This window comes from Patagioenas fasciata, chromosome 2 (genome assembly GCF_037038585.1).
Source record: "Patagioenas fasciata isolate bPatFas1 chromosome 2, bPatFas1.hap1, whole genome shotgun sequence".
Lineage (NCBI taxonomy): Eukaryota > Metazoa > Chordata > Aves > Columbiformes > Columbidae > Patagioenas > Patagioenas fasciata.
Window position 1 is genome coordinate 102,601,281 of NC_092521.1, and position 144,117 is coordinate 102,745,397.

The 144,117-nt window shown below is 38.7% G+C and overlaps 1 long non-coding RNA gene across 1 annotated transcript; it reads right to left on the bottom strand.

Moving 5' to 3' along the window:
- Positions 1-39,156: 39,156 nt before the first annotated feature.
- On the bottom strand, positions 39,157-121,434 carry LOC136097674 (uncharacterized). The gene is made up of 6 exons (XR_010650860.2): positions 121,292-121,434; positions 111,877-111,940; positions 109,991-110,068; positions 44,689-44,800; positions 41,674-41,780; positions 39,157-39,597 (listed from the first exon to the last, which is right to left on the bottom strand). It is a non-coding gene; the product is annotated as an uncharacterized lncRNA (long non-coding RNA).
- Positions 121,435-144,117: the final 22,683 nt, after the last annotated feature.

Sequence of the window (144,117 nt, forward strand, 5' to 3'; positions counted from 1 at the left end):
ATGTCCCCTCACTGAATCTGTGTGAATGGAGGACACAGGGAAAGGGGTCTGCACAGCATTGCTCCTGAGAAATCACCTCCTCCCACGTTTTCCAAACCTGAGCACAAATGAGGAGGATGCTCCAATCACACTGATTTTTACACATCAATGCCTTTTCCTCTACCCATGCTGACCAGCTCCTTTTTGATCCATTGTGCATTTTACTTGCAATCTGTCACATAATATTAACAGATATAATTAACTGAGGAGTTGAACCTGGTCTCATTCAAGTCAACAGGAATTTGCCTTTGAGTGAAAAGCGGACAGATAAGACGAGGTAGGGTCAGAAGCCACCCAGTTTAAAGAAATTTATCTGATTTCACTTTAAAAACCACATAAATCTTTCTCTCTTCATATTGGGGACAGACAGCTAGAGGACGTAAAAAGCATGGCAAGAGAGCTGCAGACAGCTTGTCATTTGGAAGTAAACATAAAAAGGGCAGAAGCCCCTCCATTGTAAGGTTTTTCCTATTTCCATCACTTTTGTGGTGTGGTTTTTTTTTTTTTTCTCTTCCCTTGAAAAGTGTAGGAGGGTGAAAAAACAGCCTGTATTCACACAAACATTATTGCAAACTTGCAAAGTTCAGAAATACCAAACAGACTTTAGTGAGGACCCTCTTGGCATGTATGCCACCATCATGTAATGGGATATTCATTCATCACATGGCCAAAAACCAGGTGGCTGCAGTTCACATGCCAGGTGCCCATCACAAGGGTGTACCTCAATTTCAGAGAGGTTACTGTGACTGTCCCCACTGCTGTCACCAGAGGAGGTCCAGGCCGAATCTATGGTCCATCCTTATCATGTGGATGGAAGTGCAACTGCCTCACAATGGGAGAACCTATGTTTTGTGGCATGATGGATGCACATTTGGCCACATGAAGGTGAGGGGAGCCAACACATCCCTAAAGGTCACAGTACAGAATGAGCCTCTGAAAATGTTGTCTGGTGCAGAACCTAATCTATCACAGCACCTGTGAGACTCTTAGTAAGAGATGGGAGAAGCACAAGGATCGTTGCCTCCAGCAATCTGCATCCAGCCTGCAGGCTGGCAGGTGGTCACTCTTGGAGTATCAGCTAGAACACTGGGATTAAAAAAAAAAAAAAAAAAAAAAAAGGTAAAAATTGATAGCCTATAACAGAAAGGATGAAGGACAGATTTATCTGTTTATGCACCTAATCTACTTCCACAGCACAGTGTTGCCTAGTTTATACTCAAAGACAGAAATTTCATAGGAAATGGCGATGTTTTCATTCTTTCTCCTGTACTCCCTGCACCTTTCAAAGTGTGCACAGCTTATGGACGATAAAGTTTATTACTCATATAATATGATAATATTTCTTTTTATATAATACTCTAATTATTTGCATAATAATAATAATTTTATCTTATTCCTCAAAACGTCCATCATAGTTTGCTTTCACATCTACCAGTCTTCCAATGACAAAAAGCCAAAACACAGCAGCAGCAAAAATAAAGCACATAATGGGAATGCAGAGGTAGTTTGCCTATTGAGCATTTATGAGTATGTAGTACTTGGCATTTGAAGAATCCTTTGACACACTATTCATAGAAAAACCCAGACACTTGAGAGATGAAAAATAAAAAATATATTAAAAGACCTGACTTTTCGCTGCAGGCTGGTTTCTGAATGCTGTTCCATTTACATCTGTTTAGTGATTTATTTAATAGCTGCGACTAAAATAATAATACGGAATAACTACAGAAGATTAAACTAAATTTTGTCTTGTAGATATCCATGGATAACCTCCTCATGAAACAGTAAAAGCACCCCATTTACTATGACATGAATACTAGGGTGATTAGGATAAGATTACTAACACTTTATTGTTTTAATTTTGGCTTTAGAACTTGACTAAAGGTGTAGCCCCTTTTCTGAAACACTCTCCTATTTGCACAAAGTGTATTTATGTCACTGGGCATTTGGCAGTTCTGGTGGTCAAGGAACTGTGGAAACTGCTGCTGTCTGTGAAATTCAGCTTCACAATTTCTTGTCACTTAAAAAAGTTTCAGCCTTTTCACATGTTTTCAAGGCCACTGTGGGACAGCATCAGTACATACTTCTTAAGTCTGCCAGGGGAAGATGCTGATTACTGTAAAAGGGAAATGTTTCCTTGATGTGGGAGTGATGTGGAGGGGAGAGGAAGCCAAGGGTCATGGTTTAGCACTAAAATGGCTGCAAAGGCAAGCATTGAGGAACTCCTGGGTGTGATATAGGTATTTATTTTTCTGACAGGACATCTACGATATAACTACACTTTCTTGACAATATTTGAGCTGAAGTTTTTCCTTCCTCTGATTTAATTAGGAATTTATTTCCTAACAATAATTTACAATTTGTTAAAAGGAATACTAAGTAATAGTAAAATCTGTTTCACTGGGGAGAGTGAATTGTTCATATTCTGTTTCTCCATTTTCTGCCACTACATGTTTTCTGTTTTGTTCACTGAAAGAACAGGGTGGTGGAGCCAAGAAAAGACAAAAGCCCAACCCAAACAGAAAAAGGACGTGCTTATTCCTGTTTTTTTTCCCCTCATAAAAATTCATATTAAAACATACAAGCACTTATGAAGGAAAATAGCTGATCAACTTCATCCTTATTTTGGTAGATTCAGCTCTAAGGCAGCAGCAACGCATCCCGAAACAATAACTGTTGCCAGTATGTAGGTCTAGCAAGCAACCAAAATACTCAAAAAACCAACCCTTTTTATTTGTTCCTTGAAACTTGGGCCTTCTCTATCATGCACATATCCATTGGAGTTGAAATTAGGAAAACTGATGCCACTACAGACCTGACATGAGGGAAGAATTGCCAGTGCAAAGAGAGCACCACAGCACTGGAAGGCAATACCCAAGGTTTGCATCTTTATTTTTTCACTTCTTTGAAAAATTTGTATTATATGTTTTGTAGGACAGGACAAGTCATATTTCATCACCTTAAGTACATATATTGTTTCTTTAATTGTTAAATTTGCTTTCTCTGCATGAAATTATTCTATCACATATTACTGGATTTGAACTCTTTGTTTTTAAAGCAACATGTATTTTAGCCTATATTTGCTGAAGAGCAACTCAGCTTGTTCACAAGATAAACTGACGAAATACATTTCACTTCAAAATTCAACCAGGCTGCTTCTTTTCTAAAAAAATAAACAGGAGTCTAAAATCAATCACAGTAGCTCAAAATATGTTTGCACTGCCTAAAGCATTTGAACTTTCTTACTTGCTGATGTAGGGACCATTGCTGTTACAGAAATACAAGACCAAATACTCCCAAACTGGCAGGAGAGTCCTTTAAAGTTATCTGTGAGCTTTTGGTAAAAGTGGCCCTGTTTCTCCTCAGCTGAGACGCAACTGCCAAGCGTATTTGTGTGGTAAGAGCACATGGTAGAAATTTTGCAGGTAAAGTGGGCCAGAATGTAAAGAAGAAAAAAGAAGGATCGTTTCTCTCACCTTTCACAAACAACGGCAGACTGGATTCAGTAGCTTCCAATTCATGTTGTTCCTTCTCACACCACCCTCCAGCTCATAATAAGCAAGTAGCTTAGTGGTTTTTTTTGTTTGGTTGTTTGTTTGTGTTTGTTTGTTGTTTTTTGTTTGGTTCGGGTTTCTTTGTTTGTACTTTTTTTTTTTTTTTTTAATTCGCTAGGATGGCAGGCAAGCTTCACAACCAAAACAATTCATTTCAAGCTGCTGAACTCAATCAGGCTGGTTTGAGAGCAACCCTTTAAATTGAGCGTGGAATTGGGAGATGGAGCTCCCCTTTCCTACTCCAGAGCTGGTGGAGAAACCATCACTTCCTTTTCTAAGTGGCTGCATTAATAGTTGTGCTGTTCTTGCAGACATTATGTGCTAACAAAACTATGTGTGCCTGGTTCTGTAGCAGGTTACAGGGGAAAAACAAAGCGAAGGCCATCTGGCTCCGCCAGTTCGTGTGTATAATGTCCAGATACTAATGCTTAATGCACTTGTAAATGTAAGTTGTCTCTCTCTCAGGGTCTGATTTTAATTTGAGTAATATACCCGTTAATAATAACATCTAATTACAGCATCCATTAAAAGTTAGTAACATTAATTTAACAGGGAGAAAATCTAATAGAGTTCTTAGAGCGGTATTGGCATTTTTCCATTAAATTAATGTTACAAACTTTTAAAAGGATGTCTTAAATAGGCATCGTTAGTAGTGAGAATATTAAACAAATTAAACTCAGGTCTTTAATATGAGGTGGGAGCCTATTTATGAATCCAAGCAAAGGTGTCTGCTATGCCTTTCAACCCATTTAAAATGTTCAACAGGAAGCATAAGGCTGTGCAAAACTCGCAGTACCTAGGTTTCTTTCTGGTAAAGGCTTAAGTGAATGCCTTTTTTTTTTTTTTTTTCCCAGTATCTCTTTTTTTGGCCGTGTGGTCCACACATTCCTTACTTGGCTGCTGCTGTTTTTCAACAATGATGTTCTGGGCTATTATTTTTCCTCCTTTCTTTTTTGTTTTGTTTTGTTTTGTTTGTTTTGTTTTGTTTTGTTTTGTTTTGTTTAAAGAAGTTGATCATGAAATCAAAGGATTAACAATTCCTTCTACTGCTAGGCAAAGGTCTTGATAATTTTGAAACAGACTCACAGGTTTGGCTGAAGAGGGAAAAATTGTATCAGGGACGTATAGGTTTTTAAATGTATGTCCTTGTCTAAGCCCATACCTTATCTGCAATAAGGTAGCATATACATTTTAAACATGAGCCTGCTTGCAAGCCCAAACCAAACTGCTAAAAGATAATTTTTTTAAAGATGATTCTTGATTTACAGGCTGACTATAGAGAGAACTTCTTATAATGCAAACATTGGATTACATAGATTATATTCCTCTTGGGGTGAGATGACAGGAAGAGCTACATATGAGATAAGTTAGTCAGATATTTAATATAAGAAGATCAGTAAGGACTGTCTTTATTTTGTGCCTCATGAACAATATAAGATTATAAATCGGTCTGTTGTTAAACAGTTCACTACAAACACAATAAAATTTAATAAAGCAGCAGGGAGAGAAAAATAAGCAGAACATTGCAGTGTGGCCAGATTCAGCAAGCTTTAATAATGCATATCCTCAAATTTTTAGCCAGCACTTTGCTGCTCCAAGATTTTCTAAGTGGACAGCAGCAAACACACTGCATTCAGCATAACTAGAATAGATACCAAGATAGGACCTGGACACGAGCAGCTTGTGTTTGACTTCTCTGGGCTTGTGCAGCCCTTCTGATGATATACTCTTAGAAATTTATTAAATCTCTATTTAGAGAGATCTGATCTAGTGCAAATACTGAAATAGGCATGCATTCAAGCCTACAAGCCTTCACAGCTCATTTTACTGTTCCTTAGGCAAAAGGCTAAACTTGTGAATTGTTTTCACACTTGCCCTGATATACTGGCACCCTTCTCTCATTTGCATGTTTGCCTGCAACGCCAGATTTCAGCCTGTGGTGCCCAGGGGCTGGGCAAACTGCATGGACTCATTTTGGTCTCCTGTTTGGGCACCAGAAACAATGTGCAACTAGTGAAGCAGTGAAAGAATGGTAAATTAACACATACTTTGTAAACTCACTGAAGCATGTATGCTGGTCCCATGACGAAAATCTGTCCTATTAGATAAGAGCCTTCTCTAACCTGGTGCAGGCAGGATGGTATGGTCTTTTCCCAGAGTTTGGCTGTGCAGACCCCAGAGCCAGGATGCAAAGCTCCTTGTACCAGTCTCATCAGCCTTCAGTGCTCATTAGCACTACCTGATGGCACATCTGGATTTTGGCCTTTTCCAGGCAGCCCCAGTGTGATCTCCTGCCTACACACAGGGCTGGCACACACAGCTTTCCTGGGGGCTCACAGGTACTTCTTGCTTGGACACTCAGCCCTCAAGGTGCAGAGACAGCTTTGCATCCCCATCCTGAATGAATTTTACTCATGAAGCGCAGCCAAGAAACACAAAAAAACCAAGAAAACAACAGCCACAGGATGCTGTTGATTTCAGTATTTATTAATAAACACTTGGAGGCAGGAAAGTTGTCTGGAATTTGAATAACTACTCTTTTGAGTCAAGTTGTTCACATCTCAGACAGCAACAGCATTTGACTAGTCCTAATTTAAAATAATAATAAGAATAATAATAGAAAAGGATTGAGAATAAATAATTTAGAGAAAAATAAGTATGCTATTTAAGGAGTATAAAAATATTACTTTAATGCTGAAATATTATGTATAATAGCCAAAAGAAAAACAGGAACAAAGAAATGCAGGAAAAATCATGTTTTGATTCAGGTCAGTAAGCTGAATGACAAATTGTAACAAACATTGACCTTCCAAATTTTTTTTTTTTTTAATTTTTAAAATCCTTTGGTATCTATTTAGTCACAATATTGAGCTGAGATGAGAAAAGAGGTTTTGCATTATCCAAATGCTGAAACACTCCACTGTCCAAGCAGTTTAGCAATACTGTTTGAAAGAGGAAAAAAGCCTAGTATGCCATTAAGCAGATTGGTTTTCCTCTTTTGTTCCACAGTAAGCTGCTGTTAGTTGGGAAAATATACAGCCATTTGTATCATCCTACAGCCAGAAGTATAAGCAGCCATAATATAGTATAATGTTATAACCAGTTCAGGGCTACAAGCAGACTGTAGACACATATGTTACCTAAAGCAATGAGATTATTATTCTTGTAGTGGTATTAGAACAAACTAATTTATAACGTTAAGGCTTTTTTAAACAAGAACATTTTGCTTCTAAGTTTTCTCCTAATATTCCCCAATGTATCTTACTTAGAATATATTAATTAAACTAAATCATGAGGTGATTTTTATACTAGTAATTTTAAATAATCAAGACTAAAAAAGAAAAACATGTAAAGTCACTGTAAGGGCTGTTGTTTGCTTTTATACTTCCTTCTGTTATATCCAGACACAAACTAAAAAAGATTCAGAAAGGATACCTCTATGTGCATTTTTACATACCTTCGCATATGGCTTCAACACGCCCATGCGACATAAAAAATAATGGATAAAGTCCCCAAGAGCAACCAGCTATACTGTCCTCCCTAATGCAGGTTTTTCACAGCAAAGTAAAGGCATTCTTATGGCACCTTCACAACAGGGACTGGTTCAATCAACAGGGATAAGCTACTGTTAGTTAGTCTGATCTACTTTAATAACTTTATTCAGAAGGAAGGAGAGGGGGTAAGGCTAGAGGAAACTTTTCCCTGCTGTCAGTATTATACCCTGCAGAGGGGCCTTATATCAGCAATTCATTGGGAGGAAGTCATGTGGAAACATTTCTGTATTGTTCCCATGAGCATTTGGCTCCTAATTTGCATTAAACTAGTAGGGACTCGACACTGGTTTGGGTCCATACCTGTAAATCTTCTAGTATGAGATGAAAGTATGAAAGTGCGGTGCTCAGACAAGCTTGCTTCCTTCCAAAGTTGAATAAAAGTGATCTCTCATGCAAGTAAGATTAGCCATAGTGTTCAGTGGGCATGTTTTTGGTGTGTTTTTGGTTTTAAAGTTGGAACTTCTCTTACGCAAAATTACACATCAACCTTTGCGATGTACCTAAAGACTTCAGTCAACCCACTCCCTTTGCCAAAAGTCCTGAAACCACCGGACCCCACCACACCACACAAACATCCCCCATGTCCTGCAGTAACATGTCTTAAGAGGAAGAAAGGCAAAGCAACACTCCCACAAACATTTCCATGGAAGGGGCAAATTCTCCAGTTGTGTAACTTGGTGCCCTACTGATTTCTAGAGGATAACTCTCATTTGCTCCATATGCAGTGCTGGCCCAAAATGTTTTCAGTTTTCCTGGCTGGATTTATACCTGTATTTTCCTCAGAAATTGAGTCAGTCAGATCAAATCAATTACTCTTTTTCTCTATTTCTTGTGGCGCAATCTCCATATGTGTTTGTGCATCTTCTATCTCTCCATCTATCTATAATTATACAACTAGAGCTCGGCTTGGAGGGCAATAGCAGTAAACTATTGTTCAAAGGAGATTGCAAATTGCTTGGAGCAGGGAACTGTCTTCTTAATTAGTCTGGAAAACATCATGCACACTTATGGCACTATAGGAATAATAAATAATAATAAAAATAGTTCCTGAGAGTGGTTTCATACCGCCCAAAGGCAAAGGCCGGGCAGCTGTTGGGAAGATGATGATTCCCAGCAGTAAATATGAGTGGATAAAGCATTTGCTCCAAGAAGGATCTTGTCAAACTGCAGATTCCCTCCCAACCTGGTACCTGACCGTGCATCTACTTCAGGTAAATTCACCAGAGATATTTTCTCTGATAGGGTATAAAGGTCACCCTGCTTCTAAATGACAAGGTAAAAAGTGAGAATAATGTAACTTCCTGGGCTGAGCTGAGCACCCTGATGCAGAAGTGTCCTTGGTCTAACCTTTATAGGATTTTTTTTTATTATTATTATTTTTATTTTATTTATTTATTTTAAAAAGGAGAAAGTGTGCAAAGGCAATCCAGCGAGACTGCTCTTAAGGCCCAGCAATACAGTGACAGCCTTTGGAAACCGCAGTGCAAGCAGGCTGACAGATTCACCAGGTACAGTGTGGCCCTACTGCAAGTCTGCCTCACTGAAATGGTTTTAAGCTTTTTTATAGCTGCTTAACCTAGGGAGAAAAGGAGGGGCCAGAGAGAGGCTGGGAGTTTTGCTATCAGAGACTGCAACACTCCATTCTCCCATGAGAATACTCCAGGAGTCTGATCTGTTTAGTAACGCAAGAGATAGCCTGCCTATTAAGGCCAAACAAAGGCTATCGAAAAAAAATAACCTGCCTGAATACAGCTTATTTGGTGGAATTTACACATTTCTGTAAATGAATTAAATTGCTAGATACATCATCTCAGTAAAATCCATTCATTGGAAACCAGCAACAAACATAAACTTAGAGCCAAATCCTGCAGACCTTATTTAGTGATTACTTAGGCAAAGCTCCTAACAACTTAAATGGAAGTTTTGTCTTGAGTAAAAAGTATTAGATTTGGTTCACCATGAGATGGTAAAAGCTGTCATCCAAATATGTCTTCACAGTTTCTTTGTTTTTCTGTTCTATCTGGAAGAATTCCATGAACACTTAAAAAAAAAAAAAAAAAAACCAAACACAAACAAAACACAAAACTTTTTTCAACTGAGGTAAATTCATGTAGGATACCTTAGACCATCACATCCATCCCTGACAACCCATGTATTTTAGACAAGGCTCAAGGTCTGTGGTTTGAGATAGCAAATCTTCATTCAGCTTTAGCAAGGACCTGAATTTTATCCCTATATCTGAAGTAGATTAGAGGAATGGCTGGTTAGTCTCCAAAGTGAGGAGAGCAGGAAAGGTTGCAGTGAGCTTTGTTCTGATCCTCTGATGCTACAAGGCTCTCATGTTGGTGGAACAAAACAGAACAACTTTTGACAGCTCAAAGGTATCCATCTCTGAGCTCTCATAGACTATTGCCTGCGTTGCCTTTTCATAGAATCATAGAATGTCCTGAATTGGATGGGACCCACAAGGATCACCAAGTCCAGCTCCTGTCCTTGCATATGACAACCCCACAGGTCACACCATGTGTCTGAGTGTGTTGTCCCGTCTCTTCTTGAACACTGTCAAGCTTGGGGAGTGCTTCCCTGGAGAGCCCGTTCCAGTGCTCCACCAACCTCTGGGTGAAGAACCTTTTCCTAATGTCCAGTCTAAACCTCCCCTTGCACATCTTCCTGCCATTCTCTCGGGTTCTGTCACAAGACCATGCTCCCTAGATCCAAAGTCTTATTCACCTGTGGTTTAGAGACATCGTAGGTCATCCACCTGTTTGCATGGATTCAAGCATGAGTTTTACCTGAAGAAAGTGTAAGCTGGACCCATCTGCATATCTGCCTGCCCGAGTCCAAAGCTGATCCCCTGGTGTGCTGCTGTAAGGCCCCATAGCTAGAGGGAGCTGAGAAGACCCACTCATCTTGATTGACCTTTGCAAGGTACCATGTAACCGAAATACTGGCAGGTACACTGCAACCAGAGAAGACAGGCCTGGGACCATATGAGGCTTTACTCTGCTCAGGACATAACACATCATTTTTTTTTTTTTCTTTTCCCTTGGATTTACATTCCTTGTTTTTTATTTTTACCTCATGTACATCTTTTGCTCAACGTTATGGGAACTACAGTGCCTTTATGGCAGCTGAAGGTTACCTTTTGGGTCCAAATGCAAGTTCTTTTGTGTAGTTCCAAAGGAATTAAGATTTGGCTCATGGCATTTTTCCTAGTATTACTGACCAGTCACAAAGACTTTCAAGGACATGTGCTCAAATTCCCAATCTACCAGTTTACTTTTTTCCCCCCATCTATACCTTAATTGCTGCAGCTGCTTGTACAAGTCAAAAGGACTGAAAATTGAGGGATCTGAGAGGAAAGAAATAATATAAGGAATATGTACTCCTTCAAAAATCTGCAGTTATTCTGGAAGATATTAACTTAGATCAAAAAAATAAAAAAGAGAAAGTATTGTAGGAGTCAAGATCTAGACGATGCAAAGTACACTCAAAGAAATAAGAGGCTATATTATTTTGCAATACATGCCATGACCAGTATGATTATCCTTGCTGAAAAGAGTTTTTAACTGTTGAACAAGAAGAGGAACAAGTGGCTGAAGATGGAAACCTGGGACAGAGACAAGAGTTTCTTAAACTCTGGCTTTCTTTATGGGGTAAAAAATCTTTCATGTGAGATGAATCTTTGGTCAAAAGTACTTCAGCTTTAGGTAAGTAGTTTGTATATATTTGCTGCAGAACCCCAGCACTTCGATGCAAAATTCTAGAAAAATGCAAGAAATGAGATGTAAAAATTCCAAAGCCACTGTGAGGCATGTTATTTGTTCAAGTTGCTATAGGCTGCTAAAGACTGAATTCTAATACTAAGATTTAGATCAATATAGCTGTACTGAGATATAGCTAAAACAGTAATTAATACAGTTCTCATGCTTATTATTTTGACTGCAGCATTTTCTGTATGGATAACACTAATTGTTTGTCTGTGCTTATATTAATACAGCAAAAAAGTCCTGTCAATATCACTGTCATTGTTAAGGAATAATTTCTGACAGCAGTTTCTGTGGGGTATTTTGGGAGGTAAACACTACCCTGGCAATAAATTGATTTCCTTGAATAATAATAATAATAATAATAATAATAATAATAATAATAATAATAATGAAGAATCAATAGGATAGCCTAATTAAAGTCATAAAAGCAATAACTATAAGATATTACTGGTAAAGAGAAGAAGCCAGCAGCCTCACTGGAGACTAAGAGTGAAGTACAGATTTTTGCTTTTTTAATACTCCGGAACACATTTATAAAGTTCACCGAGCTAAATCAAGACAAATCAAGATGCTTGGTGACTGCACTGTGAAATTCAGTATATTCAGAGCTCCTTTACCAAAGAATAACTCCTCCTTTGTCTCAACAGTAAAAAAGAAAACAGAGAAGCAAAATAGATTTCTGAATCAATATTAGAAATCAGTGGTATGGGTATAAAAAGCTAAAGTGGTACCTACTTGTTACCAAGATCTTATACTCGATGTTTATATCTTATTTTCTGAACAGTCAAGTTATTGTCATGCATTTGTTGAATAATCAAGAACATAGATGCTTAGCTCTTTGTAGTCATATTGAAACAATGCCCCCATCCACACATTGCCTCAAATATTACACATTTTACACATTCTATGCACTAATCCCTCCATATTTTAACGCTTTGTCTTTCTAAAAGAAAGGAAATGTAGGTTACTTAAGTCAGATAAACATTTCTAGGTTTTTATACAGGAAATTATGTACTTTTTGCATTACTTGTCCTTGTAAGCAAAATTTATTGAAGTTACCATTTGTTTAATCTGGATACAGGCTTCCCAGTCAACCTCAGTCAACTGAGACTGATTTTTGCAAAAAATAATCATGAATGCAGACAATTCTGCAACAATCATAATTTTCCTTCTCTACAAGTGTATAGACCGAAGTGCTCTGTTGAGTGGTCTCAGAAAGGTCATTGAGGGCAGGGGATGATATAAACAGTCATCTAAAACCATGGCAAATCAATCATAATTAACACTCAGAGGTACTTCCTGCATACAAAGCCCCCAGAGGGAAAGGTCTTTGGGAGGGATCATTGGAGAATGTGCAGAAATGGGAGCAAACAGGTTTTTTCACTCCAAGCCTTCCTTTTGGCAGATGAGCTCCTCCCCTTGCTTTCAGTGCCCCTCAGTGCTGGAGTATCTTTGGGTGCTGTGGGGAAGGGAGCAGGGCAGGGCAGGTGAAACACTCCACATCCACTGATCTGCACAAGTCTTCAGATTGGTGTCATCTCAAAACACATGCTCAGGACAACAAAACAGCCAGTTAACACCCTGTTTCCTTCTCTTACAAAGTCACAGATGTGTTGCTTCAAGACACAATGGATATTAAAGGCTAGAACCCCACCTGACAAGTGTATGACACTGAGAATTTTAGGCTTAGGCTCTGAGAGATGAACAGAAATGGGAAGCAGGATCCTCCACGCCCGTTAAGATCTTAGTTGCAGCACCATGCTCCAGAGGTACCTTATGTCCTAGTGGAGGCTCAATATCAAGTGCTGCAGGAACTCACTTTTAAGTTTCTATGCAATTAGTCAAAAGAATCAACTAACTGCTTGAGCCCCTCCAGTGAGACAGGTGTGGGGAATCTCACCTTGCAAATCCAAGAAAGTTCAGGTCTGAGGCAGAACTGAGAAGGTGCAGTGGACAGGCAGATCTTCAGAAAAAAATATTTGCAAGTACTTAATGCACATGAGCAACTATAAAGAGCAGTTGGACACCTACATTCCTTCTCAAGGCCCTTCCCACCTCTCCCCATATTCTGCAGGCTGTTATGACTATAATCTACAAAAGCCACGCCGAAGCTACTTGGAAAGTCAAAGGACAAAGTTATGTTCAGTATTTAGGCACAAAAGCTGAGAGGTGTAGGCATTTATTGACCACCAAAATCTATAGTTTTGAAGCTTCTACAGCAGGCACCTAAGCCAGTCTTTTCTTAATTCACCTGTTAATGTCTTCATCTGAAATAGTAAGAACTGCAGGACCAAGAACTGAATCTCCCTCTCTCAGACTTTGTGTAGAGAGATTTAAATTAAGAAGACACCTCTTCTGTTCTGTCAGATCTGGCCCAGCAAACACGATACAGTCTTCCAGACTAAGCCCTGTGGTGAAATGTCCATTTTGTGCATCTTCTTGGGTCTCACATGACAGTGAAACATGCACATACCAAGAGCTATCATGAGTTAGGTGTACCGAGAAACAGACTCTGGCCTCTGTTTGTGGCGTCCCCAAGGTCATGTGGCCGTTAGACATGTGCAACCCAAATGCCTGAAAACTTAACAGTTGAATACATCATGGTCCTTCAATGCAGATCACTGATGAAGATTTATCGCAGGACCAAACCACTGACTTGATCCATGAGATTAAATCAACAGTTGCCATGTAGATTAGACATGAAAGAAAAGTACAGCATAGCCAATGCAACAGGGATACTTTTAAAGTTGTGATCACAATATGTCAATTATGTAAAGCTTCTTTTACAGATTTTTTTTTTTCTTTTTTTCTGAACTAAGCACTTAAACCCAGAACATATGATAAATTATGTGCTATCATTACAAGAGGCAGAAGTCCAGGGTCCTATTGCAATAGATGCCCACCATACACTTAGTGACAATTAGTCTGTGTCTACTTCATCTGACTGTCCTGACTATTTAAATGCCAGTGACCAGTCTGGTAGTAACAGCATCTGAGCGCACACCACTGCTACAGCCCTTAACCTTCACCCTCCTCAAATCAAACCTTGAATGGGATTAAATCTACCAGGATCCATACCGAAGCAGTGGACATAACATGCATCCTCTTGACCAGAACTGCTGGGTTTTCACCTTAATTCATGGAAAAGTAGTGCGGCAAAGAGTTGTTCTATTGCAGAAGAAGATAACAGCTGTGCCAATGGACAGCTGGAGTTTCCTCTTCAACAGACAGAAACTGTTATGATGATGGTTGGCACCACTTCATAACTGTGGATTTCCAACAACTATTTCAATGTTCTGAGTCTGATCATAGACTGAAACAAGGTACTTTGCTTCAGCAAAATTTACACTGAATATTGTTAGTTTTAAACAGCTTACAGAAATAAGGCAGGGTAGCAAACAAAGAAAAGTGTTTGACACAACGGAATTAACATTCTTCACATAACAGTTATACTATATGCTGCCAATTCTGTTGGGACTTCCTTCTGTGAGCTTCACATGGAACTCAATGATCACACTTAGTGTATCTCACAAATGTAGCCTAGCTCCACTTAGATTCCGAACAAAAATGCACTTACTATCTAAAAACCCAATGCATGCATAACCAATTTAAATGCAATTTAAATACTATTATGGGGGTGAAGCATAATTAATTTTAAAATCATATTTAAGTGTTTTTTAGTTTGTGATCTCTTGCCTCATTTAACGTGAAGAGAACATCACTAAATCATTTACTCTGCACACAGGAGAGGCTTACTTTCCGCTCAAGTGTTTAACATTTTTATTCCTTTTTGTTTCATTTTTTAAACCAGAAGGTTTTCCACTGTTGCTGTGAATACATCATAAACTGTTTAAAAGCCTCTGATCACAAAATAATCCTGCAGGAATGCTGAAGCTCTGACTCACTTCAATTTAGCAGCTTTGTCAAATTTCTCTAGCTTGAAACATGATGAAACAAATTAGTGACAAACATTCAGTGTTCTGCTCTTATAGTGCCTATAAACATTTTGGTTTGTACACATAACAGCAAATCTCAGGCAGCTGAAATAAATCTAGCCAGTGAAATTTTTCCAGTGGTGAATGGTAACAGATCATGATGCATGACAGTCTCACGTATGTGATGATGTAGCATTGCAACACAGACACATAAGTGGAATTAGCAGCTGTAAACAAGTAGGAGTTGAAAGGTTATGATTACATAGATGAAGCCTTAACATTCATTTATTAGCCAGTGGGTACCATACTCAAGCACGTACCATAGCACTACACAGTACTTGAGCTCTGCTAAAAAGCACATAAGTGTGTATACAACTTGCCATCTGAGTTAGCATTCAACTATGATGGAATTAAAGCACAAACATTAAGATTTTGTTAGCACAAGATAAGCACTTTTCTGGTTTGGGTCCTCAGGGTACTCCTTCCCTGCAGTTAAAAAGCATGAGACAGATTAAACGACACTGTACATGGCCAGCAGTTGCTAGTTTTTGTTGTAGTTCACCTCTCTCTCAAAGTTTACCACATATGGTGGTTGTCATTAAAACATTTACATTTATCATCAGACAGAGAAAAAAGTGTAGAATTTTCTCATACTTGGAGTTCACCCACCAGAATGAGGGCTCCATAGGGCACAGACTGTCTCTTTAGGTGCATATAGATGATACAACATAGTGATGGAGAGGGATGCTTGTGCCAATTCTCAACAAGGATCTTCTTGGGTAGGTAAATTAGTCTAGAAAAAATGCCATTCAAATGCAGTTATATCTGATATCCTACTTTGCATTGCGCAATGCAGTGGATATGATTCAATATATGGTTATACAGTGGCTAGCACAAAGAAGCCAAGCAAGCTCCATTTGCAATGATAATACAAATGATAACAGGATCTCAGAGATAATGATACTGTGTTTTTCTTGCATGGTACACACACAAAGCAATGCCTCAAGAAACGGTGCCTCTACTTGAGCCCAGAGCATTCACTTGAAGTGGTTTCTAAAGTAACAAATGTTTTTTTGTTTGTTGGTTTGGTTTGTTTGTTTGTTTTTGTGGTTTTTTTTTTTTTTTTTTTTTTGTGGTTTAGTTTTTGTTTGTTTTTTGGTTTGTTTGTTTGTTTGTTTCCCCGGCACAATTCAACCTTATTCTGCCTAATAGGACACAGACCTCATGGGCAGACTCAGTTTGCACACATCCTTGTGTGTTCCTCAGCTTGTGAGGAATGAAGGAGGGTGGTGAGAAGGATCTTACCACTATAGGTCCTATCTGGCAGCAGCATTTGCCTATACTCATATGGCATATCCCAAATATGCCATTGTACATAGAAGATTTTTAAAAATCACCAACATTCCCTCAGCTATGCAGACACCCCCCCCCCCCCCCTCATTCTTTTCAGAGGTTTTCTGCACTGCAGCACAGAAGATAAGATTTATTGCCTAAAAAATTTTGGAGACAGACCATTTCTTTTGTCTGTAACACATATCTTACTGGGAATATTAACGGCAATTCAAAGATGCTGTCTTAAACTGATAGTACAAAATTAGATATCCAAGATCCTCATGCACAGGTGCAAAAGTCTGCAGATTTGGGCAATCTACTGTCTGTTTGCAGATATTGCTTTGTGCAATACATATGCAACACTGAAGAAAACTCTTTGAAAATAAAGTCATCAACAAACATACTAAGCATTGACCCTGCCCCAGTTCAGTATTTCAGCACATTTCTACTGGCTTCAATAGAATAAGGATTCCCTCCATGGTATCCCTCAAGAGCATTCGTGATGTTCAGTGAATTGTCTTATTCATACTCTCTCTAAAAAACCACATGTAAATTAGAAGTGATATGAAGGATTTTAATCTCTACTTTATGCTGCTCTGGCCTATGTCCCTCCGTTTCATTCAGTGAGTAGATTTAGACTCAGCATTTGGGTCAAACTGCCAAAGAAAGTCTCGCCACTGCAGGAAGCAGAGCCAATAACTCATGAGGCAGCCCTCTTTCCTCCCATCAGGCCTGAGTGACAGGGCTGCAGAAGTTTGCTATTTTCCAGATGAAATCCAAGTTTAAAGAAGATTCACTCCTAAGGCCCTTGCAGAATGCTTGCAAGTGTTAATCCTGGTGTCCTGGCCAAACTCCAGCCTGCTTGATTACATTGTGCCTGTTGAAATTCTCTGTAGTCTCAATTGGATAAGTCACTCTTCCAGCTCCTAAAAACTATTGTGGAATATTGTCAATACATTTCACTGGGAGTGGTACATTTCATCTATATTACCAGACAGCAAATACTTGGAGAAGTGCAGGATGATTTTTTTCAGAATGCTATTTTAAGTAGGATATGTAGCACCTTTTTCATGGGCCTCCATATTTATTCAGGCTGAGGTTACAAGTTTGATTGCAACACTGCATAGCCTTTTTTAAGAAATCTGCAATTACCAACACCACCAGATACTCATTTCTGCCCACTGGCGTCACTGGACCACATGGCTCTGTAACATGGCGAAGTAGCTCATCTGCCCAAAAAGAGATGATTTCCTCTTCTGTAGATTGTTAATTGGGCAAGGATTGAGTCAGCAATTGTGCTGGCACAACCCATGGGTAATTATTGTACTTATTAGACAGAGAATGCTTAAATCATCCTTGCTACAGGACAAACACCTCCTAACTTGGCTCAGTGTACTAGAAAGAGGGAAGGCTGATCCTCCAATGAGGACACCTGTGAGAAGCAGTAGTCTTGCAGAAAGGATAGATTTTGGTCACCTAATTGAGCAAAATAATAAAGGATTCACTATTTGAATGCTTTCTGAATATTGGTTTTAAAGATAAGGATAAAATACATGGACTCAATGACATTTGTACAAGCTGGAGTCTGTCCTTGCCCTGGCATGGAACAGTGACAATGTGAAGATGTTTTCACTCCTGACAAGGGTATGAAGTCTGGTGACTTATATAATTCTGGAGACAATATCTAACCTTCATAATTAAACTGGTGATAGCACAAATGCTTGCAATAGTCAGCACTTGTTGCCTTCACAGGCCTGGACTGAATTCAGACCATAGAAACGACAAAAACCATGTGAACATCCTCATGGTCTGTATTGAGTCAGTGGCTTGCAGTTCAATGCAACAACCATTAGCATTTTTATTTACAAATCATCATATGGTTTGGGCCTTTGGGCCATGACTACGTAAAAGACAATTTATTTTTTTTTTTTTTCCAACATCAGATGCCCACAAATACAAGGTCTAATTCAAACACAATCTTGTTATACTGGACTTCATGACAAGCGCAATAAACTGTCATCCATCTCAGTAACTACATGCAGAATTTTATAGCATAGAAGTTACTTGCTTTGCAACACTGCATATTTTTGGGAGACCTATATGTGAATTTATTACATCTTCCATGCAGTAATACCCTGATTTGGAGGACTGTGTTGTATTTTTATATATCAAAGAATATTGGCCCCTTTCTGAATTAGTTTTAAATGTTAAATAGTCTCAAGAATTCATTCTCTGCTCATTCCTTTTCAGTTCAAGAACAATTATCCAAATTGATCATACTACAAACACACTCATTAAAAGAGTTCAACATTTATGACACATAATGTCAAGCAAGGTCATGATTTAATGGAAGTTGATACATCATAAATTAAGAAGCCGAGAAAATAAACTCCTTAAGGCCAAGGAAAGCATGTATTATAGAAATAGTCTGTAGTGATCTACACACAAAATCCATAACTGTTCAAGAGTATATGTGGATGCAAGTATAACTGTAAACTAGAAGTACATGTGGTACTTCAGAAGGGAGTTTTGCCAAAGCTGAAAGCAGCTAGAAGTGAAATAGAGTGAGAAGGGAAAAACAGATTTGTAATGACAGTATAACTAGAAATTGTTTGATTATGCAACACTGGGCTTTTCAATCTGTACAATACTGTAATCCTGCAGGAAGTCTGCTTCATTTAAAATTATCCCATCAAACAAAAGGTGAAAAAGTAACATTTTAAAATATACTAGAAATGGGGGGAGGGACAGGAAAGAAAGTGAGGAAGTCAGGCAGTAATGGTAGCACAGCATTTCGATATTATGTAGCATCCAGCAGTGAAATACACTGTTATAGTTGTCATAGATGGGAATTTTTCCAATCTGCGTGGAGAAAAGACAGAATTACAGATTGCAAATGCATATGCTTCTGGTTTTTTAAAAAGAAGTGGTATCATAGTATGTTATAAAATAAGGCAATATTTTATGTTCTCCTTTTTATAAGAATGTTAACAAGTTCTAACTAGATAATCTTATCAGGTTGGTTGTTTTGTTGTTTGTTTGTTTGTTTTTTTATTAAACTGGGAAGAAAAACAACCTGAAATACTGAAAAAAAAAATCTGGAGATCATATTAGACAATAATTGGTCATAATAGAGATATTCTCTGTTCAGCTGCATGACCTCAATGACAAATGCAAATCCTCAATGTAAAACAGAGAGGAAGGGAGAGGTGGAAAAAGGTAGGCTTTAAACACAAGTAGGTAAGGGACATTACTTATGTTTTGGCAGGCTATTACCAGCATATTCTGCTAAATCCACTTCAACAGTAGGCTGATCAATCTGAAAAGATTCAGAAAAGAGTCATAAAAATTACTTAAGACCTGGAAAACAAATTCAGGCTGTTTCACGACGATTTTAAACAAGAAGGATGGCTAAATAATAAAATATCCATAATCCCGGTGATGCAAGTGGGCCTTTGAATCTTCCATCAACTTGAATTGCAAGCAGTTCCCTGAATCAGTATCAGGTTAATTGTTGGCACAGAAGCTACTTCTGTAATGTGTTGAATACGGATGGATTACCCTTCACAGCCAGCTGGCACACTTGGTGCAGGGAGATATAGCGCTCAAGTCAGAAGAGACGGATGAAATTCACCCACACCATTACTTTTATTTCCACATGTAACCAATGACATTAGCTTTCTTCCCAGAATAAGGCTGGGATCTTGTCCTTCTGGCTTGCTTAGGGGCTGGGTTTCTTTTGGTGGGATGAGGGAGTGAAATGAGGAGCAAGAGAGAAGTTGTACATGTGACATCTGTGCTAATTATCTCACCCAATTCTGTGTACATGTGTGCGTTAAACATCTACATATGCACAATCTCTATAGACTGAGCTGGTTTTGCATTCAGGCACACCATATTAAAATGCATATGAAAGCATAGATTACATGTCTTCTATAACAATCTGTTTTAGTCATAAGATGTGATCTCTCAGAAGTAAAGCCTCTGCAAAATTAAGAGTGAAACGTATGCTGCTAGTGAAATGCTTTTTTGTGTAAACATATGTTTTCACTCACTGGGAGGTAAGAGAGCATCTTCAAACATTAAATTTGGGAAAATAAATCCCAGTAAATTTAGGGATTTTCTTAAATACATGCATTTTTCTTACCATGCAAGCTAAGTGTATTTATGTGGGTAATCACTCAGCAAATTCTGATTATATGGATTTCACTATCAATGTTCTGCAATTTGCAGGTGAGATATTATTCACATCACAGGGAATGTGATATTCACATATGAAGGGTTTTGTTTCCTTTTTTAACCTTTTCCATATCACAACAATTGTTCGAGAAAACAGATTTTTTTTAAAAGCATTAATTACATAAGAGCTGCTTTAAAATTTCCCAGTTTCCTCCCTTTTTATTTCCAGGTGGGGGCAGGAACTGATAACCTTGTTTTATTTAATCCGCTGGGTGTAAAGTTGCAGAAAATGAAACTTTTGCCCTGTTCTGAGTAATTATTTGCCACCTCAACCCTGTTGAGTCAGGTTACAGTGTGGAATACCCATTTCTCAGGAAACCCCCATTCCTCCCTCAAAAGGGGCCACTCACTGAAAATCCATTCACAGTCTGCTACAAAAGCTTTTCTGCTTTTCTTCTTCACAATAATATATATTTTACCCTTCTGAGATGAAAAGACGGAGGGGCTCAAGCTAAGAAAAGTTGACCAGGAGGCTGGTGACAGCAGTCACTTGAGATCCTTTCAGAGATGCTCTCAAGCATAAATATTTAATCTCCTTCGTTCCCCCTAGTGTGAATAATTTTTTTCCCCTTCAAGTATCAAAACAAAGTTATTGAAATGCATATAACCCTGATATTTGATCCATGGCCTCTAAGGGTCAAATACGCACTGACCAAGCTCTTAAAGCCTGCAGAACTTTCAGGTGGTCACTTTGCACACACCAGCTCATCAATCAAGCAATAATCAGCAGGACAAATGGGGGAAGATGCTGGTACAGACTACTTAAAAGGCCTGAGCAGTTGGTCCACTTCAAGAGTCCCCTTTACATAGGTTCAGCCTTTAGCCCTTCATGTTTGAAGGGAATTAAACACACTTGTTAGTTTCAATAGTTTATCCCCACATCTGTTTGCATTAGCAAACAAAACTGTTCCTGCTTCAGCATCCCTCTTATAACATTAGGATCACTTCTTTGGAATTAAAAAGTGCCCTGAAAACACTTTAGCAATTTCAGTTTCTGTTTAAGGGATGCCACATGTCCAATCCCCCCCGCCTCATCTGGTCTTTGTGATAACTGACTTGCTAGAAGCTGAAGACAGAAAAAGACACATTTATCCTAAATAACTTGCCCATCACAGAAACAGATTATAATAAAGCTCGTTGAGTTCATTCCCCCAAATAAAAAACATTGGTGTACACATATCTTAAACTTCACTAGTACTTATTTTCTTGGACTGTTGGTTGGCCATGTTGATGACAAGCTAGTAGCAGTTCTGAAATGTTGATCACATCTGTTTGTCAAGTAATATGCAGTGATTATTCTTAGCTTTGCAATAGAAGGGGATGAATTGGTTGGCAGCACAATGTATGAAATCATTCTGTCTCTCACCAAGGAACAAGCAAAACTGACAACCTGCTCCACTCCCAGTATGTCATAATTAGAAATTAGAGCTGCATCAAACTGTTTGATACAGCTGTAAACTCTGGCAAAAGAAAAAAACCTCAAAAACTATCTGTCATTTACTTAATAGGCTTCCTATTTACTGTGAACATGCTGAAATTAGGGAAGGGCTTTGGAGCAGACACAGAGAGCATGACATTTCAGAGAATTTCTGGAGGTTAAAAAACTGCTTTAAAGTCTGTTTCTTTCTCTCCTTCTCTTACTATATTTAAGAGTGAAATTCAAAAAGTGTTTGAATTCTCAGAATTTAGAAATGAAGATGCGGTAGACTCTCCTAAGGCTGAAAGCATACAATGAATGTATAACTGAAAAATGCAATCCAGGAAAAAGTAAAACAAAAACAATCAGAAGATTCAAACACCAGATCTAAGCTGAACTTTGGAAATACATTTCCTTCTGAAATTAAATTATTATATTTTGCGTGAGTGTTGGGGTTTTGAGTTTTTTTGAAGGAAATCAGAAAAGAAAAAAAAAAGTGTGTTTTCCTTTGAAATGCCATTAACAGAGAAAAGAAAGTTAAGCAGATACCCCATTAAATACAAAACAAGAAATAATAATGTGAAAATGGAAAATCAGAAGACTTTCAAGCAACAGAGCTGCCAGCCCAGCTTCCTCAATTGACATGAGGTTCAACCCAAAAATAAGAAAACAGCATGGTTTGAGATCATATTTTTCTTTTTTTTTTTTCTTGGTCTTTTGTCTTTTGAGCTTGGGCCCAGATTTTTCTTTATTGTCAATGCTCAGACAAAGTCTGTACAGTCCATAGGCACTGCCACGGTGTGATCACCCATTTGGAGGTGTCGATGTTCTGCACTTGCAGCAACTGTAGCTGGTGAGATGAATGTGTACTTATGAGATGGCCTAAAAGGCCTTGACACACAGGTGTCTTGTCTTACTTAAGTAAATTAAAGAGTGGCAAGGAAGATTTACTTATTTAAAGGATATAGTGATCTTAATTGCTGTTTATGAACCCAAAACTCTACACTTCTGCTTACCTGGAGTATTTCTGTTGTTTAGAAGTGTGTTGGTTAGGACCTGAGTGCAAGAAAGAGTAAGCTGTAACAACAACAATACAACCATGGTAATATAAATGTTGAAACAATTTTGCAAGAGTGATTTCTGTAGCCCATAAGATTTAGCAGGATTAATGAAAAGGTAGAGTACAAAAAGTATGAAAGTTGTGAAGAGAGTAGGTTATTAAAGTTTTCCGTAGTGCAAATATTTATTTCTTTTGTCATCAGGCTCTCATGATCTGATATCCCTATTAAAGAAAAGCAAGACAACAACCTGAAGTGCTCACAGAAGACTGAATTCAGTAATAAAGAGTACTAACCTCTATCTGCATTTCCACTAAAGCTACCTGAAATCTGGCACCAACAAGTAAAAGTAACAATTTTTTGACGGGCCCCTTTTTAGGAGGGCTAAGACTTTGCTGAGCCAGTCTGAGCCTACGAAGTGGTGCCTCACAAGATGAATAAACTACCGGAAAAATATTCCATCATAACTGCTAAATGTAACAGGTGACCTTACAGGCACAGGATGAGGTGGCAGGCATATGAAATTAGTGTCACTGTCAAGCTGTTTGTAATCCAAGCCTTCCACCTGGGAGCCCAGCTTTGCAAATGGGCACATAATCAAACAGAAAGGAGGCAGAGGCAGGGGGTAGGAAAAAGGGTAAATAGCCCTCTTTTCCTGTCACTTCTGCCATGGTACTCAGCAGCTCCTCTGCTCCCAGATTACTGAAGAATTAGGAATCCAATGTTTGTGCAAAGCAAGGCAAAGTGGTACCTTGTGCCCCTGCTATGCGAGGCATGGAGTGTGCCAGCTGCCCAGCTTCTCTCCTGCAGCTGTGCCAGGGAAAGCCACAAAAAAGAGACGATCTGAAGCATGACAGGCCAGGTAGTACATGTCCGGGAACTGGGCTGTCTCGCTGGGCAGCACCTGTGCTGCCTGACGTGCCAGCAGGTTATCTGGTCTCTGTTGCTGGGACAAACCTTTCAGGCAACAGGGACTGTCCACCAGGTTGATTTTTCTGCTGGGTATTTCGTCTCTGTGCTGAAAGCTGAAAAGCACCTAAATACTTACTCTCAATTAAGTCATGCAACCAAAATTATACAACCTCTTGTGATAACAACACAACTGTGAGAGGGCATGTTCACTCATGATACTTCTGTTGCCTGATACTATTTGTGAATGGACAAAATACATTCGACTCCTAAACAAAGTTAGAAAAATTTAAAAATCAGCAAGAAAGTAGTTTTTCTGCTGCTCAATGAAGCATCAATTTTTTTAACTTCAGACTTTGTAAATCAGCATTATTTCAGGTTTTATATTTATATGTATCATTTTAGTTAAAGGAATGAAACATGGTCCGTATCTGTAAATATGAATAGTGATACTGTTGTGTCAGTTTAAGTCAGAGGAAGCACTAAATAAAGTCTGAGAGCTGGTTTAGTCTTTATTTTCCATGGTACAAGCCATGCATTTACAGTCCTTCCTCCATCCTACTATCTCACACATTAATATAATTTAGTAATATTTAGCTCATGCTCAGTTTCAAACCCCTGACCTGTGCATTTTTTAAGTTGTCTCTGGAACATTTAGTCTTGTGAGTTTTGCGACACAAGGGAAAATTTGTGGACTATTTACAATATTCATGCACTAAACATGTTGCTGGCTTTTGTTTGCTTGCTTGTGTGTATAGTTTGGTTGGGTTTATTTTTTGAAATGACTTTCCAGAAACATGTATTCTTTTTCCTCATATATTTTAATACTCTGATCTCCATTGTATTTGTGGATGGAGAAGCTTGTTCTGGTGTCAAAGATACCACTGGGGCTACATTTCCTATTCGGTTTTGTTCACTTTCCCGCCACCCCGGACTTCTCAGACTCCTTCAGTGTTTGAGATTTCACATTCATCCCGATTAAAACAAAGCCAGCAAAGTTTCCCTCACCAGACTGTGTGCCTGTTTCGAAGAGGGGGCAGCCACCGGTTCTGGATTTGTCGACGAGGAAAAGAGGGCATCGCAGCTGTAAGGCAGCGCAGATGTGTGAAATGGGTTTCGCACACCACTCAGCTACCAGTGGGGCGGGCGTGTAGGATTCAGTCTGTGCCACATCAAGAAAAGGAAAAAGCTTTCAAAGCCACACCAGCCATCACCTCTTGCAAACCCTAAGCACCTATTGTAACTGCTATTGTTTTGCTGAAAATAACACATCTAGTAATTTGTCATAATTACAAGAGTGGTGGTGACAACAAATGCAGGCCAACCTCTTAGCGCAGCCAGACCCAAGGCAATGCAGGCAGCAGGGGACGGCTGCTGCCTACAAAGGGCCACCCTGCCTGGCCTTGCCTGGCCAGCCACGCTCCTGCCAAAAGGTTGGACCTGACCTCCAAGAGCTGCTTATCCCAAAACTAATAATTACACAGCTCTTCATTTCCATTCGTCTTCCTAACGTGAAATTTATATCCTGTTGTGAAGGATCCAGATCATGCAGGAGTAAATTGGTGAGCCAGAAACCTACTAAAGCCCCGCAGGTGCAGATCAAACCGTCCCAGTCCCATCTCCCACCCTGGCCCTTCTTAACTTCTTGCTCTCTGCAGCTATTTCCCAAAGGCAAATGACCAATATATTCCTCTGCATTTGTATACATTATTTCAGTATTCTATTTTAAATTGCTAAATGTAATCTGCAAAGCTCAATCAATCTTAGCCTGTTTGCCCTCTCCAGCCACTCTGAGTGTGCACTTGTTAGTGTTATAGCACATTTCTGTGACTCACAAATCTCTAATTTTATTAGAAATATTCATTTAAACACTGTTTTAATAAGAACATAAATATACTTCCCCCTCCACCCCCCCCCACCCCGTCAGTTGCTTAGGCTTCTCAAGTTTTTTGCAACAAACATTGCTTTCTCACATATGGAAAAGACCTTCTGCCCCACCTGAAATGAATTCACAGCCCTTTGGAAGTGTGAGTGAAGACTGCTGCAGGGACTGTTGCACTTGCCAGAAAACCTCACCAGGCGGTTTTCTGCTGTGCACATGCTGTACATATGCCACATGCATGCACTATGTAAATGTGTGTGGGGGGGACATTTCAAGGTGGTAGAAGGTAAAACTTTCTGCTGAGGGGGTGTGTGTGAAGAATATATGTATAACTTGGAGTTATCCCTAGATGCTCATAGAAGTGGTTAAAGAATGGAAGGTAAATAGTTTGAATTTCTACATTCTGCCCCAGCCAGCAAACAAGCAGGTATCAACAGAGGCATTCTTTGCAAATGAAGTATCAGTGAACATCCTGAAGGTGCACTTGGGGGAGGTGACACAAAGGAAAAAAATTATGTATACACACACACTCATACACATAGAATCAATTATAAACAAGGACTTCAGGACATGGTCAGCACACACTGAAATGCTTCAAGACGTCCTTGCTTTAAGCTGATGTCCCTTAGTTTATTAAACCAACACAGCAACTGGCTGCCAGGCTGCCCCACTCTTCTGCACCCTACAGACCAAGATGTAGGAAAAACATGTATATCCAAGCTAAGGAAGAAAAGAGTTCTAGCAAACCCTTTACTTTTATTTCTGGGACACAGCTTACATGTACCTTAGCTGCCTTATGGAGTGCCAAAAGTGCTTTGGACAGCTGCACACTTCTGACAGCCTAACACTTCTTACAAATCACTTCTGGTTAACAAGATGGAAACACCACATTTGAATGTTTATTTACTTGAACCATTCCTATTTGAATCTTTCCTATTTACCAACTAAGGAGAATGCTCTGATGTTTGTTTTCTTACAGTGGAAAACTTTTCCAGCTGTATTTACAAATCTTCAGTTAGTGAAATTTGGTCAGTAATAATCTAGCACCAAGCAGCATCTTCATCTGTGAGTAGTCACTAAAATTAGCCTGCTTGTGAAACAAGGTCTTGGTTTGCACAAGTAAACATTTCAAACTTAGAAACTGTATTATCGAAAACTTGGTGGCTAAATCCTTATGGCTTTACTTGCTTTTTTGTGTGCAGCCTGTATCTTTTTCCAAGCTGCTGTTGCATTCACAAATAGCATCCATAAAATGACTGAGGTCAGGACCCCACGATTTTGCCGAACATTAGGAATATCTTGTAAGATGTTACCAGGCAAGCAGCATTAAATGAGAAGAAACACGCAAAGACCAAAGAACTAGCTCAGTCTTTGTTCACTACTCTAAAAATGCCATTAGGGTCTGTTCAGGCTGTCAAAGGATCCAGCTTTATCCTCCCAAATTCGTTTCTGTTTTGCTGATTGCATTACTTCCTTGTAGCTCATCCACAATGAATAAAACTTTATTTTAATTTAGAAAGATGTTTTGTGCTTTATTTTTACTGCAAGGAAAACAACTGATATCCCCTCCCCCCAGCAAAAAGTAATGCAGGAACCTAGTCCCTGGCAGCTGTTGCTGACTTTAAGCACCATATATAAGGTATTAAACCACCCACTTTATGTTCTAATAACATTAACAGTCTCACATGAACCAGGACATTCAGAGTTAAAGCTGAAATTCTCTCCTTAAGTCACCACATTGTGTCTAGGTACAGTATTGCAGCACTTAATCAGGGGGCCTCAGAGCAGTGGGGGGTTCATACCATATGTGCTATAATACCTAAGCACAGCGGGGTGAGTTAAGGACAGAGTTTTAGACTTAACTCTGAATTTCTTAGGTTCTGGCAGTCCTGTGCTTTATGTTTTTGAAAAAAAAAATCGTAGTATGTGTATCTAGAGAGTTACTTTTCTCTTAAAAAACAAAACAAAACAAAGAAAAAAAAACGACAAATGAGGATGACTTCTTAAGAAAAGATGAAAGCAGGTATCCAACACGAGCCACCTACAGCATAAACATGGACATGTTGATATTCTACAAAGATTTATAAAACTTTCAAGCACATTAACTTAATCCAGATGATTATAATAAAGCTATGCTAAAAATCTTGCTTCAACATGAACTTCATAGTTTTTAAGTTATTTATTCAAATTATATTGTGTTGGATTTTCTTAGCATCTTCTAGACCCCAGCCTAGAGTGTGGTGGGCACTGCAAAATATACTCCCTAATGAGATGCTTACTTTTAAAAAAATGAATACTATTTGTGCTAGATCTGTGCTTCTTCTTGGGAACCCGGTTAGCAAATATGCATTTGCTACGTATTAAACAAGTTTCAGATTCAAAATTGATTCACATAGAAACCCCATAAAACAACCTGCAAGAAGGTAAGAAGACTAAATTTGACAGTGTAACACTGAATTTTCCTAGGGCAGCTCTGCAAATCTCCTAGTGATATCACATGAAGACAGAAAAAATAGACCCTCTACTTCTTCCTAATGTAAGAGAAAAGGTATTTTAACGAAGAACACCTACACATTCTCAGATCTAAAAAGGAACAATAACAGAAGTTGGGCCAAAACTGTATTTCCAGTATTAGTTTCTGGAAACAACACTCCTACAAAGTACGTCTCATCTATGGTTAAGGTAAAATTTTTTGCTTGTTAAATAGTTCCATTCTCATCTGGGTGTCTGCTGTTTCTACAGAAAACTGGGAAAGTAAATTTCCACAGTACATACTACTTACCTTCTCCTCAAAACAAATTCACTCCCCTTGCATCAAAATCCATTTTCGTAAGTTCAGGATAGATCCCTTGCTAAGATTATTTACTATGGCTGCATCATCTGCAAGTCAAATCAACTGAATGGAAAATAACCATCAACTGAGCAGTGTTGCCCTCCTCTAACTAAGGCTGGATTGGTTTAAGCTCTGATATAATATACCATACCTTGGTGAACAACCATCAACTCACCTGATGATTTTTAATGTGGGACACCAGCAAGGTCTAGAAGGAATGTTTGAGGCACACATGTGAAACACACCCTCAAGAACAACCCCCAGTGAAAACACAAGTTCACCTCTTCAGAGAAAAGCTTATTAAAAACTAGCAGATCTCCGTGGTTTTATTGCAAAGCAATCAACCTCAACCTGTAAAGGAGTCTGACCTCACCCAGATTCATGGGTCTTCTATTTTTGCCTTTACCTGCTAGTGATAGGAATTGATTTAAAATGTTCTAAAATTAGCTCTGTGCATCAAAGGATGGTTATAGCATGTCTAGGTAATGTTTCAGTTTTACACCTTTCACTGTTCTGTGTGTGTTCTCTAATTAGAAAAGTGTAACCCTTAAATCCAGGAATCGGTGACTGAGTTAACTTTCCTCCTGGAGGAGTACTTGGAAATTGACTTCCTCATAAGTGAGGTTGTTTCTCTGGGATGCAGGTGGAAACCAGAGTGTAGTTCTCATAAAGTTAACAAGGTCAGGCCTCACTTAATTTAAGTCCCCTATTGCCAATGAAGGTAGGTAAAGTTCTCTACCACTACAGATCAGCCCTCCAAAACCAGAGCAGTGGTCTTTTGCAGTTTTAATGCATCAAAAAAGAATGGATTAAAAATGTCCCAAATAATCAGAAACAGAAGAGGTTAAAAAGATAATCTAAATGCAGTGCTTGTGTAATAGTATAATACAATGGACACATACAGTGGGAAATAATTCTATGCTTTTCCATTTAAGTGTTTTGTACTGGAAGATCTGAACACAGTCGCAATAACATCAACACAGGCAGGCAGCACCAAAACCATAAGCATCACACTAAGTTACTAGTCCAGAAAAAAGGCACCCCTATGTCTTGTTTTTATCATTAACAACTTTCAGCTTCTTTTCCTCACATGTCTATCCTCCCTGCTTTTAGGCTGGAAGAAACAGTGAAGTGGTAAAAGGAGTTTGTGCTCATAAAGGTTTGATGACTCGACCATCTGGCTGGGAATGCTCATAAAGGAAGCCCTGCAGAGGTGAAGAAGGTCAGAGACTACACAAGGCGTGGCTGAGGTGGGTCCTGGCGCTCCTCTGACTGGCACCCAAATTCAGTCCAACTGGTTGTAAGGTGCTCTCATCAACCTCCGAAGCAAAGTGCCTCTGTGGACTAGGGATAGATCACAGTTCTATGGGAACATAAAGGAAACCACTCTGCCCATATCCGATTGTAATCACTTCCATGTCTCCCAGCGCTCAGCTCATTAACAAGTGACCTGAAGGCAGGGGAAAAAGCCCACAACTTGTGTGTAACAGAGCCTTGCTGTTTAGAGACTATAAAAGTAAACAGACCTGGTTCACTTGGAAAAAAAAAAAAAAAAGAGAAAAAGAAAAGAAGAAAAAAATACAAAAACGTTCTCTTAAACATTTAACACTATCCAATTTTAAAAATTAGTTACATGACGAGTACCTGGCCAATATATCTTTGCATTTACAAATTATTTTTCCCCTCTAGAAATGTTATACAGAGTCACAACTGTTTAAACCACAATTCTGTGCTATATGCCCCAAAAGCATATCTTTAAAATCTATACACACAAAGTTATAGTCTTCTGCTGTACTGATTGCCCTGGCAGCAGGTAAGTGCCCAGCATCAGGTTTATGAATTGTGGGCTTCGTTAGTCTTAAAATGGTAACAAAGGAAGATGCGTCCTAAAAAGTGTCATCCTTCATCTGAGAGGGTAGTGCCTGACACATTAGAAATCTATATGCTCAATTAACCACTGGCAGGCTCATTTTTTCTATGCTTCTCACTCAGCCTCTCCCCCTGCTTCTCCTAACCCCTCCACCCTTCCTTCTGACTGAATCTGTCAACCTTTGCATTGACAGCCCTTACTATATGCAAACACTCAGTTACAGACTGGCTTGAGGAGTTGCTTTTGGCTGCTACTTGTTCTCTCTCTCTACCAGTTTCCAGTGAATAGCCAGACTGTGTTTTGCTTTTGATTACTAAAAGTTAATACATTCAGATCCTTTGCTGTTAAAAGTTAGTTCACAAATTCAAAATCTATCTACAGTTTGGTGATTAAACTGTAATTTTTGTTCATAAGTGTTGAGAACAAGAACACTATCTGAGGAAGCAAAGTCATGTATACTTCTCTTCCATTAAAAAAAAAAAAATCAGTCTGAGATCAGTTGTGAATACAACATTTGAATCTGCCCAGGATTTTTGGTTTTTTCCCATTATTTAAAAATACCCTTAATTATATGGGCAGCCTTACAGAAACAGTTTCAGAAGTCACAGTTTTGGGTGGGAGAGATAAACAGGGGGAAAAAACCAAAACAAAACATAAAATAAGGGAGGGAAAGTTAACAGGTAGGAAACACAGCCAAGCAGAACAGAAAGCCAGTGTCCTAAATGGTTAATCCGGCACAACTATTAGCATACACATGATTAACTGTACAGTAGGCCTGATTAAGTGTGTCTGTACATTATGCTAATCCCTGTATGCTGACTGGCTGACCTGATTAATGGTACACCAGACTCTGCACACTGATGGAAGAACGAAGTCCCGGTCTCACCGCCCTTCTGCAAAGAAAGCAGGGGAACATAGGAGAGCAGCGCATAGCCAGTTACCCAATGTGTGGCAAAGAAAGGGAAGGAAAGGGAGAGGTCACACTCCTTGTGTCTAAACGCTAAGTTTGAGATGCAAAGTTTAAGAGAATGAAATTGCTTTCACAGTTTTACTTCCTAAAATTTAAGTCTGTCTTTAGAGTTACTCTGGTGTAGGTGAGATATTTACTTATTCTAGAGTTTGTCCGTGCTTCTCTCTGTATAACTCCCAGCCCTCATATGTATAGGAAACCTACCACAGGAAAATACAAATACTCAGCACCAACTGCCTCCAAAAATATTTCCAAAAATCTACGTTATCATCAGTCTTGTGCTTGCTGAATGCACAGAACACATAATTTTCAACCATACTTTTAAAGCTACTCATTTCAGCTAGCTTTTAAGATTCAAAGTATTTCTGAAGTCTACACAGGATATGCAGTATCCAGAGGAGACTTCAGTGGTGGTTTTGAGACTAGGTAGTTCAGTGCCTAAGATAAGTGCCTAAAAATGGAATTCATTGATGCCCCCACCCTGTTTGCCTGTAAAAACAGATGATGTATGTTTAGCTATACGCTCCTGCGTGTTATTGAGTTATTAACACTGAAAGTCAGCAGTCTTATTAAGCTGAAGAACTTGCTAAATAGCTTCAATAAAAGCTTAATGTTTAGACAAGGAAGTTAAAACAGATTTGTGCCTTGTGCCTCAAACATACTGTGGTCTACACGTATCAGGTAGGCATATAGCATCTAAAAAAGTAAAAATCCACATCTAGGTCAGTGTAAAAATATGAAGTGAAAATATGAAATATTAAAAATATGAAATATTAAAATATGAAATTCTGTATACTATTGATTCACACCATCTGTTCTAGGTCAGGTACGTAAACTTTTTTAGCCATGTACTTTTATCCAGAGCAACTTAAAGGGATTAAACCTCTGACCTTTAAAGTGCTGAATAGCTTTTCTTCAGTAACTTGAATGAGGTATTCATGTGAGGTCAGTCTAGTTATAGCAAGTCAAATTTACCTGCTGGTGTTGGCACAAGTTTGGTCTGTGGCAATAACTCTAGAATCTGTTCCCACAAAATGAGGTTTCCAGAAGTGGCCAAGCAGTCAATACCAAAAGTTTGGACTGGGGTATCATGGCAGTTAGACTGGTAGAGGGTTGTGAGCCAGTGCAGAGAGAATAAAAAATACAGAATAGTTGGGCTGATACTGCTCTTCTTGCCCTTCCTCTGGTGAATTCCTTCATGACTTGTAACTCAAGGCCTGTGGAAACCTGTATTAATTGAACACTGGCAGTATTGGTGTAAGAGACTGACTCAGTCCTTGTGTTTTATCTCATGATGGTAGTCATGGCATCAAGTCTGTAAGCAAGTGTGTTACACAGACAATCAAAAGAGAATCCAAAACACCAATGACATGTGCAACAATGATACTGGTGAGGTATTTTCAATTGGTTAAATTTTATTAAGTGAAGCTGTTATTCTTAAATATTTGTTTAGTTCTGGTAACTATTATCTCTGGAATGATTCAAGGGATGTTTTTTTCAATATTTGCAACAGGTTCCTACATGCTTGGGCTACATATATGTTGCATTGCAATAGTAACTGTCTCACATGAATTGTTAAAAAAATCCATACACTGAGGACACAACTGCCTAGAGCCAGCCAATATGAAATGCTGTAGAAAAGGTATGTATTAAACAGTCCTTCGTGGCAGAGACATTATTTGGGTGGAAGCCCCATTTTTTGCTCCTGGGGTCTTCAGCCCAGACACTTCAAGTAAAGGTAGTTGTCCACATATGCTGCTTGCATAGAACAAGGGTATTCTTTTAATGTGCGGTAGTGAAAAAAGTGTGGTAGTAGCACCATTTTCATTTGCATGTGTAGCTGATTCTTTGAAAAACTTACAACGAAATGCAATGTTCTTTAAATAGATTTGTTCAAAACCACAATTGTTTATTAAGGGTTGGGTGAGCAGCAGACGGGGGGGTGGGGTGAGAAAGGGCAATTCTCTTCCTCTTTTGCAAGAATTTCCCTACTTATGCATTTCTCCATCTACTGTTTCATTGAAGTGTCATCTCAGTTAAATACTCTGACATATATCCTGTCTCATGTACTTGTGGTCAGAACCTCTCACCTAGAATAGGGTTGATAGACATTTGAGTCCCACCAAAGCCTGAGCTTAAAGTGCACATCTTTCACCTCTTCAAGATTAGTTTGTGGAGGAGAGAAAAGGAGTATCTTTCCAGTGAGTGCTATGTGACTAGATAGCAAATAATCCACGGAGTCTGAAAGAAAGATGAAAGTCACAGTCAAGTGCTTTCTTCTAGGAAAGGGCTGCACTCCTGGGAGCACTTTCGTACATTGCCAAATGACTTCTTGGCCTTAAGGTGTGAGCCAGGGACCAAGATACTCAAGTTGTCATCACCTGGGCCCACACCTGTACTCCAGACAGGTGAGGAGCTCTCTAAATACATTGTGAGTCTAGATATCTCCTGGGTTGGCAGTAGCTGAGTATCTGGGACCCAGAAACCCTACTTCACCCTACTTTGGATGTTCAAGTCAGCACCCCTTTCTAGCAACAGAAATTTTCTCAGGTCACAAAATGCAGCAAACAAAAATATATCCCCGTATCTCTGAGGAATTCTCTTGCAGTGGCAGGGAAGATCACAAATTACCTTCACACTGGATAAAGTTACCTTTACTAGCATAGTGGCATACCAAGTCTACCAGGGCACATTGTCAGTAAAATTCCCAATTCCTGTGAATTCCAGCTTCTGCTAAGTGAATAATGCCCATGTCTTGCAAAAATGTTTAGGTTGATTAGTAGAAATATCTAATAATCATCCACTGAATTTAAGGAAATTCAAGGAAACTATTTTTAGGCTAACATCCAAGCAGATGCAAATTCTGTTCTTCAGAGTTTCCTGCTAAAAAGCAGTTTGTGACCCTGCTGTTTGTCAGATAAAGGTGCAAAAGTGACATTTTGCAGTGGTTTTTTTAAGGATTTTTTTTAAGGATAGAGTTCATTTATGTCAAAAAAAACATGCAGATTACTCATTTAGTGTGCCTCTGATATGTCTCCAGGTTACAGAAGTTAAACCATAATTTTCCTGCTTTCTCTGTGTGACTTTTAGTTTTTGTACGTGTTCAGGTAGAAGCACTGCTTTGAATGCAGACAGCAAGTATTGTAGATGCAGATGTGAGCAAAGGGCTCTCATATAGTAATGTACTAGGGAAATGTCTACCTCTCTTTACTTGAAAAAGTCATAGGCAACTTCTTAGTTTGCAAAAAACATTCATTTACTGCTTGCAGCTCTTCAATAATTAGTTTTTCAAAGTTTTTACTCTGTGGTTTAATCCCAGTTATCCAGATTTTAGCTGAGTCCTGTAAATAGCTTGGCACTGTTTCTGTTCACCAAAGGAAGGGGCACCAACATAGTTCTGCTGTGAACACCTGAAAGAATTGTATGTATGTATTTAACAAACGCACAGCCAATTCTGCAAGTAGTTTTCTGCTAGTATACTTGCTTCTAAAACAATTTGGCTTTGAAGCTTTTTAACTGTGGTTTCATTTGGATGCAAGAAGGAAGTGTTTGAAGCTTAAAATCAGGTTTAGATAAAAGTAGTAAAACAATCACTCAGTTGGTCATCTACATACTTTTGAAAACTCCACCAGTCTTCCTGGAAAATTAGGGAAGCCAACAGCCTCAGAGCCCATCTCAAAGGAATTTCACTGGCTTCTGTATTTATGCTGTGGTTTTATCACCCAGTTACTTCTCCATTTCTGAGGAGAAACTAATTTGAAACACTTAGCTTTCTGTGAACCAAGAAGAAACCACAGAATGCCTTCAGGCCAGTGCCCTGTTGTTTAACCGCAGGATTCATTTGCTCAGATATTTCAGGTGACTGAGGTGTTGAAGTGTATCAAAAAGAATGAGGTGGGATTTTAAGTGACTAAAGTCCACACAGGTTCCAGTTTTGGAAAATATAATGGAAAACTATGACAGCAAGCAGAGGAGATTAATCAAAGCATGCAAGAAATACATGTACATAGGCTCGTTTTGGTCCCGACTGTATTCCTCCACCTTCATTATACACAGAAAACCACTGACTCCCCTGAGACAGGACTGGTAAAATACAGTCCTCTCCTGTACATCCTGAATTCTCATGTTAATCTCTACCCAAACTTGGAGTCCACATAAGACTTTGAGGGAATTTATAAAACAGCATATTCCTCAGTGACTAAAGAAGAAAGCTTGAAAAGAATACAAATACCATTAAACTGGCAGCATTTGCTAGCAGTTGCATCCAAGACATCAGAGTTTCCATCCTAACTAGGAGACAGTTGCATGAGAACTGAGCAATGCCTGTCAATTAAAAAAAGGCTAGGGTAGAAGTTCAGTATGCAATTACCTGGATTTCGTGTCCTGACCAGAGGCAAAGGTAGCCCATCAGCTTGCTGAGGAAGATCAAGAAGCCGACACACTAACAGAGAATATGTCTAAGTGTATTTATGGTTAGGTTGGGATGTCTGTTTTCAATAGTTTAATTTTGTATACATTTTAAAATAAAGTATTGAGACCACTTGAGAACATGTATATTTCAAAGGGAAACCAGAATTTGCTGAAGAACAGAGTATGTATTGCTGCAATGCAGAAGGGGCGGATCAGGAGCCCTTAAAATTCCAGTTAATTTCTCCTAATAATATGAACTCATTCAGGCCATGAACAGATCTGAAAGTTTTCATCATAAGGAAGAATTTGAGAGCCAAGTTTCCTGATATAGAGCTGTAAGAGGTGCCTGAACAGAACCTTTCGTGATGTCACCTATAATCATGTACTTTTCAGTCTGTAAAGGGCAAGGATAGGTATGCCGTTAGCTTTGCAGCTCACCTAACTGGCTGACATGAAATCCCCCATTTCACCCCACCAGTGTTCTTACCCTTCCTCTCCCATGTGTGCTATAGCAGCAGAACAGCTGTTCATCTCCTTTCATCTGGGACTCTGCTTTTGTTTAGCCCTGACGACCACAAATCACATCACTCCAATGGCCATTCTCATTGCACCAAAGGCTGATGGAAAAACAGATCCACTTCAAGACTCCCATTCAGAAATCCCAGAGAAGGAAGCAGATACTAGTGTCTTCCTGGTTCCTAGCCTGGATTCTTTTCTAGCCTGTAGTCCATTTTTCACTTGTACCTGATAAGGTGCCGCATTGAAACTGAAGCCATGTGGTGGCTGTCAGTTGTGGCTAATGTGCTATGCAGAATAAAGGGCAAAGGCAGGTGGTGCTGGAGGTGTAAAAACAGAGGCTGCAGCCATTGAAATGGTCTTCACATTAATTGGCAGGAAAAGGGCACTGATAGGCATGGATTGTCAAGATGGCTCCTCTGACCCTTCTGGTTAATCCAAATGAGTAATTAATGAGTTTGTTATGATTAGCACTGCAGTGAACTCTTCACTAGACAAATACTTTTAAGCTCTCACACTTTAGCTCACCAGCTGATTGCCATTTGGCTAGCAGATTTGTTTCCCTCTGAGAGGCTGAACACACCTATTAGTCATGCAGGGGGAGAATATAGCTAAAAAATACAAATAAGAATCCTACCATTTGACACCACTGTGAAAGTGGGAATGCATATTCTCTCAGCAGAGCTGACAAAACAAGTTATAATATATAGGCCCGTTGTATACTAGGAGCAGTTACCAGCTGATGAAGTGGAGGAGGGATTGTGTACTGAGCATCAAAAAATGTAAAACACATACTTGAAGGCTTTTTTTCTCTTCCTCTGAAAGAATCAGCAAAACAGGAGACAGGAGCCATTAGCTTCCCTTTTTCACTGGAACGTGTCAGATGGATTTGTAATGGAAAAGTGTTTGTATCCAACATCTTCAGTGCTGGCTCTGCCAAAAATATCAGCAGCCTGAAGATGGATTTGTTTTGATACCAGTAATACCTTATTTAATTAGGATTACCTGTTAACTTGTGGCTGCTCAGATTTTACAAGAGAGGTTTGTGCATTTGTGGTTGGTTCAGGGAGTGGGATATTCTCCTCTGCTTTCTCACTTTAATGTCAGCTGAGGCTGATGGGGCACAGAAGTTAAAGGATGGGAAGACCAGACGCTCTTTCCTCAGACCTAAGTAACTTTGAGATAAACAGTAGTAGACAAACTGGTTCGTGAGAGAGAAGAGAAGATGCATAGAAATCCAAGCAGCCTACCAACCCCAGGAGCAGGCCCAGGACATTTAGGCAGAGATCCACTGGTGAGAAGAGCAGGAGAAGGAAGTGTGTGCTATGCAGCTTACAGACTGTCACCTGTGTAAAAAGGACAAAAATGGCCAATTTTTGTCTCCACAGTTGCCAGCCACTTCTGGCCAACTCTGGATTTGTGCTAGAAACTGAATAAATAAAATAAAATGACCCACTTTCAAAGCACATTTCAGGTTTCCCCAGGCAAGCCTAACTCTATTTCATGTGCTAATTACAGAGATTATAAAGAAGGGAGACACAGGACTACCACCTATCTCTGCCACTGCCCTTAAAACAAATGTAAAGGACAATTAACAACAGATTAGCTCCATGTCCTAGTTTGCCATGTGAGGATGATCGCTGACCTTCTCATTTCATCCTCATTAGTGTCTCAGGCCAACAGACCCATTGCTCTTCAATCATCACCCATCATCCTCTGCTTCAACACATGGAAACAAATGATGTGTTGCCAAGAAGGTCAGGGGTCAAATATGAGTTTTGTTGTTGCTGGAGTGCAAACTGGAGGCAATGGGGTCAACTTTGGGGCAAATCTTTGTAGCAGTCTGTTTGAACAGAGAAACTATTTTGAATGCGTGAAGCATGACACCCACTGTTTGTTTTCTCCTTGCAGCAGGAATTTACTAATTTTTTTTTTTTCATTTTCTATTTTTTTAGTGACATACAAGAAACACACAGGGAGAAACAACTGGTGATTTGTTGTCTTTCTGAGAATTAAAGGTTAAATTGCAAAGGGACAGGCTAAGAGCATCCACGGTGTCACATGGATCTATTTTTGCCTTTCAAAGCTGCATGTTGTTCATAAAGTTATGAATGCTAGACGCTTTTCAGGCTGCATCTCTTCATGCTGCTGTGACGCCAGAGCTACTTTCCAATTTGCCATGGATAGCCTCTGAAGACTGACAGGGCTGAAGGCACCCAGTGCCACTGTAAATGAGCCCCATTCATTTCTTGCCATGGGCATATGGCATGCCATTGTCCTCGGCCACCGAGGCAGAAGTGATGCAATTTGTTGGCATGTCCTGTCACAGCACAAACTATCTATCCCACTGAGCCCCTAGAAAACAACAGAAGTCAGAAAAGGGCAGCCAAAAACTTCACAGCTTTATCAGAAGAACACACATGCACACACCACCCTGGTTTCAAATGAAAATAAATAAATAAATAAACAAACAAAAAATAAATAAATCAATAAATCCCCTGTCCTTTTTTTTTACCTCTATGGGACTTATATTTTTCTCATTTCTTCAGGCTCTCAAAAGTTGTTGTCTAAACCACCAGAAAGCCTCTCTTTTTTTTTTTTGTCTTCCATGAATGAGAATTCGGCCTTTTATTTCTTCTAATTTTTAATTCTAACTAAGACTGCTGAACGGCAGAAGTTTAGCATATTTTCTGTGTTGTGCATTTAGTGAGAAGTCATGAGTTAAAAAGGTGGTCAAATATGATACCTTCAAATTGGAGATACGATACTATATACTCCCGAGAAACTATTAAAAAATCACATGCGCTGGTTGAGAAGAAACAAAGTTGTTTATTTGGTTTTGAATTAACTTAAAACTTGGGCTGGTTCAGAATTCATAGCAGAACTTCAGGATTACTTAATGTTCCAGTTAAGTGAAACTGAAACGAGGCGGGGGGAAATCCAGTCACAATACAAAGCAACAACAAAGGCTGAGCACAGAGAAATTCAAATGTGGGGAAGAGAGAGGGGGAGTGAGGTAAGAAAAAAGCAGGGGGATGGAGGGGTCACCAGCGAGCTTCCCAGTAAGAACAAGACAATTGAACTTAGTCTGTCCTCATTTGCACCTGGCAAGCACAGTTGTCAAATGCTGTACTGAAAGCAAGGACACTGAAAAAAATAGTTGAACAAAGCCAGAAACACTGTAGTGTTGAGATGGTTTAGATGAGAATTCAGCAATCATTGGATGCATTTTTCTGCCCAAAAGCCAGACATCTGTGCCAGTCCGTTTTCTGGAGAGATTTCCATGCTTGGTATCTAATTCAGCACTTCCTATAGTGAGAAAAATATGCTTTTCATTCAGGTGTGGCTTGAAGAAAATGTTGGTTTAGATTAAAAAAAAAAAAAAAGTTTTTGACTTTGAACATGCTGTGCAGAACTCCAGACTACTCTGAGGGTTTTCCAAAAGCCCAAATCCTAGCATGTTTCTGAATGCTGCTGTATGTATTTTGCATCTGTAAGGTGTACAGCTTAGTTTTGCCTTTCAGTAATAAGCTGTGCTGCAAATAAGTTGTGTGCAATAAGTAGGGCTGCAAGTCAGATATTTAGGGGTGGCTGTGACCAGATTTCCACTGTAAATTAAGTGTGCGATAGAATGAGAGTGTGAGTTATACAAGGGCAAATTTGTACCCATAAAATGAAGTCAAATATACTACAGTTTAGTGAGAGCTGGGTCCACAGTGAAAAGTTCAAACTCAGATCCAAACTTCTCCAAAGTTTGTGGTATATTCAGTTCACCATTTTGATTTTAATCCATTCTAATTGTTTTAGTGGGTTTCTATAAACCAAATCACATGCAACACTTAAGCTGGGATGTTCAGCCTGGTTAGATTTAGAAAATGAACCCATGTTAGATGTCAGAACTAATTTTTGTAGAGATAAAAGTATCATGCTCCATATGGTTCACATTTCTGAGCATAGACTTTTTACACTAACTAGGCCAAATGTAAGCCTGTGTGACACACATAATTACATGGGCTATTCTATTTAACTGAATATCTTTGATACAGTCATTTCTCAGGTTTCTTTGGCAATGCAAAGGGAGTTGTGGAACTTGTTACCATTTCCCTTGAGAAACAAAAGAAAAAGTAGTTCTGTATGACTCTTTGAGATTTCAGTGTGAGCTAGTATCACCATCATGCAGTTGAAAAATTCAAGAGTTTATGTGTCTACTCCAGTGAAAACCCTGTCAGTTGCTATTCTGACCCTGAGTTTCCTTCTGAAAACACACACTCCTAAAAGAGTGAAAGCTCTCATGTCCAAATTTGACATTTTGCATCATTGGGCAATGGGAAAACCAGAGGAATTTTGTTTTCAAAATAAGAACATACTTTTTGCATGGCAAAAAATGTCTTAAACTTTCAGTAGACAGAAAAACAAGTGAAAGGTTCCAGGTATAAAAGAGGCAGTTAGACATGGAGTGGGTTCTCAGCAGAAGTCCACAAACCTTTAAGGACCGTAAATGCATGGAAATACAAAGCTGTGAAAGCTATCCCAAATCTGAGCTAGTTACTAGCATATCTAAACCCAACTGACTTGCACTGGGGCTCCTATGACAATTTGTGCAAATGTAGCTTTGGAGAAAAATTAAGTGAAGGCAATTTTTAATTTTCAAATGTTCAGGCAAAGAAGCATGTCTACTTGCCTAACAAGGCACTGGGCAAAAGTGGAAGAAACATCACCCACCAACTGTGAATAAACATCCCTTCTTTTAAATGAAACAATTAGTTCCATGAAAATACATTTATAGAAAGCTTCATGCATCCACATATGAATGACATATATGAAAAAATGACATTATTTGCCATGTGGCAAGTCAACAAAGGCCATTAGAAAAAGGATGGATTTTGTCACTGCAGTGACAGAAGTGTCTAATTCCAAGACACAGAAATAAAAAACCTGGCAGGGGTGCAGTGGCCCAGACTTTTTAGCCAAGGCATTGATCATTATCACTCCAAAACATTTTGAGCAAAGAACCACAAAAGAAAACAGAAACCTTCCCTTCTAAAGGTACACCTAAAATATTTTTAAACTATTTTATTCTAGTGATAATGAACTCAGCATAGCATATTTCCTCCATTTTAATGACCATCTGGGGCTTATAGGCCACGTCAGCACCTCAGGCCATTGATCCCTTCCCATCTGGCCAGTAACCTAGAGGAGGTGCTCCTGTGCTGAAGCATTTCTATCTCAATTATTGTTGACTGGGTAATGCGATGGGGAGAAAACCCAAGTAGAAGGTAAGCAAAAGCAGTAAGAAGCAGACATAAAGCAATGACATTGAGTCAGCTTAGCGTTTGCAAAGACCAGACTCAGTAGTTTACCTCTCGATCTACTTGTAAGACTTACCAATGAAGAAGGAACAAGACTTCACCTTCAGTGTCTTGTAGTTTTCTTTTAATGTGGTAGGAAGAGGCAAGGGCATCTCATAGTGATTTGTGGTTTCTATCCTAGAGCTAAAATTGGAGTTACCAGGGAAAAAAGAGATTTGAAATATAGGTAGAAAAAGAAAAAACATGAACAAAATTTGAAGAACCGGCTTTATCAGAAAATCTCCAAGCTTCCATGGCCATCAGTATGGGAAAAGACCAACTTATTTTAATAGCAGGGGGAAAGCATCTACTACAGCAGGGTGCTAGCAGTGGCAAAATAGAAGAAAAGACATATAAACCTGATGTAAAGTATTAATAGAATACAGACTTTAGTATAGAAAATAAGGATACTGGGGACTAAGGCTTGGACAAAATTATGAACAAGTGAAAAATAGTGAGAATGAATCCTTAAAAGTTCACCAGGAAGAAATCCTAGCAGAGGAGTGGCATTATCATTAGTTGACAGTGACACAATTTTGAATTTTAATTATGAATATTGGTGTTGTTTGTATAAACATCAAGATAAATTGTTTGTGTCACATGAGCCTGATGCATTAGAAAGTACTACATTAGATAGTCAGGAGGACACAAAATATTACTTGCAAAAATAAGTTTCTAAGTCTAATCTAAATAAGTTTCTAAGATTAATCATATGTAAGAACTCAGGAGAGCTGACAGAATACAGAAGGAGTTTGGGAAACTGAAAGACATCTCATGCTATGTCATCACTAGTAAAAAGCATAAGTAGCAATATTTATTGGCCTCACAAACTTAACTAAAGAAATTATATTTAGTTGTATCTCCTTAGCTGTATGTCACTTTTTGTAGGGAACCTAACTTTCTACTCTGAGAAAATCTAATGTAGCATTTGGCCAAACACCTTGATCAAAGTGCATATTCAGAGCATGAGGAATCAGCCAAGTGTATGGTCTTTGCAGCACTTTGAAGAGTGGCACATTTGTGGAAATATTTCTGTGCTTAAAATTTAGGGATAGCAAAAAGTCTGGCAGAATAGCAAGCGAGAGGGAGGCTGGCTAGTCTTTAGAATGAATGACCTGAATCCATTGGCATTCTGGGTCTAGCTTGTAATACAGCCAAGTGAGATATGTAACAAACAGAAATGTAGGCCTACATTTTTTAAGGAATTATTCTAAAAAGGATACAGATGGTATGGTGAGCACACAACTCAATGAGTTTCTGTTTTGATTCTGTGGAAAAGATAATCTAGTTGTTGAGTGAATAGACAGAAAAGACACAAGCGCAACTAGGACCATGTCACTAGAAGACAAGACAGAGATACTGTGCACACATAACTTGTGCCCACTTTGCAAAAACTATATTGAAAAATTGAAGAGGGTGAGATAAAAAGCAACAAAATTTATGTGAGACCTGAAGGAATTGGCTTACAGTGGAAGACTTACAGAGCTCCCTCCATTTAGCTTATCAAAAATAAAATTGAGAGGTGGTTTAAATAGAGAATGTAAGTGCCTTCACAGGAAGAAAATACAAGGTAGTAAAGGCCTCTTTAATCTAATACAGAAAGAAGCAACAAGAACCAATGGCTAAAAGCTGAAGTCAGACAAATTCCAATTGGAAATAAGCCACAGTGAGAATGATTAACTGTTGGAACAAACTACCAAAGGAAATGGTGGATTATCCATCTCCTGATTGCTTCAAATCAAGGCTGAATGCTGTGATAGCTATAACCAAACACAAGGTAGATTTTACTGTAAATCAAGTTGTTCAGAGAATCAAAGGAGTTTCAGATACATAAGAGGTGAAACCAGATGAACTAGTTTCTTATTCTTCCCTTACAAAGTTATCTTTTGTTTGTCTGTTTTTGTAAATAAATCTATTCACCCAATTTTAAAAAAAACAACTTTTTCCAAAGTAACTTTTCTAACCAAAACTCAAGATGAAAATCCCTTTGCCCCCACAGAGTGAAAAAACAAACAAACAAACAAAATCTGTCATAGTTAGCTCTGTCTGAGGTGATCTTCACCTCTTTATGCCCCAGTTTCATAATGGCATAATGATAACCCTTAGGCACTATAAATACCTTTCAAATATCCTCAAGTTTCTGAAAGAGCTACAATTACACACAGAGAAACAAGGCAAGATTTCAAAGACAAAGCACAGTAAACTAACAAAAATTAGCAGACAAGACATGCTGGTGTCTATAATTTGAAATATCCGTCAGACGCTGAACTTTGTTAGATTTGTTTAAGTGGGCCCCAGCACAGAGGATCAGCAGAATTGTCTAAAAGTAAAATTAGGCCAGGCGCTTTCACTTCCTCCCTATTCTATGGGAACAACTTTTCTTCTTCTTTCACTTTGTATTTGTCTTACATACCACCATGTCTAGACTATTTTTCAAACTATGGAGTGGTCCATGAAAGCCACGTCTTGCTGTATGTCCCTGTTGCTCAAGAGACCACAGAAGCAAACCTGTATCAGCAGGAAATAACGAGTTCTCTAAAATCAGCCCAGATGTACTTACTAGCCAAATGTATCTTAAGAAGTGTATTTTCTGTTTCTTCTGTTTTCCTCTGTGTTCAGCTGCTTTGAAACGGAGTTTGGAGAGGAAGAACCCAATATACCCAACTGCACAAACACCATGGCTTTCCAGTCTTATTTAGACATATAATCTGAGTTACTGCCTGTGTGTGTTAAGACACTTACAATAAATATTCTGGCACTTCAAGTACTCTTTTAGAGTGTGCCTTTCTTCCCATGGATGCTCCTAACCTTGATTAGTATAACTTAAAACATTTTAAAAGCTTTTCATATAAAATAAATTTATACAATCACACCTTTTCCACTAATGGACAAAGATTAAAAAAAAATTCAGTAGATGTGTTTACCCTCAGTCCTGTACTGGTTAGAGTAAATGTTAAAGTCTGTAAACAATATAAAGTAAACCAAAACAAAGACACGGCTCAGAAACAAAGTTTTAATATAGTTTTATAGGAAAAAGTAGGTCTCACCTTACCTCTTCAAGTATACTGTATATATGGGGCAGAGTTTGGAGATGTCACCAGCAAAGCATACATTAGTTTGAAATACTGATACACCATTTGTACAGGGTGTGCACCTAGGTGGACCTAGAAGAAAGGAGTGGCAAGTAGGAAAATAAAGCCAAAGTTAAATACTTTCATGCTATCCTTTTTTTTTTTTTTCAAAAGTGTAGTGAAAATTATGGACCTTCAACTCCAAGTCTTGATACATGAGCCAAAGCACTAATTTGGGAACTCTGGTCATATAAGAGGCATCTCTTTCATCCAAGAAACAGTGACTTCAGTGTAGAGCAAGACTGAACACAGCAGGAACAACCTTGCTTGTTCCAGTCAGGGGGCATAAGCATATTGCTTAGATTAGGAATGATGCAGATTTTCAAGATCTGCATGCACAAGTCCAGAGTTAGATTTTCAATGGGCTCCATGTCCCACTTAACTACTACAGGCTCAGCAATCATGACAGAATGCAGGTCCCTCTGGCTGTTTAGCAGAATAGAGGCTAGAGGCATCAGCTAAATGTAGGGTTTATTTTCCAGTACCACTATAGTAGCTATACATATAAGATTATTTTTTAAATTTAGGTCCCACATCTATTAATGACAACCCTGCCAAGGGCATTAAAGTAATTTTATTTTAAATAATGAGAGGTGAACTTCTTATCTACATTTGCAATGGATATTAAGTGGGCTTAGAGAAATTGGACTAAACTCTCTGTCTTCCCTAAAGATGAAATGGTTCTTGAAGTACAGCTGCCAACACTTGCCCCCAGGTGCAATGATCTCCCTCTCTTTCTTCCCCTCATAAGCGTAAGAATTAATCACAATTTTTAGCATAGGGCCAAGGAGAGTGGGGGAGATGGAAAGTCTGTCATATGTCATTAGAACTCTGATTGTAGATGTCACCAATGATATAGGTGGTTTAAAACTGTACATATGATTTTATGAGAAAATGAAGTAATCAGCTATAAACACATAATCTTGCTTTGACATTTATTTTTAATGAACCAGGAAAGTCTACAGCCTTCTTGAGGTCAACAAGAACATACTTCTCACTGGAAGACAACATTTTTGTTCCTACACTGAATGGAATGAGTTGTATATTAAACAACATAGAGTGGGACTGAATCTATCTCCTCCCAGATCTGAAAATTTAGTAGGCTGTGCCTTCCTTTTTTCCATTACAGTTATGCATCAAGTGCATTCAATAAAAAGTCCTTCTCTTACAATTACTGAATATAACTATGAGGAAAGTGTTGCTTATTACAAATTATTTTAACTGGTAATTCTGGTTGAGATGAAAGCTTTGATTTCTATGAGAGTTCCAGAAGTCAGGTGAGACGGACAGCAGGTAATCAGTCACAATTACATTTAATCACAAAATTCAAAAGTCACAGTAGTTTGAAGTGTATTTAAGCACATTTAGGTGATAGCCTGAAACATCTTCATTTTGCACAGTACAAATAGGAGGGGACAGAAGGTTTACTTATTTTAAACAGGATTGCATATTATAGTGATGAAAAGTAAGAGTACAGAAGAGCAATGAACCCTGATTCTAGTAACAAGTTTACCGATAATTCTTCAGAGAAAGTAGCTACTCTGAGAGACTTCCTTCAGTGACAGAAAGGATACACCACTGCAATCTCTGACCCAGTTGGTCCACTGTAGACTTAGGAGTAAGACCAGGTGATTAGTGGATGCCTTACTTTGGCTAATCAAAGTCAAACTACACAAAGTAGATTTTAGCTTCAATTTTTCCCTCTCCTAAGGGAATTTTACTGTGTTTTACCCCATAGCTCACCAGCTTTGCAGGAAATCCGGCTTCAGCTTTGTTCCCTGCCTGAGAGACCTGTAACCTGCACTCCCTGCTCCTGCCCAGGAAACACTCCATCTGCTGGTGGGCTGGACAGGCAAGGAGGTGAAGGTAGGGATGAAGCTCTCAGTCTGCTCGTTGAAGTTCTTTGTAGAAATAAAGCAATCACTGGAGGAAGCCAGCTGAGGTGTTTTTCACAACAGAGTGTCCTACTACCAGGCACAGCACCCTCCTTTCTATCATCCCCCTGTTTTAAAGATAATGGAAGAATTGTATATCCAGTATATTAAGAGCTTCTAGCATGGTGACTAGGCACTAAAGATGCAGAACTCAATTTCTGTTGCCTGCTTGGTCCACAGAAGGATTTGAACAAAGGCCTACCACTTCCTGAGTGAGCCAGATTTAAACCTTGCCCTGAATTTGAGAAAGAAATTGATTCTCTGTTCTGAAAGACACGTGGGAGGTGGGAGAGATGGGTAGCAATGAATGTCTGGCAATTTGAACAAACTGAACTGAGAGCAGCAGTGAAGACTGAGAGGAATATATCATCAAAACCTCACAATTATGGTAATTTTCTGCAGGATTAGGCCTCTACCACTTTAAGCAGAGGTAGAGGCTAAACAAGGGTCTACCATATTATCCATAAACTTGTGAGGTAGTTACCTGCTGGATCGGAGAAGATAGTACTAACTCCTCCAGTAAGCAATCTAGCAAACTAGCAGCCTAAAAATGATTTCCAGCTGAAAATATGCAATCAATTCAGTTACCTCCAAACTGAAGATCTGAACAATAGACTTTTTATTTTTCTATGAATTTTCCTTCTAAAATACAATGCTTGAAATGAGACTCTCCTGAAACATCTGTGTGGAAGAAATAAAAACAAATGCAAGTACAGAACACAAGTTTATTTTTTTCCAAAGAATTCTCCTCTCTGATCTCTAAAATATAGAAAAAGACACTGTTCCCTACACATTCCAATTATGAATTATTCTAAGGAAGAATTTTGATTGCAATTACCCATGTGTCTGCCTTACAAGGTAGCTGAGATCCAGTAGCTGGAATCTCAGTATAAATGGCCGTATAAGAAGTTACAAACATTACTAGCAAACCACCTTTTTTTTTGTGTAGCCAGGATATGAGTAAAAAATCTACCATCTGAGACTTCTTGTTTCTGAAAGGAACTAACGTCTTTTGTTTGACCAGCTAATGCAATTTGCAAATATAAACCTTTACAAGCCCTTTTCCAGGCCTTAGGACTCAGTTTCTGCACCTGGTACCTTCTTTTCCGACTATATGTTCTAAGTAACAACAGACGCTATGGCTCTTTAAAAACTGTGCATCTTATAGACTTTTATGGCTGTAAAGCCCACTACTTTTACATTCAGAAAAGACTGTATATTCTTAGCACTTCTGTTACAAGAAGGCTTAATCAAAAGCACCTACCTAAGAAAATGTTTGTTAATGTATATGTTGTGATAAAGTTCTTGGGATTTAGATGGAGCTTTGGTGTCATGAAATGAATGACCATGAAGTGTTTTCACGTTAGTCTTATTTATCTGGAGATTTACAGGTTAAGATTGTTGTTTAAGCAAGATTTCCAGAGTAGGATTTCCAGAAATAAGTAAACTAGTTCTGCAAAATACAGGAATTCTCTGTCACTCAAATTCTTAAAAACAAAATTACTCTTGAGGCTTGAACATGCTTTCTTTCAAGGGAATGACAGAGTACCCATTGACTGTAACAGGGTAGGAAATTTGCTGCATCATTTACTTTGTGAGATTCTCTGGGGTAATATTATACAGCAGGTCAGAAGAGATGATCATGATGACCTTTTTGGCCATAAAAATCTATGAAGAGTGGTAAGCATTGACCTAGTGCTGCTGCTGCTTCTACTGATGTCAATAGTGGAGGAGTGAGGCCAGAGCAGAACATATCTGTATCACTAGTTCAGTGGAGCATAATTTAAACAAAATTCAATTGAACCAAAGGTAATGCATTAGGTAGCGCAGGTAATGCAAAGGAACTGCAGTAATGGAAGGGAAATGTCAGTTGTTTGGGCTCATCTGCCAGAAGCAAGACAATCAACTTTGAAAGTCTGTGCTCTTCAATCAGGTATAGAGGCAACCAGGACAGTAAATGACTAGATAGTACAGAGACCATAAGAGAAGGTGAGACCCAGGTGTTTTGGCTTAGATGAACCCTATCTAACCATTTGAATTCGGTGCCCAAATTGAGAGACCATTTGCCACAGATTCCTTTTGCAGTCAATGGACAAAGACAGCTGGATATTTCCTGTAGGCAATGCAGATCCTATTTTGACTGAATAATTGCTTTGCAATGTGAATCTCTCTCTATGATCATAGGGTAGAGAAACTAGCCTCCTTTCCCTGGTGCCTCAGTTAAGTGTATGCTTTCAGTTAGGATTATTCCTGGGTTATTTGTAAAGGTATATAACACAGCACCCCGGAGAAGAGTAAACCATGTCACTGCCCCTGCAGTTATTAGACACTAATCTCAAAAAGAGCAAAATCTGTTCTTAGAAATACCAACATGTTTTCTGGTTAATCAATTATAGTAGCTGAACTGACACCTACTAGATCGCTGATAGATTAGACAATACATACATTTTAAGCTCCTAAAAATACTCTGAAGTAATGTGAATGTGAAGTAAGGTTGGCTGAAACTTCTCAGGAGAGTTTAGACACCAACTCCTTTAAGTTACTTTGAAAATCCTCCCCACCATTTGCCCAAGAATTTTAAAGTTTTTTTGTAAGTATCTCTACAGCTTTTAAAAACCTATGGAGGGGATCTGCTGCCATACAGTGAGTTTATGAAGGCTTAAACATATAAGAAAGACAAAAGGTAGAAGAAAACAAAGAGGTACTATTTGTATTCCCAGTATTCTCATTTTGCAGGTGTATCTGCAGAACATAAGACTGAGAAAGACAATATGCATCACTGTTCCTTAGTCTGAGTCATTATTTTTCTCTATTGTTTTTTTGTCTCAGTCTTCCTCTCTTTATGAATATGCACAGGTTTCATTAGGCTTCTAAGTCAAGTACGCATAGTAAAGACTGAGCATATTACTTAATTTTTCAGCCTTCTACTTTCTTTTGCAGTATAGTAGTAACTGCAAGCAGAGTTCATAACACACCTCTGCTTTTGAACCCTTCAACCTGCATACTTAGATTCCTAAGCATAGGATTTTGTATGCCTGAGAATATGTCTAGCCACCTCAACCCTTCTGAATCCAAGATTCTTTCAAAGCCACATTAAAAGAAACTGTAATTCCTTAAAATTGAGCTACTTTTCCAATTCATAATGGCTGAAGATCTTAGTTTATAGTCTCACTGAGGTAGAAGCTCCTCCTGCTTGGTATTGTGTGCATGCAAAGTAAAAGAGAACCCAAAGAGCTTATAAACATGCACCCAAGTCAGACAAAGGATGTATCATTACCGCTGATGTCATACAAGTCCCTGTGCTGTCAACACTGTTTTTTTTGTTTCTTAAATAGAATCTCCAGGGAACAACGGAATGATGCCAGTTAAGAAGGTAAACCAAATAATGTGTCTTACCCTGGAGTTCATAATGAAGCAAAGCTCAAATCATTGACATTTAGGTAAATACTCCATCAAAAGTTGTACAGTTGAACTTTGTTGGATGTGTAGTATTTCTGTACTTCAGTATTGCTAAATACTGCTGCACCAGCTTTAATTCAGGAAACAATTTGGTGCCACTGTGCGAACAAGGGGTTGAACGTATATATATTTGGAAAACAACATAAAGCAATGCCTATTTTTTAGCTTAATAACTCTTCAGTTGTGATTTGAGTTTGAAGTCATTCTGTTCTCATTTTATCAGAACTCATGATACTTTATCTAGGAGAGTGATTACAATAATGTGAAGGGACTCTCATGTCAAATCCACAACTGTGGTGCTGAGAAAGCAGAGAAACAGCTACTGATTTAACTAGCGTTCAGACGGACTTCTAGACCACTATTTGAGAAGTTGTCCAGATTGTCTTATCACAAGACAACAGTTTAACTTTAAGGGGACAATTACATTTTCTGAGCGGGCGGGGTCACATGGGAAGGAGAGGAATATATATATGTCCACACTGTTCTCTGTTTTAGTAAAGATAATTTCTTTATGTTCCTCAGTTTTACATGGATGGTCAAGTTTATGCAAGCAACAGAATTTCAAAGAAAAAGTAACGCATTTCACTGAGTTCTGTATCAAAGCCATGTATAAAGCATCTCATGATTTTTATGTTGCAGCAAAAATAAACTAAGTTCACTTACTAAGTTTACTCATAACCACACTGAACACTATATGATACAAGATTTGTATGGTTCAGGGGTTTGTTATTTGCATGTTACTTAAACACTTCATAAAATGTCTTTAGTATCTGTTCACTGTGTATATTTTCTGAATTCCTTATTGGAAGATATGGAGGTCTCTTTTTTTTTTTCCCCTCCCATCTCTGGTATTTAATACCTTCTTTTGCTACTTATTCTAATTAGATCCTGTTTTTCCATTAAACATCCTATACTGAAAACAACTTATTAATAGGCTGTCACTCTCCCCTTTGATGACTGATTCCTGGAATTGAAAAGATGTGGAAACCTGATCTAATTTTAAGTCCAGAATTATGATTCCCTATATGTTTATCATGAGACAAATTTCTTACTCTGAATTGGAAGGACTGCATTGAACATGACATACACATATACATAGAAATGCTTATGATATGGCAAAATTAAAAATAATGGTACATGTTCCAACCAAAGAATTAAAAACCAGTACAGTTTAACTAAATACTTTTTCATGCTTCTAAATGGGAAATAGTGTAATCTATTTATTCACTGCTAGATAAATGCATTTCAGAAAAGTGACAATCTTTTACTGAAAATATGCACTTCTGATAAACACTTTCATGATGTTCATAAGCTGTTCATTAAATGCCAAGTCCTTGTGAAGATGGGTAGGTGTATTATTTTTTGTCACTTGCTAACCAGGTGAAAACTGCAAATTAGGATCAAACAGCAGACTTGTGCAAAAAGCTGAAATAAAACAACAGTCACTTAAGAAGGCCTAAATAGCACAAGGAGGACAAGCTTAACAATTACAGAGGTGAAACAAATGTGGAGGGCTGGACAATCCCATGGAGCAGATGTCTATATGCTGATACAAGAACAAGAGATATAAACAGGAGGATCTGAACATTTTCCTAAGTGATCAAAATATTAGCAAAATGGAGCGTTGGTGGGTTTTTTGTTTGGTTGGTTTTGTTTTTGTTTGTTGTTGTTTGTTTGTTTTGTTGTTGTTTGTTGTCATGTGTTGTCCCCCCGTCCCCCCCCCCCCGACCAGTCTACAAATATGGAAGACTATAATTTGTTCAGGAAGGATAAGGTGAGGTAAAACTTTCCAAAATGTGGACAGAGAGCGCTGCTGAAAGTCTGTTGGCAGTGACCACAGAAGAGAAGAATAGTGTGCTGCTGGGACACAGGATACAGCACAAGACCACTGGACAAAGCTTTTTGTGAGTATCAACCAGAGTAATCCAAGAGTCCAGCCTCAGTGTTAGGGGGTATTTCAACCACCCATGTATCTGTCATGAAAAGAGTTAATGTGCAGTTGTGCTCCATTGATGTTTGTCAGTTTTTTTGATTCATAAGGAGAAAGCATTTGGAAGGGAAGATCTTTTAGTGATTATTCTAAGTGATGGGAAAGAAATTGTCAGTTGTCAAGGAGAAAGGCAAAATAAGTGGGAGAGGCCATTAAATGGTCTTTGTGATCATTAGAAAGTGCAGAACAGATGTAAGTAAAACAAAAATGATGATTTTCAAGAATATCAATGAAAAAACTTGGAGAATTGGAAATGGGAGTTTAAGACAGCAGAGTTGAAAAAATGAACACAACCATATTAGTGCCAAGTATATGAGTGGAAAGGAATGACAGAAAATACATAAAACATCAGCTAGGCTAAAAGTTCTTTGACTTGAAATATAAGAAGGAATCAAACTAAAAGGACAGATCATGGAAGAGCTGAAAAGCATCAGCAAGGGGCTTTCAGACTGAAACAGAGAAAGTACGAACTGATGATAATTTAGATATTTAGAATATGAGAATTTAGATATGACATATCACCTTACTCAACCTGACGAAAAGGCCGACTGCTGTGGACGAGAGAGGCCCTTCTCTCCCCCAGCCATGATCACACTCTTCTGCCACTTCTCTTGAGTGACGTCTGGCAATGATGACACCAGTGAGTCAGGCCAGCTTGTGACCTGACTAAAAACCCTCCTGTGCCAAACGAAAAAGGGGAGTTTTGTCAGATCTGACTGAGAGATCTAACACAGGAGATACATCTGTGACATGCAGCTAGGGATAAGGGCTGGGTGCCAGTACTGGCCTTTTCAGTAATGCCTTAAAGTTGGACTGAAATAAATTAATTGAAAATTAAACTTTTATTTAAGTTTGCTTTTCAAATCAACTATGTTTAAAAAATGTCATCCTTGGGTACCTCACAAAGAGACAGAAGTGCTCTCCATGCAGACAGGAGGTGATCCTGAGAACGTACTGATGAGGGATGAGAGCAGAGCTAATGCGGTGTAGGAAGAGGAGGTGACAGAGGGGAGGAAGGGGAAGACATGAAATTACAGAGTACTGGAGCAAGAAATTAAGCAATGTGTAAAAACAAAAAATGGAAAAGGAAAAAGGAAAAAGTAGGCAGTCCTGTATGAACAGGCAGCAGACACTCAGATGTGGCAGAATCAACAAATGTATGTCTGGATTTCAACAAAGTTTTGGACACCAACTCAAGTGTTAATTTTATCACAAATCTGGAAGATGAGTGTAAAGCTAATTTTGCACTCCTAGGAAATCTCTGTGAAAACCATGACACTTTCAAGTATGAATATGATCTACTGTTATTTAAGGCTTCATAAACATGTTTGAGTCACATATTATAATAAGGAACTTCAAGCTGTTAGCCTAGGAGCAAAGGTAAAAAATGTGTCAAGCTAATTTAGACCTTCTTTCTCTAAGTAAGATCTCTTCGTGAAACAAACAGTAATACAGCTAATGTTCTAAAAGGAAAGCCTTAATCCATAAAATAATACCTCTCTTTTATGGATTTCAACCCTTTTGTTAAAGCAGGAGGAGAAACAGGAAAAGACTGAGCAACACTTCTAAAACAAAGTAATAATTTTAGTTCCTGGATATATTTATTAACTAAAAGTATAAGTTAGAAAACAACCAAAGGTTAAACCTAAAGCTGCAGCCAAACCCAAGGTATTCCAAATGTGCCTGTTTAATATGCCCTGCAGATTAACGGATATTACAAATTGATTCTAGCTGTACTTTTTAGAGGAGGTGAAAGAGAAGGCAAGACAGTGAGATGAAAAATACAGTCTTTGTTTAGAAAACAAAAATGAGATTATAAAATTGAAAACATGAAAGTGGAAGAGAATCACTAATAACTATATTCTTTGTCTTCAAATAAATTAAGAAAACCTTGCTTCGTTGTATGTTCCAGTGTACTACAGGCAGGCATTATACAGCCCCTTTCTGAATGCTGGCAGGAGAGTTTGCTTTCCCAATTCTGTGAAATTCTAAAATATCACGAATATGCAGCTACTATACTTTCTAAGCTCTTGGTAGATATTTTAACTTATTTCATCATTTTCAGGGAGGAAACAATGGTGGCATCTGTGTCCTGGTGCTAAGTGCTCATTTGCATGCAGAGGCAGAGAGATATCCGTTTATTATCAATTTTATGCATTACTTCATTTCATGGTGTTAAAACAATTACATTCAAAGGGTTCAGCAGTCCACAGCCAAGCTATTCAGGGCTCCAGCAGCATCATATAATAACGTTATTCAGGGAGAGACACATACATCATAGTTTACTGACTCAGAAGCAAAAAAGAGTGGGAGAGGGAGAAGCAAGTCCTATAGAGCTGGATGCAGAATTTGTAAAACATCAGAGATATTACAATAAGCAGAGAAACTCTGGGCAGATGGACATGAAATTTATTGACTTCTGAATTACTTTCTAAGAAAGTTGGGCAAATTTTTTATACACAACAATTCTACTAAATTGTCTGCCACACATACTCTCAACCTCTTTTATACAACACTCTTTGTCACCCATACTGCAAAGCTCCACTTCAGCAAAAAAGCAGAGACGGTGCACCTCCCTTTGAAGATCTCAGAACACATACCTTGGAACAGCAAACAGTTTGGTCTGAAGAGACTCTTGTGCTCAGAGTGCTCTCTACATGCAGTGGATTTTCAATCTGATTATCTGGTTACTTCTGTCAAGGCTCTGCCAAGACTTCCATGAGGAACTTATATTTGTCAGTTTACATTAGCTAAAACAGCTGCCAGTGTAAAGGATTTCAAAGTTTTAAAATGAGGACCTACCTTCTGACACCAGTCAACTCTCCAAAAAATATAAATAAAAATAAAAACAAAAAAACCCTGTGGCTCAGTAGTGATCAAATTAAAAAAGCACATCAATTTCAGGGTTTCCCTTATTGAGTTTGGTGAGATGTTTTTTTCAGCAGAAAGCAAACAAACTACTTATTTGAGCATTTGCTGGAATTTTTAAAAGTGCAAGAAAAAAATAAAATCAAACAACTTTTAATAATACTTCACTCTCAGAGGAAAATAAAATCAGTGTTGTCCCTATAAAATAAAAAAGCAATTACCAACTTTTAAATTATTTTTTCTCTAATCATCTACCTTCAAGAAAGCAACTTGAATGAATGAAGCACAAGAGAAGAAAAGGCTTTTTAAAGCATTTCAACACAGAGGAAATAAACTGGAAGAGGAGTTTTATTATCTGGGCTCTCATAGACAATTGTTGAAGTGCTTAGAAATTTCCCATCAGTTCTGTCTAGGGATAGTTGATATGCATACAGTGCACTGATAAGTTGTAGGTCTGCTCAAGCCACAGAGAAATGCAAGTTCTGAAGAAATGAATTTGGCAGCTGGGAAAACCAGCTAGTTCCTGGTAAGAACCACAGTAAAACAGAGTCTCCTCAAGCTATGGGGCACTCTCAAAACTATGGGGGAAAATACATTCTGGGCTGTTGCATGGCCAGAGTGCTGACAGAAGCAAAGGACTGCAAGTGGTTGGGGTGGGGATAGGTCTAGTGGATGGAGTGGTACTGCAGAGCTCACCACTGCAGAGCCAGGCTGCTGCCTTTCAGCCTTTCTTCATGGGGAGTGTCCCGTGTACCAGTGACCCAGAGAAGACTCAGAGGCAGCAGGTTCCTCAGTGGCTCCTGGCAGGTTTCCTCTATTTCTGCTCTGAATACCTCAACAGCCAGCACTTCTTTCTGAGCTATGAGGCTCTGCCCCTGCCACAGCTACCTTCTAGCATTTGAATAACTAGGGTGCCGACTGCAGCCCAGCTGTGCCACATCTGCATGGCCTGCAAAAGCTATCTCAGAAGAAAGGTAAATAACTCGATGAATTGGCCCATGCTGAGTCCTCATTAGGCTGCTAGCAATCTCTTCTCTTGCCAGTTTAAAGCTAGTGCGTCTATATTTATTATACATTACATTGCAGTCAAAACATTTACTGTAAGGGCAAGGAAAATGTCTAGGACCACTGTTATTAGGCTATACAAACTAAGCAGCTTCCAGAACTGAAAAAAATTTGGTCTAAGTTTATGTCAATTTATTTGTCTCTGCAGGGCTCATGAGCTGAGACATGGCTCTGTGTCAATGTCACTTGCTGCTCAGGGGCTTGACTCAGGGATCGAGGCACAAAGAAGTGTGTCATAGGCATGCTGTTGTCACTTCTTGTGGAAGACAGTTTCACATACACCAGGTTCTTCAGTCAAACCCCTTCTGCTACAAAACCTGGACAATAATACAAAAGGTAATAACTTTCCTCTTACTTTGCTCTTCCTGACTTCACTATACAGTTTATTCTGCAAGCTCTTCAGAAAAGGGACTGTCTGTTCATTGTGATGCCTACATGGTGAAGCCCTGAGAACTGACCATGGGTCTGAAGATATTAGCCTAAATAAAGTCCTTAAATTTTAACTAATGACTAACTGGCCTTTGAAATAAACCTAATAACCATCTATTGGAAAGGAGAGAGAATGAGAACTGACCGAAGGAGGTCCCAGTATTTGGATGGCAACTACACAGACATGCAAAAGGAGAGCCAGCAAAACATTAATATATTGGACAACAGGAATAGGTGTGTTAAGCTGTAAAGACAGAAAAAAAAGATGACAGCCTGGGAGGAAGAGAAGGTCCAGTTTACCGGAAGAATGGAGATATGCATACTTGGTTTTAAGTTTCTTTCTATATCTGACTACAAAACATATTTAAAGTCCTATTTTATTATTATTAACATAGTCTCATCTCTTTTTAAAAAAAAATACATCCCCATATACTGTGTTACTGGTCAGCATTCTTAGAGTTCAGTGTTGTCTTTCCTTCTTAACAGAAAGCATATGGAAATCAATAGTTTGCATTTGTTAATATAGATAAATTAATATATTTTTGTTTAAGAGGTCCATGGAAGAATAATAATAATAATAATAATAATAATAATAATAATAATAATAATAATTGGGTGCTAATATATTCAGGGGAAAAGACATTATTATTATTACTATTATTACTATTATTACTATTATTATTATTATCCCACAAACAACAATAACAAAACCAAAATAAATCAAACAAAAAAACACAAACAAAAAAAACCCCAACCCCCCCAAATAACAACAACAACAACAAAAACACATTAAGAATGCGTCTGGAAATGTTTGGTTTTTATGAATTTTCAAGAGAAATGGCTTGGTTTTATCATACTAAATCGGTGTATTTGGACTGATTTAGTCCATCATAAGAATTCAAGGGCCATACACTAACTGTATTCCCAGTCTTAAATATACTGTCTCCACTGGTTATCAATGATGGATGCCCAGGAAAAAGTCTAAGAAATAGGGTGTGCACAGAGGATATCTGCACTATCCACCCAGTCTTACGCTACTGTGTTCAGCAGATACTGACATGAAAAGCTTTGGGATTTCAAAAGCTGCAGCAGCTAATTTTACTTCAATCCAACTAGAGTATTTGACTGTCCACAACATGCTAGAGAGATCTGTGAAAAATTAGCTAAGCATTTAATATGACAATCTTGATGGAGAAAGACCTGTAATAATCAGTGAATACTATCTTTGCATGCTTATAGCTCTGGAATGGTTGCTGCAATTTCAAATTGGAAACAAAAGTTCAGATGAAAGATACCTTCACTGTGCTTTTAGTATCTCCAGCTCTCTTTTCCTCTAGTCCTTAAATACTTGGGTAAAATACAAAATTTTAATACTACACAGTACTTAGTGTCCATACCGTATATCACACAGAATTAATCACAGAATGGTTTGAGTTGGAAGGGACTTTTAATCATAATCTAGTCCACCACCCCTGCCATGGCAGGGACATCTTTCATGAGATCAGGTTGCTCAAAGACCTGTCAACCTCACCTTGAACATTTCCAGGGATGGGACATCCACAGCTTCTCTAGGCAACCTGTTCCAGTGTCTCACCATCCTCATCATAAATAATTTCTTACTTATAGCCAATCTAAATCTATCCTCTTTCAGGGTAGATTTCTACACCTAGAAGCAAGTTAAGTAAGTCATTAGTACTGTTAAATAATGTTTCTCCCTTTAAAGAAAATATTAGCTGAAACATTTTAGATAATAGTTCAGATCTATAAACTGTTATGAAATGTTACACATATATATTTTATTATTTTAAATATAATTATACATATATTATTATATATTCTATTATCATTATATATTCTATTATTATAATAGATATGGTGTTGTTCTATATATTATTATTATGTAGATTGTGTTCAGTTTTATATTTTTCCGTTCATTTTTTTATTTTTATATTATATATATTGTGTTCAGTTTTGGGCCCCTTATCATAAGAAAGACACTGAGGTACTAGAGAAAGTGCAGAGGAGGGTCATGAAGCTGGTAAGGGGTCTGGAGCACAAGTCTGATGAGAAGCAGCTTAGGGAACTGGGGCTGTTTAGCCTGGAGAAAAGTAGGCTGAGGGGAGACCTGATCGCTGTCTACAACTACCTGAAAGGAGGCTGTAGCATGGAGGGTGTTGGTCTCTTCTCCCAAGTAGCAAGTGAAGGGACAAGAGGAAATAGCCTCAGGTTGTGCCAGGTGAGGTTTAGATTGGATATTAGGAAAAAATTCTTCATGGAAAGGGTTGTCAGGCATTGGAACAGGCTGCCCAGGGACATGGTTATCACCATCCCTGGAGGTGTTTAAAAGGCATTTAGATGAGGATCTTAGGAACACGGTTTATTGCTAGAGTTAGGTTATGGTTGGACTCAATGATCCTAAGGGTCTCTTCCAACCAAAATGATTCTATGATTCTATAAAGAGACTTACATATATATATATATGCAAATACTGGACACACTCAATATTGGAATAAGTTAGTGCAACTCCACTCATACCAAAGGGGTTATACTAGGTTTTGCCAAAAGAGATTTTTGGATCAGTGAATCTAAGAAATACGAGATCAAGACAGTCATGAGAAGAAGAGAATAATAACATATGTTATTTAAGTATTCAAATTTAAACCCCTGAATTAATTAAAAAAAATTGTAAAACAGTGAACCATATGAAACAGAAGAACAAAATTATCTCCTACTTGCTAGAATGTTGATGGAACAGGGAAAATACTCATTCAATTTGTAGGTCATTGCCATCAGCTGTCAAAAACCCCCTTATCAACAGTTCATTTCATTGCTAGCCTGGAGTGATGCTATCTCCCACAGTTCCTGCTGTCTCAACATGGGAGTCAAGGGCAGGCAGGACAGACAATAAGTGTCAGCTCAAAGTCCAGTCTGCCTGACAAAAGAAAACAGATCCTAATATGCACATGGGACTGACAAAATTTAAGGAGGGCTAGTAAGAAACAAGAGTTGGTATAAGCAAGCTGACGGTCAAAGTTTGAGTGATGATGAACTTTTACATCTTCCAATATGATTCATAGAAGCTACAGGTGCACAGCAAGTGTTTAGTTCCTGTCTGGATTTGGCCCATACACAGTAAAGATATGTTGCTCATTAATGCACCATAGTTCATGAGTCTACAAATAGCAAATACATAACCAATGTTGCCAATATACAGCTAAATGGCACAGCAGAGTCTTCCTTTGCTCCTTATTTTGATTTTTTCCTGTGTTGGATTTTGATGTTGTTCTCTGGTTTGTCATAAAACCTAAATAATCTTGCCAATTGGGTGCTAATATATTCAGGGGAAATATCAAAATTAATTTTCATCTTCTAAAATATCCCCAGAGCCACAGTGTTCTGGGGCTGTTAACAGGAAATCCATTTTCAGACCGGCCTGCAACTAGAATACTTCCATACATAAAGGTACTCAGGGCAGGCAGGTAGCAGATTGTTAATTCACTCCCTGCTCATTCCTAGAGGTGGTGTGATAAAATGAACCACATGACTTTTATGTGCTTTGTGCTCAAAAACAAGACAATTTCAGGACAAAACAGCACCCTTACTAGCAGTTGGCTGAGACATCAAGAACAAGAAGAAGAATTTCTAAGACCTTATTGGTGAACATATGGCAGACTCTGATTTCCTTACTAAATCAGATGATATTACTAGAACTGGGTCATTATGCACACATTGTAATCTATCGTTAAGCCCAACAAAGTAATATTTAGCTAGTGTTTTAATTGTACTACTGGGATTTATCTCTGCTTTTTGAAGAAAAAAAAGTCCAGGAAGGAAGAAAGAGTGGTGAGCTTTCAATTTTAATAACAGGAGATTGCCAATTTTGACAAATGACACTAACGGCTTATTCAGATAATGTTTGCATATATACATACTTGCACATATTTTTGGTGTTATTTAGGAGATAGGAAATGTTTAAATTATTCATTCTCTTCCATCCCTTCCCTGAAAAGCACATTTATCCTCCCTGTATGTGCTTTCAAAATACAAGTTGGCATCATATGTTTCAAATAATCTTCCGTTTTGTTCTACAAAGCCTACAGACAGGCCATCTTTACCTGTATTTCCAACCAACCATGAGGAGAGTGTCATGCACATGCATGTGGTATAGAACTGATGACATACAGGAAGGAAATTAACCTCTTGGCCTGGAAATCAAGCAGTCCCTCACAATGCTAATCCATATAGCTACAATCAATTACAACAAAGATGCATCCTTCTCATCTAGTCTGCTGAGCAAATATACAGTACAAGGTGGCAGAAACCAAGGCTTCTAGGTTTTTCTTGTCATGTCTGTCTCTTGGTGTGTTTTTCCTTTACCAATCATTCCCACATGATTTCTGAGAAATACACAGGCTGCTGACACGAGCAGTGTTTATCCAGAGTATGGGACAGAAGAGAAAGGTGTGCAATTCAACTGTAGGACAATCACCCCAAACCTGCTAAACACAGTCATTTTGCAATATGTTAAGCAGAACTGCTCAGACAAATCTCATATCTGCCTTCAACAGCTGGAGATAAAGAACCCTGTTTTCCTTTCTGTCAGGGTTAATAAAACAAGCAACTTATTAAATAGCATTTTGGCAAACACAATGGATAATGAATCCTATTACATAGTTAAAGACTTTTAACAATTAAAAAGATTTATGAGCCAAGTGCTGCAACACACAAGTGCTGTAGGAGTGAACTAGCTCCCACGCAGCCACAAGGCCGCATCTCGCCTGCACTTGCCAAGGACAGGCACCTCAAGAGGAGCCAGGTAAATGTGCAGCTCTGGCCCAAGAGGACAGCAAGATGGACACCCCAGGAGCCCAGCCCTTTGATGAGGCTGGAGCAGCCAGGTACATCAGATACCGTGGCCCCCCAGCCCATTGTTCCCCATCAGCTACAGTACATGTCCAGCGTCTGGTTTGTCAATCATCAGATTCAATGGCTGTTTGCCTGGGAAGCTGCTGACAGGGGGCTAAGGGGGCTTGCCAGAGCTTAATTACCGTACCTCATTAAAGGGCTGCTCATTCATATTCAGTAAGGAATCATTTGAGCAGACAGATACGTCTTTGTTAGATGAACTGAAAAACATACTTTAAAAAAATCCCTACCACTCATCTATTTACATTTGTTTGGTTAAAGAACTCTTTTCACTCTGCTTAAGAGACAGAAAGGAAAAAAAATAGGTGGGGGAGGAAGGAAAAAGAACAGGAAAGAAATTAAAGGAAATGAAAGGAAAATTAACAAGAAAGAGTTTGCATTTGTAACCTGACAGGTCTTTTTTTTTTTTTTTAAGGAAAAAATAGAGTCAAATTCTGCTTTCATTTTCTACTCGGTTGACAAAGATACCTATGTGTATGTGGGGGGCACTATGTTGGCACTGGTAAGGATATGGATATGGATTGTAGTCTGGTTCTCACTGGTGATGTTCTTCCACCAAAGATAGCATCAGCTCATATTCATCAGCAAGCCTAACAACAACCTCATCCTTCTGTGGACAAATAGCCTAAAGAGGAAGGAAATGCCTTTGTAATCTGCACAAAAGATTTCACATGACAGCTCTCAGTGATATTTTTATAATAATTATTTTTAGCATGGATTTTAGTTAAAATAGAGGTCAAAATCAGGATGGACCAAAGTAGTTGTCCAAAATTCAGCTATTGAGAATGAAGAAACTTCTGGCTTCCAAAGTAACATATTAGCATTTTCCTAATTGCTGATTACTAATGATATTCAGCTGTTGCATCTGAGAGGGCACAGTAAACCTCTAGTCTGAGACACCTTGGTGCTAAGCAGATCACCTCTATAATATTTGTTTAAAAACGCCACAAAATTATATGTGTAGAACAACAACATGAAAATCCATTAGATCTGGCTCAGGAGTGAGTCTTTAGTCCTGTTTACATGTGGCTGATCTGGGGTTAAAAGAATAAAAATGCCAAGGAAAAAAAAAAGAGAGATGATATACCCTCTCTTGTCCCAGGATGCTGAACTGCACAAGGCTGAGCTTTTCAGTGCCCAGCAGTTCAGGCTGACTTTTTTTTTTGCCTTTGAGTCTAGACTTTTGGAAATGCAGCAAGACATGAAGTGAGAATTGTGAACAGACCTTGTGAGGTTAATATAGTTTCCCCATATTTCTTTCTCAGAAATGGTTTTGGAAGAAATTAAAAAGGACATTTGCCTAAAGGCAGACACAAAGGCACAGGAAATTTAATCCTGCATGGCTAAAGTTTGGCCAAATGATGAGCCTTCTGATAACAGGGTCTTTTATATATAATGCAAAGGATTTGGCAACTTCAGCTGTCAGCAGAGGAATACAGAAGTTAGGGACATAATATTTATTGCTGGTTTATGACAGGGAGCAGTGAATCAAACCACAGGATTTTCACAATGTATATTGACAGCTAACAACAGTCCAGCTCATTAGAGCCCCTCTGCCAGAAGAAAGCATCAATCCTATAACTGAGAAATAAGTAGATCACTCCAAGTCTGTAGTCCCTACACTCTGTTAAGCTGAAGCAATTCTATCTCAGTATAATAACACATGAACCCTAATATCAAGTACACTAATAAAAACTACTATCTTTTTATAATCTGATCAAATTTGAGTTCCTGTTGGGGCAATAACCTGGAGTTTCCTGACATCTCTGCATTTAAAACCTCAGTTATAGCTCTAGATTCTGCACAGTTTTGCCTTGCATACATAACAGATGTTTATATTGAGATGAATGCTTTGTGGACCCAGAACTGTCATCAGACGTCTCATAATCACATTTTCACCTACGCATATGGTGTATACCTGTGGCTTGTTGGAATTATGCTCAATTGCAGTGTGGGAGGTTTAAAGACAGATATTGATATTTTTCATTCACATTCTGTTATACCTTTTAATGCTTTTTTAATGTTTAGCGTGTAACACAAGTGCAGAATTACAAGAAAAAGCAAGGTTCTTTTAAAGTTCCATGTGCCTTAGTATTTTGCACAGAAAAATACATTAGTAAACCAATATATAATAAAATATAATTTCAATATAGGCAAGGTTTGAATGTTCTGAAGACGTGTGATGGGATAGTAGTAGGTTTCTCTGCTGAAGATACAAAGAAGAATGCTACAAAAAACAGCCAAAAATACAAAGTACAGGTATATCACATACATGTGGGTTTTGATATTTATCTATTTTTGTAAAGCAAATGCACTTGACACATACTGCCAGGAAACTGTCAGGATCTATTTTTCATTCTCCATTTAGAGATACATCTACTTTACTCTGAAAGATCTGTGGTGGTATATTTCAACAGTAGTTTCCACACGCCAAAACCACCTATCATTAGAACAAGAAGGGATGGGATTCAGACTGCTGTAGCTTACCGTCTCTGCCCTCACAAAGGTGAAACACCAGACATTTTTGGGAACTGGATCTGTATCACTGAAGAATTTAGTATGAAACATGGGCTAATTGCTGAAACGTGTGTGTTCGCCTGTGAAGACCATTCTCACACAAAAAAAAGCTTGATGCACAAAGAAACCAGCTAGTCCTACTGGGCCAAAAGGACCATCAGAAGCCTAAACACAAGGATGCGTTCTCTTTGTTGCACGCTTTCATTATCAAGTACCTGTTTTATTGTGCATCAGTTGTCTGCTTAGTATAATCAACTGAGCAAAGAATCATCAATAAGAAGAAAATGGAGTAAGAGAAGGAAAACCCAAAAGAGGCGGTAAAAATAATCTAATGCCCAGCATGCAGTTTCCCTAAGGCCTACACATGAGAAGAATATGGAAAATATGGAGGAGAGGCTGTTAATGAAAAATAGTGAAATTCCAGTGGATTCTTGATACTAATTATGAAACTGTGTCCTATGATTTTTCATGGTTTTACTACTGGCTTAACCCAACACCTAATGAAGCTGATAAGACTCCTTCCTCCAAAGTCAATGGGTCAGCAACTAGTGAATAAACCATGTGCAACTGAAGATAAGAACAACTACACAAGTTTCTTTGGTTTGCAGTTCTAATAGACAAAACCTTCTTTGAATTAATTAAATTCTCAATGAAGACTCTAAGGTAGTCCATCTTATCTAGCTCTTTTGCATAAACCAAATATTATATTCTTTACAGGCCAAAACACGTAGCAGGTTCTTTAAAATATTCTACATTATAGGGTTGCAATAACAATCTTTGCAGTCCATACAATGAAGAAGCACTTGGGAAACTTGAATAATAAGAATTACCCTTTTTCTTTATCGTATGCTCATTTGTATCTTCTTACTGTACAATTACACATACAATAAAATCAACAGCCTTAGCAGGTCTGCATACATTTTCTGCAACAGCATTTTCAGTTATGTACAAGCAAGATGTAGGTTTCTCTGAATTGCATTAAATGCATCTCTGTAAGTCAAATGGGTTCAAGAGTACTCTAAAAGTTTTAAATTATTATGATGTGTGGCTTGTTTGTCAAGATCAGCTAGCAAATTGCTTTCTGTGCTCCTAGGCTTCTTTTGCATGCAGTTGTGCTAAGGCAAAAAAAACCCTAAAACCACAAAACCTCAACAATCTACATTTATTAAAGCCATCTCTTTAAAAAGGAAATATCACAATTATGTCTTAATAGCAGAGTTTTATATACAGTTTTATACGGAATAGCAAAATTGGCCTATCCCTAGAGGCATAACAAAATTTGATAGGCTTAGGCTTTTTCCTGATGATGCTTATCTCTTTGGTATTTAATTTGCAACTTGCTAGCCATTACTCATGTTGTTTGCTATCTTCTGCTGTTTTTCATACATGGTCAAATTAACTTTTTTCTTCTCTTTTTTTTTACTATAGAAGACATGAAAAATAAATAAATTGTTATAAAATCTTCTGTCACAAGCCTGAACTTTGGACTTAACCAGATGAGCAAAGGTCTTATGACAGACAATAACAGATTCCAAGCATCTGCTTCTACCATAAACAAGAATAAAAATCCATAGCTGGGATCCACTTTTAAACTCACAAGAAGCATGAGGCTGTATACAACAGTTTCAGCATTCAGTGGAAGCTGCTCTGTGAGCTACTGACACATATACGGTCTTGTACACAAAACAGTTTTATGAAATTAGTTCAGTAATCTCACGATGTGTTCCAAGATTTTTGGAATAGTGATACATATTCCTCTCCTCTCCTCTCCTCTCCTCTCCTCTCCTCTCCTCTCCTCTCCTCTCCTCTCCTCTCCTCTCCTCTCTTCTCCTCTCCTCTCCTCTCTCCTCTCCTCCTTCAATTATTCTTCCTCCATCCTCCTTTCCCTACCAGTATATGCTTAGGAAATCTTTGATGACATTTCTTGCCAGCCCTGTACTAGCAGAAGGGATTGAGAAGTTGAAGAATGAGGATCAGGACCAACCACACACAAAAGAAGAAGAGGTGTGTGGTACCATGAGGTGTTTTCCCAAATAGGACATATATCAATGACAAGCATCCTTTTTGCCTTCCAAAACTTGCTCTGCTATGCTCCTTGGCCAGTGATGCATGGCAAGCGCTCCTGTGCCTGCCCTGTGCTTGTGTTCCATGCAAGGAGAGCTGCAAAGTGGCAGCTCCGGAGGGTGCAGCAAGCCCAGGCTCTTTTGCGCAGGCAAAAAGCTGTGGGGGAATGGAGCCCAGGGAAGAGCAGAGCTCGCTCCCGCTACAAGCTTGCATGGGGCAAGGGAGCCAGAGGGCACCAGGGCATGAGTGGTGCCTTGGCGGTGCAAGAGTAGCAGGCAGGAATTGGGCTGAAAGGGCCCAGAGAAGCCCTGACAAGCCCCGGGGGCCACCCCTGGGAAGCCTAGAAAGGTTCTTCCCCGGAGATGTGGCGCACGAGGGCCACCTTCTTGGAGCAGGAGCAGCAGGCCCCTGGCCACAATGGCTCAAAGGAGCTGTGTTAAGGGGCCCTGCTCCGTGCTGCAGAGGAAGGCAAAAACTCACAGCAACACTTCTAGGTCAACACGGGGTAAAAAAGCCTTTCTTCCCCCGGCTGCAGGGCGTGAGAGGCTGTCTTCATGGTGCATGAGCAGCTGTCAGTAACTGAGCCCAAGGGGAGCAGAGGAGCCCTGACAAGGGGTCATGCTCAGTGCTGCAGAGTAAGGCAAAAAACCCCCAGGAACCAGTGCCAATCTGCCCAGGGGAAAATTCCTCCCTGACCCCAGCCAGTGCCGGCAATTGGCTATTCCCTGAGCATGTGAGCCAGACCTGGCTCCTCATCCCACAGACTGGTCACACCTCCAAGGAGACGCGTAAGCCCTGTTCTCCCTCAACCTGGAGCCACCTCAGAGGCTTCTGAGAGGGGCCAAATGCCCACAGCCTGATTGGCCTGAGGGGCAAGAATCCTCCCCATTCCTGGCAGGACACCAGTGGCTGCTCCAGCTGGGACCCCTGCCAACATCTCTGCATCCCATTTCTTACAGCTGCTGCCCCTGACTCTGCAGGGGATGAGGACAGCCAGCTCTGCAGTGCTCCTCAAGAAGGCATTCCCTTGCTCTTGCTATTGCTCTCCAGCTGAAAAGGATTTCCCTCCATCAGATGAGCTTTGAAGGTGGCCCTGCCAGGAGCTGGCTTTGCAGTGGGGAACCTCCAGCAGCCTCATCCAGCCTCCCTCTGGTCTTTCTTCCTCAGCCTGCTCCAAGTGGTTCCATGGGCTCCTCAATGACCTGCTCCCCCATGTCTTCACGCTGCCCCCGGGCCAGGTCTGGTAGAGGGACATGGGAGCATGCTCCCTTTTATGCTGCCCCAGGGCATTGTGGCTGCTGCATGACCGGGAGCTGGCACTGTGACACGGGGGTGACAGGGTCCCCCCTGCACAGCCCCACCTGCTGCTCCTCTGCCCAGCATTTTAGGAGGAAGCTCTTTGGGGTGCTGGCCCTGAAGCAGCCCCTGTGCCCAGGAGGCCCTGGGGGCTGTCCCTCCTCTTGGTGGCCAGGCTGTGCGCACAGCTGTGGGGTGTGCCAGACATGTCCCTGACATGTCCTCTGCCACTTGGCTCCCAAGGACAAATCTTGTGCTGTTACTCTTCTCTCATGCCATGGCAGAAACCAACCCTGCAGCCCAGAGACCAGCCCTATTAGCTGTCCCTTCTCTGCACCAGAGCTAATGGCCATGATGCCACACAGGATGACCAGGCACTCGGTCTGGCCGGGCACAAACCCTTTTCTGGGGATGCAAGAGGGGTGATTTCAGCAGCTGCCGCCTGGAGGAAAAAAGAAGTGTAACCTGAGACATCCATTGGGATGGATGGTGCCAAGAGACCATCACAGAAGTAACACAGGCTTTCAAATACTAGGGAGCAAAGGTTACACCAGTGTGCTGGAGAAGTCCATCATTTTCAGACCTAGAACAATTTGATTCATGCTCAAAGCACAGCCAGGTGAACAACGACTTCCAAACTGTAAAAATAGGCCACTGCTGCTATTGCCCTCACATCCTCTCTTCCCACTGAAACTGAGCTACACAGCTGGCTGTGGTTATACAGGACACAAAACACGCTTCAGCTATGGGGTAAAACTTTCAGAGCTTTGACTTCAGCCTGAGAGCTATTTGCCCATCTGTCACGATTTGTGGGAAGATACTCAGAACTTATGTAAAAGCCTGGCAAATCTCTTCTTCCTTTAGGATATAGTATTTTGAGTCCTGGAAAAAGAAAGGAAGATACTATCCTTGTCATTTTGTATGTTGGTGCCAAAATTGGCATGAACATTCAGGTTATGTAAACAAGTGCATTTCTACCATAGACATTCATTTAGTTGTTGTGACATCACAGGTGAAGGACAGGGTTTTGGTTCCCTCTACATGAACTTTGCAGAGATGTAGAGAGCATGCATGACTTCCTCACCATTCCTCAGCAATGCACCAAGGGACATTTATTGCTACACTGCTGATGGTGAGGTCTTCCTCTTGGAAGTAAGTACTGTGTTGGTTTGTGTTCTTGACCATCTTTTCCCTTGCACTTTAGTAGCTTTTTCCCTTCTTTGGCCTTCATCCTTGCTACCTTTCTTGAAAGTGATGACAGCCCTCTCAGCCTTTGTCTCGCTCCTTCTAGTCATTGTCTTCTGTAGGCTCTCAATGCCTCTAATCCACCGCTTACTCTTTGCCTTAATCTCAGACAGAATTTCGCTATCTTGAACCTGAGGAATGAGAAATTCCCATAGTGGTACAGTTGAGTTCTCACAAGGGCTTTGTACAATGCATGCCTTTCCTACAGAAATATCTTCCCAGACACACAGGAGGGCCTTTGCCTGCATCACATTGCTGGCTTACAGTCACCTTGTGACCTACTCATGCCTCCAGGAATATTTACCCACTCCCATGTTTTCAGACTGGAGCAGAAGCTCGTGGCACTCCACCTGATGTTGTGTTACCTATTTCTACAGCGCAGTTCTTCATGCAGTGGTTGTAGGGGCTATCTCTTCTGTCAGAGCTTCAACTGGTATGGGTTATGGGGACTGTAGAGAGACAAAACAAGATACAACTTCTTCTATTTCATGCATGCCATGAAATGCAGAATATGATGTAGACAAGGAAACTTACATTTCTTGAACAATGGTTTTCTGCAGTCTAAATTCAAAAGACCTGAGCATGAACTTCACTCTTTCATACATGTGATGACATCAAAGGTTGAAGGGTGGAGCCTGACAGATGTGTTAAGGAGGCTTTCACCCATCAGTAGCCTGCTGGAGTCACGACCAACAGATCCAGCCCTCCACTGGCCAGGCGAACAACAGACATACTGTGTGGGTGGGCTCTGACCATGAAGCTAGTGGTGTCAGTCCAGTCACTTTAGAAATGAAGGTCTGCTCCTAGGAAAGGAAATAACTACAGCTGGCATTACCTGAACTTCCATTTTGGAAGTTTATTTGGAGAAAATGACAGGCACTGAAAAAATTCAAAGAGAGAAAACACTGGTGGTTCAACATGATGCAATTGGTGGCACTGCTGTCTGTGGTGATAAGCTTTACTTTCCAGGACTGTGAAGACAGGTCACAGAGTTTTTAAATGAATTCTGCAGGCATTTAGTGAAGTGGAAGGTTGTTGTTGATCATGCTGATGTGGGTAAGGAGTCATCTGGCCAGGTGGCCATCTGACACTAAAAGGTCACTGCCTTTCTTTGAGTCCCTACACACCTGGCAGATGGCTGCTAAGAAGGACTGACTTTGCTTTTTATACATTCAACTGAAACCACCTGAGAATGTTGGTGTGATGAAATTACTGATGACATTATTCAGACATAAAGGATTTTTTTTTTTTTTAAATTAATAAAAGAAACTAGGAAAAACACTCTCCTATCTCACAGTTTGTACCTAGTTTGCAAAACCAGTGCAATTAGCGCAGAAATCTGACAATGTATGTATATCCATTTAAAGAATCTCAACATTAAGATGCCAGCTCAGTATGAAGGAACAACAGGTCCTTGCAGGTGCCCAGCCATAGATCTGGTGGATCTGTTCTATCCTATTCTATTCTAACAAAAGGGACTGAGGAGGAACAAGTGCAACACAGTTATTCTCTGCAACCCAGAAAAATAAGGCTGAAGACAGCTACTCCATAGTGGAGGGAGTGATACTTAACTGAAGCCCTACAACAAAGGGCTTCCCATGTACTATTTCCTTATTTTGTAATGAAATAAATACTATAAAGATAATACCTTGATTTCCCTGCTGCTAGGCAGCTCACTTGCAAATCCTCCAGAAATCCTCCTCTCAATGAGAGAAGTAACATTAGCAGTCTGTTTTATACATGAAAAACCTGATGAAAAAGAGGGAAAAAAGCATGCAGGTAACAGGCCTTTTCAGAAGCAAAGTCAGACAGATAAACTTATGGTACACTGAGCTGAGAAAGAACTTGGCAGTGCTTCACTGTTACCAGTCACTCACAATCCCCAGCTGCAAAGCCCAGATACTACAGGAAGACTGTGACTCTCAGATGAAAATGCACCAGCACATTGACATTGGCTCATAAAGGAACTGGGCATCAAAATATATTAAGTAGGATTTAATGATAATGTTACCACTGTTGAGAAAATGGAAATTTTGCATGATGTATGACTTCAAAAGAGGCACTGCATGTAAACCCGCCTTGATCTCTTTCTGTTACTTTAGTTACTCAGATGACTTTAAAGATTCTGGACCTAAATCCACTGGCTGAGGGCAATTATAGGTATCTGCTCTATGGGATCAGCTCAACAGGAAATCACATCCACAAATGTGTGTTCTCAAATCCTCTCCTCCATCCATGAAAAATACTCTTGGGAAAAACAACAGCATGTTGGATTCGTATCTACCTATGTAAAGCAAGTCACTGATTAAGTACCACTTGCCAGATCAGGAAGTGTGGGGTTCTGCTTCAGAATAGATGTTGAAGTAGGATTTGATCCCTTTGGAGGCTATGTGTTCAACTTCATGACAAATCCAAATGACATTTTTGCATTATGCACTTTTAGCACCAGAAACTACGCATTTCTGCAAGTCTTCTTGTTTCCTACTCCTTCATGCACTTGAACTTATCAAAAGAAATAGACAAACTAGAACTGGAGAGGAACAGCATTTCTAGAAGGCTTCTGCAGTTCTTGTTCTCAGTAATCTATAACTTTTAGTTTCCCAGGAAAACAACACGGCTGCTAAAACACTTCAGGACAAACAGACTTTTTTTGTGATGGCTATTGATGAATGCTGAAATAGACACAGTCCAAATTACATTATTTTTGCCCATGGTCTCATGTGGGCAAAAGTACAAGGAATTACACCAGCAGTTTTCCATTAGAGGAAAAGACAATGAAAAAGTATCAAGAAGGATTAAAAATTCAAGTGCGTTTTTCTTAATACATTTAGTTTGCAAAGATTTCTTCTCTGTTTGGATTCAAAGCTGCTTTTAACCTTCTACCTGCTAGATTAAAACCAGTGAACTTCCTGTATTACATTTTTTGCCTCTAAATCAGGAATGATCTTTTGATTACCTTAATATTAGCCATTCAGTCTGCTATAAAAAAAGAGTGAAATAAATAAACGCTTACGCTTACACTTACCTTACCTGAATTTACAAGTCATTGCTACTGTCTTCTGTAGCTCCATGATTACTGGAACTCCTCTTACTGAAGTGCCCTCTTACTTTCTGTGCGAGAAACCCAAAAGGATTTTATTTACCTCTAGGCTATAATGTCTTACTCTGAAGTATGTATGGTTAGGGCTTGGAATGATTTATTCTGCTTCAGCTGTAGCCACCTAGGAACTTCTTTGTAAATACTGTATGAAAAACAACATTGCATCCACAACCTTATTAATATCTATTTGTCTTTGTATCACCGCTGTAATGCAACTTCAAAGTTGTCACTGTTGTTTTTTTATACCACAGGAAAAGTGTAAGAGTAAGGGAGAGAGGGGGAAATAGAGTAATGGATGTAACAGCAGGTGCATTTTTCCTGTAATGAGATGGTGTATCACATCAAACACACTTTTGGACTTGCAGTGATATCTTGGAAAGAAAATAGTATCTTAATAGTATATCTTTTATTTCTCCTTAGCTAATTATTTAAGAGTTAGTGCTACCCTGAAAGTAATTCTCTCTGAAGTACTTTCTAACATGAAGGAAAGACTGAGGTATCCCACCAAAACAGGCTGACTTTGAAATTCTGAATGTTAAGCTCAAAACAATGTCCTCTTTGAAGAGTCACAGATCTCAAAATTGTTCTCACTTCTGTTCAGTGAGTAACTTCAATTTACTGTGAATGATGAGACAAAAAACTTAAAAATTTGTTGGAAAATCTGGGAAAATTAATTAATCAGTAAGAAAATTAATGTTAATTTGATTCTTTTCAAAATATGCAGTAATTCTGGAGTTCTCCTAGAACCTCATCCTTTGAGGAGCAGTCTGCCATTCTGAAGAAAGTTATCATACTGCCACTTTGGAAATATGATAACATTGTTATAAAAGATCACAAGATTTTGAGAGATCTCCTTATACGGATATTTATACCCAAAGTGGCCCAAGCATGCATCCCAAGTCATTCATACATCAGTCAGAAATAGTCTATGTAGTACACAGAAGACTAAATTTTTTCAATATTGTCTGTCTTCTTGATAACTTTCAGTACTGAGCAGTTGTTTCTTTTTTTTTGATGAACACTGCTTTTGGTGGTGTCACATCCAGTCTTGATGTTTTTTGAGATCTAGAAAGAGCAGATTCACAGAAAGCTCCTCTTAGCTAGGGAACAGCTATCTGGTAAGCATAGTGCAACTCTGACTTTTCATCAATGTTTCTGTGTGCCATAAAGTTGGCTTTGAAATACACAAAAAGTGTTCCTGCTTGCTAGGGAATTTTGCACCCTCTTCTGGCCAAGACTCTCCCTTTTTAGGCATAAATCTTCAGATATAGGTAGATTCACTATGAAGTTATTCAACATCAATACCAACTATTCATACTGAAAAGTGCATGTTGTATATAGGCAAACTCTTCCTTACTAGAGAAATACCTAAACCCTATACCATTCAAATCCTGAAGGTCAGCTGTGTTCTGTTGTTTTCAAATGCTTCATAGATAGATCTAAGAGAGAAAAAAGGGTATGTTGAAATAAATTCATTCTCATGAAACTGTCATCTTCCAGATCTTCCAGCAGTCCTCTTATTACCAAGATAAAAGCCTTCTCTTTTTCTATGGTGAGGTCCATCCAAACTAGGCAAGTTTTTATGCTGCTTTTTTATCACCACCATCTTCACTGTATGGAAAAAATGGAAACTGACGTTTAAGAAAGTGACAAAAAACCCCTTTGTCCTTCTGTAACTTGTGCAAATATTTCAATAAATCAGTAGCTGCTCCTATACTTCTCCTTGAGTCCTCTTACACTCCCTGTTTAAATATGAAAACAGCTGTAGCTTTGATGGCATTAAAGCATAAGCAAGACAAGGTCTGTAGGTACATACTACCTTGAGTAACAAATCTTTGTTTGAAAACTGCTGAACGGTTTGACTAACAGCCCTTAAGTATCTATTGCAGCAGGATCTAAGGCAGCTGATACTCAGCTGTGGGGTCCATAACAGCGAGCTCATTGAGCCTCTACTGAATATCTCTAACTCCAGGCGAGGTTTTTTTCCCCTTTTGAAAGGCAACTGATATTTTACATTACTGTCAGCTATGAGAACTTCAGGTTTTGCTGCCAGCTCATTATCTGTAACAATTTTCAAAAAATGCTCAATAAATACAGTTCACATTCAGTGCTATATAATGGTCATTCATTTTTCACTTAAACAAAAAGCTCACATATGGCCCAGGCTGACATTTGTTATTCAGCAGGTGCCAAAGATACCGTAAACCTAGTTTAATTTTGACATTTCCATTTCAGTGCTGATTTGTGTTTCCAAGAGGGTTCATGCTCTTCAACAGTTTTTCTGTTGCACTGTGTATGGATGACTCAAAATTAGAAACCAAGCAGAACCTTGGAGTCTCCTTATCTAATGTCCTACAAATATAAAAAGTACTTTGAAAGTATTTGTGGAAACTGCACCCCTGTTTCTTGGGCAATCAGGGAGGCATTTTTTGCTCTGATAATCTTGGAGATGAATTTAACACTAAATAGGAATTATTCACATGATCAGTGCACAAGACACAGTGTAAGGAGAAAACACATTCAGAATCCAGGCCAGCACTGTTGGACAGGCATTTGAAAAACTCCATTGGTCACAGCTAAAGTATTGCTAAAATTTCTTGAAAGCAAAGTTAGAATTTTTTGTGACCATTTCACTTCTTCTTCCAAAGATAGAAAATGCAGTAGGCACTAAACAGCAATTTTATCTACCAGTCAAAGATTTATACCCTAGTAAATTATTCCCTAATTTTTTCCTATTCTTTCTCTACACTGCAGGTTTTAAAATTAGGGGTCATCCCTAAGAACTTGAACTGAACTGCCATCTTATCTTCCAGCTAGTCCAATGGCCTAAGGTGCTATTCAGCTGGATTAAAACTGGCAGAATTTGGCCTTAATCAGTGGCATCAAATCTGCTGGGTTTTTTTCTTTCTAGAAAATCTTAATATTTGATTAATAGCAGTCTTCTCATGGAAGTGTCAAAGCAGGATTCAGGATTTTACAAACTGTGGATACCTGGCTGAAAAACAGTACTACAGTACTGGTTTTTGAAATAAGGGGCTTTGTAGAGTAAGCTAAGAGAATCCCTAGTCCTCCTATCAGGTAGAATTGGTTACTCTCTCTTCTAAAGAGAGAGTTTTTTATAATATTTCTACTTTTTAATTTACTATATGTTTATGTGGGGAAAATATATAATAAAATCTGTGCTTTTCCTCTAAAAGATCTTCATTTTCTTTTTTATTATCAGAAGAAATATGTGGCCAACATCACTCGAAGCTCCTGGCTAGCCTGTATTTTAGGCATATTGTAGTTTACTGTTGAGTGACTGGGGATTCTCACAAAAAGAAGACTGCCTGGGACTACAGTGTCCATAAGTTATGGACGATTTCCAAAGCCTCAATAAAGTTTATACAGCAACTGTTTTTCTACTATTCTGGATGATGGGAGCAGGGGCTAGAGGCTTGTACAGGATCAAAATGCCATCATTTTCACAACAGTAAATTTCACTGGTTCCAGGCTTGCTGCAGTTCCCTTTTTATTGCAAATACATCAAACTGTCTCTGATATATCTAGCATGTCAAGGCTGAAAAAGGTTCACACATCAGATGCTGACTTTGAGGGGCTGTTTAGAGGCAGGGAGGGAAGATGCCATAAGGTACAAGCAGTCTTTCAGATGCACTTAAAACATGCCATTTTTATGATTTTTTTTTTTTTTTTTTAATTTTAATTTTTTTAACAGACAATGGGGGATAGAATAGTAGTGCCAAGAAGGGTGGCAGTTTGCTCCTCTCACACAGGATCCATTGATTTCAGAGGACCTGGACATCTCTCCCTGAGCATTTGTCTTTTTCTTCCATTTCTAATAAGCAGATTCTGTTACCAACTAGATCGACATGTAGTTAATGATTAAATTTCCATTACTGTTACTAATATTTTTAAGTTGGAATTTGATATTTGCTGACATTTTTTTTTCTCTTAAACAAAACTGTGGACTCAGCTATGACAGAAATTTTGCCGTGTTTTTGAGAAGTCCAACTTTTTATGTCCATGGCAAGTAGAAAAATGTTCTGTAATTTTATAACATTGCATATACAAATGGCATTTTTACCCCTTTAATGTACAGTACTCATTTTCCTTCATTTGTCAACCTGATTGCAGGTTTGATTCAGAAAGAACTATCTAGCAAAAAAATTTAAAATTATAAAAATATAATGACTAGATGATATGAACCTCTCTTTATCCATTAAGTTGTGCTTCCAAAACATCTATGCTTTCTGTACTTTATAGATAATGTCTGTGGTACTAAATGTATCTGTTAAATTCATCCTCCCTCTTTGTCACACCTAAATAACAATATGTATATCCAGGTAGAAAATGAAAAATAAACTTATGGCTGTGACTCACACAGAAGTCGCTGGCAAGCTGTCATGATAAAATTTGGAGTAACACATATAAAGTTCCTCTTGGTTTTATTGTAATTCTTTTTTTGAGCTTTCTATATAATCTGATTTACATCTGTCAAAGGATATGAAGAAACCAAGCCCACAAATAGCAATAAAAAGTCACCAGCCTAAAGCAACTTTGACATAAAGCCAGGACAGACACTTGCACCTGTATTTTCTATATCTAGCTTTTAAGGGCAGGAAAATCTGGAGTTTAGACCTTCAAGGAAAAACATGATTGTTTCACTCCCATATATGAATCCATCTTTTCTTCACATCACCTCTCTTTCATTTTGTAAGAAAGAATATATATCTCCTAAATTAAGGTTTATCTGATGGTATGGGCAAAGCATCGAACAAAATATTGTCATTTTCACAGAAAAATTGCCCTATTAAACACAGATGACATGATCACAACCTTTTTTCCTCCTCTCTCTTTATTAATCTATTAATTAACTATATTCTTCTCCAGAAAGCAATGTCCCTAAAGGAGAGGAAATATTTATGAGAGGTCCAGCTGACAACATTAGCAGGTGAATCAGTTTATTATATGTTCTGGGTTAAACAGCATTACTGTTATATAGATGCTAGATCTCTGTTCTGGGGCACATATTCCGAAGAGAAGGAAAAGACAGCACCCCAGAGAAGAATGAAAGGTATCATTATTATAACTTGTATGACAGGACGATCTCGTTGATTATTCTCAGTATCTTATTTCAATTTCTGTTTTAATTTCATTTACTAAAAATGCCAGCATATTTTCTGGGTTGACTGTCACGTACAGGATTTAGTAATAGATGTAGAGTAATACTTAATTACTTCTGACTTCTTGCTATCTATAAATCTGAAGTTCATGAAATCAAATTTTTTAGTGTCTTTTCCCTCACCTCTACTGACATTTCTCACCTGTTATCAGTAACTTTAAAGCTTGGGAGGTCAGATTTTCTATTTTACCTAGGCTTTCTCCACTTGATTAGAGTAATCTGGGTGGAATAAAGCAGTAAATATATTTCTAAGTAGAACAGGGGGGCTGAGAGAAGAAAGTAAACATAATGCTGGCTTGATATGAAGTGTAGATTCAAACAGTTTAAGATCAGCATGATGTGATGATCCTATATGACTTTGTATCTCAGGGCAGTATATTTCACCCTATTATCCCAATACTGACCTTATAACTTCCAATTGGCTAAAGCCAACCTTCCAAAACAACAAGAAATAGGACAATCCCATCTCCACTGGTATTCTCTTTCACTGTGCAAACATCTTCACTGTTATGACTCTTTATTTCATATTCAAATTACACAGTGTCATCTTCCAGCCATTGCATACTGCTGCATCCCTTCCTGCTAGATTACAGAGCCTCTCAACACATGCCATTCATAAGTACAGAAATACATAGAAATTATAAAGGTTTATTTCTAAATGTTAATTAACTAGGCTCCATTTTAGCATCTTTACAGAGCTAACTTCATGCTTGGTTTAAGATACAGTTCCACAAAATGCCAATAAGTAAAACTGAACAGCATAAAACCTGCCTAGTTTCAGGTTGCACAATAAACTCCTAACTCAGTTTCTCATGTAAGCCCAATGTCATGTCAATGGTCATTGGTCTCATTTGTAAAAAGACACCAAAACTGGGGTGCCATGTGCTTTCAGAGTTATTGACAAGTAACACCACACAAGTATATACTTTGCACTTGCATCCTATAATTTAAATAAAAGAACAGAACACGCTCTGGGTATTAACTTTGTTCATGTTTGTTCTTCCACCTCTTAATTTGTGAAACGATATACAATGAATCCCCTGACTCAGAGACTTGAAGGCCAGAGGGTCCATTAGGTGATGCAGTATGACCTCACGTATACCACACATCATAGATTTCATCCAATCACCATGGTATTAAGTGCAGTAATATGTGTTTGACAAATGTATATTTTCCAGAGAAGGAAATAGCCTTGATATGGAGAAATCAAAAGATGGAAAATGCAGCATTTCCCCTGGTAGTTCCAGCTTTAAATAATTTCACTGTTATTACTTCACACCATATTTTTAATTCAAATTTGTCTTCTTTTAGCTTTCATTCATTAGTTTTTATCATAGTTTTGTTCATTAGGTTAAAGAATTATTTTATTTGGCAATTTCTCCCTCTCCATCTTACACCCTGGAATTGAGTCACTTCTCATTTTCTGTTTTGATGAACTAAGTGTACCCAATTCTTCAGTTTCTCAGTGTAAGGTATACTATTCTCATCTAAATTAAATTTTGCTGCTCTTTTCAATGACCTTTTTTGTTTTTGAAGTGAACCTCAAATTCACTTGTCCTTGGTGATGTGTCACTTTACCACAGCATTTGTCTCCAACATGTTTTCTTTCAGTAAGCATCAGAATGCAGTTAACTTCATCTAGTTCTTTGCAATTGCAATATGCACATTAAATTATAGGGGGGGAGAAGATATAAACATCTAAGGCACCTTGAAAAATATATGAATGCAAAAATAGGCTGCATATTTTTTAAAAAATTAAGCTGGATATTTATAATTAATTTGGCTCAGCCTGCTCAGTTGCAACAGTCTTCCAACAAGAAGTGGTTATCTTCCCACTGGTCACAGAATGATGTGAATAGATGGTAAATACAATGTAGTGCCAGGACAGCAGATTCCCACTTTATGTACAGAAATCTCTCTATTATGTGGGTGGAATACAACAGTTCCTAACTTTACTGAAAAATCAATTTCAGTATAAGGGCCCCAGATTTAGGACCCTGTTTGTGTACATGATGAAGTAACAGAGCTACAGAATGACACAGCCATGAGGAACTTACTAGAGAAAATTCCACCTTTGATTAGACACCAGAGGAACGAAAAAATATTTCAGGCTTTGAAAAGAACTTTATGTTTGACTGTGAGAACGTGACAAGAGCTCAGATGTAGAATGAGGTCAAGACTCACTTCTTCATAGTGACTCTGTATTTGACCTCCTTAGCAGTCAATCAGTCATCTATTTTCCAAAGCTACTTCAGTGCTGTGAATGGCATCAGAATGTTTCAAATTCAAGTTTATGTCTGAAAATCATCCATTAGGAACTCAAATGCAGCCAAAACCAGCATGGAGCAGAACTGGAGAATTTCTCCAAATGTTATATTTCTGTCCTGCAGTAGCAGTGCCATCAGCTGTCTATGTTATAATGATCACACAATGCAATGCAATGACATATTTGTCATGTTCTAAGGTCTTCTTCCACAAGCTTCTGAGAAAAAATAAACCCCAGCAGGCTGAACAAGCAGAAAATAAGAGATCAGAGTGCTGCATATCACTAACCAACTAACTATCCTTAGCTATGACTAATTCACCTGATAAGTGCTGCTCAGCATAACTTCAAAAATCAGGCATATGTAAATAAATGTTTCCTTTCATTGGCTTTAAATATAACACACTTTGATGCAAGAGTACAAAAACAGAGCTGGAAGAGCTGCATCACAGAAGAAATGGATTAGAAGAGTCAGCAAGAATCTGAAGCAAAGAGTCCTGTGGATTCCTCAACCGTGTTTTTTACTTCATATTAAACTTGTATGCTTTTTCCTCTCCTAGCTCTAAAGCAGACCATGAATGGAAATATTACAGTCCTGATAAGATTTTCTGCCTACCATTAAGAGACTGGAAATGAACAGAGAAGCAGGACACAGTTTTTTCTGAGTCTCAGACTCTATCAGTCCTTGCTCACCATTATAAAGAAATTACACTTAATCATTCCGCTTGTGCTGCTCCCACCAGCAAACCATATAATAAAGAACATTCAATTACCTGAAACATATTTGTGGTCTAATGGCTGTGTAGTAGAGGAGGTCTACCTACCACATAGTTGTTAAGACCGTAAAGTTACTGTAAATACAGTTGTTTGTTTAAATCCAGGGTGTCAAACTCATCTTCACCGGAAGCCACAGCAGCCTCGTGGTTGCCTTCAAAGGGCTGAATGTAATTTTTTACGCCCCTGATTTAAACAGAATTTGCCCCCACAAAAACTAAAACTTAATAAACTGCCACCCTACCCCCCAAAAAATGTTCAGCATAATACCTTCTGATTATGACACAAGATTATTAACATCCTTGATGTATTTTAGGTGTTTGAGATGCATGTTTCTGCTTTGCTACTTCTCTTGGACTCTAAATTGATAAATCCACATTTAAGAACTTGCCCTGATGAAGTCCTCAGCTAGATTGGACAATTTATTAAATTAAACTAGGATGGATAATTTTGCCTAAGGTTTTGTGGTTTTTTTCACCTTCAGTTTTTCATAAACAACACAACAAACAACAACAACAAAAGTCATTATGCCTGGATTATTTCCATTTTGATGAAATGTGTGATTCATTTTTTTCCGAACTAATCAATTAGAGAAATATTTATGGAACTGTTTCAGTTTATTCCTGCTGGTGTGGAATCCTCTTTTAAAAGCACACTAAACCTGAGAAACCAGGCGTATCAAAGGATTCCTTTACCACACAAAATTGGTCTAATAAAACTCAGTGTAACTCCTGGTTACAGTAAATGTCTTCAGGGATACCTTGTTTTAAGAGTTAACATCAGCTATTTATCCCTTTAATAAATGTACTGACCTTTTCCCAATTTCTAAGAAGAAGCTGGCCTGAAGTCTCAAAGTTATTTTAGGAATAAACACTTTGGTAACCTCTGCAACAGAGGACCTTCACTTTGAAATGTCACAGCAATGGCTAGGTGCAGGCAGAGAGCACCCAGGAAAAGAGAACCATTTTGTGAGTTTTACTGCCATCTGAAGTCTTCAAGTGGAGGATTTGAGGCATAAACAGAGATCCTTCCTTCCTTGAATCTGATGAGTTCTATGTGAATAAAAAAAAAAATAGAGGGAACAGTGTTCAGCTTCAAAGAGCGTGTAGGTTGGGAGGGTGAAACACAGTTTACTGTATAGAACCTTTTATTTTTTTAATTTGCCTTGATGGAAGTTGACAGCTCAGCCTGTATTTCAGCTCTGTCCATGGGCAGTGAAATGTGTGAGAAACCAATACTCTGAAAATTCTCATATGCATATGAAAAATCATGGTATGAAAAGGGGCCAAGGGATTAGGACAAGATAAATTTATACTAAGCTTTACACATTCCATTGACAAATTTGCTGTTTTTGCGTTGTTGCCTCTGACCTCCTGGTTACCGAGGGGATGACATTAAACTGGGAGAAAATGGCTTATTATGTGTGATAAATTCAAACAAAGATGACGCACTTTACCCACCAAGTATATCTAAGAAATTGTGAGGAAATGTCAAGCATTTCAAAAGAAAGCTGCTGTAAATTCTGATGCAGGAGACTTTAACGAATTTCAGCCAGAGTAGAAAGGTCTCTTTGTTTGGACTCAGCTGACACTCAGCGTGTGGAATATTATGAGCTCAGGGGGTCACATAAAAGCCACGGGAGAAAGGAAGAAAACTGTGGATGTGACAAAACTCAGGCACTAGAGGGCTAAGAACTGGCACGAAGACTTTGCATTAACTCGGCGCAGACGGTACATGTGAGTCAGTACTCACGTATCAAAAAAGGTTCAAAACACAAACATCTGTCCCCTTCTGCTCGCTCTCGCTCATTCCCACTGCCCCCAGTATGTGTGCTTGGTCTTCAGGCAAGACTTGATTAGTCCCAATTTTTTTTTCCTTGTGTTTCAGTAAAGTTTTAGGAAAGAGGAAAGATTGGGGCAAGAGGGCAGGAGGGATCCAGATCCTGGAAAACCTCCTGTCCTGCTGATGTTACATAATTGATGAACAAATGATCACACGTTGTGTCCCTGATTCAGGTCAGGAGGTTGCAGGAGGAGGAAGTGCTGTCAAATGCTTGAAAGAAAAAGGAGGTAGAGGAGTAGCAATGAGACCCCCTGCCACTGTGGCAAATTAGCTATTTCACAGTGATGTTTACACTACATAGTGCTTTTCACATGCCGACCCCTTGGGTACAGGCAAGATGGAAAGGGCAAAAATGACAAAAATTATAAGCTAAGGCAGTTAAGAAGAGCAAGTGAAACAAATTTGGAGCACACTTGCTCCCTTCCTGCTTCCATACACCTAGCACTAGTGGGAATCACGGAGGAGAGCTGATGGTAGCTTCCTCACCTCCCAAAACACCTCACCAATGGCTCCTGCATGTGACTGTGGAGAGGTTTTGGTAATGTTACCTTAGAGCAGGGGAGCAGCATGACAAGACACGCTTAATTTGAAATGTTTACAGACTATGTAGCTAAAAAATTTCAATAAGTAACTGAATATTCATAATGGAGAGAGGTTGTTTTAAATTTACAACTTTGTTTTAAACCTAAAATATCCTTCTTATTTATTTCAAGGAAAAAAAAAAAAAAAGGAAAAAGGAGAAAGGGAAAAATAATCCTAACAACAACAGCACCGCACTTCTGTCCCTTGGATATCCCTTGCTCAGTTCCAGAGACGTATAATACCCTGTGTCTGCCAGAACAAGCCACCTCTATTTAGAGGTGACATGATTTTTCTCAGCCTCTCTGACAAAGGATTATTCATTACACCCTGAAAAGGGGATGTATGAGCTATGTAAAACAGCAGATTCCATCTCTCCTTGGGATCTAGCCTTATCAATGAACTAAATAATAAACAGCACAATGTAAATCACAGCAGAGGCGCTGCTATCCATAACGTCTTCCAAGAGGGTCCCTGTGCCCCGAGAGCCGTGTCTGCTTCTTTCCTATCCACAATGTACCAATAACAATCAGTCAGCAGCTTAACTTGGGCATCTAGCACCTGTGAAGAGAAAAGATCAGCTGAAGAGCCACTGTGCCACCCATGCATTTTATGCAGTTCTGAATCCTACAGTACACAACCACTCTAAAAAATGGTATGCAAAATTTAAATAACTTGCATATTGGACCAGAAAGGCATTTTCAGTCTCTGTCATTACAATGCTTGTAATATACCATTCTAAGGGCATTCATACACAACAAGGCTTTCCAAATTACGCATGACTGCATGCTGTATTATAAATAGGTGTATATGCCAGTATTCATGCCTTATACTTTGAGACTGTGGCTAGTCCTAAAATGGGCATGTGAAAAGGATGAAAAATTATGGGCCTGAATCATCCTGTCTCCTGCAAAAACAAAGGCAGTTGCTGAGGCCCACTCTGGCTGACAAGCATTGATGACAATGGGAGCATTAGCCCAAGGCTGAAGTGTTTTGATAATCCCACCTATAATGACTGACTGGAAAGTTGCCAGAATTCATAAAAATGTGTTCATAATTTTCTTTTTCTGCTTTACCAGCCTAGAATTTTGATTCGTAAACTTACTGTATTAATATAATTAATAATGAACAGTCATCTTATGGTTTGACATGAGGTTAAATATAACCCTTCCCTTACTTACTGAAAACCCATTAGCTTTTATGGACATTGAGATTTTATGTGTGATGGTTTAGCAAAACACAATTTGAATGTTGGGATAGAAAGCTCAAGTATCTCTACTTGAACTGACCAATCTTCCAGCTTCATTTGACAGGAACAGAGTCCTGCTCATTTACTACTTTATTACATTGGCAAACAAATCTCTTCATCCCCTGCTAAAGAAGACTTTATATAAAAGACTACATTCTGTTTGCCAACCTCTCTTTAGGCACTTAAATATTATTTTTAATTCTCCAGTTCAATCCTTCCTCAACAACTGCGAGGGCTGAAACATCTGTTATTTCTCAATCCAGCAATCCCTAAAGAGTCTTGTCCTGAAATAAAGAAACACAAATGCTGATTTTTATCACTGTGTTTGGCAAGATGTGACCACAATGTTTTCCGCAAGTCAGAAGCCTTGACATTCCTTCAGCAGATCTCTGTTAAGTCACATAATGCACCCTCTGTAGAGCAGGTATCATTGAGAACATTTCCCTATCTATCTTTACATAGATATACACATATAGCATTTACAGGATCACTGACAATTTCCTTGTCCAAAGCCTGCAACTCTGCAACTTGTTTTCCTAAATTAAGCGCTTTTTAAATAATTAATAAAGTAATTATGAGGTTCAGAAATCAAAGTTTTAGTTCTCCATTTATTAATATCTCCAGAGTTTCAGCATTAAAAATGTTGCAGCTTGAGAATAATCCAGGCTAGATGAGGAGGGGAATGCACTGCTATCTTGTTCCTAAATACAAGCAAGAGCAAAAGCCAGCAGTTTATCCCTCCTGATACCCACTGCTGTTCCTTGGGATGGTACTGAGAGTAGAAAGAAAGATAACCTTTGTATGTCGTTACGAGCAGTCAGAGACAAAAAATCAGAGAGATCATTAGACAGGACGAAGCTGGAACAACAGTGAGAAGAAAATGAGAAGAAAATACTTCTGCAGTTTGCCAGTAAGGAAGATACGTGGCTTAAATTGATTACTTGCTTCTGCAATCCCTTCTTTTATATATACTTTTATAGATACATTATTTAAATATTATTCCTTTACATTATTGTGATAACTCTACAAAGCGTCAGTGCTGCGCTCTGGGTGACTGCACCAGAAACTAAAATCATCACTATATTCATACCTCCCTTGTCCTTCTCCTTTCCAACAGCCTTCCCTTAAAAAAAAACCCAAACCAGCAGACCAGGGAAGATGCTATTTGCCTCACCCTGGCCCTGCTATCAGTCACAGCCTCCAACGCCCCCTTGTCAGCTCCTTACAATGTCCCCCCTCACAATTCCCCCCAAGCTGGGTCTAGCCCCCTGATCTATTTTCTCTTTTCCAGTCCGGTGCTTTTTCAGGTCCAGCAGCCAGGCAATCGAGGGCACAAGGGAGGCAAGCTCTGTCCTCATTTCTGCTGCCCAGACCCAAAACAGCCTTTAGGGCTCTAGTTTTCCTTTTGCAAATCCTATAGAAATTTTCTTTATCTGCTCTAGAAAAAAGTCCCAACTTGAGAAAGCATGTAAGTATTGACAAAGGCATTCAGTGCAGAAAGCACCAAATGCCCCCTAATAATCAGTAATGCTACCAGACTTACCTAGAATATTTTAGGATTAATTGGAATTATACAATGGTGATTTTTTGTTTTTAATTAAAAAATAACATTTATCTTTGACATCTTTTAGCTAATGCTTTCTATTTTAACTTGTTCTAATTTCAATATCATTGTCAAGTCACAGATGGGTAGTGAAATATCCAAGTTAAAGGAGAGGGATATTCTAATTTTAAAATGGAAATATGTCTCTAAAAGGGGACCTGACTTCTAAAAAAAAGTGCCTGCCTTAAACTTTGGGCATAGTGAAATATCTGTAGGACTCATCATTAATGTATTGGAGGCAATGTTTCTATTTACAAATAAATTAAAAGGACATCTCAGTTTATTAACCTATCAGGCCCTATATTCTAAAAATTTCCTCAATATAAAGAATAATACATAGAAACAAACCATTCAGTGCTTGTACTCAAGCAAGAAAGGTCAATTAATTTATTCTCATCTTTCATAGGAGGAACTAAGGAAATCTAGGGAGGAATAAGAGTCTCATGTTTACTCAGTTCCATTTTATTCAACAAAAGTCCCTGATGTTGCAGAATACCAAGTTGTTGTTTTTGTTAAATAATTAAGGCTGTCTAGGAATCTGTTTCACCAGCCAGGTGCAAAATTAAAAAGTTCCAGGCAGGAAACAGGAGATCACTGTACTCTTGAAAGCAAGTAGATACCAAGTAAAGATTATGTAGCAGTACTTACGAAGTTTTTAGTGCCTACCAACCAAAGCTGAAGCAATGAAACAAGGCAATTACACAACAGCAACACAGAACAAGAGATGCCAGTGGTCATGTCCTGCCAGCAATGTTCTGGGGATGAAGTGAAATTCCTGATAAGACGGAATAATTTAGAAAAAAATTAAATCATTATCTACGTAGCTACATTTCATTTTAAGCCATTTCTCCTGCAGTGCTCCTCCTACCATATCTCTCTAAGGCTCAGTTTCCACCAACAGACATGTGATCAAGTTTTATTAGAGGAAGTCTTATGAAAGCACATTTTGAAAAGTCTCCTGAGTGAGCTATCATAGAAATTACATTTTATCTTTTTTCAAGTCTTTCTGCTAGTATATGATGTAGTAAAGTTGAATTGAAAGCTTGTAAGTGAAATGCAAATAGTAATTTTGTTCTGCTTGTTTTATAGTGATGCATTGAGTAAAAAGTTATGACATTAATACACTCAGCACCTACTAAGCATACTCAGAAATATTGGAGACAATTCTCTGGCTACTCCTTGATATCTCTTGAGTAGAACTGGGGCTTCATACAGAATTAGGTATTCATCTGGAAAATCACAGCTATTCTGGGAGATGTTCTGTAGTGAGACATTTGGTTTCACCTACTGCAGATTCAGTTTCAGTCCTTCTCTTCGTTATGATGTGCATTGCACTTGACCACATTTGAATAGCTGTGGTTTCCTCAGTTGTGGTTTCATGGTCATGTAAATGTAGCATAAAACTGTGCCACCACAAAAATAGAACGGCCTTAAGCTACTTCCTTCATGTTGCTGCTACATCCTTTCTGCCATGATGATTAAGAATTTTGGAGAAGAGGATATTGAAGGGAGATATACTCATCCTCAAATATACCAGAGCCTGCCAGAATAGGCAGTGTAATAAACGGTTCTCCATTTTCACAAGCAATAGATCACTAGTATGCCCAAGCTGCAAGAAGGGAGATTTAAGCCAAGCATTAGGAAAACCTTGCAGTGGTAAGATACTGAAACACTGGCATGGATTGACTAGGAAGCTAGTGTTTTTTTTCTGTCATTGCATTGTTTTTAAAAGCAAGTGAGACAAATACTGTCAGGAATGGCTTATGTACTGTTGATTCCGCTTTGGGGGTGAAAGATGGGGCAGGTGACTTCCTGGGGTCTTTCCCAGCCCCTTTTTTTATGATTCTGTATGTGTTGAATAGGAAATAGGGATTATATTCTAGTGTAAATCCAAGTAGCAGCAAATTCACCAGAAGCTGTACTTTAAAGTAGATGTGACTGACGTTTGCAGCTCCTTACAATAAAGGGAGATGGTAAAGCCATTTATAACTTCCTCCTGCCTGTTTTCCCACCTCTCCTCGACAGTGAAGAGACTGAAATCAGTTGAAGAACCATGGCTTTCTCAGGCAGCAAACTGTGAATGATTATTTGTTCAGACTCAAAACAACTACCCATAATCTAGATTTAGGATTAAAAGCATTAAACATAGTCAACTTTTTTCTTTTCCTGTTGAAGTAAGAAAAACAAACCAAAACACTAATACTTCCTTGACATTATCTCATTATTTTTCTATAGGCAATATCCTGACCTCTTCTGATGAACTTACAATCACACTGTGCAGAATACTACACCAAACTTGTTGCTCATACATATATGTCACAATTACAGGTCATGGAAGCAGGGGCTGGCCACTTGGGAGGAATATAAGGCTGCTGTTAGAGGATGTAGGAAGGCAGCTAGGATAGCCAAGGCCTCCTTAGAATTACAGCTGGTGAGAGGGGTCAAGGACAGCAAGAAGAACTTCTTCAAGTACATAGCAGATAAAACTAATACCAGAGGCAATGTAGGCCCACTGATGAATGAGGTGGGTGCCCTGGTGGCAGAAGACACAGAGAAGGCAGAATTGCTGAATGCCTTCTTTGTCTCTGTCTACTCTGCTGGAGGCTGTCCTGGGGAACCCTGTACCCCTGAGACCCCGGATGAAGCCAGGTCAATGGAGGAGTTCGCTTTAGTCGATGAGGACTGGGTTAGGGAGCAATTAAATAGTCTGGACATCCATAAATCCATGGGTCCAGATGGGATGCACCCACGGGTGCTGAGGGAGCTGGCTGAAGTCATTGCTGGACCGCTCTCCATCATTTTTGCCAAGTCTTGGGAAACGGGAGAGGTGCCCGAGGACTGGAGGAAAGCAAATGTCACTCCAGTCTTAAAAAAGGGTAAGAAAGAGGACCCGGGTGATTATAGACCGGTCAGCCTCACCTCTGTCCCTGGGAAAGTAATGGAACAGCTTGTCCTTGGTGTCATCTCAAGGCATATCAGGGATAAGAGGGTCATTAGGGGCAGTCAGCATGGCTTTACCAATGGTAAGTCATGCTCGACCAACCTCATAGCCTTTTATGAGAACGTAACAAGGTGGATGGATGATGGCAGAGCGGTGGATGTGGTCTACCTTGACTTCAGTAAAGCCTTTGACACAGTCTCTCACAGCATCCTCACAGCTAAATTGAGGAGGTGTGGTCTAGACAATAGAGTAGTGAGGTGGGTTGCAAACTGGCTTAAAGAGAGAAGCCACAGAGCGGTAGTCAATGGTGCAGAGTCCAGTTGGAGGCCAGTATCTAGTGGAGTGTCTCAGGGGTCAGTACTGGGGCCAATATTATTCAATATATTCATTAGCGATTTAGATGAGGGAATTGAGTGTACTATCAGCAAGTTTGCTGATGACACCAAGTTGGGAGGAGTGGCTGACACGCCAGAAGGCTGTGCTGCCATCCAGCGGGACGTGGACAGGATGCAGAGTTGGGCGGGAAATAACCTGATGAAATATTACAAGGCAAAGGGTAGAGTCCTGCATCTGGGCAGGAACAACCCCAAGTTCCAGTATAGGTTGGGAAATTACATATTAGAGAGCAGTGTAGGGGAAAGGGACCTGGGGTTCCTGGTGGACAACAGGATGACCATGAGCCAGCACTGTGCCCTTGTGGCCAGGAAGGCTAATGGCATCCTCGGGTGTATTACAAGGGGGGTGGGTCAGTAGATCGAGAGAGGTCCTCCTTCCCCTCTACTCCGCCCTGGTGAGACCCCATCTGGAATATTGTGTCCAGTTCTGGGCCCCTCAGTTCAAGAAGGACAGGGAACTGCTGGAGAGGGTCCAGCGTAGGGCAACAAAGATGATTAAGGGAGTGGAGCACCTCCCTTATGAAGAAACGCTGCGGGAGCTGGGTCTCTTTAGTTTGGAGAAGAGGAGACTGAGGGGTGACCTTATTAATGTTTATAAATATATAAAGGGTGAGTGCCACGAGGATGGAGCCAGGCTCTTCTCAGTGGCAGACAATGATAAGACAAGGGGTAATGGGATCAAGCTGGAACACAAGAGGTTCCACTTAAATTTGAGAAAGAACTTCTTCTCAGTGAGGGTGACAGAGCACTGGAACAGGCTGCCCAGGGAGGTTGTGGAGTCTCCTTCCCTGGAGACATTCAAAGCCCGCCTGGACACATTCGTGTGCGACCTCTCCTAGGTGTTCCTGCTCCAGCAGGGGGATTGGACTAGATGATCTTTTGAGGTCCCTTCCAATCCCAAACATACTGTGATACTGTGATACTGTAATTGCAGATTTTTCCTAAGGCTGGTAAAATCTTCTGGTCAATCATAACCACCAAAATGACTGTTAGAGCAAATATTATGAACCATTTCATAAATCATTGTCTATTGTAAAGCAAATGTACAGATGTCATATTTGCACAACTTATTTAAAAGGATGTGTAAAGCCTGAGATGTTCTTGCATGTCAAGCCAATAAAACCTATGAAGAAAGCATTCAAATTTAGTGTTATGTCTTCAGTAGCAGGAACAGACTTAAAAAATACAGCTGTATGATTACGGTATATAAATTCTTAGTTGAAATGAAAGTTCTGAGTAGTGAATTCCATTTAAATGTTTAACTATCCATATATTGGGTTTTTTCCTTAACATTTAATTTAGTAATTTGTTTCACTAAGAAAATACAATTCCTTTGCTACTGTCTGATTACCAAGTTCAAACATGGCTTCCTACACCCTAATCAGTCAGACTCTCTAATGATGATTGACAGAAAGCTAAATGAATTATGGTTCATGTTCTCAAAATTAGTTTGCACATCAATATGAAATATGATTCTGCAGTTGATGGTCTTTGGGCCCAGAGTGAAGGGGATTTTTTTAATAACCTGTTTCTAAAGGCAATTATTATTATTTTGAACAAAATTTTACTAATATACGGCTGTGTACACATACACAGGCACGTCACAAGAAGAGCCAGAGGCCATGAATGCATTGCAAAGAGCAGGTTTTATTTTAGTTACCTCTCTACTGGGGGATCTCCGAAGCCACACCTGAGCTCCCAGGCAGAGGTGACACCAGCGGGGACGCAGGTGCTGGTCAGTTCAGCCCTGCTGGAAGATCACTGGGCTTGCTAAGCTCACCTGTATTTCAAGGCTTCAGGCAGGCGCAGCCTCCCACTCTTTCTCACAACAAAGCAGGAATCCCAGACATAGTGATAAGGTGCCTACAGTTTCTCACAGGCCTACGTTGTCTAATGCAGAGGTTCTACTCATCAAGCACACAAGGTCAGTAAAACAATTAGTGAGATGTATGTGCTTTTTCTACAGACAGGTGCAAGTCATTTGAGCGTATTTACATTTAACTAACCTCCTCACCAAATCTTCCACTATATCCCCATACAACGTCATATCACTCTTTGTACACTGTCTTACTCGACATCATCTGGAAGTTAACAAGCTTTGTTATTAATGTTCCAGGTCCTTTCAGTGATGAACCCTTTCTTAGAATACAGGATTTCATGAAAGTTATTTCTACAGTATTCAGGACATCCTATGATTCCATGATTCTATTCAAATTCTGAAGTATAGGTGACAAAGAACAGAACGCTCATAAGCAATGCAGCCTGTAGCTGAAATTAAATTCGGTATTTGAATCTTTGTCTCATTTCCCTCTGCAATTACGTTTCAAATTTCATCAAACTTGTATACATCCTTATTAAAATATTTAGAAGAAGTAAACACCAATGGGCAGTCAGAGTGTTCTTCCAAAATGTCAGAGAATATTTAGGTACAATATTTTTTGTATATGCATTCTACCAACTATTGTTCAAAACTTCTTTTATTCTTTTATGTGAATCTCAACTGATTTCACCAGGCAACACAATGATGCTAAAAAATTCCTGTATCAACATACAGTTCTCTTCAATGAACATTACTATGGTGGGTTTGGAAAAGGAATTCTGCAGAGGTTGGGTTTTTTTTTTTTTTTGGTTTTTTTTTTTTGTTTTTTTTTTTTTTTTTTTTGTTTGTTTGTTTGGTTGGTTTGTTTTTTTTTTTTTTTAATCTATAGTAGGAGTGCCAGAAAGAAGGAAATTCGGAAGTTTCTGAAAAAAACTTCTTTTCACAACAAATCAGAAACAGACTGCATCATGCCGATTCCTAGGAAAGTTCTAATATCTATCAAGATCATACACCATTGCAGATCTCAACTGAAGCTATTTCTAAACAGTTATAAAACCAACTGACATGCTACGAATCATGTATCTTGCATTATACCCTTACTTTCCTGACAGTCATGCTCTTCTCTGGAGTTTTAATTCACTGGACTTCAGGTGGCTCAAATTCCTTAGTTGCTCCAGGTCATCATGACCAAACTGCCCCTATTCCCTTGCAAGTTCATTGTTGCCAGTGTCATCAAGAGCTGAATATCCAAAGCCAGACTTCTTGAAAGAAGGCCTATCATCTCTTCAGCAACAGCCTTTGCTCCTTTCCATGTCATCTTCTCCTCAGGAAGAGGGGTGAACATCACATGCCTAAGTGATGTTCACCCATGAACACCTCACGACACTTCACCCATGAGCTGTGTAAAAATTTCTCTTTGTGTTTTCTTGTCATCTTCCACAGTGGAGAACAGTTGTGAAGGGGATCAATGCCAAAAGCACTGGACCTGATATAGAAACTGGGTAAAACTTGAGGTTTGAGAATCTTCATTAATGTGAAAGTAACAAAGGATCATCCACTAACTGGAAGAGGCCGAGGTTGCAAGAGTGTTACATCCTGTTGTCGGGCACCACTTGGGTAGATTTTTTTCAAAATGGCAGCCTACTTGTAGACATTTGATGTTCCTCCAACACAACAGTTCCATCTTCACTGACTATAACAGAATTATTGCTGACTTTTTTCCGTAACAGGAGTGTAAAGTTTAATTTGTCCTGTAAAATGATTACTTGATTCTCAATTATTTGGTAACAGGACTATTAAAAAAGAACAAAAGAAAATTACTTTTCAAAAATTCAGAACATCACTCTGCACTATTATTGTGTGCCAAAGAAAGATCCATAGATGCATTTCTGGCAGACATAAAAAAGGAGATAGAGTAAATCAAACCAATGTTTTAAAATGGGAAATTTGGTTGAGGTTGTGTAGCTTGCAAAAAGGAGGTGTGATCCATGGTTGTTGCAACCTCCTTGTACAACTCAGAGTATCATTGTGAACACTTCTTTCCCCTTCCTGCTAAAGCTAGCAGCCATTTGTCACTCCCAGCTTCCATCTGCTGCATTTATTTTAGCAAAGCATTGCCCATTTTAAAATGTTGTAAGAAATGATCATATTTTCTTCTATTAATGTTTTGTGAATAATTCATTCCACAGTCAAGACCCTGTGTATCTACTTTCAACCTGGGAGGAATTTTTATCAGATGTGTAAGCCTAGAAAATATGGAGTTTTAGTGAGAATGCTATCTTTAAATTAATTACAGCAGAGCTAGCAGGCACCATTATACTGTAATAGTTTATGAAAATTCCCAGATAGCAGTCGATTACATCAATTGTAATATGACTTTTTATGTTATGTTCTACAAATACTTGGAATTTTTAATGGCTTCAATGTGGCTTACATAAGAATCAGCACAGAGGATATCAGGAGGCAACTTGAGAGAAAGCATCAGCAGCCACCACAGACTGATTTGGGTTCAGCAGTACCTTCTGAACCCTGCTGCATCTAGTCATGCTATTTTTTTTTCATTTATTTTTTCTTCTCCTCTCTCCCCACCCCCCACCAAGTGACATGTCAGGAAACAATTCCGTCTCTTTAAAATCCATTGAGTCACAAAGGTGGTATCACTGCCTGATTACTACTAAATGGCGATTAATTTTCTCTCTAAAAAAATCTTTGTTCTGCAGTGCAGAAACAAATGTTTAGACTACACTTGCCTTTCTAGCACAGAATAGAACAAGTTGTAAGGGACCTTTGGAGATATCTATTCCAACTCCAGCTCAAAGCAGGTTCAATTAGATCAGGTTGTTAAGGACACTGTTCAAGCAAGTTCTGAGTATCTCCAAGAATCGAGATTCCACAACCTTTCTTGGGCACCTATGCCAGTATATCACCCTCATAATGAAGAATTTGTTTTGATCCCTAATCAGAATTTCCCTTGTTGCAACATATGACCATCACATCTTGTCCTAATAATGTGTACCCCCAAGAAGAGTTTATCTCTGTCTTCTCTATGTCCTCCCATTAAGCAGCTGTAGACAGAAAAATGATTCCCCTCAGCCTTTTCTTCCTAACACTGAATAAACTAATTATTTCAGTATCTTCTCAAATGACATGTCCTCCAACACCTTGACCATCTATATGTCAATGTCTTCCTTGTACTGGGAAGCCTCAAACTGGACAAAAATGCCACAGTGCGAGGAAGGATCACCTCCCTTGATGTGCTGGTTGCACTCTTGCTAATATAGTCCACTATGCAGTTGGCCTTCTTTGCTGCAATGGCATGCAGCTGACTCACATTCAACCTGCCCACCAGGACCTCCATGTTCTTTTCTGCTATTGTCTGAAAAGTATCCCTGTCGTGCAGCTGAGAAGCAACTTCCCTTAATGAGATATGGCCCACAAATTTTAGTTAAACAGTACTGGTCCAGCTACAATCCCTGATGGAGGTCACTCTTAACTGGCTACCAGCTGGACTTTCTATCACTGATCAAAACCCTTCAACATCAATGGTCCAGCCAACTCATCTTTAACATCCCCTCACCCAGTCCATATGTCACCAATTTGACTACAAGGATATAGTGGGAGATTGTGCATGTGCTTCGTGTGTTTGGAAATAATTTTCAAGAGATTTGTTCGATAACCTTCCCAGCATCCTTTATTATAAAAATTTATTCAACTTGCAGACGTGAGGTTCATTTCATTTGAGTCTAGAAGGCACAGCTTAGATGTTTATGTTAGGAAGAGGTGAACTGTAGATTAGAAGTGCTAATTTTCCTCCACTGGCTGCAGAACTAATTTGTACAAAGGCATCTACAAGTGGACACATTCTGCCCAATGCACCCTATTGCCCTGCACCTTATTCTTTAGGTGTATAAGCAAGTGTGATTTGGTCTATTTTGTTATGCACAAAACAGAACCATTTTAGAAATATCCAATATATGTAATAACATTCATAATGTGCTCAGTATTACTCTTCTTCACACAAGCTCGCTGCTTACACCAGGCATGATCCCAATACCTGTACAAATGCAAAGACAATATCCATGGCTACACCCTTTTTCTGAGCAAAGCATGTTTTCTTCCTGTGGCACTGCAAATGACTGCTTCAGAACCTGCTGGGATTTACAGCCCAATTAGATGCTCAAGAAAAAATTCTGACCCAGGGAAGTCAATGGCAAAAGTCCACCCAGTCAGCACTAACATCTCAGATTGTTCTTGAGTTTACAAACCTGAAGGAATGCAGAGAGAGAAATTTCTAAAGCTCTTGATTTTGCCCAGACATAAATAAAAAATTAGCATAACCAATATGTGTAGCTAGGAAAAACCCTTTACATTCCTTGTCTAATTTAAAAAAAGATCAGTTAAAGGTTCTAGTTTGTTAAGGTCAGCCCCAGAAATTTAAGAACCACCTCGTTAACATCTTTACAAAAAAGTATAAAGCATGTTTTACTTTGAATATTCGCAATAAAGATCCTCAATTCTTGCAAAAGATCTATATGTCTGCTACTCAAATTTTAATAAGTCAGTGAAAATATATTTACACAGCTTTCTTTTTCATTATTCTGGAAATACAGAGAGAAAGATTGCTTCAGTATTTGCCAAAAACATCAGCAGTTGTATTACATCTCAGTGTAAAGGTTCATCAGGCTACGCTTCACAAAAAAACCTCTTTGAAATTCACTCTTTTTCTCTCCCCTTTCAATGCATTAGAGTAAAAAAAGAATGGTTTAAAGCACCATGCCATTATTTTAGAGCTAAACAGTTAAATGTTTTATACAGGAACATCAAAACCATATATGCTTCAAACACCAAACATTTTTTTAATGGCTTTCAGATAAAACAATTTATTTATGCAATTAACAACAACATGCAATTTCTAATAATTAGCCGATAATAGTTATCCACAAAGTACTTTATAGAATTGCCTTCTGAACTGCATTCATTCTGTAGGGAACCACTGAAAATTAGACTATAAAATTACCAGAAAATGTACTGCATTAACAAGAATTTCCGGTATTTTGTTTCCCCTACAGATTTATGGACTTCAATATTTGTAAACATTCGTTTTCAGGGAAAGACATCAGTTTTCTATCATCTCACATTTATACAAATAAATAAATACTGCAGCATCATTTTCTGAAAAAAATAATATTTAAACTAACAGTTTTCAGCAAAAATATGTGATAGAGTACATTTGTATTGCTGTTTTGCAAACTGAACATTTCAAAAGATAGCTGTTAGTTTGTTCTCAAATAATGATAAATTTGGGGCATTTTAATGGCCTTATGAATATTGAGCATCTTGAGTTTGCACTTCTGAGATTTTTCTGAAAAAAAGGGTGGCTAGAAGCAGAATTTATGTGAAAGTTCAGCTTGCACCTGATTTGAGACTTCTGGACCTAGAGCTGAAGCACCTTGCTAATTTATGATAAAGCCAAAAGAGCTGTGAGCAGGTTTAGCTGGGACAATTGGGTGCCCTCTGTACAGCTCCATTTAAAATACCAGTCCAAGGTTCCAATTTACCAAGTCCAGGCACAAAATCCTACTACAATCTCTCTCCTCTTTTACATATAGGTTACAGAAGAATGAGGCTATTCTTCTGTTTTCCATCACCACAAGTACATTTTGAGAAAACCAAAAGATCTTTTTTGTGCTTTTTCTTTTAGGTATAGCTAATGGTCTGAATGAGTGCTAGAATGAAAGGGCCAGAGAGCTATTTTATGACCTTGAAAATCTGGTGTCATTAAAGCGCAGAAACATTTTGAAATTTACATTTAAGTATTTATCTATATCTGGATAAACAGATTTTGTTTTCTGTGCTCTTAGATATCTATGTTGCTGATCTATCTGGACTTCTGGAACTTACTTCTAAGCAGGGCTTTGAGTGTTGCATGTTGTACAACAGTCTACTGTAGGCCAGCCACAACACAGACGGCAAGTGACAAATAATCGTTTTACCAACATGTTTTCTTGGTATTAAAAGATATGCTAATCCAATAACATTGCAAACTTTGAAGAACATAGTTTATTTATTTATATTAGTACAAAAGAAAATATTCTTTAAGTGCTAGTGCTGTTGTGTGCCTGCCAGCTCAGGAAAGTGGTGAAATACCATCCAGTCCTAGAAAGAACAGCTCAGCTAAAGCCAACAAAAGCAGGTTAATAATGTAAAACTGAAAGTTAAGCTTTACTTTGAAGAACAATAGGGAACAGAGATGAGCTGGGGTAGCTACTAGGAGCAAGTCCTGAACTGGTTCCAACTAACGCAAACTTTCTTTGCAGTAGAAGGTAAATGGTATTTCAGTTAGTAAAATTACACATTGTAACCACATGTGTATTAATCTTGTGGGCTATTAATTTTGAAGACATCTTCTTTTTACGCTGATAATATTCCTGGTTCTTCTGACAACGATCAGGACTAATGTGGTTTTGAGCAAGGGTAATGAAAGTCAGGATATTCAGAGGAGGAAGTTCCCCCACTACTCTGGGACCTGCCATCATTTCCTCTCACTTGAACCACATAAACATGCTTTGCATGATAGCCTTCACATTCTTCCAACAACTGCTCTGTTTTCCTAGTTGATATCACCTCTGGGAAAATCATAATGTGTCTGTGAGTTCTTACCACTCTGAGAAGCAGCACAGATTCCTTCTGAAAGTCTTTCCAAATAACTCCTTCTTTTTCTACATGTCCTTCATTTTCTAAAAGCCAATTATAAAACCAAAAGCTAGTATTTCGAGTTCTCATTAGACTCAGGCCAGTAACTGACAAACTGAAAATGTCCTGGAACCAGAAATCTGTTTGTATTATTGTGTTCCTAGTCTGTACACCAACCCTATCATTTGTTACTGCTAAACAAACAGGATGAACTAAATGTTCAGGTCTTTTACCTGTGTAGTAAGTCTTCCCTGTGTTGGTAACTCTAAAATCCTTCCAGGTACAAATTCTCCCGATTATCTGTCATAGACAGTAGAGTTCATACTGACTACTTAGGGCTCTAATTTAAGATCCTTGCTTGTACAAAACACATCAACGAAACGGTTAGCTTAAGGAGACTGACTTTCAGCATATGAACAACATGCCTATAGCTGTCCTTTCACAACATATACTTTCCTCATTACCTAAGTGAGGAATTTAAGATTCTGATTTAGGCATCTGAGTACTTGTCTAAATGAGACAATGTAAATATTCTTGAATAATAAATCGTAGAATAGTTTGGGTTGGAAGTGACCTTGAAAGACCATCTAGTCCAAACCCCCTGCAATGAGCAGGGACATCATCAACTGGATCAGGTTGCTCACAGCCCCGTTCCAGCCTGGCCTTGAATGTTTCCAGGGATGGGGCATCTACCACCTCTCTGAGAAAACTGTTCCTGTATTTCACCACCCTCATTGTAAAACATTTCTTCCTCATGTCTAGCCTGAATCTCCCCTCTTTTAGTTTTAAACAATTACCCCTTGTCCTATTGCAACAGACCCTGCTAAAAAGTCTGTCCCCGTCTTTCTCATAGGCCACTTGGAAGTACTGAAAGGCCACAAGGTCTCCCCAGAGCCTTCTCTTCTCTGGGCTGAACAACTTTCTCAGCCTGTCCTCACAGCAGAGGTGTTCCAGCCCTCTGATCATTTTTGTGGCCTCCTCTGGATCCGCTACAACAGGTCCATATCTTTCCTGTACTGAGAGCTCCAGAGCTGGACACAGTGCTCCAGGTGGGGCCTCACCAGAGCAGAGTAGAGGGGCAGAATCACCTCCCTTGACCTGCTGGTCACGCTCCTTTTGATGCAGCCCAAGATACAACTGGCCTTCTATACAACCATAGTTCTGCCATTGTTCTAACTTTCAGCAGAAGCTGGGACGTATAATACAGGTAGGGCAGATTTTAATCAGCTAATTCTGTACATCTGAACTTTAGCTTCAAAACTTCCTGTGGAGGCCAAGAGTGAGAGTCAAAGTCAAGGGGTTTACATTTGGTCCAGTCTGAGTTCAAAAGATCACTCAGTATCAATTTCACTTCAAAACTAGTTGACTTAAAAATCTCTCAAATATGGAAATCACTTAATACCTTGTAAAAAAGCCATTGTGATTATTTATCCTTGCCATGGATCTATGGTATGTTTTCCCTCTGACCTAATTTGGGGATAAGATTACTTGACAAGATAGAAACAATGCAGCAGAAAAAATGGTGGGACTTCCGAGCTCTTTTCTTTTCATTTGCAGACACATGTCTGTGTTAGCACACACTTCTCTCACAAGAAGACAGGAAAGAAGGGTAGCAATGAAGCACAATCCAGATTAATTTGGTTACCACTTCTCCAGAGCTGTCCTTCTTCTTTCATCAAGAAATATTCAGAGAACATCCTATTTTCTCTAGCCTCGTAAAATAAGCTGTCAACTTTCTTACTGACAGCTTTTAAAAGCATTTATTTAGTTAGTAATTCTTCCTGTGTCTAGTCTCAGATTTATGTATAAAAACACTTTGTTTTTGCTGGTTTTCCTTCAAAAAAATCACTAGGCAACTGACCCAATGTAAATAGTTTAAGCAGCCAAATACACTATCCTTTTTGACTGGTAATTTTACTCATATACATAATGTTTTCATCTTCTAAAGTAGCTTTTTTCAGACTTTTTTCCTCTCATATGAATCCTGGCATGCCTTGGGAAAAAACTAAACACATGTCCCTCTTCCCATTCTGAATATCTTTCAGCAGGAAAAATTTGCTGATCAAGGCAAAAAATATCTTTCCTGAGAGAGTTATCATTGCACAGTGGCATTTCTACCATTCCAAGTTATGCTTGGCCTTATGACAGACCAAGAAGTCAAACAAGCAGCGGATACTGCTTATCGCTATACTCTGTACCAGAAATCAAGACATAATATAAAGCATTCATTTCTAATGAGTTCAGCAAAAGCACCTTTAATCAGACTGAGTAGTATAGCAATTGCTAGTGAAAGAGCACACGTGGGTGAAAAAGTTCTCACTAAACACATGGATTTGTGTTGTCTTCCTCTTAACACCCAGTCTTGAACTGAACCCAAATGCTATCAGGTATTAGCTGGAATGTTACATAACATGAGAGCAAGATATCTTGCCTGTTTCTGGATTAGCAAACATATCCTAGAATGATGAAAAAGGGTAGAGATTTTCTCCTGGCCCAATCAAGCACTAGTTTCCATTTGTTGAAGTCTCTTGGTTCCTAAACCAGATATTCTTTCACCACACTACATAGTGGAGAATCCAAAAACCTCTTCACTTGTCATGCACCTTCCTCATTGATAACTGCTTTAATTCACCTCCTGTGAGTTAATCTGTTCTGATTCCAGATCTTTGCCCTTATGTCACCTGAATCCTAGTATAAGGAAGACAGCAATACTGTTTCTTTCAAAACTCACACACTCTTGAAAACCAACTTCTGTGCTCAAATAACCAGAGTCAGGTAGAATGCTTCAAATTAGAGTTGTCACACATGATCAGCTTATTGCAGGTCATGAGTTTTTAGAGGTTCAGTACTAACTTGGGATGTAATCCTTTTAAGTAGATGCACAAAAGTTTGACTTTATAAAGGTGACGCACTTCAGCCCTAGTGCAAAAGTGTTCATGATAACAGACTTTGACATGTGAGTCTGGTTTACCAAAACTGAGGTCCAGCAGTGAATAAATAAATGTACAAGACAGCCTCTTGTACAGTGGCACTACTTGGTGAAGTAGTTAATCTTTAATGTATCTGTTGAAGAAAGGACATGTGAATATGCTGAAGAACCTTATGCTGATGACCTTAACCATTATATGGAGATTCTACTATAAAGTGGTAAAATTTCCACTCTCTGCGGGGAAAAAGAAAGAAAAAAAAAAATTACATACATAGCTTTCACAGTAAATACAGTTCATGATGAGAAAATTTCCATCAACAATAAATGACTTATGGGTTACTAATTGAGATTTGTAATTTAAAAAAAGATGGGGGAAGAAAGTAGTAGATAGAAGCCAGAATACCAATGCAATTAAACTATTTTTAATTAAAAATTTTCTTTTAATATAAATACAAGCATTGAAAGTTCCCTTCTGTCCTCCCTTATAAAGAAAAGTGACCTTTGTCCAAGCTCTGTTACTGCCAAAATGAAAAATTGTGGACAAAACTGAATGAAAAGATCAGTCTTCGGGTGTCCTCAAGCAGGGAGGGAATAGTTTACTCCTTTCTTTAGAGCAATTCTGCTTTCAGAGTGAATATAACTTTCCATGTTACACTGTTCTTACATAGATTCATGTAAAGGAAGAGCTTCTCAGACAGGGAAACACTACTACCGGAAGTCTCCATATCTAGCTCCATCATACAAGGTAGCTGCAAGGTCTGTTTCTAAGATGAGCTCTGCAATATCAGTCTGATAGCCTTGCATGACAGAAAAAGTGTCTGGGCAGAAGAGTGTGGATGTTTGTTTATACTGACTTTAGGAAGGCTTTGAACACTGTCTCCCATAACACCCTCACTGTCAAATTGATGAATTACAAAACAGATAAGTAGGAGAGCAAGGCGGACTGCAAAGAGGCTGAACTGCTGAGCTTCATGGGTTGTGATTGCTGGATTGAAGTCCAGTTGGAGGTCAGTGACGTACCCCAGGAGCAGGTAGTGGAGGCCAGTGCTATTAACATCTTCATTAATGACCTGAATGATGGGTCTTGAGTGCATCCTCAGTACTGATGATCCAAAACTGGAATGACTGGCTGATTGACCAGAAGGTTGTTCTGCCACTCAGAGAGACTTTGACATGCTGAAGAAATGGGCTAACATGGATCTCCTGAAGTCTGACAAAAGCAAATCAAAAGTCTTACCACTGGGGAGGAATAACACCATATACCAGTATATGCTGGGGCCAAAAAACTGGAAGTCAGCTTCTCAAAGAAGGAGCTGGGGACCCTGGTGGACAGGCTGTCCATGAGCCATCAATATGCTCTTGGAGGAGAGAAGGCCAAGTGCCTCCTGGGATGCATTAGGAGGAGTGTTGCAAGCAGGTCAAACAAGGTGACCCTTCCCCTCTACTAAGCACTAGTGTGAAACATCTGGACAGCTCGGTCCAGTTCTGGGCTCCCCAATACAAGAGACATACTCCTCCAGACATATTGGAGGTAGTCAAGTGAAGGTCCACTCCTGGGGTATATCACTAGTGACTGACCTCCAGCTGGACTTCATGCCAGCGATCATGACTCTTCAAGCTCAGTGTACATGATTAATGGCTCAGAGCACCTGCTACATGAAGAGGGTGTGAGAGAGCTGGGACTGTTTACACTAGAGAAGGTTCTGGGGAGATCTTATCAATGTCTGTAAATACCTGTTGGGGAAGGAGGAGTGAAGAAAACAGAGATACGCTCTTCTCAGCGGTGCCCACTGAAAGGACCAGAGGTAGTGGGCAAAACTTGAAATATATTAAATTCTACTGGAATATGAGAAAAAATATATATATATATTTACTGTGACAGTGGTCAAACACTGGACCAAGCTGCCCAGAGAGGTTGTGGAAACATCCCTGGATATATTTAACAACTGACTGGACAAGATCCTGAATAATCATTTCTAGTAATCATTTCTAGTTGACTGTGCTTTGAATGGGGGAGCTGGACTAGACCACCTCTAGAGGTCCTTCTCACCTCAACTATTCCATGATAAGGTGTAGGGAGGTACATATGGTCTTAACTGCATCTTGCTCCTTTGTCATAGAAGACATACTCATGCACTTTTATTTTCAATCACATGATGAATTTCAAGATGTCCTCAGGTACACTTTCTTTATCTTTACTAGGACTGTATTTCATTTTTTCATTAGGCCTGCTTCTATTTAGAATTTTCTTCTAGTTTCTTTTTGCTTCCTTCCACTGTTCTTTACCTGCCTTGGAAAATCCATTAATAGCACAAAATCCTTTTCACCACTTTTTTTTTTTTTTTTTTTTTTTTCATGTTTATGTCTAAATTGTGCCTTTCTTTTCATTTACATCTGTTTGAAACTGGTAGCTCTGACCTTGGGTAAACTTACTGCTTGTTAGAAATATCATGTTTTATTACAGTTTTTCTTTTTTACATCCTCTGTAACTTTTCTCCTTCCCTACTTTGTTCTACTAGATCACAGTTTCTCTCCTGTTTATGTTTGAAATTCATGTCTCTTCAATTCTACCCAATGCATTATTACAGTCTAAGGAAAATAATTCAAGAAACATCAAAAATTCAAGGAAAATTTTTTTCTACATCTGTAGTTCAAGGATTGGGAATAAGGACTCAGAAGAAGATAGAAGTCACAGTTATCCAAATCTCTTTGAGAAGGGGCAGAATTTCTTCCTTCTTAAGAAATTACCTCTATTCCTACCATTCTTCTCAAGACACGGAACTGACAGACTATAGACTATAGTCGAGATGGGAAATTGGCAATGTAGATTTCAACAAGCTTCCATACCACTGTGGAGAGGAAGACTAATATAGAGAGGAAGCTTCCTGGTCACCATGAAGCGTTAGAAGACTTGCCAGAATTTCTCTTTCACATAGGTCCTAAATAAATGTTTTAGATACTAATAGAAAATATTATTTCTAATAACTGAAATAATAAACATTATTTCTTCTGCACCTTTTGGTTACTTTACAAAAACATGAGTATTTTAACAATAAAAAATCACTTAAATCAACATAGAAGATTAATAAGCTTAAAGTACAAACTGTTCATTGTGGGAATGAAGGACTTGTCAGACTCTTAGAATAATGTATCTTCTATGTGTTCTTTTCAGATGTATTATTCTAAATTACATAGTTACTCTGGCCTGATGTACACATGCAACCACTGTTGGAGTGCTATGCCCTTAGGGAAACGCTCATGAAGAAACTGTGGATCACACCAGAATATCTTCAAATCAGTTCTCAGTTATTGACACAAATCTGGAGTAAATGAGTTTACTCATCATTTTTCCAAATAATTAAAATCATGGAATACATTGAAGACTTAGTCCTAGCTGGTGCTGTCAGATACACAGCACGAATCATCATCTAGTAGTAGATTTTTAAATATGCACTGAGATAAGCACTATGAATCAAAGATAGAAATCTGTCCCTTACTGTTCCTGTATTGTTTATTACTGTCCTTGTTGGATTTAATGAAAAAGCCAGTAAATAATTCCGTAAGTGCAATTACTTCCTTGTTCAGCTCATCTTTGAAGTTAGAAAAACTAGTTAGAGGGCTTTGTTCTTTATCATCTGCCACAGCTGCTTTTGTTTATGCCTAGTAATGTCACTGTGTACTTAAGTGTCTAGCACTTTGGGGCCTGACAGAAATGTGGAAGAAGAAATGCAATGTAATATGCTACTGTTACTTTAATAACTGCACTTAACATGATGATTCTTCTAGGAATGGATTTTCACCTTTGTATAAAGACAAGAGAAAATCTCTGACTTTTCTCTTTGCAAAAACATTTGGAGTTAAAGAAGAAAACAGAGAAAATACAGCATTTCACAAAACACAAGAAACACAGGTAAAAAATTGTATACAACCCACAGTACCTTTAAAAGTAACCACAACAGCCTGTGTAAGAAACAGATATTTAAGGCTCCAGTCATTATCCTGATGACACGTTAATGAATGACATAGAAATGGGGTTCAAACAGGGTCATTTGGATGGCTGGCACTGTATTTACTGGACTGCAAAACTAGGATTCAACAATACCTGGGTGAATTCTCACTAAGGCCACTAAGTGTTCATCTATGTAACACCACCCAGCCTCTACCTCAGTTACCTACTCTGAATACAAAAAGTAATTCAGTCTTGTTGACTATCGGATTCAATACGATCAGGTTATTTCTATTTGGCAAAACTGAAAATTCCTCACTGCAACTAAAGCAAAACAAACAAACTAAAAATTAAAGAAAACACCAGTTTTTTAAGGGCATTGAACATTATACCTGAAAATACTATATTTGTGCAAGTGTTACCTGGAGGGTTCTACTCAACTGAGGCTCTACTGGGAACAAAACTGGAAGAACTCAGAGAACCAACTTTGTGAAATGTATGACTGAGCAAGCAGCATTTTTCCATGTCCTTTCATCACGCTGTCTGAGTTTCTCCTTTCCAGTAGGACAGGCAATGCTTTTAGTAAAGTACAAAATGCAGGGCAATGCTGTCTTTCCATCACTGTGGAATCAGTCTCTTTGAGAAAGGAAAAGGGGTCAACAAAAGACAGAATGTGGAAAAACTGCAAAAATGCAATGTGTCATAAGACTACTTGGTACAGAATTAAGTTACACATTTCAGTTTCCAGATTTTTTAAAGGATCAGGGCTAAGAAGTGAGAAATAGAGCAGCCATTTTATGAAGAATTTTCTGTCACTAGTAACATGTTATTTTTACCCTTACCAGTGCCCATGGAAGTTTATTTTAGTGCAAAATGTATGTTTGATTTCCCTTACCTGAAATAACGGGTTTGTCACCTGCAGTTCTCACCGTGCACATATTTTAAAAAGATCATATTTTTTATAGTATTAATATACCATCCATTAAGATAACTTCAATGTTTAGGGAATCAAATTAGGAGTTAAGCTCCTAAATACATTTGTAAAACATGTCCTAATTTCTTAAAATAAACCAAAGACAATTTATTGATAAAGTAGTAGCAGTAGTGGTGGTGATGATAATAATGATGTAGTTAATGTCAAAGAAGAGTGTAAACATTGTTTTCCATCACTTGAGGAAACAGTTACATTAGAAAATATGGTTGTTCATTTTAATTTTTTTAAAATGTATTTAATCAAAGCTGTCAGAATAGAAAATTCAAATAATAAAAGGAAAGATGAGTCTTAGTGTTACATCTATTAATTGCCTATTAAATATTTTGTCTGATGGCCATTTCGCTGCACAATTAATCAACTTGCAGCATAGAAATATTTGCTAGTGAAGCTTGCTATCAAGTATCTGGAAATAATGCTCAAGGTCTTCTGGACGAAGAGCTATGACTTCTGAAATGATATTTCTTGATTCAATATCAAGTGTTCTGTGTTAGATTACCTTCCTCTTTTAGTAAGTTTCTTTATCATATCTCTCTTCTTCAGAAAAAAAAAAAAATAGCAGGTGTTTGTTTAGTTCCTCTATCTAAAAATTAACCTGCCGCAATATAACATGTAAAATGGAAAAAAGTAGTTTGTGTAATATTACACCTACTAGCACATGTAAAATCATGATATAAAAAAGAATAAACAATAAAATCTATCAATTATACATGCTTGCTCTCATGAAAGAAATGAAACTGTATAGATATGCACATCTCAGAAAAGCAAATCTGTCCTTTCCCAAGCCTAGCAAGAACGTATCAGATAGAACTAAAATGGTTTTATATTACCATATTTTCTTGTACATAGCCTGCTACTCAGATAACCCACACCTCTTTTTGAAAATAAATTCTCATACAACCCACACCCTCAGATAACCTACACCTGTCTCCTCCTTTTCCTTCCAAGGCATCTATGTATCTAGCAAATTCCCCTGGAGGCTTCAAGTTGTGGTGGAAAGAAAACAGGGAGGGAAATAATAGAGGTAAAGAAGAGAATGGATTTTAAAGGGAAAAAAATTAATTTGTGGTGAATCAGAGACTTACTGAGGACTAAGAAAGAACCCTGAAAACAGTTTTTCATCATATTACCAGCACTTATGGACAACCTTAATTCTGAAAATAACAAGTGAGACTTTTAAAACTATTTTAACAGCTTATCTATGGGATCTAGCACTTGAAAATATATAACTTGTTTTCCAGCTACACTGCATTTCAAAGTTCAGACACACTTTCAAACTTGAAGGTGAAACTGACCATCTAAGTAGAATAATCTTTCCTAAAGTAAAATCAAATAAAAATCCTGCTATAAGTAGTCAAAGAAAATATTAAAACCAAACTCTGAAAGAAGACACCACCAACTTCTGTTGGTAATGGAGCTCACAAGTATAAAGTATACCACGGGCTAACACTGATTTCTTCATTGTGTAGAGGATGCAGAAGGTCCAGTTCCATGACAACATGCAAAGCTGAAGGCAGAGTGATTTTCTTACCACGCAAAATTACTAACACTTGAGAAATGGGATGATGCGTAGAAGAAAAAAGGAGAGGAAGTGGAGAGAAAGTTTAATGAAACCATCAAGGCATGCAATAAAACATCCAGTGATGTTTTTCACCATAACCTTTTCCCTGTCACTATACACTCCCCATTATGTGCTCTTCATGTTACCACTAGGCTGCAAGAAAGTAAGCTTCCAGTTTATTCTATGCTCGTAAAGATATATAATAATAAGACATAAATGCAACAATTAATTGAGAAACAGAATAACCATGAGAAAAACAGCCTGCAGCTTCTACCACAAGCTCTGAAAAGTGGTAGGCACATCTCATTCTCTCCAAACCCAACTGAAGGTATTTTGTTATGTGGCTGAAGTTAACCATTGTTTATGTACTGCCTGTGTCTTATGTCAGCCCTAACTTCACAGTCTTACTAATAAATAAATGGTTGCTGTGTGAGCCATATGACTTTCAATCTTTCAGACACTAAATTAAATGGTGCGCTCTTTTATACCAAGGTGGATGAGTTCTAGCCCCAGTAAAAGCAATGAACTGACTTCTGTAGGGGAACAGAGTTTGGCTTCTTCTTTCCTTTTCTTTCTGGTTCAAAAGAAAACATCATATGGCCTTCCTGATGCAGCAATGCTTTCTCGCATGCTGCTAGTCTACTAATCTCATTTTAGGTACAGCAGAAATGCTTCTCTCAAACTTGAAGCTGATATGTCAATAATCTCAAATATATTAGTAATAAATGGATTGTAAAATTGGATCTATAATATCTACAACATAAACAGTGGTGTGGAGGACTCTAATTGGTTCAAACGATACCAAGGTTAATAAAGTGCTTTCAGGTCTGCTCAGAAGCGTGACCACAGTTGCTTGTAGTCACTCCAGACCTCTCACACATGCTCAGTTTAGAACTACAATGTTGTACATTCTGACTACCACCACTTCAGTCAGGTTTTCCACATTTTCACATCCTCACAAACAGTAAAGCTTCCAGATGCCAAACCAGGTCTCTTGTTCCAGCTGTGCAAATCCATCAGCTACACTTGGGCAACTTAAGTTGCCTTTAATGGCAGTGTAATGTAAACAATTATATTAAAATGAACAAGAAAAACAAAAACAAACAACAACAAAAACAACAAACCACAAACAAACCACAGCTAAAACCCCAACCAAAACCAACCAACAAAAACCAAACACCAAGGCCACTGTCTCTTAGGCACACTGGCTGTGTGTGGGTTAAATATTTTTCTTACTGACACCAGAAGAGGTGCCTAAATAAATGAAGGATAGAAAGACTTCACTTTGATATCACATTAACTTGCTATGGAAAAGAAGCAAATGAAATTCATCTACATTTGGTTTACAACACAGTACTGAATTTCATTCTCAATATAAACAGCCAGCTTATTACATTGTGTGGTACTTTCTCAGTATGCCTGCTGAAGAATCTCCAGCCAAGGATAATACATCCACATACTTCATGGTACAAGAGGGTTCATTTCCAAGCTAATTAGAAGCCATGCATAATCCATTTAGTAACCAGTAATAAATTTTTAATTATTATTTTGTAGTGTTGTATTCATTGTGATGGAAAATGTTGCTTTTCCTATAATAATGGAAAGGTTTGGGCTGTGTATATATGATACTCACATTATTCCATTGTAATTCAATGAACAGCATTCCTGTCTTTGCACTTACTATTTGCATAGTATTTTTCAAGAACGACAGAAGACTTTGTTTTTACTGTATTGTCTTGGGAATACACCTAAAAAAATTGCCTTGTGATACCAACAGCCCTGAATTAGGCATCTAAAAATTAAAACAAGTTTCCTCCTAGATGTGAACAAATAACCTTTGGGGCCCCTATCTAGGGTAAGTACTCTGAACTGTGACACACAACACATTTTATGTGTGGAGGATAAAGAGGAGAGGAAAGGATAAATACAGTGATAGTAACAAACAGAGTTCTTCAATGCCTAGTAACTTGACTCATAAAAGCTTTAATGCTGAAAAATTTTAGAAAAGCCAGGTGCTGACCATGACGCCATGAAACTCTACATTTGGAATTTGCATGTCTTCCAAGCTAACTTCTTAATTACCTGTCACAGTGTCAATACCTAAGCCCTGTCTGGATCTAACTCAGGGATCGACACACGCAAAGTGACATGGTTATTCCAAGACACCATACCACAATACCTGACGGGATACCACAACTGTAAGTTAAAATCTCTTGACTATAGCCGCACCTCTGCTAATGAATATTTCTTCAACCTGCTCTGAAGTAAGTGAAGTTCTGATGATTCATATATAAAGTATGAGGCAAATTCATAGTGAAATTCATAGCAGGTAGGGTAATGCAGACTGAACTGTCAGAGATAGCAAGTAGTAAATTCTGAGAACAAGAATGTGACAGCACACTGTCATTCTAGTCAGTACCTCCCTCCTTTTGAGTCTCCTAGCTTTTGTTCTTTTCCCTGGAGGCAGATAACCAAAACACCAAAGCATTTCTTTTGAAAACTGAGTCGGAAAAATATGTTTCTTTTAAACTAGTGCTATTGTAAAATACGTAACAGAAAATAAAATTTCATACTAACCTAAACCTCACAGCACTGAACCTGTTGTTTCATTTCTGTCCATGTGTGCAAAGGTTTTTTTATATACACAAAGATTGCTGACAGTCTTCCCTCTGCTCTTTTTTCCAAAAACAAACAAAACAAGCCAAAAGCTTTCCATCTTTTCTCAAAGTACATATTTCCTAGCAATTGAGACAATTGTGTTGCAAACTAGTTTGTCTAGTCTGATTTTGTCTTGTCTGTGCATGTCTTTTGTGCATTTCTCAAAACTACGTCTGTGATATAAGCTAAGGGGTTTTTTCTCAGTTCTAAGAAGAATGAAGGAACTACTCCACATCTAGTTTTTTAGAAGCCAGTATTACATTTTTTTTTCTGCAACTATATGACATTGATGAGTTAAGATTCAGTTTCTTATCTTTGCCTGAGCCCACAGATTCTTTTGCCAGAGCTACTCATTAACAAGTCCTTCTCCGTTCTGTAATTCCTGCTGGTTATCCCAAAATGCATTACTTCCCCTGCAGCCTTTTTGAACTACATCCTTTTATCTTATTGCCATCTAATTTTGCAAAACCAATTTTGAATTCTAACTCCATTCTCCACTGTGCTTAAGAATGTCTAGGAGACTCATTTCAGTTCTATATTTAACAACTATTTTTCATAGCGGCAGCCATTATAGAGGCACTGGTTATCACATGAAATACAGTAGCAACTGATGCTATATGCAGGTGAAATACAGTATCACAAGTCCATCACAGACAGGAAGTCCTCTTCCACTTGTCTTTTGAAGGAGCTGCAGTGGTAATCTGTTTGTTGTGGTAAGCTGTGCAGAGTTCAATGGGATATTTAGGTGACACAAATAAAAGGTAGGATTAGAGTCTAGGCTACTGCCAGAGTGAGTCATGTAGGAGCAGGCCTCTACTCAGACCTTTCACGACCTGCAAAACATAGGCTTTGAAAATCTAGGTATCTATCTACTCTCCCTTCTCATTCCAAACCAGAGAATTTACCTGTTTACTGAAGTAATTCTCCTTGTACTTTGATGTCTGTGTCCTGTGGTTATGGTATTTACTGTAGATGTCAGTTATCTCAAGGAAGAAAAATAAAAAGCAAGGGTATCTAAATTAATTATGAGCGGCTAATTTATTTGACCAGATATGCTGCACACCATTACGTTATCAATGTGTGCAAATCCAGGCTATTAAATATTCATTACTTCTAACAATTTACAGTGTGTTAAGCTTCATATTTCAGTATAACTCATCAATTGAACACCAAGAACTTGCTTACTTCAAGCTACAAACACAATTTATTTAAGTAGATACAATCATGAGGATTCATTAATAGAGTAAGAGTTTCTGAACATACAAAAATAAATAGTAGCTGTTTCATGCAGGTAGCAACCAATGTGGAAATATTGATGACTTTGTAAGGTTACTTTTTAAATAACAGGGTCAAATTATTTCCTGATTCCACTGAATGGAGCAAACTGTGTATCTCTGAATGTGGCAGAATTTGACTCCATTTGATGAAGCAATTTATATAAACACAGATTCTTTAGTACTGGTCCAATATCATCACGGTAAACATCTCACTGGCACTTTTTATAGTCAGAAGGAATTAACACTGTCAAGAAGTAGTGCAGGTATTGATATGCCCAATGTACGACATAAACATAGGTTTGAACAAAGTGCAGTATGAGAGTTTGTCACAGCTAGAAGTTTGCTGATAAGTTCTTAGAATAAACATGAGACAGGAAGCATGTTTTTAATGTGACTTCTAATATATTTTTTCTGGATGCACTGCTAAACATAGCAATTGGATTTAATAGGTAACTCATACCCATCCCCTCTAGTGCTAATTGTCAATGGAAGAAAGAAAATAACTAATTTAGGCTAGTATATTCATCTTACTAACCATTACTAGTAGAACAAAGATGTCGTATTAGAATAATTTTATGAAAAAATCTGATGCCATGTTCACTCCTATGTTTTCTAAATACAATTACAAAGAAATATTGTATATATGAATAGAAACACTATGTAAATACTGAAAATGAACATTATGTAAATAATAGTATTCTAATGATAAATGTTGATTACTTGATCCTATAAAATAGCAGTAGCAATGCCTTAGAAGTTATAGGAACAAAATGTTGCAAATAAATAACTGAATCAGTTGCAATAGGATAGATTTTAAGGTGAGACCTGGGTATGAGCTATTAATTAAGATAAACTCCAATTACGAGCTGCGATTCTTGTTTTGCTTACAGGAACAAACTGGAAGTAATCCAAAACTGTGTTCTATGACCTCTGTGTACACGTTAACACAGTAATTACACCCTTACCTAAGTATGAACTTAGCAGCTACAAATACCATGGCAACTCTACAATTATTTTAAATGAAGGAATCCTCAATAAATTCAGAGCTTTCAAGCAGGCACTTAAACCATATGCTAATTCAGTAACTTCACTTCTAAAAAAGATAAATCCTTCATAGCTCAGTATCTCTGCATCACATTTCAGTGAAGCTGGTAAGGCTAAACATCAAACAGAAATAAGATTAACTGGTATTAACTTATTCAGACTAGCCACACATTGTGTGCTCTTCCCTCAGGTGGATTTTCTCTTTGGAACATCTTGATGATGTTACGTGAAGCAACAAAGGTTTAGCTGTTCCACCCCAATAACATCATATACTTTAATGAAACCTTCAGAAAAGCAGGCTTTAGGTTAACAGGAAAATATAAGCATAGAAAGTTGAAAAGGAAAATGGGAGGACGAATAATATTCTCTAGTAAGATTTTTTATTATTCCAAATGTTAGGATCAGGTTAAAAAAATCTCTTAATGACCTCTGATATGACAGCTTTTGAAATACATCTCATTTTAGCTTACCTGATGTAGTTCACTGTCAGTTCGGTTTTGTGGGTCTTTTGTTTTTCCATTAGAAACATAGGGTCTAGGATGGAAAACAGTCTTTGAGTCATTACATCCAGTCATTTGCCATGGCTAACAACTCTATTACATAAAAAAAATTATATAGCTCCCTCTCAAAATCAGTTTGATTTCTTTATGGCATTGGCTTAGCTAGAAATAATGCTACTTCTCTTATGGTTAGAATCTCCTTTTTTATTTCCAGGCTGTATTTATTTATAGGCATTCTACATCCCGTAACTATTTTGTGACCTGACTGTACTTTTGCTTAGATAAATCTTCTCACTTTCTTGTGTTGACTGATACAAAATATTTATAGATGATAGTCTGTATCTTTTCAGCCTCCTTATGAATAGGTGCAACATGTTTTAGTTTATGTAGATTGTGCTTCTTATGACAATGCCATTTGTAGCTTATCTGCACTTTTTCAGTTTTAATTCTGAGCAGGAAAAAAATCACAGTTTTAAGCATTATTCCAGGTGAGGTTTTATCCAAGCTTTCTTGCATTATGTTAACCTTTCTCCATCTCAAATTGATAAACCTCTACTAATATGTTTTAAAGTAATATTTGGGGTTTTTTTTGCAACCACATTATGAGTAGTTTATATCCAGGACATCTGGAAAATGAAGTTTAATCCTGTATTGCTGAAAATCACCTAATTTTGACTATTCAGTTCCTGCCTCCCTGGCTTTTTCTGCATAATCTTGTTTGAGATTGACAACATTTTGCTCTCTGCAGACTTGATTAGTACAATCTCAGTATTTTCTCTATGTCACACATGAAAACATTAAATAAATTCAGCCCCAAGATCAATTCTTGCTTCTACCAGCGAAACCCTTCTTTTCATAGTTGTCCATTTAGAACAACTTCTGGTAGACTTTCCTGCAACCAGTTCTTCAGCTATTTTACATTTCTTGTGTTTCCCAACTTTTCCAGCTCTATTGTTATTTTCTGATGCAGTTCTGCTTTTTTTTATTTTTTTTCTTTTAAAAGCTCAGAAAGGTTCACTAGGTTCCACCCTGTAAAATACAACTTCTTTACCACAAAGGTTGCGAAATTCTGTCTGATGAATTAGTGGTTTATTTTATTCTGTTCTAATTTGTTTTTAAATCCAAAGTTTAATTCACTATTCCTGAAAATTTCTTAGAATCGCACACTTTGTGACAGTAAATATCTCAGAACCAGCACGGCAAAGCACTCCTCCAGCCAAAGAACAACATAAACAAAAACCTAGAAGAATATCTTTCTTCTTTAAACCTTTCTCTAATTTCTTTCCCATGAAACATAATTGATCTTATCTAGTCCATGAATTCTTTATTTTTGCAAGACAGGCCACAATGTTGTTGATGTGCAATGTTAATACAACTCTTCTTTGTATCTTTTCTGAACAAAGTATGCCCTTGCATATCCCTGTGCCAACTATGTCTGCTAATCCATTATGCACGCATTACTTGTATTATAACATTTCAGGTTCTGAAAAATTGTTCTAATTTCTCTGTAATGGTGCCTTTTTTCTTCTCTTTTTTCTTTTTCTTTTTTTTTTTTATAGTGCCCTACAAAATCTGATTGACCTATTGAAATATGAAAGATAATTCGTCAGAAATAACAATAACAAAAAACACAATTTGTAAGTAAATTCAGATTAACAGATATCATTTCTTACCACAGCCTTCATCTGAGATTGAAAACAGTGAGTTTCTGCAATCTACTGTTTTCAAAAGGTATAAAATTTTACACAGCATCAGGTAACTATTTTTGGCAGATTTAGTAACTGCTCTGTCAAACCGAGCTTCCCACTCAGTCTTAGAATTCATCAGTATTTTCTCTTCCATCTCCCAGAAATTCCTGGCAGAAGCAAACCCTAGATCCGTTGCTATGACTCAGTGCTGATCCATAACTCTGAAAGATTTCCCACGACAGTCTACCAATGAAAATACGTCAAAGCTTGGCTGTGTTGTCCATAAAGTAAGGTCAGAAATGACAGCAAAAGAATAAACATTTTAATATACCTACTATTTACTATGCTTGAATGATATTATATCTTGACTGGAGAGAACATTTTAATTAAAAGCCATTATTGTTATTATGTCCTCCAACTTAACATAGCTAATTGTTACAGAAACTATGAGCACATATAGAACATTTTGCAAAACTTCTGTCTGTTATTCTCATCACTGTTTGTTTCAACTGTATAATAATGCTTGGAGAGAGAAATTAATCAGCAAGCCTGGCCACAGCCACGCTTTCTAATCTGCACCAATAATCACAATCATTAGTATCTAGCACTTCATAAATATCCCTTTAAGATACTATTTGATATACCATACAGTCTTTTGGGAAACAATCAGGATACTTCTGCTTCAAAAACAGCTAAATGTATTACAATAAATTTGCTTTCTCTGGGATGCTGAATTGGAAACCTATGAGATCTTGAATAAGAAAACTGATACCACTGCTTATCTGTCCAAAAGCTAGTGGTGTTAGGAAGCCCAGTAATTGAAAAATGGATAGCACTGATATTTGAACCTTTTTATATAACCTTTGAAGTGTAAGCCTTTTGGGGAATAAATTGCTTTTTGTAACAAGAACAATGTCAGATCCTGTATTTAGAAACCATGTACTTAATTCATTTTCAGACAGGGAAACTCATGTTGTTTTGTTGGGAAAAACATTGCAAAACGGATTAAGCTTCACCCTGGAGAGATGATAACCTAATATAAATAACTGCAGGCTGGTCTTTATTAGTTACTGAACAAATATTGCCAAATAGGACAGGCGACCTTCAATGATGATTGATCTAGGATAAGTCATCAACAGCCTTGTCTCCAGAGAGTAACTTTGGGGCATTTTGGAATTGTACTGCTCTTATTTCAGGGTTGGCACTAAGTACATCTTCTTTAATAGCAAGGTCTAAAGCTAAAATGATGGCAGAGTAATGACAACTTATTCTACAGTGGGCAACTTCTAAGCATTTGCTAAACTAATCAAAGAGGATTTGGTCTTTGCTGAAGACCTGAATCAGCCACAGCTTCCCATGTTCACAGGAGACAGTCTAAACCGTGCTTTTTAGAACCACTGTATGAACCACTTTTTTTTTTTTTTTAAACTGACACTAGACAAATGAAGTACTATTATTATCTAGATGTCTACATATCCTAGTGCACCAGAACTGGCATCACTAAAATAGGACTGATTCATTTTGTAACTATCCTTTCCTCAGATTTTTGCTATTCCTTGCTTATATTTTCCTTTTTACCCAGGAAGTAAAACTTTGGAGGTCTGAAAGTCAAGCCTCGAATATAATTGTAGCTGTATTGACTTGAAAAGCTACTGCGTTCCAGTGAGGATCACTAAGAAGTCTCATTTACAGTCTTTAATTATACAAAGTATTCCAAAAAGATGGACCAAATTTCAAAGCAGTACAGGGTGTTTCAAAATGATGGACCCAGTTTGAAATCACTGTATCTCCACAACAACAAACTGTCCATGAATGAAACTCTGACCACTTGAAAGGGCAAGGCATAGAGTTTCAAATGATTACTGCTAGATACCTCTCCCAGAGTTTGTAAATTTTTGTGTAATTATAACATGGTGCCATCGTGAAATATATTGCTTTGAAATAGGATCCATCTTTTTGAAACACTCTGTATTTGCTGGAATAATATTAACTGATAAAAAATAGTGATACTTTGAAGAAGTAACACAAAACACTACTTTAGAACTCATACTAAAGAGCTATACTGGTTGTGTATGGAGATGACTGAAAAAAATGAAACGAATAAACATCTACCAGTGGAATTATGGAACTCATATTGTGCTAACATACAAAGATTCGAATCAAAACAACAAATCTTGAGTATTAGCTATACAAAGACAGAGAATACTGGGTTATTGGTTTTACCACACATGAAGACCTTCAATATTTGCACAAATACACTATGTATAACCTACCTGTGCAAAAGACATTTTGAAACCTGATGGTTCCTGGTCAGCTGATGCTTTATTAGACAACCTTCAATAGATTGTGCTTTTCTATATACCAAGGATTAATTTAAAGACACAGAGTCATATTCTTAGGAATCCTTGCTTATGAGACTGAGATTTGATAGTCAGAAGAAGGAAAAAATAGAATTTTTAGCTCTAATGATAAAGTACCTCTGTATAACAATAACACACCTCTGCATTCTTGAAGTACTCTTCATTGGCATGGCACTAGGCATATTCACAGTTTTCATGCAGCTGGACGGTAAGAGCAAAAAATTCAATTTCCATAAAGTAGTACTAGGAGCCTTCATGCTATCTTCTAATCTGAATGCTTTGATTTTGTTTCAGTGAGTAAAGAGCAATTTCGGTTCCTTCTGGCATTAACACTTCAGGGCTTATTTCTTTTCATCAGTTATCCTCTTAAAATTTTTCTGCCTTGCTTACGTGATAAAACTATTTGCCTGTGTTTTTTTTTCCCCTTTATGAAAGAACTGTTTTTCCTTTTAGATTGAAAAAGTGACAGACCAAGGCTTTATTTGTCATTGTTTTAAAAATCTAAGTGTTTCTTCATACTCTGATATGAAATACAGCGTAAGGACCTTCGGTAATGTTTCTCTCATGTAATGCATTAATTATCCACTGAAGATGGAACACTAGATAGACAAGACTCTTTGCCTGGTAGTATTAAAGAAAATATTTCCAGTAAAAGTTATTACTTTTAATGTAAAAAAACCCCTAGCAATTATGAATTCTGCAGTAAATAGCTTAATAATACCTCTTCCAGTGCCAAATTAATGCCTGGTGTTATTCCTCCAACTAATTTATAAACTTCTACATGACAACTGTGACAAAAACTATTTTCTAAGCTAAAGAAGCAGTTCAGGGGTTTTGCATATCTTTCTGGTACACTCATTTAGCAAGAGACCTTTACAATCTCTGTTTACATAATTTCTTTTCCATCTAGTATTTTATCAATCTCTTCCTCTATAAATATTGAACCCATAGATTTTGATTAGTATCCTTTTTCCTTCTACATGCACTGTTCCATGTTGTCTTTTGTGTACTAGTACCACCAGTGCTCTTCTACATTTTCTTCATGTTTTAGACATGAGTGTATCATACAAATGCCTCTCTGTGTTTGCTTGCTTCTTGAAGAACTGTTATAGTGAAGATAGTGAAAAAGGTCAGGGTGATTATTTAGTGGGAAAAATCGAATCTGCTGGAACTTTACTGCCTTCCTCTAAGAAATCTGACTTATTTATGACATAAGGCATTTTAGGGCATCTAATAGGACATATTCTTTTTTTATGATACTTCTGCCTTTGCGTAAAATTGTGCTATAAATGATATTGACAGTGTCATACAGTACTACTGTATTGTTTTTAAGTTGCATTGTTTCAGCAATTTATGGTCAAACAAACCAAAGTTGTGACTTTCTGCCCTACTTGCAAAGTGGCAGGGACTTGTCTTATATTTTTCAATATATTTTAGAGAAACTTTTGGCAGAAGCAAGCTTAGTATAGCTGGAAGAAAAGTGCATTCTTTCTTCTGTAATATAGACAGGCATATAACTCTATAGGATAATCTTATGATTGGGATACACTACCCCAAAGAGTTGTCTAGCAAGTGCAATAAACTAGACACACTTTTCAAAAAAGAGAGATGAGAACATCTGAATTGTCCACTCTATAAGAGATTGTAAAGTAGAGGAAAGTTCTCTGACCCCAAAAGAGATTATCAGGTAACAACTACTTGGAGATTACTGGAAAGGATAATTCATAGTGCCTCTGGAGGAGGTAGTGAGATAAAAGTGTCCTTCAAGGACACAACACCTGTTGGTCAGAACTATCTTCAGAGTCTCTCTTCAAGTACAATTTTTTAAACTCATTATACTGGAATTGATAAAGATGCTTTTCTCTGCATCACTCAAAACTAGACAAGACAGCTTTCTCCCTTGACATTTGCCCTCATCAAACTTCCCCAAATACCTTTCATTGTACAACTCCAGGTTTTTAACCCCCATAACATTAGATCCTTGAGCAAACTGTCCAGAGGTTTTATAAGTTCTCTTGTACCCTTGATGATTACCGCTGATCAATACAACACACTTTCCCTTAAGTTACAGTTCATCATACTGTTGAATGTCCTGTACCTCCACATCTAGGGGAAAAAAAAAAATAAAAAGAAGAATCACAGAATGTTAGGGATTGGAAGGGACCTCCACCAAGTTTTACAAAACGGAGGAAGGATTTCATGCCCAAACAGGACCATGCAGGTTACTCAGAGCATAACTGAGCGATATCATTTAAGCACTCCTCAGGGTTGATTGCTTAGAGAATTATTCTTCATATGCTGGTCTTCTGGTTAAATCCAGTGACTCCACCATCCTGGGTCAAGATAAACAGATTTTCAAAGGCATTTTTGCATAAGTAAGAATAGGACTTTAAGTGGCTAGGCTTCTTTCAGCTTTTTAACTGACTGAAAATACATTACACATTCTATGTTTACTACTATTCAATATCTTCCAGATAAATTAGTTATGTTCAACCTATGAGCAGTTTGTGACTTTTCAACTGACAAGCTCACAGAGAGAGTTTGTGATCTACAAGCATTAAGCTGGGGTTTTGCTGTTTTTTGTGTGTGTGTGTTTGGTTTTGTTTGTTTGTTGTTGTGGTTTTGTTTGTTTAGTCGGGGTTTTTTGTGTTTTGTTTGGATAGAATAACTGATGCTCACTTTTTTGCAAATCAGACAGCCTTTGGCTATGCAAAGGCTCACTGAGACAACTGTAGCCCTTGCAGTAGCCATCTTGGGTGCATTCTGTGCACAATGTGATGAGGAAGATACTACACTATTTAGCAATTTGTTCATTTGTACATCACCACTACAGCCATATTCAGCCCCATATCCTTTCATTTTTAGTGATGCTACACTAGATTATACAGACCTTAATTGTCTAAAAACTTCCTTCTGGCTGATGTTATTATAAGTGGAATCCAAAAGCAAAAAGCCCAACCACTATCTTTTTAGCACTGCATTTTTAGGTTTGTTTTAACAAGTACTAAAGAGAGCTGTGGCTTCAGGAACAGCTGAGAAAAATGTGCAAGATAATTCTGCTAGATACAAAAGCTATTTTGAAGACATTGTACAAAAAAAAAAAAAGCTATCACTTGTGTGCAGAAAAGACAGTGTGCTGAGCTGTCTCCTATAGCCATTTCCAAGATAGTACAGCTTGAGTTTGGATTCTGAAAACTACCACACACTGTAAAGTTACAAGAGAATGGGTGTTTGCAGCATCTCAAAGTAGAAGCTCATACCCTGATGGGATTACACCCTACAAGTTATCCATGCTGTGTTGGACATAGGTTGCTATATAGGCTTCTAACCTGAACAATATGGCTTTCCTGTAAAAATGCTGGTTTCGTAATTCCATATTTTTTCACAGGGAAGAGACTGAGTTATTTATTATTAAAAGGCAGTTTCTCTCCACACTAAGCTTAATTGACTCAGTACTCATTATTATAACTGGATTATCATTGGCTCAATGATAATTTTTGAAGGGGTAGCTTGATCATCTTTTCAAGCCATTAAACACTCTGGGCATCAGCCTCTTAACAGTAATTCTGACATGTTTATCTCAGCGGGTTTGTAATTCTTCTTTGTTCAGGGTTTGTGATCTGTATATACAGTAGATTTGAAGAAACAAACAACAAAACATATCACCTTCTAAAGGAAGAAATAAAGAAAGGAAGACAGACTACTCCATCACAAGATAATCTTCAGTGACTAACAAATAAAGTATTCCCCTTAAAAAGCAATTATGCTTTTGTCCATTAAGTCTAGACACCTGGAGTAAATATTTCTTTCAAATTTTCAGGCAAGTTATTACATTTATTTTTGAAGGTTAGATAAGACTGTTCCTCTTGGCTACCGTTTGTGTAATTAACCTCAGTTTACTTCCAAATTTGATTTTTAAAGAAAAACTTAGGTAGCCCACATAACAAAAGCCACTAATAAATAAAGGCACTCTTTTCATTGCATCTTCAGGTGAACACACTACAACATCAGATTTATAGTTTCCCACCAAATTCTGTGAATAAGTTTTAAAATTCTGAATTATAATTACCTATTAATGCTTCTGGACCGCGGAAACCTATTGAATTGACCTCGGCTCCTTTTGCCTTTTTTTTTTTGTTGTTGTTTTGTTTGGGGTTTTTTTTTGTTTGTTTTCAGGATTCCATATGCTTGTTCCTCTAAAAGCAGCTGAATAATAGCTGAAGTGTGATCATTTACGCCTAAACCCACCAGGATAAATTCACGGTGCACTTCTTCCTTCCACACCCGCCCTCTCTGAAGAGATGGGCTACAGCGATCGCACCTCCTGTCTCCACCAACGGAACGATAAGGAAGGAAAATTTCCCGAGGCAGCGAGAAGTATTTCTTCCAGAGCTTAACTCACTGCCCCCGGCTTTTCCCATTCCCCCTCAACCCAAGAAAAAAGTTAAACTTTTCTTCCCGGCGGTGTCTCCCTCGGCGGTGCCCGGGGCGGCCCGGCCGGCACAGCCCAACCCGGCGCTGAGAAACGGCAGCCCGGCGCTCCAGCGCTGCGCCGAGCCGAGCAGCGACAAGCCAGCAGTGGCATAATCTACTAATAGCTTCTTTTCATTTCAGCCCTCCCTGAGAGACTCAGTGGCAGATTGTAGACTCAATTACTCTCATGTCAGGTGATTATCCTAGGTCTTAATGTAATCTTCCATTCACACATACCATATTTCAATTACGGCAGCTATGAAACAAGCTGTGTATTCAAATCACCAATCACCTTATCACTGCTGAACAATGTCAACTGTAAAAAACGCCAGCTGAAGGCAATTACACATGTGTTGAGAACCGATTATGATTACTCTCTGTGGTATTTGTGATGAGCTGGGGAATGTTCTGAAAATTTAATTTAATGACAATATGCTTGCTGTACAATCCATAATACCTCCTGAATCCAGCATGGGGCTATTAAAACTGATAGGAGCATATTATCACCGAACTGAAAAGCTGGGTTGGGATGGTTGCTGGATGTCTCTACAGGGAATGATAGGTAATTTCTCCACATAATTCTAACGGCTGAGGCAGACAGCTTCCAGTTCCAGCTGCACTCTGAAGGTGGTCCCTTCCCCTCCCTCCTTCCCAGAGCTGAGATAAGGTGTTTTACTCTAGCCATCGCAGAGGGACGGGGAACTGAAGAGATGAAGGGGGGGTCAGGGAAGGGTGCAGGGCCGAGGGCAGGGCCAGGCTGTTGTCTCAAGGACTCCCAGGCACAGCGCCGTTTCCCCTGGGGTGGGCTTTCCTGACCTCGTAAAATCCTTTCTCAGATTGTTTTGGTTTGCTTTAATTTCTTACCCGCGTTTTGACACCCTCTCCTCTGCGAGGACTTGATAGAGCCAAGGAGATTTGACCGGGGGAGGAGGAATGGCCCGTTTCTAGATGGATGAGGATCAAGGACGGCTGACGGCGTCCGCCTCGCCTGTTCCGTGCGGGGAGCGGTAGCCCCCGCCCCGCCCTGCGGGGTCGCCTGTTGCCAGGCAACAACCCCGGCCGGCACGGCCTACATCGATTTACCCAGGCAGGGCCAGCGCTTGCCTCCGGGAAGTCAGGGAAGCGTTTGTCCCAGAGTACTCCAAGTGTGTATATGCACCTAATGAAGATGAAATTCCAGTTGCCGCGTGGTTCCGTGGCCTGTCAGTCAATGACCTTGCTTCCAACAGGTAGCCGGCCTGGCGGGCCGGCCTGGTGTGCCTCCTCCAGGCACAACCCGGGCAGCACTGCTGGCCGGGACGAGGAGGAAACATGTAGTTGTGTGTGGAGAGGGTGTCGAGGCGTGGAACCGGCGCGCAGTGCTCATGTTATTTATTGATCTGAATTGTTGGGATTCTAGATTAGACTTGAAATTCATTTCAGAAAGAAAAAAATCCCTGCTGGCTGGTTAAAACACAAAGGTCTCCTGCTCTATGAAGGCAGCAGCCGATAACGCTGTGCTGAGGACTACTGTGAGCTCCGTGGCTCGGGAGTGTTATCTAGCCCTCGTTCAAGGGCTGTGTTACAAACTCATGAACCTTCAAACAAAACAAATGATCTCCAGTCTAAATCCCGTTCAACCTGAAGCACATGATGCCATTTACCTACATTTAAGAAAAAATAGTTTTTAACGAGTATACATGGAAGATATTTATCTGCACTCACATTTTATATACAGAGCATTTATTTTTGTAAACTGGTTTATTTTTTCAACAGAACAGCCTACTGTGGTAATTTGCTCTTCATTGTATACACTAATTTTATTGTGGATTTTTTACTCTGAAAGTGTTTAAGTGGAATTCTGTGGCACAGGTGCTCTTTTAGTCTGGAAATCAAAATAGTTCTCAGTCCCAAATATGTATGTTGTAGGAATGAGGGTTACCTGTTTTGTGTGCATGTTTGTGGTTTTTTTTTTTTTTTTTTTTTTTGGTGTGTGTTTTTGTTTTGTTTGTGGGTTTTTTTGTTTGTTTTGTGTGTGTGTGTTTTTTTTTTTTTAAGTTGCTGTTCCACATAGTGCCAAGTATTCTCTCTTTTGCCTATGTCAGCTGTACAGTCACTGGGATAAAAACATCTCACCAGATGTGGCAATGAGGAGATAACGGTAATCCATGACCTTTAGTACTGCTTTTTCTTTTGGGTACACCTACCTGTGTGTCTGAATATCCCAGGCATGTAAAATGCAAGGTCAGAAAACAAATAAATAAGGTTGATAAAAATTAAATAAATTAGAAAAGTCAGAATGAGCAACTAGAAACACTTAAACAGTATACTTAATTGAATCTATTCTGAAAAATAGCTTCTGTTGATAAAGAGGTTTTAACAGTATAATTAATTTTTCAAGAAGCCAATTCTAAAAAGTAAATAGTGCTGATGAAGAAAAGAGTAAATCACAGGAGAAAAATATTCTAACAAAATAGGCAAGGGTTTTGGAGACTTAACTCCCACCAGTTTTTGGGTACATGAAAGGAAACTGTACTATGCACTACAGTCAATTTCTTGGTTTGCAGTATTTGCATGATATTCATGTAACACAATCACATGTGGCGATTAGTAGTATTATACTAGCAGTAGTAATGATTATGACAATATTAACAGCAATGATAGTAATAACAAAGAATATGGCAAAAACGGAACAGAAACAAATGGAGCAAATAAATAAGGAGCCTTTAGTCTAAGATGCAAAACAGCTGTTTCTCTGAAGGAATGAAATGGTACATCTTCATTATTTATTAGTCTACAGCTAAGGAATCACTGACCTGTGGGCAGTCTGAATCTGAATTCCAGCTAGAAGCAGAGAGTTCAGGGCACCTCAGCTCCTTGCCACAGGTATACAGAATTCACAACGTCACATGCATTTGGCATTCGCAAGGAAAGCTTTCTTTTTACATGTAGTAGAAAGGCAGCATACAAGCTGATTTGTGACATTACTCTTCATACCTCAAAATGAAGAGAAAACCAAGAAATAAAGAAAAAAGCCCTGAAGTATCCTCTTGGTCATGAAAGTTGATATTCTTACTGGCATGTTTCTTGCATGAAGGGAACAATATTCTATAAATTAAGGGAGGTACAGTACAATGGCATAGATCCAAACTTTTTTCCAATTACTGGATTGCTGTCTCACTTGCATTTCACAAAGAGAACAGCATCCCAGTGTCTATATTATGGTGAAATTCAAGATTTTTTTGTCTGTTTCTTAATTTGGTTGCACTTTTTCTGATTTTTTTTTCCAGGAAAGCTGTTGAAACTCTGTAAGGAAATGTCTCCATCCACCTTACACATATTGTCTATCCATATATTTACTATAATCACAAGTAGGCACACACTAATGATAGAATCACAGCGAGAAATAACTAAAAATTACTGTTCTGCCCAAAATCTGTCATTCGGGGCAGCTGAAATTTCCCCTTAAATTGAAGGAAGCATCAGCTGAGCAAAGATGCCATGACAGAGATCATTCAGGTTAACATTTTTTTTTGCTTCGGTGGGTAAGCCTTTGTTATTTAGAATTTTTTTTTTTTACATCTTTCTAAATATATTTTAAGAAATGCTTTGAGAGTTTACAAGTAAAATGTTATTAGGTAAATATCCAACACAATGAAGGGCTTTATTGATTTTTCAGCAAAATCAAGCTACTGTACTTGTATTAAAAATCAATTTTATCACCTGAGTTCAGGCATGCTGGACTTCAAACAAAGGAAGAAAGAGGACAATCCTTCATAACCTCCTCTATGACCCTAACAACCAGAAAATAAAAATGCTAACCCATTTTGGTAGCTGAATTACATTTCTTCTTTCTCTCTGATCCTTCTTAATGTATAATTCTCTACCAAAAAAAGTAAGCTATCTGATTACAAATTGTGCTAATTTTATTGCCCAAGGCAGTTGTTAATTTTTGCCTTAGGTCAGACAGGATGGAACCCTAAAGAACCAAGAGCTTCTTAATTGCATGGCATACCACTAGCTGTTGCCACATCTCAGAGGAGTTATTGCACCTTGCAGATAATGCCCTTTTCCCCTGCAAGCCATGAAATAGCTTCTCCCTACATCGCTGTATTAATTAGATTTCAAGAGTGTTTCAAAAATTATAGCTGAAGCTGCAATTCAGATATTTCAGAAATTATTAGAAAGATTGTCTGTTGTGTTTTGTTGTTGTTCTTTTTTTACAAAAAGAGGAGGAACTAACCTTGAAGACTCTCTTTTATGTTTTCTTTTTTTTTTTTTTAAGGATAGGGTGGCGAGAGAAGCCCACCCTGTAAACCTTGTCACATTAAAATAATATATAAGTTTTGATAGAATTCCAGGTTAAGTTTGTCAACTCTGACATTGTAAAAAGTGAATGAATTGACACGGCCTGCAGAAATCTCAGGAAACATTTGAAATTTCTTCAGCTGGCTGTATATCAAGCATACAGTGAAAAAAGGAAATAGAAGGAAAGTAGAAAAGAAGGGCAAAAGGCGAAATGGTTTGTGCCCATTTAAGAAAAAATCAATAATAGCATAAAATTGATTTAGTGCTTGTCATAAAACATAAGTAAGTGCTGGAAAATAGAGAAAATTGAGTCTCAATTTAATCTGCACAAAAGCCACACTGTACTGATGCAGTGATCTGAGGAGAGAGCTACATAAAACCTAAAGACAGATACTTAATTGTCATATTAAAGACTCTCTTTTCTGCCTGCTGGAGTTGAGGGGTAGGACCTATTAATCATGTGGATAAGGGGCATTGAAATCAAATCTCAATTAAAATCTGTTCAATAATGTTTTTAATATGTTTTTCAAGCATTAATTTTTTCCCATTGATTCTACACCTCATAAATCAGATACGTTGCAGTGCATGTAATAGTTTATGGAGGAGAGGATTATGGTTTTATGAAGTTAATGCTGCAGAACCATTTAATTTACGCAGGCTAAAAGTTTTATGTCTGTTGATCATTTCTGTTGTTTTCTGTGGGTAAAAATTCTTTGGGATATAAACGTAAAACATTTTTTTTCCATTTTTCTATATATGTGTGTGTGTCTGTGTACAAACATACCCAAAATATTAATGTATACCTGTGCCCTGGCTTACATGGCCCTATTTGGAATGATGGTTTCTGAAGAGTATACAGTTTTTTCTTTATTAAATACTGGAGTTTTGGAGGGTAAAGATAACAATCTTTCAGCAAAAAGGACAGCCACCTTTTGTATTGTTATACTATGCAATGTCCAGTGAAACACTGATAATAGCATGGATATCAGCAACTCAACTTTTGGCTTTTAAATTAATCAAAGATAATGTCAAGCTGTGATCATGAGAAGTTTTGTATGAGATGTAAAATTAGTTTGTGACAAGTTTAGCGTGGAAAAGGTCTTAGTCTTTTTACACTCTGAGAACCTTTGCTAAATTCTCAGTTCAGCAACAATATTCTTCACCCACATTTCCTGGCAGTTCCAATTGGCTATATCCTTCATTTCCTGTCATAAGGTCTCATGTGGGTGTTGATGTATACGGTTTCAAAGCTGACAAGTTCTGCGTAAAACTCAGCTGCATTTTGCTGTTTGGGTGAATATTGTTTCAAGACCAAATCTACTCTTACTGAAACAAAAATCAAAACTCATTTTTATTTCAGTGATGCAGTATTTACGCCACAGTTCATAAACAGTTCATCAGAATGCTTGACATGCAAGCAGTCCAATGTATTTTCATCTTAAAGAAATATGTGGTCCAACTTCTCATAATCTTTGTGAACAGTCTTGGTAAGTAGCTTATTCCAGCTGGCTGAGGGTGGCTGAAAGGTTCACAAGAGCTAAGACAGCTAAATTCCTGACATCTGGAAGCTGGTTTTGTTGAACATATGCTTAGAACTAGTGAAGGCTAGGACCACTGGTGAGAACTAGTAGGTGTCACTAGGGACCATCTTTTGCCCTTACCAGGCCTTTGCTTGTCTTAGCGGGGACAGTGAGAGGGACAGTTATCTCACCAACACAGTCCTAAATTACTTTGCTCATACTGACATTCTCTCTGGCTGATCAACTAGGTTCAAAACTTCTGATCAAACAAACATCAAGCAAATATTCATAATTTTGTAAGGCATGGTCATATTTAATGCATTTATAACTTCTTCAATTTTACAATTCCTTTTTAAGTACACTTTTAATTTCAAATACTGGGCTAGTGATGTCTGTGTCATGTATTTAATCTCACTCATCACAAGCCCCACTTCTGAACTGTCACACAACTAGTGGCTAAAGATCCTGTGAGTTTCAGTGAGTTTTTACTCAAGACTGTTAGTTCAGAATAGTTAAGCTGTTTGATGCAGATTTGGTGCAAGATGCAATTCACAGTGAGACAAAACTGTCATTAAATTATGTGCGTCCAACATTCTGAGTCAGGAACTCTGGATCACTTAGAGAGACACCACAAAGACAACTATTAGCAATAAAGTTACCACATGGTCCAAAATAGTAATGGAATTGCATTCTAGTGACACTACTGTCTCCTGATGCCTCTTCCTGTCCTAAACCATTCCTGCACCAGGAGCTGTGAGGAGATGCAAAACCATATAAAGCCTGTTGTCTGACACCCATTCAGAATCTCTCTCCATGTATAATGGCTAATAACCCAATAGTCAATTCATAGTTAATGGCCTGGGAGCCATAGTGCAGGCAGTGTTGGGGACTACAGGCAACACATTGTTTAAAACAGAATTTATTTTAATAAAAAATTGTGTATCTTTAGTGTGGTTACACAAACAAAGGAAACGCACTAATGTTGAAAGATGAAGTAAAAAATAATGAGACAGAAAATTAAACTGTGGACATGCTACTCCACTCTATTCTCATAATATATTTCTCTTATACAAATCTAGGAAAGAAGTCACTCCTAAATTACACAGTGGTTAGGCACACTTTTACTGCAGAAGACTGTACATGAGAAGACTTAATCATTGCTATTGTTAAATACATTCTTTGTTATTTTTATCAAATCAAAATTAAACAAGAAAAGGAGATCAGATACTAGTTTGCATTATAGCTTAAAGTTTTGCCAGCACAGCTGTGTCAGAAAAGAGTGAAAACACAATGAAGGTTTTCCAACAAAACAAATTAATTGACACGCAGTTCTTCTTGGGGAAATGCTTTTGGTTGATACTACCTATGTTACCCCTTCAGGTTTTCATAATATAATTCCTACAGGTTGTTTTTTACAGGCAAACACTTTTTGGTGTAGACACAATTATAATTGTAAAATATTGGCATTTTAGAGATTATGTACTTTGAGGGTTTTTTTTGCTACAAAATGACAATGAAGTGAAAAGGCTAAAAAGAAGACTGTAGGTTTATCTCAATCATAAAAAGCTTCCACAGTTGCATCAGATAGGATAAAACATTTTTAAAGGGGATATAAACCCTCATGCTTCAGGTCACAAACAACAGAGAAGGTTTAGAAATACACCTACAGCCTATGAGCAGATTATTCTGCTAAGGTGTGCCATACCTTTTCCTGAGAAGTCTGGTGCTGGCTGTGAGCAGGATACTATATCTCTTGTGCATCAGAGTCCTATAGCGTATCAGTGTGGATGCTTGAAATTTTTAGTTCCCCTCACAGTTCAGGCAGTTTCCCATGTGTTTTGTCTGCCAGAATTTTCTGGCTAATCCTTCTAGTGGTTAATCCACTAGAAGATGCCTCTTCCAAGCTGACATCCTGTATTATCACTTGGTCTGTGGAGTTTAGCTGGGAAAGCCACTTCTTGAGACTTCAGCTGGGCTGCGAGGTGTGATAAAAATGGTACCACTGGTCTGCAGGCCACAGTTCTCCTGAGTGCAGAATGTCTCTTTTCCAGTTGCCTCAGTGCTGTTTTTAACACTAACTGCATGTAGAAGTAAGAAGTAAAAAATATTTCCCCCATAATTCAAAGAACAGAAAAAACCCCACCTGTTAAAGTTCAAAGATGGGCTAAACAAAGCTATATTATATCTTAATATATCTTCGTATTATATTATATCTTAATTAAATTCTAACAGATTCTGTTTCCTCCAGCTAAAAAGCTGTCAGGGATCCTACACAGCTGGGAAGATTAGCATACGCTGGGTCACAATTCAAGGTTCAGGATGTTCTCATTTACTCTCCAAAATTCCATTTAGATCCATAACTTTGCCCTGGTAACTTCCAGCAATCCTAGAACTCAATTCTTAATGAAGATGTCAAACTTTTGCAATTTTCCCAAAGGACTAGTGACTGTCCCCTGCTAATTTTGGAAATATTGATGTCTCTAGGGTGTAGCTAGGTAAAACTGTCTCTTACTGGACAGTAAAAAATTAGTAATGAGTAATGCATTAGTTAGGTAAATGTGTTGTTTATGTGCTCTTTCAACTGTCAGGCAGAGATCAAGCTTCAGGATCTAGGTCTTTATGCATTAAAAATACAGTCCATGCAAACATATAAATGGATTCTGTACTAACATATTAAGGAGCACAATGGAGGTAGACCATTTCTGATTGTTCACTGAAATTAAACTATAATCACACAATTTGGGGAAGTGGACTTGGGATAAGTGATTCCTAATCTGGTGTTGAAGGACATCATTACAACAGGGTGGCATTTTTAAATCAAGTTAAACAGTTCCAGAGACCACATTACATATTTTTAAACAGAAAGAATAGTTTCTATGTCAATACACATGATATAACAAATAAGGATAGTTCCTCTGTTTCATGTTTCACTATTTCTTCTTATACCATAGTCCTTTTATCTTTCTTGCATTTGACATTTTCAAGAGGAAACAGAAGATTTCCTGAAAGATCAGCATCTTTTGAGGAATGTGGAAGGGTGTTATTTAAGGTGTTGTAGTGAGTGGGATCAGGTGTGTAGCTGGAAGAAGGTGGCTGAGACAGGAATGGTGGGGGATAAAGGTGAGGATAGAGCTACACCAAGCATACTCTAATTGAGCTAGAAATTGAGGGGAAAATAAGCAATTAAAGCTTATGTCATAGCAATCTTACTTATCAGTCCCAGCAGTGACCTCAGGACTTCTGAGCTGTGGTGGTTCATTTGGTTATTCCCTCCTTCCCAGGCAGTGCTGCTGAACTCAGTGTGGCTGAACTCAGTCCAAGTCCTCCTGATAATGTGAGGTGAAAGCAGAATGGTCTGAAGGACTTTTAGCCCCGACAAGGTTTTTTTTTCCTACTCTCTCATCAGCCCAACTCCTTCCCCCTTTACTAAACAGGAATTTCTTCAGCACTGTGCCTGGCTGTGTACCCAGCAATTCTGTAATGACAATCTCTTTGCTCCAGTTTAAGTCTACAGCTCCCTTAGAGTACTGCTGGTCACAGTAGCTGAAGGAGAAAGGCAGGATAGTGCTACAGGTGCGTTTCAACAACACGTCACCATCCCTGTTTTACTAAGGTCTGAGAAGGCCCAAAGACTTACCAAAGGTTACCTAATAGTTACCTTGGCAATGCCAAGAGTAGCATCCCTGTCCCCAAAATGGACATGTCAGTCACTGGCCAGATAACTTATTTTTCATGGCAAAAAGCAGCTTAATTACCAAGTTGTAGCTCAGCTCTTACTATGTCCTAGCTTTTAGCTGCTCTTATAATTTGTGCTGCCTCTTTTCTTGATTCCCAACCAGAGGAATGTTTAGACTGAGTAATAACACAGAAAAAGGGAATAAGAAGAAAGGCCTTTCAAAATGCATGTTATGTGTTGCTTTATTCCAAAGGCAAAATATTTGCTTTTCAGAAATATAATTTTAAAACACTGATGAGAGAAGGAGCCCTTTGACGGTAACAGAAAAAAAGGATCTGTATTTTACCAGAGATGCCAAATTATTTTTGATTAATGGTTTTACTATGCAAAATAAAGATTATGATCTTTAAATTTGTTTGACTTAGTCCTAGAATTAGTAAGCAGAATGATACTTTCTGTCCCTGAAAGAACTTTCAGCTTTCCAATATAGTTGTCACACTTTCTCTCTTTGAACCCAAGAGCTTCAATTTCCTTCAATGATCTGTATGACTGGAATACTTAAATGTGTCAGAATTAAGCACCCTTTCTATCAGTGTGAGACATATTCCACATACATCCATACATGCAATACTGCTTGATGCTAACTGTTAAAATGGAACAGCCTTTTTAAGTATCACAGTATCACAGTATGTTTGGGATTGGAAGGGACCTCAAAAGATCATCTAGTCCAATGCCCCTGCTGGAGCAGGAACACCTAGGAGAGGTCGCACAGGAATGTGTCCAGGCGGGCTTTGAATGTCTCCAGGGAAGGAGACTCCACAACCTCCCTGGGCAGCCTGTTCCAGTGCTCTGTCACCCTCACTGAGAAGAAGTTCTTTCTCAAATTTAAGTGGAACCTCTTGTGTTCCAGCTTGATCCCATTACCCCTTGTCCTATCATTGTCTGCCACTGAGAAGAGCCTGGCTCCATCCTCGTGGCACTCACCCTTTATATATTTATAAACATTAATAAGGTCACCCCTCAGTCTCCTCTTCTCCAAACTAAAGAGACCCAGCTCCTAATGACCCTCTTATCCCTGATGTGCCTTGAGATGACACCAAGGACAAGCTGTTCCATTACTTTCCCAGGGACAGAGGTGAGGCTGACCGGTCTATAATCACCCGGGTCCTCTTTCTTACCCTTTTTTAAGACTGGAGTGACATTTGCTTTCCTCCAGTCCTCGGGCACCTCTCCCGTTTCCCAAGACTTGGCAAAAATGATGGAGAGCGGTCCAGCAATGACTTCAGCCAGCTCCCTCAGCACCCGCGGGTGCATCCCATCTGGACCCATGGATTTATGGATGTCCAGACTATTTAATTGCTCCCTAACCCGGTCCTCATCGACTAAAGCGAACTCCTCCATTAACCTGGCTTCATCTGGGGTCTCAGGGGTACAGGGTTCCCCAGGACAGCCTCCAGCAGAGTAGACAGAGACAAAGAAGGCATTCAGCAATTCTGCCTTCTCTGTGTCTTCTGCCACCAGGGCACCCACCTCATTCATCAGTGGGCCTACATTGCCTCTGGTATTAGTTTTATCTGCTATGTATTTGAAAAAGTTCTTCTTGCTGTCCTTGACCCCTCTCGCCAGCTGTAATTCTAAGGAGGCCTTGGCTATCCTAGCTGCCTTCCTACATTCTCTAACAGCAGCCTTATATTCCTCCCAAGTGGCCAGCCCCTGCTTCCATGACCTGTAAACTCTCCTCTTCTGCTTGAGCATACCCAACAGATCCCTATTCAACCACACACGCCTCCTGGCTCCCTTCCTCGACTTCCTACGTGTGGGGATGCTCTGATCCTGAGCATGGAAGAAGCAATCTCTGAATGCGATCCAGCTCTCTTGGGCCCCTTTTCCTTCAAGCGGTCTTGCCCATGGGATTTCTCCCAGCAATTGCTTGAAAAGGCCAAAGTTAGCCCTGCTAAAGTCCAGGGTTGCAATTCTACTTGCTATTCTGTTCCTGCCACACAAGATGCTGAACTCCACCATCTCGTGGTCACTGCAACCCAGGCAGCCCTCAACCTTTACTGCTTTGACCAGACCCCCTTTGTTAGTGAGGATGAGACCCAGCAGTGCACCTCTCCTGGTCGGCTCCTCCACCATCTGCATGAGGAAGTTATCATCAATGCACTGGAGGAACCTCCTGGACTGTGGCTGGCTGGCTGAATGGTCCTTCCAGCAAACATCAGGGAAGTTAAAATCACCCACAACAGCCAGGGCCTGTGACTGTGAGGCTGCTCTCAGCTGCGCATAGAAGGCCTCATCAACTTCCTCAGCCTGATCTGGTGGCCTGTAACAGACACCTACAACCATAACACCCCTGCCAGCCTGCCCCTTGATCCTGACCCATACACTCTCAACTCGTTCCTCATCTGCTCCTGGGCAGAATTTAGTACATTGCAGTTGCTCTCTCACATAGAGAGCAACTCCACCACCACGCCTGGCTGGCCTGTCTTTCCTGAAAAGGGTGTAGCCATCCATGACCACATTCCAGTCATGTGAACTGTCCCACCACGTTTCTGTGATTGCCACCAAATCATAATCTCCCGACCGAAATAGGATTCTAACTCCTCCTGCTTATTCCCCATGCTGCGCGCATTGGTGTACAGGTAGTTCAAGGAGCGAGCAGAGCACACCAGTTTCTCCCTAGGGGCACAGGAGGCCACCCGGTCCTCATTCGTTTTAGAATGCTGCCCCACTGGGTCAAGCCCAGCTACAACCCCATCCCCCTTCGAGCCTAGTTTAAAGCTCTCCAAATGAGCCCAGCTAATTCCTGCTCCAGCATCCTTTTGCCCCTGCGAGATAAGCCTTTCCTGCATAACACTGTCCGGACTGGAGTCTTATAAAACCAGCCATTATCAAAAAAACCAAAGCCCTGCCTGTAGCACCAGTCTTGGAGCCAGCCATTTAGAGATTGAATTTTCCCATTCCACCCCACATCGTCACTTGAAGAGGGAAGGAGTGAAGAGAAGATCACTTGAGCCCCTGAGTCTTTCACCATCCTTCCCCAGACCTTGAAATCGTTCTTCATTCCCCTCAGACTACGGGACACCCTTGAATTTTCTGTGAACCAAGGCAGAAAGATTTGCTAGTTTGGGTTTCTGAAACCAGCACTGCTACATGCTGTGACACACACACACAAAAAAAAAAAAAACACAGAAGAGAGAGAAAAGTGAGTATTGCTTTCTTTATGGCTTCCCTTCAACAAATTCTGGCTGACATTCACTGCAACAAAACCAATCACAATGGAATAATTTTATATGTGTGTGACTCTCAAATATAGTTCCCCAAGCCACTGTTCCAAATTAACAGCAGTTAAGCACCCATTAATAGAGACTTTAAATCGTTACCCAGTGGACTCCTCCATAGTCACCACATATTACTCAGAAGGTGCAGAGTTCCATGGGAGCTGCATCAGAGTTTATACATTTAGTTGTGTTTAGGTTATGAAGAAATACCCATTTTGTATGTAATGAACTCTTTCACAACAGCTTCCTGATACCATTAGATTGCAGTATCAAATATAGTCCTCTCTTTAACCTGATTCTTAAGAACTTTTGATGAATATATTGTTTAATATTTTTAGCAGTAAGTCGCAGAAGCTTTAATTAAATGCAAACTGATTCCTTCAAATCTTTCCTGTGACAATGCAGGCATGAATGGAACATATTTGAGAGCTCACACAGCTCTAGTTTTCATGCAAAAGACTCAAGTCCCATGAGTGAGCCAATTACAAATTATAGTGTAGGTGAACTCATTCTTTTCCATTCACTGTAGCCAATTCTGTGTCAGTAATGCCATCATTTTAGAAAGGAAGAAAAGACTTTTCATATGTCATTAACATTACAGAGGAGAAATCAAATGAATTCTATGATAGATGAGAGCTGCATACATGGAACTAGTTCATTTGCCTACATTTTAATAAGTCTTTTCAGAAAGCCAGAGCCATGTCCACCACCAAAAGGCTCACTAATCCTCTGTGGTGTCTTGCACTGACCTCATTGGCACAGGCTTGTTATTAGCTGCGGTTCCACTACTGTTAGGCTTAAATTAGCTAGTGTAAAATTTTAGCTGAGTGTTAACTGTGCCAAAATCCATCTTTAAAGCTCTCAACCTTTCACCGCTCAAATGCTGAACAGTGGCACTGAAACAGCAAAATGTGGCTTGTGTTATGAATCTGTGAAGGTGGAGGCTTAGAACTATATCAAAGGGCCATAATTTACAGGAAATATACTGTGAAGGAAACAGTCTTATATCTATTTGAAGTTGCACATGTAGTAAAAGAGTCACCTAATCTTGCCTGGATGATGTTCAGAGACAAAAATCATAATTTTTCTTAAAAACCTATGTGTCATCAGACTTGGATGCTGGCCATATCTGTCCTTGATACATTTACTGTAGAAAGCTGTATAGTGGTATCTAAATCCAAGTGCCACAAACATATTTATCAACTGCTACTCCTTTTTTGGCCAGGACTAACACAGGCACACGTGTAAATAAACTTGCATATATGCTTCACATGCCAGAGGCAGTAAAGCAAATGCCATTCAACATTGATGATGTAGTGGTACTCAGAGCTGTCACATCCATTACCTGTTGTTTTGTTCTGGCGTTTTTGTTTGTTTGGTTTTTGGTTGGTGCTTTTGTTTGTTTGTTTGTTTGTTGTAAATTCAGTCTGGCTTTTAATGCAGAACCTTCTGTAACAGGAGTGACCCTGAGACTGTTGTAGACGATATTCAAATCCAAAGTCTTGTAAGTTGTAGCAGCCTGCAATTTTGGTTCAGCAGAACTGCAAATACCTTTTTCTCCACCAGACATGTGTCTTACATCAGCATGTTGTGATACAGGAGCCAAAAGACCAGAAAAACTACTTGTTATCAAGGACAGGACTAAAAAACTATGTAGTTTTAAATTACAGATGCTTAACATTGGCATTTTCACTGCATCATTCTTTGTCTCTTAAAAAAGCTCTAAGAAGAAATCTTATAACTTTGTCTTACTAAAAACCCATTTGTCATGGAGTGCCTTGTTAAAAAATACACGTTTTGTGCATGATTCCATTAAGAGTTCATATCATAGATAGGTCTTCCTTATAACACTTGTTAGGGTGTACTTACTGAAGACCGAGTTACTTAACAATAGCTGAGTTCAGGATGTCTACAATAAAGCCTTCGTAATTAATTAATTAATTAAAATTATGTGATTTGGTTATATTTTTCCTTTTTTTTCCCCCTAAACTATTTTCTTTTCTTTCTGAAGATGTTAAAAACTGCAAGCCCCCCAAAAAACATGACACCATACAGTGGGGCTGTTTCAGTCAGTAACAGAGTTGTTAATTTTGTTTTGTAGGCATTATTGATAGTCTTTTTGAAAACACAGTATTCTGTTATGACTACTGACTTGCACTAGCAGAAATTTTGTCCTACTCAAAGCAGTCACAGAAACTGTTGAATTGGCAAAGCTCAGAGGGAGACACTTTCTAGAGCAGGATAAGAGCAGAAAGGAAATGTGTTACTTCTTAAAAGAAAAATTTAAAAACTACTATTAGTACTGAAAACGAGTATTTATAATTCAGTGGAAAAACAAAGAGGCAAGTTTGCAAGGACATACACGCAGAATTCCTCCTACTTTGTGCCATGAGGAGTATTTGATCCAACACCCTGATTGCCCAAGAACTAACAAATTCAGAAAGAGATGATAGTTTTTGTTAAATAAAACATAAATTTCACCTTATTTACTGAGGAAAGAAAAGCAAGGTAAAAATGAGGATCATCTCACAGTGGATTACAGAATGATCTCCAGAATTACCATGCTTATAGTTAGAAAAATTTGCTCTCTGATTCTCTGATCTTTAGTATTTTTAGGGCTGATTCAGAAAGATGCTGAAGCATCTAAGTTCCTCTTGTATCTGGTCTCAAAGTGAATGTTAGGCACCTAAATACCTTTGTGGGTCTGACCTGTAGCCCACAATCATAGACAAGAGTGATAACTGCAGTAGAAGCAACCACAATCTGATGGCATGAGTAAAACCACTGTTTCTGTAAGTAAAAGTGGTGACAAGGCTCTAAGGACACCAACAGGCTTTAATGGCCCTGACCATCCTCAGCTGTGCCCTGCACCCATGGTTCCAGGAGCTCCATTAAAGCCTAATCCCCCACCATCTCTGGTCCTTGGTAGCTCAGTCCTTCTCCATGGCCTCTGGATGGACCTCAGACCCATGTTATAGACAGCCCCATTTTCACTTGTGTTTCTTGCTGACTTGCACACTTGTGTGCCTTGCTGACTGGGTGTCAAGGACAGCCCCAGATGTGCTTTGTTACCTTGACCAGTCTGTTGAGAGAAACTTAAATGGCCACCAGCCCTGCAATGCTTGGGGACTGCACCCGGGCTGAGAAGGTCACTACTCTTCCTGCCTGTGCTGTGGCCACATGCCACCCTGACTTGTCTTTCCCTGTGGAGCATTTTTGGTGCGCTTTGACAACTGGGACCTTATGTATGTTAGATAATGAATAAATGATCCCATAAAATATATTTCTAAATTTTTGCACATGCTGCCAACTTTCTGTTTTCCAGGGTATTGTAGGGATGGGGATGAGAACTGAGATATCCCAAAAGATGGACAAAGATATGATAGAAGGTAAAAGTGGGTGCGCAGAAACTGCACGAATCGAGTCAGCTTAAGTATACTGGTGCTTATTAGCTCCATTGTAATAACTGTCTTTTCAAAGCCCCTGAAACATCTCGATACTCATGGTATGAAAAGCATTCAGCATGGCTAATAGTTTCATAGAATTACAGAATCAATTTTGTTGGAAAAGACCTTTAAGTTAATTGAGTCTGTTAACCTACCACTGTCAAGTCCACCCCTAAACCATGTCCCTAAGAACTTCATCTGCACATCTTTTAAACACTTCCAGGGATGGTGACTTAACCACCTCCCTGGGCAGCCTGTTCCAATGCCTGACAACCCTTTCCATGAAGAATTTTTTCCTAATATCCAATCTAAACCTTCCCTGGTGCAACTTGATGCCATTTCCTCTCATCCTATCACTTGCTACTTGGGAGAAGAGACCAACCCCCTGCTTGCTACAACCTCCTTTCAGGTAGTTGTACAAAGCAATAAGGTCTCCCCTCAGCCTCCTTTTCTCCAGCCTAAACAGACCCATTTTCTTCAACTGCTCTTCATCAGACTTGTGCTCCAGACTCTTCACCAGCTTTGTTGCATTTCTCTGAACTCTCTCCAGCACCTCAATGTCTTTCCTGCAGTGAAGGGCCCAAAACTGAACACAGTTTTGAAGTGGGGCCTCACCAATGCCCAGTACAGTGGCACAATCACTTCTCTAGTCCTGCTGGTCATGCTATTCCTGATACAAGCCAGGAGGCTGTTGCCCTTCTTGGCCACCTGGGCACACTGCTGGCTCTTATACATCTGTCTGTCAACCGACACCCCGATGTCCTTTTCCTCCAGACAGCTTTCCAGCCACTCTTCCTCGAGCCTGTAGCTCTGCCTGGGGTTGTTGTGACTCAAGTGCAGGACCCAGCACTTGGCGTTGTTGAACCTCATACAATTTGCCTCAGCCCATTGATCCAGCCGGTCCAGGTCCTTCTGTATGAGCTTCCTACCCTCAAGCAGATCAGCACTCCCACCCAACTTGGTGTTGTCTGCAAACTTACTGAGGGTGCACTCGATCCCCTGATCCAGATCATTGATAAAGAGTTTAAACAGAACTGGCCCCAAAACTGAGCCCTGAGGAACACCACTCATGACCAGCCACCAAATGGTTTTGACACAGTTCACCACAACTCTTTGGGCCCGGCCATCCAGCCAGTTTTTACCCAGCGAAGAGTACACCCCTACAAGCCATGAGCAGCCAGTTTTGATATCTGGTAGTTTAGCAAACATATGCACGTATATTTACATCTGTATCAATTATAAATACATACAGCTTTTGAATGTGTATATTTACCTAGCATTTTTGCCAGTATTATGTAAAACATGAACCATACATATCTTACAGGTTCTTTGAAGATTAAGGTATTTTATAAATTTGCACTATTGTACTGTTACATTACAGTAATATCTTTCTTGTTTTGCCATTATTCTTCTGAATTTCTGCAAAATCATACTTCAGATGAGTGCATCCAGCGACTTTATGATGTGTCTCAAGTATTGTCTGTTATTATTGAGCACTTGGGAAAATATGTCCTAATATCCAAAGCTGAAGATACTGGAATACCATTATAAATATAAACATTACTAATTGCCAAGTACGGCAGCTGTCTAGGCTCTTTAGTTTCATATATCCTCATTGAGCAGCTTATGTTTGAGAAATGACTGTGGCTCTATTTCTTTCCAACTTCTGTGGATGTCAGAGTTGAGCTGAGCCCAGCAGAAACATAGCTAAGAAATTCTACACAAATCCTCACCAAGCTGTTTGTTCCAAGGAGAAGATAAGCCTTTTTTGTTTTATGCTACAGGAATGGTTTATCAACATAAACATATCTTACAATTCTAGAAAAAAACAAAAAACAAAAAACAAACAAACAAACAAAAAAAACTTTTCCTCAAAGCAGACTGTAAACCAGTTGTTTTCCTGAACTTCATCTTTTTACAATGGTTCTTTTTTTTTTTTTTGCCGGACTCGGCTCTGCTAAGCTCCCTACTACAATATCTCAGCTTGTTCTGTTTGACGGCTGTTCCCCTGTCATCACTCATTTTCAGTGGGCAAGGGGGAGCAATTGATGGGCATCAAATCATCATCAAGTAAACCAGCCTTGACACTAGTTGAAAAGGGAGATGGATGGTCAGTTGGCCTCTGCAGAAAATATTCTCCTAAGCATCGTATCCTAGCAAGGTCCCTTGATACCAGGCTAGCACTTTTTTTTTTCCTTTTTTTTTTTTCCTTTTTTTTTTTTTCCTTTTTTTTTTTTTTTTAAACAGGACCAGAGCAATCACCCATATTTCTTCTAGGTCATCATTTGATGGCAGATTTTCTCAGGGGAAGAGCACAAAGGTTAGGTGAGTAGGCTCTGCATTCAACAATTAAACAGCAGAAATACAATCTGTGAAGGAAGGAGCTTCCTTGCAGTTGGTTCCCTTGCCTGTAATGGGCAATGAAAACCTCCCTACACTTGTGTAACTGCACAAATGCCAAATACAGTACGGTGTACCAGCCGTCGCTCATCTGTCTGATACCTCCCCTTCCCACAACTGGCTTTAAACATATCTTTCAATTCAGAATAAAAAGTTCACAAATAGCCCAAAAATTAGAATTAAGTACAGGGACCATTTCCAGTTAAATAATATTAAAAGTTCTGGGCCAGTGTGGTTCTTTACATGCCTTAAGAACACTGAGCTCTGCTCCTCAGACTAAGCTGAGAGTAAGGAAGTCACCAAGTTACGGACTTACTACAACTTGTCAACTATTTTGGCATTTACATGGGAAGTAACTGTGTCAGGTGTCCCCTTCACTCATTCTAATCCCTTTTGGATACTGTAGGTTTTGCTGAAGGCAAAGGCAGCTACACCTGGAAGTGACTTCTATGATTAGGGCCTAAATTAGCAGTAAAAAAACCCCAAACAACTGTATCACTTAGCTTGGGAGAATAAAACATTTTTTTGCACAAAGTCTCCACATATTAAAAAAAATGCTTTCACGGAAGATGAAAAAACTTCTTACATCTTAGAAATATGTTCAAGATGTTATAGAAACAACTAAATGCCTTTTTGCTGCTCAGATGACCAGTTCTGCTGAAGACAGTCTGTACAACTGGACCATAAAGGAGATGGTATTGGTTCCTTAGGCTGCTGCATAAAATTGTAGGGAAAATAACTCCACAATGTGCTCATTTGTAGAATGAATAAATAAATCAGAAATAACAGCAACTTTTATTAAAGTTTTGAAATTATGCAACTGGCAGAGAAATAGCAAGAGGTATGACTTAGTTATATGGCTTTTGGGTAGTACATTTGTATTGCACATTGTGCCACACTAGGGCTACCTTTGTAGTCTTGCTGTGCTTGTGCAGATAATAGGAGATGTCATGTCTCTAATAGCAACTGAGGGGACAGCACAGTTATTTTCCTAAAGCATGAAAAAGAAAGGAAAAAAAAAATACTCCAACCTTTGTCAGAATTTAGAATTGGAAAAAATAGAACAAAAACATTGTACGTGCACTGAGTGTCTCTGAGAAGGATTTTTGGTGCTATCACAATATTATTACTACAATACAGAAAAAGCAATTTTGATAATAATTGTACAAAAGTGGTACAGAAGTTCCCAAAAGCATAACCCTTCTCAGATTTATCTGCCTACTGAGCTCTCATTAAAGTCAATGAGAATTTGGAGACTCTCTGATGGAGGAAAAGACAGTACAAGGCATAAATGTTCAGACAGTTCCTCAAGGTCCTTACTCCAGCAAAATTCTTATGTAAATCAGTGGAAATTTTGTCTTGGGGGTGGGTGGGCAGGGAGAATAGGGTGGGGGGGGAGGAGGGTGTGTGGATCAGAAATGATCCTCATTTTGTTTGCAGAGATTGAAGTATTTAAAATTCAAACCCAGCAATAATAGTTAGTATCCTCTTACTGTAATAATTTAAAAAACATGTATGGGTCAATCCTGCAAAATCCTGACATCTTTTGGAGGTTTTGTAAGCTAAAGCAAGCTCTCAGTGCTCAGCAAAGGGGAAGAGAGCTCAGCACTTGCGCTCTCATGCCTCCTGAATATAGCACGGTCCCAGCTGAGGCCAGATGGGGAGCTAAGACAAGCCAGCAACAGCTTGATTGAAGAAGAGGAATAAGGCACTTGAGTGCCTTCTGATTTTAATTCACATGATGCTCTTTATTACCGTGAGGAATAAGAGGTACTATTTTAAATTCATCACTATTTATTTAAAGCATTTTAGTGGCGTAAGACCTATGTTTAAACAAGTCATATAATGTAGTGTCCCAGGAGAGTCTTCGGGTTATGTATTCATGGAAAATAAAAATGTGGAAGAACATTAATAGCTAAGCAGCATATAGGCTTGCAAATATTTCTTAGCATGTAAAAAGCAAAACTTTGAATTCCTATTAAATGAATTAACATATCATATGTAAATAATATCTAAACAAGTAATTTATCATTATGCCATTATATTAGTGACTAGAGCTGTAGTTCTTTATGGGAACAGTCAAGTTTTTGTTTTGTGTTAATGCAGACCTAGTACCAACAGACCCTATGCTCTGACTGATGGATGCTATCAGAAGAGATATATACGTTACAGTAGTGTGATATTAGAATTCACATGGCCTCCAAATGTTTCAGTCAGACTCAGAACTCAATAATAGTTAATAATTGATACATATGAGAAAAGCAATAAAGTTCAAGAGATTTTTTATGAAATATTTCTTTCTATTTTTATTACCATAAAAGATACGTGCAAATTTGATGATTGTTAAAAATTGTTCAACTAATCAATGCTGCTTAATTTAAATATGTTAAAATATTGATGCAAGAGAAATGAACTTTATTTGCCAGCTATTTATCTCATAGTTTCAGAGACTGAAAAAAACATGCAAACAAACCATATCTGCTTTACTGAATAAATGGGAATAATGGTGTAATACTTCTAAGAATGTTATTTCCATTCAGTTTTCTTCAGTAAGACTCTCAATATATCCTCCTTTCTGTACCTTTTTTTTTTTCATTTTACTTCTATAAAAACAAATTTAAAAAAGAAGCTGAAAGCAGGTGAGAGGAGGTATTTTCATAGAGCAGTATTAGATTATTCATGAGGAGAAATGAATGCCACAGGTGGAACATGGTGATTCTCTATAGTTTTACAGAAAAATGTCTGCTATAGGAAACCAGAGGCATGCACTAAATGATGAAAAACTGACATATTTCTTAAACACTGAGTTGTATGTACTTCTGGGATTTACATTTTCTGGTTTGGCCTTTATCTGTTTTTCTGACAAGTAGCTTTAACAAGATTTTGTCCTATTGTCATCTAAAAATCTGTCTTAATACTCTCTTTGGGCATCATTCTCTTCTCCGCAGTGCAAATCAGAGGTCATGAAAAACAGTAGAGTTAAAATGACTTCGAGAACACAGTAAGATCTTTTCAGTGCCCATATTCCAGATTGAGCATTTACAGGCATGTATAGCAATTTCTGCTCATTGACTTAAATTATTTTATCTTGGTGGGCTTTTTGTTTTGTTTAATTTTTTGATTGGTTGGTTGTTTTTTTACTCATTAAAACTCTTCAGACATGTGACTTCAGATTTACACTGAAGTTTAATATCAAGAACTGCATGCTTTTGGTGTGTTTTATTTGCTGTGTTTTTGTGTTGCTACCAAGTGAACACAGGTTGCCTCAGGGAGTACTTAACTTCCAAGCATTTTTAACGTAGGACACCTATTATTGAATTGTTACTATAACTTGTCAAATCTTTGTCTACAGGCACTGAAGACAGTGAGGTTATATTTATATAATGGGATAGAGGACTGCTTAATGATCCCGGAGTCTGTGCTCTGTCCATGTTCTGACCCTGTACTCCAATAAACCTCAACTCTGATTTTTGTTTCCAATGATATTTTACAATATAATGAGGTTAAGTGCAAATTTTTTCTTATCTTTGCTGTGACGGTTGGGTGGATTAGAGAGAAGTGAGTGTACCTCTATTCTGCAGACACAATGGGATTGTAGTTTCAAGTGTCAAGGAAAGCAAGATGACAGAATTGATACTTTCCACTAATAGTAAACTTCTGTGGATCGTGGAGTTGGGAAGATTCATTTCCACATATGAAGGACTGGTCACCAAAGCCAGCTGGGCATGAAAGGGAGTAGCCATGCACCAGAATGCTTAAGCAGATTACTGAACCAGAATTCTTTGGGTATGCAGAGAGGAGTTGCTATAATGGCTGTACTGTTCCTGGAATTTGTGCTTAAAAATACTTCACGTGGATCTGAGTTGCAGTCATATTTATACTGGAACAAAAGACATATCCTGTCAGGCATAGCTCCTTTCCAGACCTCATCCTCAGATGTCAGAATTTTGAAGATTCAGGCTTGCCTTAAAGGATTATAGCATTGGCTAAATGGTTATTTTCCTTCAACAGTAGCTGAAGAGTATGTTTACATTAGCATGCAATTTTAAGCCAATGCAGCTGAGTTCAGTGATAGGTTTGACTGACAATTGGTGACTTGTGATTAGTATTCAATTTTGAAACATCTTTTATTTAATAAAAGCATTTGAATTTCAGATTGTATGAAATTCATTCAGGCTTCAATGTAATACATCTTGCCTAACATATTTTCTATATTAATGCCTTATTTGGATATTAATTTTACAAATATTTCATTATATTCCTACTGGAATTCTTCTTCTATGACTTTCCCTTCTTTAAAAAGGAGAAGAGAAAAATGAAAATTTGTGAGGAAGTTTTAACCCTGGCTACCATTTGACACATCCTAGACAGCAAGAGTTTACATCCCAGCCTAGCAGGTTAAGCCACCCTCTCTCAGCCCAGTTAAATTAGTTGCCTAACCAAAGCAATGGATTTAGGCAAATAGGCAAAATTTGTCACTGGGAGTGAAAATTAAAATTTATATGGATCAACAGTCTATTTGAAAAGCATAGACAACCCTGGCAGTAGCTCTGTTGAAGTCCATCCATGAGAGCTCTGATGTCTGCTGCCCTGGTGAGTAAAGTAGATTGCCCAGAGGTTTGTTATCCAAGTACAGAAGTCCAACTATGGGGAAGGCTGACCTGTTGTCCAAACTCTGCAGTGTTCCTGAGTTTGAAGTAGTTCTTTTACTGCATGGGAAACCTCATCAGAGCAAAGCTGCTGGATCGCTAGGCTGAAACTGTTTGCTGGTTGCTCTCTACGTTAGCTGTTAACTGCCCCTGGTAAAAGCAGCACTTGTTGATTTTCATTCTTATTTGTCAGGTTGGCCGTTCACAGGGATGACAGCCCTGCTATTTGTTCCCACTAGCTGTTCTTCTCATTAGCTGCTTCTATTAGCTTTTCATATTGGCTGTTCTCGATAACTGTTCTCTGTGTTAGCTGTTCCCATTAACTTGTTCACCACTAATCACTTCCATTAGTTGTGGCTTCTGACGAGTTCTATCAGCCCAGCTGCTGCTCTGCAAAAGCCTGACCAGCTTACCAATGCTTTTAGAAAAGT